The 144,179-nt window shown below is 44.6% G+C and overlaps 2 protein-coding genes across 3 annotated transcripts; one reads left to right on the top strand and one right to left on the bottom strand.

Annotated features, from left to right (window-relative positions):
* Positions 1-31,209: 31,209 nt before the first annotated feature.
* PSMC1 (proteasome 26S subunit, ATPase 1) lies at positions 31,210-45,271 on the top strand. Its single transcript, XM_027569383.1, has 11 exons — positions 31,210-31,283; positions 35,242-35,295; positions 36,064-36,160; positions 38,112-38,236; positions 38,459-38,644; positions 38,794-38,922; positions 39,731-39,827; positions 41,942-42,131; positions 42,640-42,791; positions 43,390-43,544; positions 44,910-45,271. Exons 1-11 carry the CDS (start codon positions 31,281-31,283, stop codon positions 45,042-45,044), a joined length of 1,323 nt encoding a protein of 440 aa, XP_027425184.1. The 5' UTR covers positions 31,210-31,280; the 3' UTR covers positions 45,045-45,271.
* A 138-nt stretch (positions 45,272-45,409) lies between these two features.
* NRDE2 (NRDE-2, necessary for RNA interference, domain containing) lies at positions 45,410-94,117 on the bottom strand. Of its 2 annotated transcripts, XR_003515620.2 has the most exons (15): positions 93,980-94,117; positions 77,656-77,764; positions 76,137-76,367; positions 72,561-72,710; positions 66,521-66,971; positions 65,309-65,714; positions 63,442-63,575; positions 60,474-60,594; positions 57,735-57,910; positions 55,135-55,521; positions 53,451-54,391; positions 52,511-52,649; positions 47,504-47,575; positions 46,800-47,013; positions 45,410-45,975 (listed from the first exon to the last, which is right to left on the bottom strand). XR_003515620.2 is itself a non-coding variant. In XM_027569382.2 (14 exons), the coding sequence occupies exons 1-14, from the start codon at positions 94,041-94,043 to the stop codon at positions 46,888-46,890; spliced, it is 3,507 nt and encodes a 1,168-aa protein (XP_027425183.1). In that variant the 5' UTR covers positions 94,044-94,117; the 3' UTR covers positions 45,410-46,887. The 2 variants fall into 2 exon arrangements, 1 of the variants encoding a protein (XP_027425183.1); XM_027569382.2 differs by having other exon boundaries at positions 45,410-47,013.
* Between the last annotated feature and the right edge of the window lie 50,062 nt (positions 94,118-144,179).

Here is a 144,179-nt window from a genome sequence, read left to right as displayed (position 1 = left end):
CTTTGGAATCCCAGGGTTTCTGTTTCCCAGCTGTGTGGCCTTGGGCAACTTACTTAACCTCTCTGTGTTAGTTTCCTAGAGCTTCCATAACAAATTACCACAAATTGGGTGGCTTAAAATAACCAAAATTTAGCCTCCAGAACTATGAGGCTAGAAAGCCTCTATAAGGACACCGGTCGTACTGGAGTAAAGGCCAACCCCACTCCAATATTAACTCCAGTGTTCACCCACCCAACTCAACTAATGACATCTGCAATGACCCTATTTCCAAATAACCAAATGAGGTCACATTCTGAAGTTCCAGGAAGGACATGAATGGGAGATGGTGGCGGGCAGAAGACACACTATCCAAGCCAGCACACTCTCTAAGCCTTGTTTTTTCTTGTCCATCTATAAAATGGTGCTGTTGGTGGGTTCTCTGTTAGGATACGGCAGGAAAGCTCTTGGCACATTGAAAGTGTGCCCTATCCTGTGTCCTATCCTGTGCCCTCATTTCCTCTTCCCAGGATACGGCAGGAAAGCTCTTGGCCTGGCACATTGAAAGTACTCACCAAACAGAAGCTTTCATGTCACTGTCACCATCACCCCCACTTTACAGTGAGGGAAACGAGGTCCAGATAGGCAAAATTGGTTGTCATCCCATAAATGGCAGAGCCAGGTTCTCTAATTCCTTAGCCAGTGTGCCATGCCTACAGTAGATGCTCCATAAATGCTCCATAACAACAGCCTGAAATCCAGTGGGCATATATCAAGCCATGGAGCTCTGTGATCTCTCCAGGCTGGAAGAAGGAACCTGGAGGGTCCGGAGCCCGAACCCCCCTGCCTTTCAGGGTTTTCTCCAGCTCCAGCCTGCAAGCTGGCTCCCTGCCTCTCTGCTCTCTTTGAAATCAGCTCCTCATTCTACTGCTCTCTGCCCCGTGCATAGAGCCAACACACCTGAGTAAGGAGGTTCACCATTAATATGGCAGATTGGATTCCATAAATCAGTCAATCCACTGCTGGCAGCCGTTCGGCTGGAATTTTTCCAGCAGCTGGTTTTTCAGCTGTTCAAATGCCACGGGGACTCCCGCCTTCCCAGGGACTCTGCTCTGTCAAGAAGGCTTTGCTGAGACAGAGGAAGCCAAGTTTTGACATTTAGCGAATGTTCGTGTTAACAAAGTGTACCTAGTCTTACCTCCTCGAGGGCTTCCCCGGGCTCACGGCTGATTTCTCCTGGGAGTTGGGGGAAGCCTATGGGAATGAAATGAGCATGCATTGGCAGGTGCCTCTGCCGCCAAGACGCGGGCAAGTTCAGGCAGAGCCAGGCCCAGGCAGACTGCGTTGGAGACAGAGGTCAGTTCAGACGTTGGACTGCTTGGCTTCTGTCCCAGGACCCTCTGTGTCCCCCAAGGTCTCAGTTCCATTCTCTGGGGAGTTTCTTGCATTTCCCCCATACACAAACCAATGAGTCAGGCACAGGTGGCAGGGCACAGACAAAAAACAGTTATGGTCCTTAGTCCCAGAGCTTCCAGGTTCCGAAAAGAGATGAGACATGCACAACCTCCCTAATTAAGTCAACAAATGAAAGAGTTCTAAGAAAGGAGGCCACTAGCAGAACTTTGGAGGGGGGGGGAACAGTGTCAGGAAAAGCTTTATTGACAGGTGGCATCTAGGTGGGTCTTGAAGGTTGAACAGGAGTTCAACAGCTAGTGACAGACTTAGAAGTATGAGTAAAGGCAGGAAGGTGGGAAGCCCAGGGCATGTACAAGAAACAAGAACTGGTCCCATTTGGCTGAAAAGCAGGAAATTAGGAGAGAAGCAACTAGAGAGGTGATAAATCATCATCATCATCATCCCTCTGAGGAGTCAATCCATAAACCTACAAGCCCTAGAAAATGTCTACGAGCTCATCAGAGTCCTGATTTTGCAGTGTGAGGGATAATTCAGAAGCCATAGTAATTGTTTAGCAAGGTCCCACCAAGGCCGTGGCTAGAACACACCTGCACCCACAGGGGTGAAGCACCCAGCAGCCTAGCCCCCAGAAAGGGCTTTCCATCCACCCAGCTCCATTCCATCTCCATGACACCTGAGAATGCAAGGATTATAAACCCACTTTACAGATGGGAAAGGTGAGGCCCAGAGTTTCATGGTGGAGAATGACATGCTTAGGGTCTCCCGGTGGTAACTAAAGAGAGGCAGATTTTTCACAATCACCTGACAGTCATTTCAGAGTTTTCTGTCATAATTTGGTGCGTGTTTTCCTCGAGGTGCTGGAGGTAACGAGGTTAGGGGAGGAACGAGCACATGAGCCAGTGATTGGAGCAGGCTGGTACTTGTAATTACTGAGGGAATGGGAAGAAGGGGCTCCTGATGCTGCTCCAGGAGTGAAGCCTGACCAGAGTCTGGAAGAATTTCATCGGGAGTGGGAAGATGAAGAGAGCCTGAACTCCAGGTAGCGGGAACAGCCTGTGCAAAGGCACAGAGGAATGAAATGCAAACTAAGTAGATTGTACGTTCCATCAGAACAGGAGCTTTGTCTACCCAGCAATATGCCCAGTGCCTGGCCCATGGTCATTGTTCAGTGGATATTGAATGAATGAGTGAGTGAATGAACAACTAGTTTATTACAATTCAGGTTGAGTTCAAACTGGAAATGGTTTTAATTTTCTCTAACCTGGGGATGTCTGGGTGGCTCAGCCAGTTAAGCATCTGACTCTTGATTTCAGCTCAGGTCCTGATCTGAGTGTTGTGGGATTGAGCCCCCCACCCCCATTGGCACTCAGCTTCTCTCTCTCTCTCTCCCCCTCTGCCCCTCCCCACCCAATAAATAAATAAATAAATAAATAAATAAATAAATAAATAAGTTAATCTTTAAAAAATTTTTTTCTCCAAACTGTGCTTTCACCCATGCCTTGAAAAATCCTCCTTCCCACCCCTGGATATCTTGAGCAGATCCCAGCACTTTTGGTCATTTCTAATATTAAGAACAGTCACATTTTCAGAAGACTCACTCCGATTAAAGTCTACTCCAGTCTAAAGCATCTCTCATCCCCCAACTCAGACCCAATTCATAGCTCAAGACACCGCCCCACACAAACACACAGCAGTGGTAAGGGGCGGGCCTCTCCTTTCCCGCCCTTCCAGAACCCTCCCCACCCTGTGGCTCTGACAGCACCTGGCAGGAGGAATTAGAGATGCTGCAAAAGTCTGTTATTGAATCTGAGCTCCTCAAGGGAGTGTGTTGCATTTTATTCTTTTTATTGAGATAAAAGTTGACATATAACATTGTATTAGTTTCAGGTGTAGAACATAATGATTCTCTACCTGTATATATTGTGAGGCGATCACCACTGTAAAGACAAAATTATTTTCCTGTGGTGAGAACTTTTAGGATCTACTCTCTTAGCAACTTTCAAATATGCAATACAGTATTATTAACTACAGTCGCCATGCTGTGCATTACCTCCTTAGGACTTTCTTATTTTATAACTGAAGTTTGTACCTTGTGACCACCTTCACTCATTCCACAGCCCCCGTTCCCCACCTCCTGCCTGTGGCAACCCCCAATCTGTTCTCTGGATATCTAGGTTCAGGTGGTTTAGCTTTTTTTAAGAATCCACATATAAGTGAGATCAAATTGTACTTATCTTTTTCTGTCTATTTCACTCAGCATAATACTCTCAAAGTCCATCCATGTTATCCCAAATGGCAAGATTTCCTTCTTTTTTATGGCTGAATAATATTCCTCTGTGTGTGTGTGTGTGTGTGTGTGTGTGTGTGTGTGTGTGTGTGTACACATTGTACTATAAACACATCTTCTTTATCCCCTCATCCATCAATGGACATTTAGGTTGCTTCCATGTCTTGGCTATTGTAAATAATGCTGCAGTGAAGATGGGGGTACAGATATCTTTTCAAGTTAGTGTTTTCATTTCCTTCAGACAAATACCCAGAAGTGGAATTGCCAGATCACGGGGTAGCTCTATTTTAACATTTTTGAGGAACCTCTGTACTATTCTCCACAGTGGCTGCATGAATTTGCATTCCCACCAGCAGTGCACAAAGCTTCCCTTTTCACATTCTCCCCAGCAGTTGTCATCTGTCATCTTTTTGATACTGGCCCTTCTGCCAGATGCATGATGATATCTCATTGTGGTTTTGATGTGCATTTCATCACCCCTGAAGACGAGTGATGTTGAACACCTGCTCATGCACCTATTGGTCATCTGTACATCTTTTCTGGAAAAATGTCTATTCAGATAATTTGCCCATTCTTCATCGCCTTGCTTGTTTTTGATATTGAGTTGTATAAGTTCTATATACATTTTAGATATTAACCTTTTATCAGAGGTTGTTTGTAAATATTTTCTCCCATTCAGTAGGCCGCCTTTTCATCTTGTTGATGGTTTTCTTCACTGTGCAGAAACTTTCGGTTTATGTCCTTTTGCCTGCTTAGTTTTGCTTTTGTGGCCTTTGTTTTTGGTGTCAAATCCAAATAATCATTACCAAGACTAATGCCAAAGAACATACCGTCTATCATTTCTTCTAGAAGTTTTAGGCTTCAGGTCTTGTATTCAAATCTTTTTTTTTTTTTTGCATTCAAATCTTTGAGTACATTGTTGTGTATGGCATGAGGTAAGTGTTCCAGTTTCCTTCTTTTGCATGTGTCTGTCCAGTTTTCCCAGCACCATTTATTTAAGAGACTGTCCTTTGCTCATTGTGTATTCCTGACTGCTTTGATGAAGCTAAATTAATTGACCATATATGCATGGGTTTATTTCTGGACTTTCTATTCTCTTCTGTTGACCTACATGTCTGCTTTTATGCTGATACCATACTGTTTTGAATACTATTGCTTTGTAATATATTTTGAAATCAGGAAGAGTGATACCTCCAGCTTTGTTCCTCTTTCTCGTGATTGCTTTGGCTATTTGGTATCTTTTGTGGTTCCAGAGTACATTGCATTTTGGAAGGGCCATTCTTCTTAAAGCTGGATGGTTTCGTGTATCACAAGAGGTCCAGCATCCCAACCCACTAAATGCCAGGACAGCCTCCCTCCCCCACCATCATTGTGACAAAAACACCCCCCACACTTACAAATGCTCCCCTAGGGAGTGATATTATCTCATTTTGAGAACTGAGTCTTAGCTAGGGCTATTTGTTATTCTCTTTTGGCTGATGTCCCCAGGTCAACATGCCAGCTCTTCTATGAAGCACAGCAGGGTTCTGCCAAGACTCCTCGCAGATACCTCCACGGTGCCCTGCCCCCTGACTTTGGCTTTGCATTCTCCAGCTGACCTCTCGTGACCCCCAGCTCCTGCCCCTGGGAGGCTGCCACAAAGACTCTCTCTCCCTGCCAGGGTTTCCTCATGCTTGCAGATAGCATCTTGGTCCGGATGCACTAAAGGTTCAAGCCAGCTACTTTCTGTGGCATCCTCTTGTTCCATGATAAGCAACAGACATACAGGCTGTCTGCGACTGTCCTCTCATTCCAACTGCCACCGCAAGCTGCCCCAGGCATGCTTCCAAGTGGGTCCCCCAACTCCAGGCACACATGTAAGTTCCCACCAAAATTACTCCCTCCCAGGCTGCAACCTGGTGCCCAGACACGTCTGCAACTTAGCACACCTGCAGCCAGGGAGCAAGACATCAGTCCCTGTTGTTATAGGAACCCTCCCCCATCTTTAACTACTTGGGTTTTGCTCACGTGGCTTGAGTGGGGGAAGGGAAAATCTGGAGTGCTTTCTGCTTCCATGTGTGCCCTCCTCTCTCCAATGTCTAGTCTTCTGCAAGGGGGCCATTATGGCTGCTGGTGGGAGTGGATAGGATTCAGCCCTGCAGGGTCTATCTCTCCCAGCAGGTGGAAGAATGTGTCTATTCTCCATTTTAGGGTTTCTCCTAACTTCTGAAACAACCACCACATGCCTTTTTCTGCTTCCCTTTACAAATGAATGAATAAACACAGTTCTTTGGGAAACTGTAAGTAGATCTCTGAGCCCAGAAGTCAGGGTGTATGTAGAGTAGATGAGAGTAAATGAGTCAGCTAGAATCCTGGATATATATAGTAAGTGATTTTTATGCACTAAACTCTACAGGATGGGCTTCCAATGCATCATCTCACTTACAACCTAATTTTATGGAGAAGGAAATTGAGACACAAAGAGATCAGGTGACTTGCCCAAGGTCACCCAGCTGAGAGGTCGAGAGGCTGGGCTATGAACCAAGGTGGTCTCAGGAATGCCATGTTCTGAACCCCTGCTCTGATTACATGAAGCTCCTGGCAGATCCATCCTGCCAGCAACCTGGACCACAAAGCCCTGAGTAGGGGCTCAGAGGGGTCCTCATTATGCCAGTGATTGATATCCCAGCATCCACCAGTCCCAGGCTATGGGAAGTCACGCTACCATTTTCCTAATGAGTTCGGCCCTTATAAAACCAGTCCCCACCCAGTCACCATCCTTCTGTAGCCTCTTCCCAGTATGTCAAGTCAATAAGTCTATCCTCAGTCTCTTGCTGATGTGTGATTGTCAGATGCTGCCATCCAGATGCACAAGGAGAACCGCAAATGGTGCCAACAATGCAGGACTTTGTTAAGTCTATGACAGGGGTGATAGAGGGTTACTCACGCCTGAAGCAAATGCCTGGCCCCAGAGGATGTGGTGAGGGCAGACCAGCTAACACCCCCGGGCGAGGGCTTTGACAAGAATGGCCTGATTGTGCCATGAAAACCAACCTGGAAGTGAAAGATTTAGGATCAAACTCTCATGTAGCCCCTCACAGTAATCACCCTACAATCAGCATCAGATTCATGCTTTGTTCACTTGTAAAATGGATGCAGAATGCTTTTATACCCTAAATTTCTTTATTTGTTGTTTTTATAGTTATTCATTCTATTTTTATAAAGATTATATATATATATATATATATTTCTTTAGAGAGAGAGAGAGAGAGTGAGGGAGTGGAGGGGCCGAGAGAGAGGGAGAGAATCCTGAAGCAGACTCCCCGCTGAGCACGGAGCCCAACGCAGGGGGCTCCATCTCACCACCCTGAGAGCACGACCTGAGCCGAAGTCAAGAGTCGGACGCTCAACTGACTGAGCCACCCAGGCACCCTTATTCCTTCTATTTTTAAAAAATTGATTTTCATCCATATCTCTTCTCTCTTTCTACTTTCTATTCCATTTCAGCCCCTGCTTTTGGAGACTGGTCAGACTGGGGAGGGAGAGAGAAGACAGGCCAGGGAGGGAGAAGTCGATGGAAAATGGAAAGAAGGAGGGGGGAACAAAGGATGTGTGGCATACATCCACAGTGCCACCGCCCGCAGTGACACCGGGAGTGGCAGCTGGTGAGGGCCTGCCCGAGCTTGGTGGGCGGGACACAGACATGAGGGGTCTGGGGAGGCCTCAGCCATGCCTCCTCCACAGACATTTACCGAGTGCCTCCTGCATGCTGGAAGCGGTGCTGGGCCACAGAGGCGGGAAAGCCCCGTAGCTCACGATCTGTGAGGAGAAAGAGGTGCATGAACAGAGAATTCTATATAAAGTGTGATGTGCTGTGTTTTGTCTTTGAGAAAAGCAAATAGTGAGTCTCTAGGGAATGACGTTGTTATAGGTTGAACTGTGTTCCCTTCCCAAAAAAGATGTTTAAGTCTTAACTCCCGATACCTCTGGATGTGGCCTTATTTGGAAATAGAGTCATTGCAGATATAATTAAGTTAAGGCGAGGCCATGCTGGACAAGGGTGGGCCTCTACCCCACTACAACTGGTGTCCTTCCAACAAGATGGCCATGGGAAGACGGAGACAGAAGCTGTGCAGCCTCAAGCCAGGGGACACTGGAGCCCAAGGGAGGGACATAGAACAGCTTCTCCCACAGCCTCCCAGAGAGCGAGGCCCCTCCAATGCCTTGATTTTGGACTTCTCACCTTCAGAATCGTGAGACAGGACATTTCTGGCATTTTAAGGCACCCAGTTGGTGGTACCTGGTTACCACAGTAGTCCTAGAAAACTAATGTATACACTGAGTGGAAAACAAAAAAATCCCCAAGGGTAACAATCTGTATGATTCTATTTGTTAAGCGTGCTTGAAACGACAAAATTATGGAAATCAGAACAGATTCGTGGTTGCTAGGGCTTGGGGGTGGGGAGGAAAATGAGTATGCCTGTGAATGGGACCCAGCCGTTGCCTTCACCACCTCCATTTTGACCTCAGTCTGTACTTTCTGACTGATTACGTTCTTCTCCCCAACTCATCTCTTAACTCGGGGCCAGGCGGGCAAAGCCTCCCGTGGTGGGAACCGAAACTGCTCCCTCCTACCTGGGCACCAGCAGGACCCCGTGTGATTGACCCCAAGACAATGACCGACCCGACCTCTGCTGTCCAGCTGCCTGCACCCACTGACCTTCGTCCCACCGTTTTCTTAGAGAACCCTACAAGTATTTTCAGCACGTTGGAGACAGCCTTTGGGACACTAGTCTGCCGTTCTTCCCTGTGCCAGCCTCACCGAAATAAATCCCTTTCTCATTTCACCACTGCTCTCTCTCTGCTTCTGGATTTACTAGGACAAGTGGCTGAACCTGGTCCCCTTGGTGCCCCCCAGAGCCAGGTGCTCTTGGTCTTTGGTAAATCACCCCCAGTTTGCTGGTGAGAAATTGGCGCTCAGAGACATAAAGACCGCACAGCTGATGGGCCGTCGGGTCTAACTTAGACATTCTGGCTCCCAACCTGTATTTTTTTTTTGCCTTTTTGTCTCTAGAAAATCCAGAGAGTTTTTGGATTGGGATGCACCCTAAGTTCATACTCTACAACTTCCCATCCAGTTGTTCTGTGCCTCTGCTTAGCTGCTGGGGACCCCACGACCTTTGCTTGGGAACATCTCTGCCTGGCTCCCTCCTCCTTTCAGATTTCATCTTCAACACTGTGGGGATCCACTCAGAACCCCAGAGTTGGTATGAAGATTACTTTAAGCTGAAAATATTTGAAACTCAACAGATGCAGAAAGAAACCTTCTCAGAGCCTCCCTTATCTAACAGGGGCAACTTCTGGGAAACGAGGCTTCTATGAATTCCCTCTTTGGGACAAGTCTACTTCCAGGAGAGAGACCAAAGGTAAACCTACAATAAATCTCCTCTCTGGGGGAGTTTCATGGCCCTGAAGAAGATAGAAAGGCTACGCATACCCATATAGACAAACATCATCACAAATTTCCTATTTCCCGTTTGTTTTCCTAAAAATCCATTTGTCTTTCCTAAAGAAACCTATTTGCTCTTCCCATAGAAGGCTCTCCCCCCACTTTCTCCTACTAAGCTTAAGTATATAAGCCTCTAACTTTATCCATGTATTGACTACATGGATACCTACTTCATCTGTTAGCTCCTTTTGTTATGCATACAAATAAGCCTTTTTTTCTCCTGTTAACGTCTCTTGTCAGTTTAATTTGCATGTCCCCATTGACTGAATCTAAGAGGGTAGAGGCAAAGTTCTTCCTCTCCCACAACAGCATCCACCCCAGGACCTCTTGTCCCTGACCCTCACATCTGCTCTCTACCCTGGCCATATCTCCTCACCCTACTCTCTGAGCACTTACCCACAAGAGTTAGATGATTATTACTGGGGACAAAGTTTTATAATGCCCAGACACTGTCTTTTGGATGCCACATCTCCTGCTCACTCCCCATATCCCTGTATCACTGTGTCCCTGCCCCAGGCACCTGGTGGGGTCTCCTTGTTTACTGATTGAAGGAATGGGGTGTCCTGCTCAGCTGTTCTTCACTGTGTCTGGCCATGTGCAGAGACATTTAAACTGAAATCACCTCCACTCCCCTCCAGGGTTTTCAGTAGGGAGTCTGGGATTCTCTTTCTCCCTCGCCCTCTGCTGCTTCCCCTGCTCACACTCTCTCTCTCTTTCTGAAATAAATAAACAAATCTTTTGAAAAGAATTGTTCTACCACTTAGATAGATAAAAACCCCAGCTAATGGTTTGGTGTGTTTCCTTAACCTTTTTTTTCCCTTACGTATAATAAGCCTGTTAGCAAAATTGGGACCGTACTATATATTTAGTGTTATATTTTCCCTTTTTACTTAAAATAGTATCACCATCATTTATCATGAATATGTTTCTCATATCATTAACTACTCCTTGAAAGAAATGAATTTTAACAATCCATAATATTCTATTACATGGGTTTATTTCCTTCATTCAATAAATATTTATTGAACATCTACAATGTGCCGAGCAATATTTTAGGCACTGGGGAACAAGTCAGAGGAGGTCCAGGTCCCCAGCCTCATGGAGCTGAACTCTGGGAGGGAAAGAGACAGGCAATAATGTGATATTTTGATTGTTGGATATGCTATAATGTATACAAGCCTGTATTTTTTGACATTTATGCTGCGTTCACATTTGAGAGCAGGGGCTTTGTGGCAGAAAGATCTGAGCTTTCCCACATATTATGTGCCTTTGGTAAGTTACTCAACCTCTTTTTGCCTCAGTTTCCTTATCTGTAAAATGAGTATAAAAGTAGCATTTCCCTCGCTGATGTAAGTGAGATAATGCAGGCCAAGCACCCAGCACATGGTAATCACTTAACACAAGTCAGCTGTCATTATTATCACAACAAATAAACAGAAATCCACCTGCCCGCGCTTAGTAATTTTTGCAAAATAAACTCCTAGCATTAGAATGAGGTGGGTCAAGGTTCACATTTGTAAAACACTGACATATATTCAAAATGCCTCGGAGGAAGACTCGACTCCCATCTAGAGTCCCAGGGCATTGGTGGAACGTGCCCAGGAAATCTCCTTAAGGACCATATCCACCGGCCTTTCGGTTCCCTGTCCCGATGCTTCTATGTTGCCCTATGCACCTGACACCACTGACGTCCTTGAGAATTCTCTCCCCATTGCTTCCTTGACCCCTACACGGCCAGGACTTCCATCGCATCGTCCCTCTGCCCCCCACCCCCACCCCATGCCCCTGACTCCTGATGAGTCTGCCCTGGGCCGACAGGACTGGCCCCTTCCTCCACGTCCCCCGCCTTGGAGAGCCCCGTGGCTGTGGCCAGCACCTCTGTGCAGACCGTGTCCATAGCCACTTATCTACCTTCTGTTCTATATTGTGTCTTACCTCGAGTTCGTTAAACTTCTTGATCTGTGAGTGAATGTTTTTTCACCTACCTTGAGGTGTTCTCAGCAGTTCATTTTTCACAATTTTTTTTTTTTTTTTTTTTTGCCTTTTGTATTCCCCTTTCTTCTGGGGCTGCATTTACGTGTATGTTATAACACTAGGTACGGTCCCAGACCTCTGAGGCTCTGTTCATTTTTTTTTTTTTTTCACTTTCTCCTGTCCTTTGAGTCGTTAATTTCTATTCATCTTTCTTTAAATAACACTGAACCCACCTAGTGAGGTGCTTGGGCTTTTGAGTAATTCAAATCTTGACCCACACCACCTCCTAGCCAAGTCCCCCCAACCTCTCTGAACCCCGGCTCCTCATAAAATAGGGGTGACAATACCTCTTTCTCAGATCTCAGTGATAATTAAAGAAGGTAAAAGTGTGCAGGTTGATTCACAGAGTAATTATTCAATCGATGGTAGTGATCCATATTTCTAAAACAAACTTTTAGTTTTGAGATAATTATGGATTCACATGCACTTGTTAGAAATCATACAGAGAGATCCTGCATAACCTTTACCAGCTTCCCCCAGTGGTAACATTTAGCACAACTGAGTGCACCGCTCTTAGTGGGGCCCAAACAGACAGGGTTTGGCCGCTCACCGCTGGCAAAATCCAGAGGCAGAGAGATGAGCTGAGTTGAAACAAGAAAGGGATTTATTTCGGTGAGGCTGGCACAGGGAAGAACGGCAGACTAGTGTCCCAAAGGCTGTCTCCAACGTGCTGAAAATACTTGTAGGGTTCTCTAAGAAAACGGTGGGACGAAGGTCAGTGGGTGCAGGCAGCTGGACAGCAGAGGTCGGGTCGGTCATTGTCTTGGGGTCAATCACACGGGGTCCTGCTGGTGTCAGTGTAGTTCTTACTGCTGGATGAGGCAGTTTCAGTTCCACCACGGGAGGCTTTGCCCGCCTAGGCCCGAGTTAAGAGATGAATTGGGGAGAAGAACTTCATCAGTCAGAACGTACAGACTGAGGTCAAAGTGGAGGTAGTGAAGGCAACGGCTGGGTCCTCTTTTAGCAACACACAGAAGTCAAAGCGTTGCTGTACATCATGTGGGTGCATGGCTGAGATGGTAGCCACTGGGCACTCAGTAAAAATGCAGGTGGAATCTGAAGTCTTCAGCTTTAGGGCACCTGGGTGGCTCAGTCAGTTAAGTGTCTGCCTTCCGCTCAGGTCATGATTCCAGGGTCCAGGGATCGAGTTCTGCAGCAGGCTCCCTGCTTAGTGGGGAGTCTTTTTCTCCCTCTGTCCCTCCCCCAGCTTGTGCTCTCTCTCTCTCTCAAAAAGAAAGAAAAAAGAAAAAAGAAATAAAAATAAAAAAACAAAATCTTCAGCTTTAGTTCATCTCTGGAGATCCAAAGCTCAATGCAGAAACAAAGAGGAAGGGGGTTGGGGGTAGGACTGGAAGTGACCTGGTTCCAGCACCAAGAGGGGCTCAGGCAGGTCTTCCTCCAGTATGGGTGGCCAGCCAGGTGGAGCCTGGACAGAGGGATGGAAGGCCGTCACAGTGACGCCAGAGAACAGATTCCAGAAGCAGTGCCTGAAGGGTGTAGGGGAGGGAAACTAATTTTCCCTCTACCCTTCTAGGTTCTTGGCTGAGACACCCCTGTAATAAAAAGACCAATTAACAGGAGAAAAATAAACAAAAGTTTAATAACATGTATACCTCCTATACACCTGGGAGAGACCCAGGAAAACTGAATATCTCTCAGAAATGGCCTGAGCCATTCCCCAAAATACCATCTTCAGCTAATGACAAAATGGGAGGTCACCAGGAAAGCACAGAAAACAAGGGTATGGTTGTTATGCAGACATAAGTCATTGCCTTCTCCTTTGATAAGAGTTTCCAGAGATTTGGCCATGCCCCTCTTCCTGATACAATGAGGGAGGCACCCTTACAGATGGAGATTTCCCTTATACTTGTCAATGTCTCTTACAAAAGGGTAACTTCTACTCCATTTTCAGAACTGCTCCTATGTCTGCAGGTTCTTAAAAATAACCAGCGTAAAATCATCCTCATGCCCGAGAAGCATGTTTTGGGATGACATACTTTGCTTCTCTTCGGGGGCCAGGTTTGAACTTCATAGAGGCCAAATACCAGGCTTCACGGACAGAAGGAGTTTCGTGAGAAAGAGGATGGGTCAGCCCTGGGGAGTGAGCCAGCAGAGGATGTCCAGGGAGAGGACCCAGGCAGGTTGGGAGCCTAGCACCATAGACCAGCTGCGAAGGGAACTTTTTTTTTTTTTAAGCTGAAAATCTCATGTGTTTTTCTTTGCTGAGTTCTTTTTTTTTTTAATTTTATTATGTTATGTTAGTCACCATACAATACATCATTAGTTTTTGATGTGGTGATCCACGATTCATTGTTTTCATATAACACGCAGTGCTCCATGCAGTACGTGCCCTCCTTAATACCCATCACCGGGCTAACCCATCCCCCCACCCCCCTCCCCTCTCAAACCCCCAGTTTGGTTTTCAGAGTCCATAGTCTCTCATGGTTCATCTCCCCCTCTGATTCCCCCCCTTCATTTTTCCCTTCCTTCTCCTACTGTCCTCCACGCTATTCCTTACATTCCACAAATAAGTGAAACCATATGATAATTGACTTTATCTGCTTGACTTATTTCACTTAACGTAATCTCCTCCAGTCCCATCCATGTTGATGTAAAAGTTGGGTATTCATCCTTTCTGATGGCTGAGTAATATTCCATTGTATATATGGACCACATCTTCTTTATCCATTCATCTATTGAAGGGCATCTCAGCTCTTTCCACAGTTTGGCTATTGCGGACATTGCTGCTATGAACATCGGGGTGCATATGGCCCTTCTTTTCACTACATCTGTGTCTTTGGGGTAAATACCCAGGAGTGCAATTGCTGGGTCATAGGGTAGCTCTATATTTAATTTTTTGAGGCACCTCCACACTGTTTTCCAAAGTGGCTGTACCACCTTGCATTCCCACCAACAGTGTAAGAGGGTTCCCCTTTCTCCACAACCTCTCCAACATTTGTTGTTTCTTACCCTGTCAATTTTCGCCATTCTAACTGGTATAAGGTGGTATCTCAATGTGGTTTTGATTTGAATTTCCCTGATGGCTAATGATGATGAACATTTTTTCATGTATCTGTTAGCCATTTGTATGTCATCTTCAAAGAAGTGTCTCTTCATGTCTTCTGCCCATTTTTTGACTTGATTATTTGTTTTTTGGGTGTTAAGTTTGGGAAGTTCTTTATAGATCTTGGATACCAGCCCTTTATCTGTACTGTCATTTGCAAATATCTTCTCCCATTCTGTGGGTCGCCTCTTTGTTTTGTTGACTGTTTCCTTTGCTGTGCAGAAGCTTTTTATCTTGATGAAGTCCCAAAAGTTCATTTTTGCTTTTGTTTCACTAGCTTTTGGAGATGTATCTTGAAAGACGTTGCTGTGGCCGATGTCAAAGTGGTTATTGCCTATGTTCTCCTCTAGGATTTTGATGGATTCCTGTCTCACATTGAGGTCTTTCATCCATCTTCAGTTTATTTTTGTGTATGGTGTTAGAGAATGGTCGAGTTTCATTCTTCTGCATGTGGCTGTCCAATTTTCCCAGCACCATTTATTGAAGAGACTGTCTTTTCTCCATTGCATATTTTTTCCTGCTTTGTCGAAGATTATTTGACCATAGAGTTGAGGGTCCATATCTGGGCTCTCTATTCTGTTCCATTGGTCTATATGTCTGTTTTTGTGCCAGTACCATGCTGTCTTGGTGATCACTGCTTTGTAATATAGCTTGAAATCAGGCAACGTGATGCCCCCAACATTGTTTTTCTTTTTCAACATTTCCTTGGCGATTCGGGGTCTTTTCTGATTCCATACAAATTTTAGGATTGTTTGTTCCAGCACTTTGAGAAATGTCATTGGAATTTTAATTGGGATGGCATTGAAGGTATAGATTGTTCTGGGTAGCATAGACATTTTAACAATGTTTATTCTTCTAATCCATGAGCATGGAATGTTCTTCCATCTTTTTGTGTCTTCTTCAATTTCTTTCATGAGTGTTCTGTAGTTCCTAGAGTATAGATCCTTTACCTCTTTGGTTAGCTTTATTCTGAGGTATCTTATGGTTTTTGGTGCTATTGTGAATGGAATCGTCTCTATAATTCCTCTTTCTACAGTTGCATTGTTAGTGTATAAGAAAGCAACTGATTTCTGTGCATTGATTTTGTATCCTGCCACATTACTGAATTGCCGTATGAGTTCTAGTAATTTGAGGGTGGAGTCTTTTGGATTTTCCACATAAGTATTATGTCATCTGCGAAAAGAGAGAGTTTGACTTCTTTGCCAATTTGAATACATTTTATTTCTTTTTGTTGTCTGATTGCTGTTGCTAGGACTTCTAGTACTATGTTGAACAATAGTGGCGAGAGTGGGCATCCTTGACATGTTCCTGATCTTAAGGGAAAGGCTCTCAGCTTTTCCCCACTGAGGATGATATTCACTGTGGGTTTTTCATAGATGGATTTTATGAACTTGAGAAATGTTCCCTCTATTCCTATGTTCTGAAGAGTTTTAATCAGGAAAGGATGCTGTATTTTGTCAAATGCTTTTTCTGCATCAGTTGAGAGGACCCTATGGTTCTTCTCTTTCCTTTTATTGATGTGTTCTAGCACACTGATTGATTTGCTAATGTTGAACCACTCTTGCATCCCAGGGATAAATCCCCCTTTGTCGTGGTGGATGATCCTTTTAATGTATTGTTGGATCCTCTTAGCTAGGATTTTGTTGAGGGTTTTGGAATCCATATTCATCAGGGATATCAGTCTGAAATTCTCCTTTCTGGTGGGGTCTTTGCCTGGTAAGGGAACTTCTTGTCTACAGCCATACCACCCTGGACGCCCGATCTCGACTCCTAAGGGAACTTCTCAACTGGTCAGGAGAAACCAGCCACTGCGCAGTATTTGGTTGCGTGGCTCCCTCTGCTGGCGAGTATCTGAACTGCACGCACCTGTTGGCCACCCAAGAAAACTGCCTCCTTTTCGTTCCTCCTTCAGTCACCAAGCACAGAAGACACACCCCCAATAACAAGCAGCCTGGGCGCTAAAGCTGGGGGTTATTTTTGGTGACAGATTATCAAACTTCAAGTCATTTTACACAAACACTTCACATAAAATGTATTTAACAAACCTATGTCGTGCTTACTACATGCCAGGCACTCTTAAATACTTTACAAATGTCACCTAATTTGTTATTCCAAGTAGTTCTGTGGGTAGGCTCTATTAGTACACCCATCTTACAAATGGGAAAACTCGTGCCTGGGGCCACCCACTGATTGATATGCTATGTGAGTGGCAAGCTGGGGTCAAATCCAGGCAACCTGACTTCAGTCTGCTCTTAACCATTACGTTACCGTAGAGAACAAGATGGAGTCACTCACGTCAAGCTGTAATGCAAGCAGCCAACGGTGTTCCTGCTAAGACTAGGTATCGCTGAAAGCAGCCCAGGCTGACAACATCCAGAACCCATACCCAGTAGAACCAGAGAAGACCGGCAAAGGCCCCAGACTGATTAAACCCCTTTTAAAGAGAGGACTTTGCAGCAAATGTCAGACTCTCCAGACGCTGACCTTTCACGTCTAACCACATCAAAAAGGCAACTGCCCCCAAAGGCTCTGCCCCATTAATATCTGAACATAACAGAGATCCTCCATGGCTGGATATGAGAAGCAGCAGGTGCCAAGAGCTTCCCGGAACCAGCACCCCAACCACGTGCCCTTCACAGACTGACTTCTCATTGGGCTCGTTAACTTCTTACTTCTGTTTGTATCATGTCTGCTGTGTGACTTTATCTTGTGCATGGCTTTGTGTGACATGTATGAAGCCAAGTTAAACGTGTCGTGAAATGTCCTTGAATTTAGAATCCTGAACCTGCTTTACAACTAGGTTAACCTTGCTTTAGGATCGAATCAAATTGACATTGTAGAAAGACACACTCATGTATGTGCCTTCATAGCGTCCACAGGATTCCATGCCACGAACTCACTGCACATTAGGCAATTTGGAAGAATCAGAAGAGACTCCTTGAGCCTTGCTTGAACTGACTATAACAGAACTAAAAATAATCAATTGGGGAATAGGTTTGTGTGAATATAGACTTTCCAGGCATCTCACCTGGTGTAAGATCCTAAGGTATCAGCAAAGGCAGGTGAAACCAAAACCGGTTCCATGCAGGGTGCAATTGGCAGTGGAAACTCATCCAGGGCTGACTCCTTTGCAAGCCGGGCCTGCCGTGGAACTAGCCAAAGCCTAACCCAAGGGAGACCATTTCAGGAAGGCACTTGGAGGGTTAAGAAAAATCAAACCAGGGGCACCTGGGTGGCTCAGTCAGTTAATCCTCTGACTCTTGATTTCAATTCTAGTCATGATCTCAGGGTTGTAAGATCGAGCTCCGAGTGGAGCCCAGCGCTGCTGAGCGTGGAGCCTGCTTAAGATTCTCTCTCCCTCTCCCTCTGCCCCTCCCTGTTCTCTCTCTCTCTCACTCAAAAAAAAAAAAAAAAGTGGGAAGGGCCAAGAGGCAGGATACCATATTTTGTGTAGAAGACCTGTGGTACCCACAGAGTTACAAGTCAGAAAGCAGCTCACTACCAGGACCCTAGGAGACGTAATCACGGATCTGAAGGATCCTAAAAACGTAAAGTCTTTATTGTCCTGAGCACCTACTGCTGAGTTTCCCATCTTACCAAAGAAAACCAATTTGAAGCCAGACCAGGACCAACAAAGCGGCAAAGATAGTATTCTATTACTAATAAAGTAATAAGGAAGAGCAAATCAATGACTACTTTAAAGGACAAAACATCCATCGGACCACCCATCCTGAGGAGCCAGGAAACTATGATGAGGAGGATTATCAAAGCAGACCTATTATCACAAGGAGGAGTGTTAAATTTTTTTTAAGATTTATTTATTTTAATTTAGAGATAGAGAGCAAGTTCGAGTGGGCCGGCGAGCAGGGGGAGGGGCAGAGGGGGCAGGGGGAGAATCTCAAGCAGACTCCCTGCCGAGTGTGGAGCCTGACACGGGGCTCGATCCCACCACCCTGAGATCATGGCCTGAGCCAAAACCAAGAGTCAGACGTGCAAGGGACTGAGCCACACAGGCGTGGCCCAGGAGGAGTGTTAAATTAAATCACAGGCAAGGACAACCGTGGAGGTAGCACAAGGTGGAGAATCTACTTGTGCAGAGATTCAAAAGATGAGGACAGATTTCTGTCAAAAACCATCTCCCTGCTGTAGACTGGTTGCTCCACGTGCGGGAAAACGGAGCAAACACAGGAGCCCTAGCGGGCACACAGATGCATCAGGCATGTGGTCTCAGGGGCAACAGCCTCCGCTGCTTACGTCACTGCTCGATGAGCGACTCCATCTTGCTCTCTCCATCACCAAATCAACTTTCTTGTGTCCTGAGATCTTTCCTGACCCCTTACAGCTTGCTTGTGAAACTCGAGAGCCAGTGGGAGCTCCTTTCTCTCTGCTTTGTACCAATCTCTCCATCCTTTCCTGGAGCAGTGAGTCCTGGAAAGCCAGCTGGATTCGGGAGAGGGCAAAAGATACAAGGGGGGTGCTGGACACGGACACCAAATTAGTGGTGGTGGTGGTTAGCATTTACAGACTGTGAGCCCACCACACCCCCTAGAGGGGGAGCCCCGGGAACAGAGAACACAGGCAGCCCGTATGGCTGACAGGTGTTCTCAGGTATCTCCAGGAAGCAGACTTCAGTCAGAGGGAAACCCTGAAGGAAAGGCACCTTGTGCATGCTGGCAGCCCTAGTGCCTAGCATGGTGCCCGAGGTGCTCAGCGAATGCAGGCATGGAAGAACTGAGAGGGCAGAGGGCAGGAGACGGGGGCCAAGGGGCCCGGAGGGAAGGGGAGGGGTGGAGGCCAGTGGTGTCACTGCCTTAGCTGCCGCCCCTATGTCCTCTCTTCTGCAGGCCACCTCTCCAGACTTTTTTTGATGGCTCAGCCATCAATAATGGTTATTTTAAAAAAGAGTTGAGCATCAAGTCCCATTTGTATATTTATTTATTTATGTCAACCAATCCCCACAAGTGTATTTCTCTATTATATGCCCATACTTCTAAAGAGGTCTTCAAATTGGGGTATGCAAACTGCTAGGGTTTGGGAATCTATTTCTTGTTCTTCAGTTGCCGTGTGTTCTCTGTCCTAAAATTTGCTCTGTCCAAGACTGAACATGCATTCACAAAAGTTCTTCTCCCACCTGACAGAAGAAAACCACCCCATTCATCCACCTATGTCTCGCTCTATCTTGGTCAGGGGGTCTCACCCAGAAATGACTGAGAATGTGGCTTTGGGAAAGCTCTTTTGATGACTAAAATCAAAGCACTAAGTGCTCGGAGCTCAGTGTTTTCCCATCCTATACGTATTTCTGCAGGGGTGAAGCATTGGGAAGGAGGAACCACAGCCCATGTAAGGGTGTTCTGAATTCAGATATCGAGGACAGTGGCAAAATGGGAGTGATGGCAATTCTCATTTGATAGCCTGTCCTCTTTCATAAAACATGTAGACATGAAATGCTTCACTCTTGACAGAGTGTCCTTGGAGAGGGAAGCATACAAGCTTTGGTAAGAGATCCTAAAGTTGAAAATAGCTCTTTAAAATGTGTCTAGGGGCGCCTGGGTGGCTCAGTCGTTAAGCGCCTGCCTTCGGCTCAGGTCATGATCCCAGGGTCCTGAGATCGAGCCCCACATCGGGCTCCCTGCTCAGCAGGAAGCCTGCTTCTCCCTCTCCCACTCCCCCTGCTTGTGTTCCCTCTCTCGCTGTCTCTCTCTCTGTCAAATAAATAAAGTCTTTAAAAAAATAATAAAAAAATAAAATAAAATGTGTCTAAATATTAGCAACTTTTTCAATACTTGCCCCCAGGATGAAACATAACTTAGAACAGCTAGAGTAAAAATAGTTTATGACACTCTTTTCAGTGTAATTACACTGTTTTCTGGGGCTACTCAATATTGCAAGATGCTTTAGGTAAAACAAAAACCCACAGATCAAATTTTAACATGGTTTCCTTCAGATTCAGTGTATGCTATTCTATGAGGTTGTTGAAACCTACTTATTTAGTCATATGAAATATTGATTCCAACTATAGTCAATCTTCATCTTATTTTTCTTTTAAAATGTTTTATATTTCTACTTCCCATTTCTGAAATTATACATGCCAGAAAATTTCAAAAATTCACACATACACACATTTGCCAAAGGAATGCCATACATTTTATCATAATCCTTGCTTCACAAAGAACTTCCATTTTTAGTTATGTTACACTGCATTATTAAAAATTAAAGAGAAAGATTAATTTATCTTGTTTTGTAACAAGATAAATTGTTATAAAATGGACACATTAATTGTTCCAATTTTATCTTAACTGCCTTTGATCATTCTTACCAGATCTATTCTGTAATTTATTTCTTAGGAGTTTTAAAAACAATACCCTTTGCATTACATATTAAGAAGTTTATGTAGTTGGGGGTGCCTGGGTGGCTCAGTCACCTTGCCTTTGGCTCAGGTCAGGAGCTCAGGGTCCTGGATCAAGCCCCACATCAAGTTCCCTGGTCTGCTTCTCCCTCTGCCCCTCTCCCTGCTCATGCTCTCTCTCTCTCTCTTTCAAATAAATAAATAAATAAAATCTTTTGAAAAAAATAAGTAAATCAGAAGCCTCTGCCTGAAAGGGTAGCAGAGATAATGGATCATGTTTTGATATGTTTTGATAAAGTCTTTTGGGCACTTTTCCCAGAAACTGAGAAGGTGAGTTAATTTCATGACTGGATAACAGATCCTTTCGTACATGCCATGTTTTCTCATTCTTTGCAACCTCCTGGAAGAAAGACTTAATGGGAGGGGCGAGGGGGAGGAGCAAATGGCGGAGGAGTGGAGACCTACATTTCGCCTGGTCCCAGGGATTCAGCTGGATAGGGTTCAAACCATTCTGAACACATGCGCACTCAACAGGAGATCGAAGAAAAGAATAGCTGTACCTCTATGACAGAGCAGCGACCACTTTCTGGAAGGTAGGATGTGCGGAGAAGTGAATCCAAGGTGATATTTGGGAAGATAGACCTTGGGGGGAGGGGGCCTCCCTCAGCCACTTCTGGCAAGTAATACAGCAGCAGAGCACAAAATCGGAAATTTTAGTAGTCGGCTCCCCTGAGGGACGTCGCTCCAGTTGCCAAGCGGGGGTGAGGGGGGAGTGGAACCCTCGTGGGGCAGTGTGGTCTCAGGACCCTCGGGGTCACAGAAAGACCGGGGGTGCCTGAGGGCGGCAGAGCTCCCAGGTATCGGAGCAGGGAAGCCGGCTGCAGAGAAGGAGCCGAGGCGCGGGCTCTCAGCTCGGGGTTGCCATAAACTGTGATCCGCAGCCCAGTCGGGCCACTGCTCCTGCAGCAGGGACCCAACAAGCAGCAGAGCCGGGGAGACTCCCCTCCCTCCCCCGGGAGGAGCGGCGCGGGAGCGCACCGCAGGGATCTGCTGGGTTTGGAGACTCCACACCGAGTCAGGTGCCAGAGATAGAAACGCTCGGTCACAGGCCGGGTGAGCACGGAGTGCGGCCGGAGACCGGGGACACGGGAGTGACTGCTTTTCTCTGGGGGCGCACTGAGGAGCGGGGCCCCGAGTTCTCAGCTCCTCCGGGTGGAGATTGGGAGGCCACCGTCTTCACTCTAGTCCTCCAAAGCTGTACCGAGAGCTTGCAGGGAACAAAAGCTCCTGAGAGCAAACCCATGCAGCTTGCTTAGCCCGGACCGACAAGGGCGGGGCACTTCTGCCTCCGGCAAAGACATTTGGGAACCATGGCAACAGGCCCCTCCCCCAGAAGATCAGCAGGAACAGCCAGCAAGCCAAGACCAAGTTTACCGATCAAGGAGAACGGGAGAACTCCAGCGCCAGGGGAATACTGCACACAGAATCCATGGCTTTTTCCCATGATTCTTTAGTCTTTCGAAGTTAATTTTTTAAATTTTCTTTATTTTTTTATTTTTCTATTTTTTTAGTTGAATTTTTCTTCTTTCCTTTTTCAACCAACATCTTATCAATTCCTTTTGAAAATCGTTTTTAATTTTCATTTCTACAGTCATATTCTATCCCTTCATTGTATTTAACCTTATTTTTTTTTGTATATATATGTTTTTCTTTCTTTAAAATTTTGGGATACAGTTTCTTCTAACAGACCAAAATATACCCTAAATCTAGTGTATGACTTTGTCCTAGTGTCCCGCCTGATCACATTCCTTTTTTTTTTTAACTTTTTTTCGTTTTTTTAACCAACTTCTTATCTTATCAATTCCTTTTTTAAAATCTTTTTTAATTTTCATCTTTACACTCTCTCATTCTTGCTCTCTCAAATAAATAAATAAATAAAATCTTAAAAAAACTATTTAACTTTCATCTTTACAGTCATATTCCATCCCTCCATCATATTTACCCTTATTTTTGTATATATATAAGTTTCTCTTTCTTTAAAATTTTGGGAGGCAATTTCTTCTAACACACCAAAATACACCCAAAATCTAGTGTGTGGCTCTGTTCTATTCACCAGCCTGATCTGATTCTTTTTTTTTTTTCTTTTCCCCCCAGTTTTGGGTCTCTTCTGATTTGTTTAGTGTATATTTTTCTGGGGTCATTGTTAGCCTTTTAGCATTTTGTTCTCTCATTTATCTAGTCTCCTCTGGACAAAATGACAAGATGGAGAAACTCACCTCAAAAAAAAGAACAAGAGGCAGAACCAACTGTCAGGGACCTAATCAATACAGACATTAGTAAGATGTCAGAACTGGAGTTCAGAATGATGATTATAAAGATACCAGCTGGGCTTGAAAAAAAGCATAGAAGATACTAGAGAATCCCTTTCTGGAGAAATAAAAGAACTAAAATCTAACCAAGTCAAAATCAAAAAGGCTATTAATGAGGTGCAATAAAAAATGGCGGCTCGGGGCGCCTGGGTGGCTCAGTCGGTTAAGTGTCTGCCTTTGACTCAGGTCATGATCCCAGGGTCCTGGGATCGAGCCCCACATCAGGCTCCCTGCTAAGCAGGAAGCCTTCTTCTCCTCTCACTCTGCCTCTGCCTCTCCCCCTGCTTGTACTCACTCTCTCTCTCTCTCTCCGTCAAATAAATAAATAAAATATTTTTTTAATAAAATGGAGGCTCTAACTGCTAGGATAAATGAGGCAGAAAAAAGAATTAGTGATATAGAAGACCAATGATGGAGAATAAAGAAGCTGAGAAAAAGAGAGATAAACAACTACCTGATCATGAGGGGAGAATTTGAGAGATAAGTGATAACATAAAGCGAAACAACCTTAGAATAATTGGGATCCCAGAAGAAGAAGAAAGAGAGAGAGGGGCAGAAGTTATATTGGACAAATTATAGCAGAGAATTCCCTAATTTGGGGAAGGAAACAGGCATCAAAATCCAGGAGGCACAGAGAACCCCCCTCAAAATCAATAAAAATAGATCAACACCCCGACATCTAATAGCAAAACTCACAAGTCTCACAGACAAAGAGAAAATCCTGAAAGGAGCTCGGGACAAAAGGTCTGTAACCTACAATGGTAGAAACATTAGATTGGCGGCAGACCAATCCACAGAGACCTGGCAGTCTGGAAGGGACTGGCATGATATATTCAGAGCACTAAATGAGAAAAATATGCAGCCAAGAATACTATATCCAGCCAGGCTGTCATTGAAAATAGAAGGAGAGATAAAAATCTTCCAGGACAAACAAAAATTAAGGAATTTATGAACACCAAACCAGCCCCACAAGAAATATTGAAAGCAGTCCTCTAAGCAAAGAAAGAGCCTAAAAGTAACACAGACCAGAAAGGAACTTACAGGCAATTCAATGGCACTAAATTCATATCTTTCAATAGTTACCCTGAATGTAAATGGGCTAAATGCTCCAATCAAAATACACAGGGTATCAGACGGGATTAAAAAACAAGACCCATTGATATGCTGTCTGCAAGAGACTCATTTTAGACCCAAAGACACCTCCAAATTTAAAGTGAAGGGGTGGAAAACCATTTACCATGCTAATGGACGTCAAAAGAAAGCTGGGGTGGCAATCTTTATATCAGACAAATTAGATTTTAAACCAAAGACTATAATAAGAGATGAGGAAGGACACTACATCATACTTATAGGGTCTCTCCAACAAGATCTAACAATTTTAAATGTCTATGCCCCTAACATGGGAGCAGCCAATTATATAAGCCAATTAATAACAAAACCAAAGAAACACATCGACAATAATACAATAATAGTAGAGGACTTTAACACCCCCCCTCACTGAAATGGACAGATCATCTAAGCAAAAGATTAACAAGGAAATAAAGGCTTTAAATGACATACTGGACCAGATGGACTTCACAGATATATTCAGAACATTCCATCCAAAGCAACAGAATAAAATTTTTCTCTAGTGCACATGGAACATTCTCCCGAATAGATCACATCCTGGGTCACAAATCAGGTCTCAACTGGTACCAAAAGATTGGGATCATTCCCTGCATATTTTCAGACCACAATGCTTTGAAACTAGAACTCAATCACAAAAGGAAAGTTGGCAAGAACTCAAAAACATGGAGGCTAAAGAGCATCCTACTAAAGAATGAATGGGTCAACCTGGGAATTAAAGAAGAATTTAAAAAATTCATGGAAATAAATGAAAATGAAAACACAACTATTCAAAATCTTTGGGATGCAGCAAAGGCGGTCCTAAGAGGAAAGTATATAGCAATACAAACCTTTCCCAAGAAACAAGAAAGTCTCAAATATGGAAGCTAACCCTACACCTAAAGGAGCTGGAGAAAGAACAGCACATAAAGCCTAAACCAGCAGGAGAAGAGAAATAATAAAGATCAGAGCAGAAATCAATGAAATAGAAACCAAAAGAACAGTAGAACAGATCAATGAAACCAGGAGCTGGTTCTTTGAAAGAATTAATAAGATTGATAAACCGCTGGCCAAACTTATCAAAAAGAAAAGAGAAAGGACCCAAATAAATAAAATCATGAATGAAAGAGGAGAGATCACAAGCAACATCCAAAAAATACAAACAATTATAAGTGCATATTATGAGCAACTACATGCCACCAAATTAGGTAATCTGGAAGAAATGGATGCATTCCTAGAGACATATAAACTACCAAAACTGAACCAGGAAGAAATAGAAAACCTGAACAGACCCATAACCACTGAGGAAATTGAAGCAGTAATCAAAAATCTCCCAACAAACAAGAGCCCAGGGCCAGATGGCTTCCCAGAGGACTTCTACCAAATTTTTAAAGAAGAATTAATACCTATTCTGAAACTGTTCCAAAAAATAGAAATGGAAGGAAAACTTCCAAACTCATTCTATGAGGCCAGCATTACTTTGATCCCAAAACCAGACAAAGACCCCATCAAAAAGGAGAATCACAGACTATTATCCCTGATGAACATGGATGCAAAAATTCTCACCAAAATACTAGCCAATAGAATCCAACAGTACATTAAAAGGATGATTCACCATGACCAAGAGGGATTTATTCCTGGGCTGCAAGTTTGGTTCAACAGCCGTAAATCAATCAATGTGATACAATACATTAATAAAAGAAAGAACAAGAACCATATGATCCTCTCAATAGATGCAGAAAAAGCATGTGACAAAGTACAGCATCCTTTCTTGATTAAAACTCTTCACAGTGTGGGGATAGAGGGTACATATCTCAATATCATAAAAGCCATCTACGAAAAACCCACAGTGAGTATCATTCTCAATGGGGAAAAATTGAGAGCTTTTCCCCTAAGGTCAGGAATGCGGCAGGGATGTCCACTATCACCACTGCTATTCAACATAGTATTAGAAGTCCTAGCCACAGCAATCAGACAACAAAAAGAAATCAAAGGCATCCGAATTGGCAAAGAAGACGTGTAACTCTGACTTTCTGCAGATGATATGATACTTCATGTGGAAAACCCAAAAGACTCCACCCCAAAACTGCTAGAACTCATACAGGAATTCAGTAAAGTGGCAAGATATAAAATCAATACACAAAAAACTGTTGCATTTCTATACACCAACAAGAAGACAGAAGAAAGAGAAATTAAGGAGTCGATCCCATTTACAATTGCACCCCAAACCATAAGATACCTGGGAATAAATCTAACCAACGAGGCAAAGAATCTGTACTTAGAAAACCATAGAATACTCATGAAAGAAATTGAGGAAGACACAAAGAAATGGAAAAACGTTCCATACTCATGGATTGGAAGAACAAATATTGTGAAAATGTCTATGCTACCTAGAGCAATCTACACATTTAATGCAATCCCTATCAAAATACTATCCACTTTTTTCAAAGAAATGGAACAAATAACCCTAAAATTTGTATGGAATCAGAAAAGACCCCGAACAGCCAGAGGAATGTTGAAAAAGAAAAGCAAAGCTGGTGGCATCACAATTCCAGACTTCAAGCTCTATTACAAAGCTGTAATTGTCAAGAGAGTATGGTACTGGCACAAAAACAGACACAGAGATCAATGGAACAGAATAGAGAGCCCAGAAATGGACCCTCAACTCTATGGTCAACTCATCTTTGACAAAGCAGGAAAGAATGTCCAATGGAAAAAAAGACAGTCTCTTCAACAAATGGTGTTGGGAAAATTGGACAGCCACATGCAGAAGAATGAAACTGGACCATTTCCTTACACCACACACAAAAATAGACTCAAAATGGTGAAAGACCTAAATGTGAGACAGGAATCCATCAAAATCCTTGAGGAGAACACAGGCAGCCACCTCTTCGATCCTCAGCCGCAGCAACTTCTTCCTAGAAACATCGCCAAAGGCAAGGGAAGCAAGGCCAAAAATGAACTATTGGGACTTCATCAAGATAAAAAGCTTTTGCACAGCAAAGGAAACAGTCAACAAAACCAAAAGACAACCGACAGAATGGGAGAAGATATTTGCAAATGTCGTATCAGATAAAGGGCTAGTATCCAAAATCTATAAGGAACTTATCCAACTCAACACCCAAAGAACAAATAATCCAATCAAGAAATGGGCAGAAGACATGAACAGACATTTCTGGAAAGAAGACATCTAAATGGCCAACAGACACATGAAAAGTGCTCACTCGGCATCAGGGAAATCCAAATCCAAACTTCAATAAGATACTACCTCACACCAGTCAGAGTGGCTAAAATTAACAAGTCAGGAAACAACAGATGTTGGCAAGGATGTGCAGAAAGGGGAACCCTCCTACACTGCTGGTGGGAATGCAAGCTGGTGCAGCCACTCTGGAAAACAGTATGGAGGTTCCTCAAAAAGTTGAAAATAGAGCTACCCTACGACCCAGCAATTGTACTACTGGGTATTTACCCCAAAGATACAAATGTAGTGATCTTAAGGGATACGTGCACCCCAATGTTTATAGCAGCAATGTCCACAATAGCCAAACTATGGGAAGAGCCTAGATGTCCATCAACAGATGAATGGATAAAGAAGAGGTGGTATATATATACAATGGAATATTATGCAGCCATCAGAAAAGGGAAATCTTGCCATTTGCAATGACGTGGATGGAACTAGAGGGTATTATGCTGAGCGAAATAAGTCAGTCAGAGAAAGACAAGTATCATATGATCTCACTGATATGAGGAATTTGAGAAACAAGACAGAGGATCATAGGGGAAGGGAGGGAAAACTGAAACAAGATGAAACCGGGGAGGGAGACAAACCAGAAGTGACTCTTAATCTCAGGAAACAAACTGAGGGTTGCTGGAGTGGAAGGGCGTAGGAGGGACGGGGTGGCTGGGTGATGGACATTGGGGAGGGTAGTTATTATGGTGAGTGCTGTGAATTGTGTAAGACTGATGAATCACAGACCTGTACCCCTGAAACAAATAATACATTATATGTTAATAAAAAAAATTTTTTTAAGACAATGCAAGCTACCACTAATAATCACTTTTGCTAATGGGTCATTATGTCATCTTTGGTATATGACACAGAAGGACTTAGAAGACTTGAGTGACATTTTCATTACTAATTTCTTTCCTGTCCCATTTGTGTGAACAAGAGTTCTCAGCCCAAGCATCTATAAAAATGACAGATAAGAATAGAATTGATGAGGGAACCCTCCCTTGTCCAATCAATGTCATCGTCATCCACAGACAGATGAAGTCGAGGGAGATGTGTCTGTCGGCTCTGTTCAAACAAAACTCCAGGAGCTCTTAACACGTGCCCAACTTGAAGAACTTTGGAGCCACTTTCAATGCTGAAGGCTGTGATTCTAGGGTCAGAGACCTGCCCACTCGAGGACGCTGCGTGCTATTCTTAATTTCGGCTCAGATCATGATCTCAGGGTCTTGGGACCAAGACCCACCTCGGGCTACAGGCTCAGTGTGGAGTCTGCTTGTCCTCTCCTTCTGTTCCTCCTCACCCCACCCCTGTTCTCTCTCTCTCTCAATAGATAAATTAATTTTTAAAAAGTGAAAGAGGGAGGCAAAAGTGGAGTCAGAGAGAGACATGAGGACAGAAGCAGGGCCAACGTTGCCGGCTTTAACACAGAAAAAGGGCTACAAGCCAGGGAATGTAGGTGGCCTCTTAAAGCTGGAAAAGGCAAGAGAATGGATTCTCCCTGGAGTTTTCAGAAAAGACTACACTAAATTTGTGGTCATTTCTTATAGCAGCACAGGAAACCAAGACAGCAGTAAGTGATGGAGTCCAGATTCAGACCCGAGTGTTCTGATACCCAAATCTGCTGCCCTCTTCCCTATAGGGTTACATTGCTTTGGCTCTAACCCCTCCCTGACCCTCCGTTGTGAGTTAGGTGTCTGTTTTTCCCTTTTTTTTTCCCCCCGTTTTTCACCACATGGTGTCTCTAGTGTCCATTCCTAGCAGCTCTCACCCCAGGGCCTTTGCACTGGCTGTTCCTTCTGTATAGAAAGCTTTTCCCTCAGATATCTGAATAGCTTACTCTCTAATTCCTTGAGTCTTTGTTCAGATACCATCCTATTTAAAGTCAGAAGCACCTACCACCACTGCTGCACAATCTCTATTCTTCCTCCCTACTTAATTTTCCCCAAAGCATTTATCATCACGTAGCATGCTATATGCTTATTAACTTGTTTATTGTAAAAGCCATCAGGAAAGGGAATTCTGTTTTTTTGTTCACCGCAGTATCCTCAGACACTGGAGGAGAGCCTGGCACATGGTGTGCTCAGAAAGTATTTGCTGAATGAATTGTGAGATGGGATGATGAGGTAGGAATTAGGTAGTGATGGAAAGAGAGGTGAGATGAAAAATGACAGAGTCAGAGCAACAAGACTTGACCACTGAGCTGGCTGGGGCTGGGAGAGGGAAAAGGGGAAGCTTCTGGCTTAGGTCTCTGAATGGTGTCATCAGCCAGGATAAAATATACGTGAGGGTGAACAGGTCCTAGGTGAAGATGCTAAGTTTGGTTTTGGATATTTGCAGGGCATCAATGCATGTGTGTGTTTGTGTGTGTACAGAGATACAGAGAATACACACATACTCAAACACAAGTAAAAGTACATATGCAACTATATACATTGTGAAATTCGACTGTTTAAATTCCTGGATATTCTAAACACAGCCTAGTCTAATTACAAAAAAAATATTATTTCTACATGTGAGCAAGACAAAAGTAACTAATGTGACTCTTCATGATCTTCTGAGGGATTTGGGCATTCCATACAATCTTCCCAGCCCCACCCTTTTTTTCTAGGGCAAAAGGATATTCCCTGATTGGGCCAGTTCCTCTGCCCCTTTTCTGAGGGAAATCCAAGAAATGGGTAAAACACAGCTAAAACTAAGGAGAGTAGAGAAGTTTATCTACATAATGAATAGCTAAGAGGAAGCAGGAAGGGGATGGAAAGACTGGAGCACTTGCTCCTTGGGGAGGTTGGAAGCTGCAAGAGTCGGGGCTGCAGAGCTGGCTGTCAATGGGGTGGAGAATATTGACAGGGTCAGCAATAGGGAGAAAAGAGATGAATGTGTTTGCTGTGCATTAAGGCCCTTCTCAATGCAGGTCCTCCAGATTTTTCTTTCGTATTATCAGCCTGTGTTTGTTTGAATGTGACACCACCTCAGGAATTACACTTCTTAGGGTTACCCACAGATTGCTTAGACATTCCATACAACTCTGGCATTTCTCTCAGCATTCAGGAAGGGAGAGTTCTCCTGCCCTCCACCTGTCATACCACTTCATGTATCATGTAGACGCCACATTTGCTAGTGGAGTTCAACTGTGTCAAGACTTTCTATTATAGTATTTTAATGATGATGAAAAAGAGTAATTTCCTATATTTTGTACCTATTGTGTGTGAATTAGTGAAATATTTTTAGCATTTCACAACTAAAATCCCTAAATTGATTAGGAGCAGGACAAACAACAAAAAACAAAAAAGAATTCGTCTCTCCAGTTCAGCAACATGCAGCATCTTGAGCACCTGTTATGGAAGTTTCCAGAGGCCAAGGGGATGCTTGCCTTCTTTCTAATGTCCTGGTGGATGTAATAAATGATCAACTTTACCAACTAGGTGCAAGATTAGTTATTTTGAGACAACATTTGGCATCATCACAAGTCACAAATCATCAAGGGGAAAAAAAAACATCTAGGTAACTCATTAGACAAGGAAATACTCTCAGATGATCATGTTTATTCCAGAGACCAAATAATGGCTTAAATGTTGATCCAAAAGTATATGTCAACTTCACAGTTCCAAATCCCATTCCAGTTCTTGGCGCAGTAAGTGAAGTTCACAGTTACGATTTTTGCATATTTTAAATATTTTATATTTTCACAGTCGTCTTAGTTCTTTTTACGTCTAGGTCATTGTCCCAAATTGTTGACAATAGCCTAATAACTCCGATTTAAATTTTTTTTAAGATACTCACAAGATTCACATTTTGCTTATAAGTTACATTGTTGCCCCACCGATATAAGCCCTTCGAACGCGACTCCCGCCGCGAGGGATTTGGTTCCTATCGGCTTCCGTAGCCTCCCTCGGCAACTTCCGTTTCTGACGGCCGCCTTGGCGGATGCACTTCCGGCAGCGGTTGTTCGAGCGGCCGAAGCAAGATGGTGAGTGACTAAGGGTTTCGGTCGGTGGTCGCGGCGCGACGGGGTCGGAGCCGGCCGAGACGAGAGCACGAGACGGCTGCCCGAGGCATTCGGTCCGTCCGCTCTCCTGCCTGGTCTTCTCGGGGGACGGAGACTCCCGGAGACAGTGCTTGGGTCGGCCGCGGCCCGGGGCCGACCAGAGGGCCTGGCCCGGGGCACCTGGGGCCGGGGCTCGGCGCGAAGGGTACCCCGGGCTGACTAGTGGGGCGGCAGAGCGGGTCAGGGCGCCCGGCTTTGCTGCTCCGCCGACCCGGGCCCCGCAGAGCGGCGCGGGGAGTTTCAGCGGGAGCCTCCCGAAGCGCCTGGGGACGAGTGCTCTCTGAGCCGCTCAGGTGAAGGGCTGCGCGTCTGAAGAGAGGGAGGGATTCGTTCCGGCTGAGCAGGGGAGAGCGCCGTCGTGCAAGATCGCTCGGAGTGGGGCACTTGGAGGAAGCGTTAGAGACTGACGCTTTTATGACGGGTGGAACTCGGAGGGAACGCTCCTGTGGTGCATTAGGAATAATAAAAACGGCTGGCATGTATTCGTGAGTCTACTAAGCAGGTATTTGCTGAGCATCTGCAAATGGCGGGGTTGGGGGGGCGGTGGGCAGGCTCTTGCTCTAGGCCCTGAGGGCACAAGGGGGTGAGTATGACTACTGAAGTCTCTTTCTTCTTGGAACTTGCATTCTGGACAAGGCAGACAAAAGCCGAAAAAGAGACGTGTAATATGATGACATGGAGCGGGATAGAGATGGGCGGGATGGCCAGTGTTACAGGACTGTTTCCTAGAAAGGAACGGGATGGGGGGGGTGGCTGTTTTACATAGGGTGTCAGCAGAGGTCCCTCTGAGGAGGTGACATTTGAGCAGCAGAGATCTAAGTGAAATGAGAGAGTATCCTGTGCAAATATCTGAGGGGAACGTGGTCCAGGCAGAAGGAATAGTAAGCACAAAGGGCCTGAGATGGGAATGTGTTGAGCCTGTATCCTGAACATCAAGAACGCCTGAGCGTGTAGTGGGATAGGTCTTAGGAGGACTTTGGGATAATGTTCTAAGCATGTGCCAGGTGCTTTTCCAGCACTATTGTTGAAGTATAACTGAGAGGCAGTGTTACGTTGGTTTCAGGTGGACAACAGTGACTGGACAAGTCTGTATACTATGCTGTGCTCACAAGTGTAGCCACCAGCTGTCACTATACGATGCTATCACAATATTATTGACTGTATTCCCTGTATGTGCTGTACCTTTGTACCATTTATCCCTGTGACTGACACATTTTATAACTGGAAGCCCGTACCTTCCACTCCGCTTCTCCCATTTTGCCCAGCCCCCACCCCCTTTCCTCTGGCAGTCACCAGTTCTCTGTGTTCATGGGTCTGTTTCTGCTTCGTTTGTTTTTGATTCCGCATATGAGTGAAATCATGTGGTATTTGTCTTTCTCTGTTTGACTTCACTTAGCTTAATACCCTCTGGGTCCATTAATGTTGCCAATGGCAAGATCTGTGGTTTTTTTTTTTAATGGCTGAGTAATATCCCTGTGTTTGTGTGTATTACACACCACATCTTCTTTATCCATTCATTTATCAGTGGGCACTTAGGTTGCTTCCGTATCTTGGCTACTGTAAATAATGCTGCAATAAATGTAAGGGTATTTTCCAGCATTTTCTTACTCTTCACAGCAGTCCTTGCAGTAATTCTTATCCTCACTTTACCAAAGAGGAAACTGAGACTATGTGGCTGTGCTGTAACAACAAACCCTGTTAGTGTTTTCTAAAGGACATGCAGTAGAGAAACACACAGATATGGGCGTCCAGTAGACCTGAGTGATGCCCAGCCACATCTCTGACAAGTTCTGTGATAATAGGCAAGTCAGTTAACATCTCTGGGCCTTGGTTTCCTTATCCGTAAACTAGAGGTAATGATAGTACCAACCTCATGGTGTCTGTAAGAATTAAACGAGATGATACCGTGAGAACGTACACTGCTTGCCATATAGTAAGGCCTTAATAATGGGTATATTTCTTACTGTTATTGGAGACTGAGAAACATCATGTAAAATGCCCCACACACGAAGAAGTTTGGGACCTGTTCAGGAAAATGTCCTCCTGTGGGGCCAGACCTGCAGGATCATGAGAAAGGTAGATGAACGTGGGAAGGGTCAGTCGCAGCCAGTTTGGCAAGAGCCAGGTATGCCACTGTAAAAAGTTTGGACATTACACCATAAATGCTACACCATCATGATACATTACACATAAATGTTGAAGGTTTTTGAGGAGAATGAAAGGATTAGCTCTTTGTTTTAAAAGGTAATAGCTGGATTGGTGAGGGGAGAAACTGTTGTGGGAATCTCAGTTGGGAGGCTAGAGTCCTGGATAATTGGATAATTCACCAATAACAGTGTATTGCTAGTAGTTACTTTGAGTCACACAAATGCTGAGTGGTTTATGTGCATTACCTCATTTTCAGTAACGGGAGCTAGTGTCATCCCCACTTTCCAGTTACGGGTGCCAGGGCTCAGGGAGGTGACCTGACTTACCTGAGGTGACATAGCCTATTAGTGATGGAGTCAGAATTGAAACCTGGATGCATCTAATTCCATAGCCCATGTTCTTAGGCTTGTTGCAGTTCCTCATCTAGAAAGTGGGAATAATGAACCCTACCTTGAAGGATGGTGTAGAATTAATGAGATAGTGAAGGAAAATGTCTAGTATAGACTTAGTCACATAGTAAGAAACCCACAAACATTAGCTGCCCCAGCCAACAGCAAATTTCTTTAGGAGGTAGAAGTAAGTACTTGTTAAAGGCCTATAATTTGAACAGCCTATTGCAGTATAACTAATTCTGTTAACCAAAATTTCTCAGAGCTCTTAAATACCTTCTTCAGAGTAAAGCACAAAATTTGAAGAATCCTGCATGTAGGGAAATATATTTGACCCTAACTCTTTTAGGTAACCATGATATGGTTGTTCTGTCTTGATAATTAAGCTGGCAGTGTATTAATTTAGAAGTGCTTATGTGTAAGTGATTTGAGGGGAATAAAGGGGCCCCTTTATTCAGGTAAGTTCACTATTACTTAAAATGCTATCATTTTTGAGATTCTGTTCGGTGTTAAGTATTGCCCTGTAACTGAGTGGTCTGTTTTAAAGTCCAGAATCCCATGAGCTTATTAACACACTGAATTCTTGATACTTTAAAGTGATTCTGCTTTTCAGGTTGGCAAGAAAGACCTGCCTGAGAGCCCCAGGCTTTAAAGATGGGAGGTATATAAGTTGATATTGAAAGGAAAGTCTCCTGAGTCTTGGTGTGATCTTAATAAGGAGTAAATGACTGATAAATGATTGTTGAATAGGTAAAATTATTTAGCTTTGATGGCCTAATTTCATGAAATATACTCAGTCAAGTAGTTTTTTTATTTTTTTTAAGATTTTATTTATTTGAGAGAGAGAATGAGAGAGAGAGAGCACATGAGAGGGGGGAGGGTCAAAGGGAGAAGCAGACTCCCTGCTGAGCAGGGACCCTGATGCGGGACTCCATCCTGGGACTGCAGGATCATGACCTGCGCTGAAGGCAGTCGCTTAACCAACTGAGCCACCCAGGCGCCCAATCAAGTAGTTTTATAATAAAGAATGTCAAGCTCTATATTTTCCCCTCACAAAGGGGTAGTCTTAGAATCCCAGCCTCCTCATGATACAGATGTTACATCAGATTTTTAATAGAATCGTCCTTGATTTAAGATGCAATCAGTTGCAAGGAAACTAACAGCTTTTCAGGAAAAAAAAAATTCTGCCATGCTAAATGTACGTGTTGACTACAGGGTACACCTTAAGTTCAGAGATGTTAAAATGAGGGGGAAGTCTTGGTGTCTTAGAATCAGGAAAATAAAAAGGATGTTCTTTTGAAGTGATCATATTCTGAATGTATACCTCTGATTTCTTTTTTCAGGGTCAGAGTCAGAGTGGTGGTCATGGCCCTGGAGGTGGCAAGAAGGATGACAAGGTAAATAAGCCAGATAGGTCTGTGATGCAAGTCAATCGTGGAACATATCCTAGATCTCAGTTAAGAAGTTCTTTGGGGATTCGTGACTTTGAAAATGCAAAATAAGTGATCCTGTAGTTATTTACCCAGCCTGGCCTACAGGTTCAGTGTCTTCTTCATGTTTTAGAAAAGATTATTGACCTGTCAGGTAAGTAGTTATGAATTAATGGTTTTTAAATGTATAAAATAACATTATGAAGTGTTAAGTTGCCTGTAATTTTAGTGTTTAATTTCTTCAGATGTGAAGAATTGTCTCAAATTATCTCAGCTCAAACTTTTGGTATATAATTCTGAATTCTGACCTCTAGTCCTTATTGAATAACCATCACTGTGTATTATAAAGAGAAAGATCAGTTACGTTCACCAATTAAAATTGCAGGAATGTAATACCTACTTTGTTTTTTAAAGATTTTAGTTATTTGAGAGAGAAAGAGAGACAGAGCAGGGGAAGGGGCAGAAAGAGAGAGAGAGAGAGAAACACTCCCTGATGAGCACGGAGCCCAATGTAGGGCTCTATCTCATGATCCTGAGCCAAAACCAAGAGTCAGACGCTTAACTGACTGAGCCACCCAACTAGTTTTAATTTTTAAAAAGACAGTTTTTAATAGCATTCTGAAAGATAAGGAAAATTACAGCCACTAGAAATAGATGATGGTCCTACAGAAAGAAGTTTGTGTTTTGATATGATTTGTGTGGTTTTTGTTTTTCCTGCTCTTCTAAAAATTCAAGGACAAGAAAAAGAAATATGAACCTCCTGTGCCAACTAGAGTGGGGAAAAAGAAGAAGAAAACAAAGGGACCAGATGCTGCCAGCAAACTGCCACTGGGTAATGACACAGTCCCTCCTTGCTGTCTCTTGATTCCATTGGGAACTGTCTGTGTGTATGTAGCTTAGAGATCTGAATATGGAGGCAAGAAATGGGGTGGCTGAAGCTCTGACTCTTCTGTGTGGCACTCCAGGACACTGGAATAAAAGCTATAGTTTAGTTTTAGCAGCGTACAAAAAGTATACAGCTGTGTCTTACTTTAAGAAACTCCACTAATAAAAAAAAAAAGAAATTCCACTAATTTCCTTTAACCGGCTCCTCTAATGTTTGAAAAGCGTAGTTTTAGGTTAGAAAACTCAGGTTGAGCTTGAATAACTTAGAAACACACTTTTTCCATGAAGAAATGGAATGCCATTGTGTTGGAATTCACGTATTGTGATATATGAACAAACTGTTTCAATGACTTCGTACTGGACATAGACTAAACCTCAGACCGGGTGACCTGACCCAGGCCAAGCCCCTGCCATTCCCCTTGCTCTTTGTTCACACAGCCCTGCCTTGTGTTCTTTGACTCTTATGCACATTAGGACTTTTTTTTTTTTTTTTTTGAGAGAGAGAGAGAATGAGCACACGTGCACAGGTGGGGATGTGGAGGCAGGGTGGGGAGGGGCGGGGGGGGAGAGAGAGAATCAAGCAGGCTCCATGCCCAGTGCAGAGCCGGACATGGGGGCTTGATCTCACGACCCTGAGATCATGACCTGAGCCAAAATCAAGAGTTGGATGCTTAAGCAACTGAGCCACCCGAGATAACTCACACATTAGGACTTTTGCCCTTTGCTTAAAAATGTTCTTCCCTTGGGGTGCCTGGGTGGCTCAGTGGGTTAAGCATCTGACTCTTGATTTCAGCTCAGGTCATGATCTCAGGGTCATGGGATCAAACCCCATGTTGGGCTCTGCACTCAGCTGGGAGTCTATTCTCTCTCTCTGCCCCTCTCCTCCCCCTTCCCCTGTGCTCTCTAAAAATAAATAAATCTTTAAAAAAATGTTCTCCCCCAGTCCTTCCCATGGCTGCCTGCTTCTCATCACTGAGGCTCACATAACCTCCCCCACCCCCATCTAAACAAGTCTCTTCCTGCTGAGATGAAATAATTTTTAAAATATTGCTTGGTTAAGGATGAAGGGAGCCAGACAACGAAAAACATGCCATTAATCTACCATAATGAATCAATATGGTATCGGTAAAGAATAGGTCATCAGATTGCCAGAAGAGCACAGGAGTCCGAAAACAGTCGAGTTACATGGATAATGAGTGTATGGTAAAGGTGATGTTTGAGTTCTCTGGGGAGAGGGTGAGTTGTTTAACATAAATGGCTGTCATCTTTATTTGCTATTGAGAGAAAATGAAATTAGACCCCTTGCTTTTTGCCAGATGGATTACAGATATGAAAATAAATAAATGAAAAATTAGGAATATATTTAACCTTAGGGAAGGAGAGACATTTTGAAGAAACCCAGAAACCACAAAGGAAAAGACTGACATTTTTTGAGACTTTAAGCCAAAAGAAACAATGCAAAAGAGTATGGAAAAAATGCTTGCCACGTATGTTAATATCACCAATATTTCACAGTTCTCCCAGGGGTGGATTCCTAAGCTCGCCTGTAGCAATGTATTCTGACCGGACAGCACTTGTACCTATTTTTATTAACACAGATGGGGAATCAAAAACCAAAGCAAACCATCTTTGGGATTGTTGAGTTCTTTTTTTCTTACAGTTCACTTAGCAGATGTCATTCAGACCTCGTCCCTGTTTTTACCTGCTTGCTTACAACTGCCAAAGTTCCTTTTCCCTTAGCATCTAGGCACCTGCTTACTTATGGTCACCAAACCTTGAATTTTTCCGTCTGTTCAACTAAAATCAGTTTAAGTGTTAACCTTTTTTCCTTAAGAACGAACTTAATTAATTGCAAACTTAAAGCTCCAAATAGAATAAAACTTTCTTTTTAATTACAGTGACACCTCACACTCAGTGCCGGTTAAAATTATTGAAGTTAGAGAGAATTAAAGACTATCTTCTCATGGAGGAAGAGTTCATTAGAAATCAGGAACAAATGAAGCCTTTAGAAGAAAAGCAAGAGGTAATTGAGAAATTACTGTAACTTTTGTTTTACAAATTAACAGTTTTCAGTACTAAATGGAATTCAGTGAATAAATGAAATTCAAGTAGTTGACCCATTCGGACTGGCTGCCTTTTAAAAGCATCATCTGCTTTGTAAATGTAGTAAAATCTAGTAAAACTATCAGCCTCATCTGCTTTTTAGGTCTAATCTGCTTTTCCTTCATGGCGTATTCTTACATAGGAGGAAAGATCTAAGGTGGATGATCTGAGGGGGACCCCAATGTCAGTAGGAACCTTGGAAGAGATCATTGATGACAATCATGCCATCGTGTCTACATCTGTGGGCTCAGAACACTACGTCAGCATTCTTTCCTTTGTAGACAAGGATCTGCTGGAACCAGGCTGCTCTGTCCTGCTCAACCACAAGGCAAGTTGATGGTCTCTAAGTCCCTAGGAGTGCTTTCTCCTTCCTCTCAGATCTGTCCATTTGTGCCGCTCTGCGATTGGCGTTGTTTTGCTGTGAATGGATTACGTGAACCTCACATTTCTGCATTAAAACTTAATGTTCTCTGTTAGGTGCATGCTGTCATAGGGGTGCTCATGGATGACACGGATCCCTTGGTCACAGTGATGAAGGTAGAAAAGGCGCCCCAGGAAACCTATGCTGATATTGGGGGGTTGGACAACCAAATCCAGGAAATTAAGGTAAGTCTAAGAACCAGCTTTGGGTTTCTAGATTTTTGGTTTCTTACTGCAGTCTCATTTAGGGTGCTTAGAGTTATTGTGCATATTTTGTTTTTTTCTTTAGTGATCAAACCAGTAACTGACTCAGAGCTTGCCAATCGTGGAGTATTGTATTTGTTAATCTGAGTTAGATAATAGAAACAACAAATTGTATGATTGTTCGTGCAGCAGCTGCAGCTTCGTCCTTTTTAGGTGCAACGTTTACTTATTATCTGTGTGGATATATAATGTTTCTGTTTGTGTTGACTTCAGCTGGGGCTATCTGGAAACCTCCAGTGATGTGTGGGGTGAAGGGAAGTGGTCTTTTAGGTTGGCTGTGAGCCAGCCATCTCATCTGTAGGGGGTCATGCAGAGCTGTCACTGGTCACCGCCAGTGACCTCGCAGACAGCTGGGAAGTAGCCATCATGTCTGTTGGTGTAACAGCAATCAGAAAGTCTTGCCAGCTCCGGTCTGTAGTTTAACTGAAAATGGTGTATTTTCACTTTAAGTTCCTTCTGCTCAGGACGAGCTTAAATGTTGCTCAAGGCTGACTTCTATGAGAAAGTGAGAGGGAAACTGAGTGCAATAGGAAGGGGAACTCAGGGAGGACAGATGTTCTCTTGTCTGTCCCTGCTGCTAGATGAAGTCAAGCATATTGTCTCTAACAAGAGTAAGTGACATTTTAGCTTATTGTTGTTGAAAGTGAGATATGTCCAGGATGCCAATTCATGGATCTGATAATTCTAGGGACAAAGCATTTCATTTTTACCAAGTATTTGTTTTCAATAGGAATCTGTGGAGCTTCCTCTCACTCATCCTGAATATTATGAAGAGATGGGTATAAAGCCCCCAAAAGGGGTCATTCTCTATGGTCCACCTGGCACAGGTACGTATGGTCTGTGTTTGACACTTTCTGGGCGTTCAGCTAATCTCTTGAGCTGTGCATTAGTTTGTTATAATTATTTAATTCTTGAGTAAGGATGCCACCATTCCTTAGTTTAAAACAAGGTTTTCTAAACATTTTGGACATTTTCTGAGTAAATATGGAAATGTACCTATTACATAAAAGTGTATTTATCTGTAGAGTAGATGCTAAAAAACTGAATTACCTTGGACTTGAAATTGTAGACTTAATAGATTTAATGTGTTAAAAACAATAGTAGGAATTGCAACAAAAAATAAGCACCAGTAGGTAAACCCCATCCCCCAAATGCCTGCTCAGTGGATTAGTATTTATAGTTTCTTAGGACTCCTCTCTGTACTTCAATATATTAGATTTATATGCTATAAAACATAAGACTTTCAAGTATTCATAAGAGTAATGTGAGTCTATTAAAAATAGTTTGTAAGACACCAACCGGGATGCTCAACCTTGGCTGTACATTGGAATCACTTTGGAGCTTTAAAAAATACCGATGCCTGCTCCCATCCCTAAAAATTCTGATCTGTTCATCTGGAGTGTGGCTGGGTATCAGAGCCATGGTGGAGAACCACAGATTTAAAAAGCTATTCTGTGCTGTTCAGATTGGGTTCATACTCTGGTCCACTGTACTGAATGAATAGAATACTGGATGAAGAGATGCAGGTAAAAATGTACATTTGGTTCATTATGCAATTAGCTGACCTGAATAAGTTGTACAGTCCAGGACTTAGCAGTTCACTGCCATGTAAATTCCAAAGGAAGCACAGTTGAGTGAAGGCATCACTGAAGATTGCCCACAGTGGAGGCACTGGGAGACGACTGAACTGAGAGGCGTGGAGCTTTTTTGCAGCTCATCATCTTACAGGCCAGGAAATTCAGAGAGGCCAGTGACTAGCCCAAGGCCGCAGGAGCTCTGGGAGTTGAGCCCGTAGTGGGGCTGGAGGTGCAGCTGGGGGCCGCCTTTGGTGCACGTGCACGGCCAGGGACTGATGCGGGGCGAGGCACAGGGTGGCAGGCCGTCTGGAGGAGGAAGAGCCTGGCTCGGTGGTCCCGCCAGCTACTTAAGTGTCCCAGCGGCTGGCCGTGGCTGCTCCTGGACTCAGAGGCCATCCGCTTAGGAGGTCCTTTTCGTCTTCCGTTCACCACACCTCACTGGTAGTATCAGGGAGAAGTCCATGCTTCTGAGCCCCCACACCTGCCCCTCCTCCTGCGACGTTTTGTCTCAAAGCTTAGTGTCTTGTCCTCCTTCCCACTTGAACTAAGTCTTCCGTGTCACTCACCAGCAGCCTCTGCCCCCTCCCGCCCTGCAGGCCTAAGCTTGGTCCTTTATGGGCTCTGCCTCTAGCTGCCCGTGTCCTGATGCCACTGCTTGGCCCTGTGCCCATGTCCTCACAACAAAGGGGTCAAGGTCTTCTAGCCCTAAAGTTCACAGGGTGGCTGCCACAGCTCTTGTATTTGACCTGAAATAGAAATATCAAGGAATGGAGCAGGATTGGAAATGTTTGAGCTCATCCCTGAGAGGAACAATCCTCACGAGGGCACACCAGAGACTGAGAAGTCTCTAAGAGTTTTCAATAGTTCTCAGTTGTGGGCTTCATCGGGAGCTGGTCCTGTCTAAGCTGAGCCCTAGGCAAGCCCACCCAGCACAGCCGTGACTCTCAGCCTCAGGGATCGCCGGCCTGGTGCTCCAGATCAGAGTGTGTTTCCTTAGGTCAGACCTAGGGTTCCCAGGCCATTTTCCCATCACGGATAGTTTCATAGGAATTGAGTTTGGATCTCTAACCCTGGTTGCATGGGTCAGGTTAATAATCTATGCAACTCTGAATAACCCAGTAAAATGTACTTTCTGACATTGTAATGGAGAATTAGGAAGATAGTTAAAAATAATCAAAACGTTATTTAGGTTTTTCCTCGATTTTCTCTTACCTGCCTCGGAGAATGTTAAGACCCCTGAATAGGGGTATGCCTTTTCAGTCACAGGGATCTGCCCATTTCTGATGCCCATTTAAGTAAGTTTTTAAGTTAAAACAGCACTTAAGGGTTTTTTTTTTCTCTTTTTCTTTTTAAATATAAAATAGGTAAAACCTTATTAGCCAAAGCAGTAGCAAACCAAACCTCAGCCACTTTCTTGAGAGTGGTTGGCTCTGAACTTATTCAGAAGTACCTAGGTGACGGACCCAAACTCGTTCGGGAATTGTTTCGAGTTGCGGAAGAACACGCACCATCCATCGTGTTTATTGATGAAATTGATGCCATTGGAACAAAGAGGTACACTTCTCTCTTACTTTGTGTTGAGCAGAGATAAAAACCCCGGAGCTCTTCTCTGAGAATGATCAAGTACTCCCTGTATGGCCTGCATGTGGGTTTGCCACAGTTCCTACCATACATGGTGCTCTGGGTGCTTTAGGCTCCTCTCTCCCAGGTGCCAGGTAACCACCACCCAGGAGTTGTGACTGCCTGGAGATTCGTCTGCAACTGTGTCCTGAGGCAGAGCCAGGCCTCATCTAGACTTTAGGGATACAGCCACTGTACACAAGCCTCTGCCCTTAAGGAGCTCCCGGTAGGGTTGGGGGCTCAGATAGCAAACATGGGAGACTGAACTAATTAATGATATAATCTCGGGCATGAAAATTTCTACAATTTAAACAACATAATCTGGCAATTGGGAGGGCATGATTTTGTTGCTAGAATTGAGGGCGTCAGAATTTGAGTCAGAGGCGTTTCTGTCATTTCCCCTTCAGCAGATCAGTTAGGTTTTCACTCTTCTTTTTCAAAGATATGACTCAAATTCTGGTGGTGAGAGAGAAATTCAGCGAACAATGTTGGAACTGCTGAACCAGTTGGATGGATTTGATTCAAGGGGTGACGTGAAAGTTATTATGGCCACAAACCGAATAGAGACTTTGGATCCGGCCCTTATCAGACCAGGTCAGATTGCTTGTTCCATCAGGGACAGCTACTGTGTTTATGTGTGACTGTGTTTAAGTGCACGGGCAGGGGATTTAAGAATGATACATATCAAGGCAAATACATGATTGAAGTGCAGAGTAACTTACTAAAAACAGTGTCCCCCGAGGTCGTGGTTAAGCGAGGACATGATGCAGTGGGTGTAGCGTGGCCCTTTTAATTCCAATCTTAAGTTGTGATTTTTTCTCTTTCCCGTAATGGATATTCTTTTTTCTGAAGGAATAATTCATATGCTAACTCAGGTTCATTTTTTTACATTCAGGTCACACCAGGAAGCAACAGTAGCTAATTTGTTTATGCTTTTGTAATGTTTTTAACATGCTCTTTTTCCACTATATAGGCCATTCAGGAGCCATTCCTTTATTTCTAGGGGTACCAGAGCAGAGAGGATTTCTTTTAAATGGGATGAATTCAAATGTAGACATTTACAAACTACAGGAAGGATGTTCACTTTTCAGGATTTGGACCCATGTGACTGAAACAGCGTGAGTGAGGACACAGGCTCAGGCCCGCCTGGGGGCTATGCAGGGCTGTGACTGGAAACCTTTTCTACCCACAGGTCGCATTGACAGGAAAATTGAGTTCCCCCTACCCGACGAAAAGACTAAAAAGCGCATCTTTCAGATCCACACAAGCAGGATGACACTGGCCGATGATGTGACCCTGGATGACTTGATCATGGCTAAAGATGACCTCTCCGGTGCCGACATCAAGGTGAGAACCTGGGTTGGGTTGTACCTCTCAGTTTTGCGCGTGTGTGTGTGTGTGTGTGTGTGTGTATATGTGTGAGAGTGTGAGAGCGCGCGCACACACAAGTGCAAGGCCTGGCAGCACCGAATCTGGGTCCGTCCTGCTCTTTCTGTGGGGACCTGGGTTTTTGTCAGGTGTAAGTGCCACAGTCAGGTCAGGACAGCACCCGTGGGGCCTTTTCACGCTGGTGCCTACACTGAGATGCGTATCCTTGGCCTCCATAGAACTTTTACTCACCAACACAGAACTAGGTTAGTGTCTGTGTTGGTGAGTAAAAGCTTTTTTTTTTTTAAGATTCCATTCGTCAGAGAGAGCGCGTGCGCACAAGCAGGGGAAGCAGAGGGAGAGGGAGAAGCAGACTCCCCACTAAGCAGGGAGCCCGACGTGGGGCTCGATCCCAGGACCCCAAGACCATGACCCACACCGAAGGCAGACAGACACCCAACTGACTGAGCCACCCAGGTGCCCTGTAAAAGCTCTTTTTAAAATTGAAATTATTTTGGGCTCCTGGGTGGCTCATTTGTTAAGCATGTGCCTTTGGCTCAGTTCATGATTCCAGGACCGCCTCCCATCAGGCTCCCTGCTCGGTGGGGAGCCTGCTTCTTCCTCTCCCACTCCCCCCTGTGTTCCCTCTCTCACTGTCAAAATCTTTAAAAAAAAAAAAATGCAATTTCATTTTAAAATTTTACACCAACTTTGTATTTTGAAAAATTTGAAGTCTTCAGAAAAGTTGCAACAGTAGTAAATACCAGTATACCCATCACCTTGATTTATCAAATGTTACCATTTTACTGCTTTGCTTTATCTTTTGTTCATAAATACACTTTCTTTTTTGCTGAACCATTTGAAATATCCTGAGGGCCATAACCAGATAGAAAATTCAATGCCAGGATTGTGTTTCTGTCACATGATGTTGAGTGGGTTCTTGTTTTACTTTTGGCAAGTGATGACTGAAAAATGTATCACAGTAAATACTGTCCTAAGACTTACAATTAGCCAGAATACATGTTCTCTTCTGACCATGGGTAAATGAACTGGATGGATGCTCTGTTGCCTCTTAGTGTCCTGGTATAATTGCATCTGGTGCCCAGGAAGGAATGTGGCTCTCTGTAACGAGTGGAGCATTGAGAACTCCCTCACCAGGCCACCCCACTGGTTACAATGTGAGCCAGTCCTCGTTCTCAAAGCCACCTCAGATCCTCTGAGAAAGTAATTAGAAAGTTTAAGCAATTTGTTTAGTCTGTCTTACACCTTATTTCAAAGTAGCTCTCGAATTGATAGAATACTAATAAGTATTTCCCTTTCTGAACATACTGTTCTTTCTTACAGGCAATCTGTACAGAAGCTGGTCTGATGGCCTTGAGAGAACGTAGAATGAAAGTAACAAATGAAGACTTCAAGAAATCTAAAGAAAATGTTCTTTATAAAAAACAAGAAGGCACCCCTGAGGGACTGTATCTCTAGCGGACCACAGCTGCCTTCAAGGAAATGATTGGGGTTGTCCCGACCCCTTGAAGGGATGGGAGGTTGGGGTAGTTGCCCAGAGGAACCCATGTTCCAGTTGATCTTTCTTATTAGCAAAATCTCCTGTGTACCTTTTTGAGTGTGACGTGTAGGATGCCCCCGAGGCTGCCTTCATCTGTTGGTCACGTGCAGTGCTCTGTCCCTAATAAAGCGTGCTCCTTCTCAAACTCCTGTTTCTGGAGCCTCCACGCCTGGCGCTCAGCAGCAACAAGCAGGTGGACCTGGGCATAGGGAGGCTTCTGGGAGGTGACAGGGAGTGCGGACTTCCAACACCTCTTGCCCTGCCTCACACGCCCAGAGCCGGTGGCAGAGCTGGACAGCAGCTAGTGGGAAAGCAGGACCCCTAAAGCCAGTGGGCTCTGCCGTTGAAGAGTATGGCTCTGGCTTCAGAAGGAAACAGCTTTTCATTTTGGAAGGTCTGGAGCCTGTGGGTTCTTAGCACTCTGGGGCAGGAAAGGAGTAGTGGGGTTCCTAGTAGGACTCTCCACAGGCCCTGGCTGACGTCCCTCCCCCTGCCCTGGCATCCCTCGTTCTCAGGTTCAGAAACCTCATCCATCTCCAGGGTGTTCAAAACCACGTCAGAGCTTCCCTTCCCCCCATCTGTTTCCAGCACTCCTCTCCTTTCTGAGCAGGTCCGTGTGCGAGCCAGGGAGTGAGCCGGGCAGACACGGCAAGCGTCCACTTGGCTGGCTGGCCGGCCACCTTCCTCGGGGGCTCTGACTCGCCAGCCTCCTTTTCCAGCTGTTTCGCACCAAAATTCTGTTCCACGACACTGGCTTTTCTGGATGAGGTGCCAAAGAACGACAACGTTGGCAGAGGCGTTGCGGTTTTGTTTGAGAGCCGGCCTCAGAGAAGAGAAAGCAATTTCGTCCTAGTTAAATATTAATGGTTAATAACTGCATGCATGTCCTCTTCAGAAGAAAGTGGTCTGAATGTGGATATTCACATTTCATTCCACTCATAACCCTCAGACATCAAGAAGGCGGCCAGTGCGGGCCTCTGTCCCGAGCAGCGCTGCTGCACCGTGAGGGCGTCGCGCGGCCGGGCTCACGGGCGGGCAGGGTCTGGTAGGAAGCCACCAATCCATTCTGCTCTGCTCGGATGGCTGCCCACGTGCCCCCTGCAGCAGGGGTCCTTCCCACACCTGGGTGCTCCTAAGTCTCCAGGGGTCCTAAGTACAAGGCTGCAGCACGCCCAGGCGATGCTGCTGGTCCACAGCTGGGAGGTGTCAAGAAGAGCTTAGGGACCACGAGACGCTTCCTACACTTGACACAGGCCGGAACACCCAAGTTTTCAGGGACTCCAGTGCTGCGGCCTGAAGAGAAGAGCAAAATCCGCTCTCCTGCTAACCAGCCTGGGGAAGAGGTCCTAGTGTTGAATCACCAGACCTTTCCTATCATGACTGCAAGATCCAGAAACCTTGGCAGGGCCAAGAAGGCCAACCAACAGGGCAGACTCGCCATGGCGGGGCTGGGGGCGCAGAGGAAGAGAACACACCGCACATGCCAACCACGAGAGGTTCCGTTGTCACGGGGCATAATTCTTACATATTCACATATATAATATGTAAGCAATAGCTTCTGTGTCATTTGCACATCCAAAAAATGCGCAAGAGCTAAGAAACTGATGACCCAGGTACAAATTACTAAGAACTAAAGCTAGACTTGGAAAACAGAGCCGCTGGAGCACACGCACTTACGCGTGCCCCGTCCTTTGCAGCCTGGCCCCGGCGGGGCAGGTGGCGAGGCCTGGAAGGCAGGGCCTGTTGAACACCTCCTGGTCTCTAGTCCTCGAGCAGAAGCTCCAACTCCTCCATGGGCAGGCGCACCCGGAGCTCCTTCTCCGTCATCAGGTCCAGGACCTCCTGCATCTCCTCAGGGAAGTGCCCCACGGCATCCAGGTACAGCGCCTAGGGCAAGGAGTTCTGCGCTCGCCAGCCTGCCCTCCCCAGCGCCGTCCGGACTCGGCAGCACCCTGGCACCTGCTTCCGGAAGGACACCCAACTCCAAAGTGGGGGTGGAAGTAAGTGGACCCGAGCGAGGCCTTCTCTTTCTAAAGTGGGGCAAGGCTTGGTGGACAGGACAGTCCCCATTTCTGAACACGGCCTGACTGGGCTCGCCAAGGCAGACGCCAAGGCAGACTTGGGGCCCCCGCCCCGGTGTGAGCACCTGGGCTGAACTCTGGCGGATGATGGAAACCCCCTGCCTGCTGCAAGGCCCCCATGAAACACCAGCCCCAGCGCAGGGAGCGGACACACACCCATCAGCCGAGGCTCCCTAAGGGACAGGTTCCCTATGAAACGGTCTGGGATGTGCCCAGTCGCCAGTGACACGGAGGGGTGGGCACCCAGGCAGGAAGGGCCTTGGGCTTGTGCAGATCTCATGGTCTCTGGGACTTACCTTTGCCCAAGGACAATTCTGAAGTGCTTTGTAGAACACGCCTTTGCTCCTTTCTTTGTTTCCCAAGGAGACCTGAGGCAGAGGCGGGGGAGAATTACAAAGAGGATTAATTGAAGCAGAGTCTGAGGCCACAGGATCCGGCCTGTCCACCCTGTCCTGATCCACGCGGGGGCTCAGCCGCTAGGCAGGGGTGCTCGGGGCCAAGGCTGCGTGGCTTTTCCCCTGCACCGATGGACCCGGAGGGGACCGGGCCCTCCGACTTCGGACTGGTCCACCTTCTTCACGGGGGCCATCGTGCCTTGCATCAGAACAGCGCCCAGAACGAGGCCGTGTGCGCGCGACCAGGCTGATGACTTTACACACACAAAATGTCTGCTTTAACGCTTGCCGTTTTCTAAGATCTTAGAGTAATGAGGTAACCGGCATCACTGAATCAGCTCCTTGTTAATAAAAATAGACCTCTGGTCAGGAATTTCAGCCTGAGAGCGCGCAGATATACAGCATATTCTCTCTCCAAGTATAATATCCTTAATCCCAACCCCTAGACACACTGCTCCAGTTTCCAGTGGGCATGGAAAGGGCACATGTGTCCTCCCCACCACCCCCGGATCCGGGTGTGTCCCGGTCCCAGGAAGGGATCTGTTACTCAGCGGCTCCTCGAAGGCACCACAGCTCAGCAGGGCCGCTCCCCAGGCCAGCAGAAACCTGCAGCTGTGAATGGGCACAAGCCAGGCTCATGGAGCTCAAGTCTTTCTGGGCTTTCTCCCCACCCACCTCCTCCACGCTCCCATTCCCACAGGGAGAGCTTTCTAGTGGCTGCTGGCTCTTCCCACCGGATGGCCAGCACGTGGCATCTGGCACGAGACTGACCCCCAGAACCTGGGGGATGCATCTAGAGACTCCAGCCTGTGGCTTAGGAGCTCTGTCCACTAAAGATGGCCTCCCTTCCTTTGCAGTTCCTTCAGGTTAACTCTCACAGAAACAGGGACTAACTTTGGGCTACAGCCAGCACCTGAGATGGCGGGCCTTCGCCACCCCCAGAGCCAGCTGCAGAGCCCGGGGGACTCCTGTCTTCCCTCCCCTCCAGCCCTTCCGAGGCTGGACCTCTCTGAATTCATACGCAAGGAACGGTGAGAGCTGTCCTTCCTTCACACACCAGAATACTCCAATATCCTCTCACAAACTTAGGACACAGTTTCCTTGTTCTTGAAAGAAGGAAAAATTGTACTGTCCATTCTCAAGCCCTGTATTTGTGAGGCTCACTGATAACCCTGGAATCCAGCAAATTCAGGTACATCGGTTGGCTAGACTCCAGTGAACACTGCTCTCTGCGATTCCCTTCATCAGCCACTGGAGAACGCCTAGGCTACCAGGTATGGGAGGGCTCCATGCCAGGCAACAGCGCTGTGCTGACCCTTGGTTGTCCCCGTGCAGGATCTCATATTCTGAGACCCAACCTAGTACCCACCCTCGGCCTCTCCCGAGAGCAGAGCCTCCCCTGGGAAGACGAGCTGCCCTGGCTCTCTGCGTCCGTCCTCACCCTCTAAGTTTCCTCGTCCTGACAACCCGTGCCTTCTGGTACCATTCCTAAGTCCAAGCTGAAGCAAGAGCGACAGGCGACTCCCACATGCTATGCGACCCCGCAGTGTCAGGATGGGGTGAGCACAGAACCAAAGGGGACGCAGCCGGGGAAGGAGCAGAGCGTGGGGGCCACCTTCCCCGTATGGCCGACTGGTCTGCAGAGTGAAGGGGTGCCAGGGTCTCACGCAGAGGCCACTCTAGTCAGGGAGGGAGCCTCACACACACACCCCAGGAGGGACCCAGCCAAGAGGACCCCGGCGACCGGAGGACACAAGTGAGTGGGCACAAGACAGGCTCATGGAGCTCAAGCCCTCTGGGCCCGCCCCCCAAGGCCCGAGCCCGGAGAGCAAGAGGGCCTTGTGCGGGGGCCACTGCCCCTCCACAACAGCAAGTGCGCAAGCAAGGGATCACCTCCTCGGCCCCCGTGTACCCTCCTAGCTGGCGCGGGTCGCCCCCAGCTGGCGGAGGCAGCATCAGCGGAAAGGGAAACGCCTGAGGGGCTTTGGTAAAATTTGACTCTCTTTTCTCATCTGGTTGTAGACAAATCTGAGCAGCTGTTAGTGAACACAACTTTTTTAAAGTAACTTGACCCAACTGATACCCAACCCAAACAAAAAGCTGTTTCCACAACACCCGGAGTGCTCCGGGGAGGAGGCTTACGTCCCCATGACCAGCAGAGTGAACGGAAGATGACTCTTCGCCCTCCCACCGGCTCTTCTAAGCGCTGGCCTTTCGATGAAGGCTGACCTCCGCCCGCTGCCAACACGGGGGAAGAAGAAATGATGCTGGAGGGTAAAACAAGCCAGGGACTACAGAGGGGCCATGGCTCCTTCCGCTTGTAAGATTATTTCACCAGCTAACGTTTCATACACCGTCCTTTCTTTCCTGATTGTGTAGCTGGATGACCAAACTAAAGAACTCTCACAATCTTGAAAAGCACTGCAATTCTGGGTGCCCGGCTGGCTCCGTCACTGGAGCATCTGCCTTCGGCTCAGGTCGTGATCCCGGGGTCCTGGGATCGAGCCCCGCACTGGGCTCCCTGCTCTGTGGGGACCCTGCTTCTCCCTCTCCCTCTGCCTGCCGCTGCCCCTACTTGTGCTCGCTCTCAAATAATCTTTAAAAAAAAAAGAGAGAAAAAGAAAAACAAGAACTGCAATATTAGCCAAAACAACAAAACAAGGTTTGGCAGAACGTGTTTACACATGCAAGGAGAACGGCGCATTTGAAAGCGCCCTCGCAGCAGAGGTTTCAAGCGGAGTTCCAGCGTTAGTGGGCAGCGTTCACTGGCCAATCCCGCCCCTGTCCCACGTGCTCCGTGGCCAAGAAGCAGCTGTAATCCCTCCATCACTTTTGCAGGAAAAAAAGCAAGCGCATAAACAGGCTTCCGTGCATATAGATCTACACATGTGTGCACACACGTGCACACACATACACACACACGGGAAGGCACACGCACACACAACCAAAGCACCAGCTCTCCTCCGCGGAGCTGGCTCCCTTCGGCCCTCTCCTCACCTTGCATTCTGGCCCTAACTGGACTTTTTCATGGGGTTATCAAAGCCTCGGGAGCCAACCCAGATGCCTCAGGAGCTGCAGGAGAAGTCATGCTCAAACTCGTCCTTGGTTCAATGCTACCTCTTTCCAGAAAGACAGAAATTCCTTAAGGGCCTGAATCTTCTCTTCCAAGTCAAGGAGAATTTTTCTACAATCCAACCAAATTTGGCTCAGGAAGATTCTTTGTAAAAATACCCTAAGTCCATCTTTGCCCTAACCACCTCTACCGACAACAGGGGAAGTTAAACTGGCAAGTCTGCAAGCCCTCCCTTTTCACATTTCAAGGTCCTTCATTTGCTTACAAAGACTCACACGGTATCAGCACTGGAAATTTGAGGGAGCACCTCCCCTGCTCCTTCGGCTGAGTGGTCCCACCACAGGAGCGGCGATGAAACGGGAAGCCGGTTCTCCGGACTGCGGTCTGCCTGAGCTGCACCCCCGCCCCGATTAACAGGCAGCAGCGACGAATGCGCTGGGAACGCACCATCTGGATTTCTGAAGGTTTCCATTTCACACACGGTCGAAATATAAAACCGGAGCTTTTGGGTCTGATGAGTAAATGTTAAAAAAAAAAAAAAAAACTTTTGGGGCGCCTGGGTGGCTCAGTAGGTTAAGCGTCTGCCTTCAGTTCGGGTCGTGATCCTGGGGTCCTGGGATCGAGTCCCACCCACATCAGGCTCCCTGCTCGGCGGGGAGCCTGCTTCTCCCTCTGCCTCTGCCTGCCACTTCCCCTGCTTGTGCTCTCTTTTTCTCTTGTCAAACATATAAAATCTTACACAAAAACAAACCACACAGACTTGGGTTGGTTCATCTTGATGCCAACTTCTGCCCGCAAGGATGTGCCTCCTTGTCCTGGGTGTGCCGGGAAGCTGCTGTCATGACACGCGGCGGCTCCCCTGCCATCGGGAGTCTAAGAGCTCAGGGGAGGCACACCAAGACGAATTCCAAAATCTCAGATGGGGAAGGCCCAAAGCTCTCCCAGCCCGTAACTTACTTTCTCCACATCTCTTTATACCCAAGTCTGTCATGTGCTGATTGGCAAAGTTCAAATACTTTGACTGCCTTGAGAATTTATCCAGTGCAAATAATCAGAGAGATAAGGAAGGTCACTCCTGGCCTCTAAAAAGTACAATATTTATTAGAGATCACTTGGGTGTGATTTAGTAGCCTTCAGCTGAAACACTCAAGTGGCCCAGGAGACTACATTTCTGAAAAACCACGCAACTTGGCAGATGTATTCCAGGAAATGAGGCATCTCAACCAGGTCCTTAACCAAAGGCAAAGTCACCTCACAGACTCCGCGAGGCCCAAGCAGCACCTTTCAGCCCCACACGCATGTGACCACGATCAAACGGCATCTGCCCGTATTCGGTCGCTAACTACGGGTACTTCTACGTGAAAACAAAGCTGCTCTGCAGAGGCCTCTTGTCAAAACTACATTCTAGGGTGAATCCTACCTTCAATGACGGAACAGAATCAGAACCTGGGAATTCTTATGAACAGAGAGGGCAGAGAATGAAGGTCTCTTTCCAATGAAAGCTCTTAGGCCATTTCTAAGTTGTTGGCTCAAGGAAGTCACCTTCGAGAGAGCCACATTAAGTTCTCCTGCGAACAGCCCAGGGATTATTCCTATCACCCGACCAAAGCGCTGAGGAGCAATGCAACCTGTGTCCCCCTCCCGAGTCCAGAGAGACCTGACATGACTCCACCAGGGTTCTCAGAAGGATTCGTCGAGGCTGAGAAGGTGTGAGGGGGAAAGTTAAGCCCCTGCCAGCTTTCCTGGGACGTGGCTACTGGACACCTGCACGTTCTCCCCTCTGAGGAAGCAGCGGAGGCTCGGCAGGAAAACAGACACTCGAAACATTTTCTTACCAGAAAGTTCAAATACATTCTCCACAGTAAGGGGCACTGGCTGCCGCTGTCACTCCGCAAAGCATTTTCAAACAGGGCTTTGATCCGATGCGTCAAGCCGGTCTCAGGAATTGTGGCGTGGACCTCTCTGCCACCCACCCTGCAAAACAAGGCTCACATGACCCCGAGACCTGTGCTCGCGCCCAGGGCGCCGGCGGGGGAGGTGCGCTAGCCACAGCCAACGTCAGCTCCGGCAGGACCAGCGCGTCAGGGACGGGGCCGTCCCCCGGGTCTGGCGGCGCTGGGGGCGAGACTGCAGACACGAGGGGCCCCCCCAAGGCCAGAGGAAGGCAGCGCCCAGGGTTCCGTGTTCTCTAGGCCAGAGTCCACCCAGGACTCACAATCTCCCTGTGTCTCCGCTTTCGAGAGCCAAGCCCCCGCTTTACTGAGCAGAACGCAAATGCTACCTGGCGGGAAGGAAAGTCCTTTCAATTTAGGGGATGTAGCGAGAGTAAAATCCCAGCGGAAGAAATAAAAAACAAAGTGAAACGCTCTTCAGAGGCGGCTCTGAGGCGTCCGCTGACACGAGGCCAGAGCGAAGCCACGGCCGAAGCACTCCCGGGAGGACACACGCGCCACATCAAGAGACGACACGGGGCGCGCGATGCCGTCATCACCAGGAGTAAGGACGGGGGCCAGGAATTCCTTCCCTCCGGGCTCTGTGCTCAGCACTTCCCTCCCCGGCCCCGCCGAGCAGCCCGCACAGGAGGCGGTCTCGAGAGGACGGGACTCGCCCGAGGCCACACGGCCAGGCCGGGGAGGCGCTGGGGTCTGAACCCACAGTCCCACGCCGGAGCCCCTGCTCTGGCCCGGGACGCAGTTACCACGGCTGCTCCGCCAGGCACCGCGGTCACGGCAGGCACAGCGCAGGGTCTGCGGACGCACGGACATCCGTGCTTACCTCTGAACGCTTTCCACCAGCCTCTTCCTCATCTTCTCGGCTTCAATCGCAAATAGCCACGGCTCCAAGGGTTTGGCAGACCTGGTGATGGCATCGAAGAATCTTCTGGTCTTACTGGCCGCGTGGGACCGACTCTGAATCTGTACGTAGGCCCTCCACAGAACCTGGTTGCCCGGGTACCACCGTAAGGCGTCCGAGAGCACCTGCCGCAGAGGAGCCACGGGGCAAACGCTGACTCTCGCGTGGAAGCGGAGCAGGCTCGTGTGCGTCAGCGTGACGGCCTCGAGACCGCGGCCCGGGCTCTGCGCGCAGCCGGGCTCGTCCGGGCCACAGCCGCCCGGGGAGACCGAGCCCCGCAGCTTCGCACACGCCTGCTCGTAGAGCCGCACCGCGGCATCGATCCCCACGGTCAAGTACTGGAAGAGCATGAAGCACTGCAGCGGGCCGGTGAGGCGGTGAGAGGCGTCGGCGGGAGCCGGACCGGAGCCACAGCTCTGCCCCCAACAGTCCTGCAGCGCGTGTTCGTAAGCCTTCCGGGCCTTCAGAACGTGAACGGCCAAGACCGGCCCGGAGTAGGGTGCGTAGGGACCATTCTCCGTCAGTCTGGTCAGTATGTGGACGGCTCGGGCCGTGGCGGCCCCTCTCGCGGCCGGCGAGAGCTCCAGCTCCAGCTCCAGCTCCAGCCCCGCGTAGAGGCGGCCGAGCTCCCAGAGCTCGCACCCCCGCGGTTCTCCGCTCCCCGCCAGGCTGAGCGCCGCGTCGAACACCTTCCTGGCGTCCTCGGTGTTGCCGAGCAACCACTCCACATGTGCGTACTGCTTCCAGAGGCAAAAATTGTTGCGGTTTTCTGGCTCCTTAAGGAGGTTTTTGGCGAGTTTTTTGCAGTTCTTTCCTTGCGACTTTAACCTCTTCTTGTTTTTAGTGTGCAGACACCAAATGACCTGGAAGTAAAAAAGAAAAGGACTCCCAAGTGCGCTGTGATTTTCAAGCAATCCCTTTGTCCTGTGCACTTCAGAAAGCGACACGGGCGTCTACACTTCCTTTCTTCATCACATGGCTGCTAAACACTTAGGCTCTCCGAACTGGACAACATCAGGATTGAACCAAGGCCACTGGCACCCCCAAACGACCGCATCCAGGTTTCCACGGGAAACCTCGGAAAACAAGGCTCGTCTGCTCCAAGTATCCTCCTCCAGCGAGAGGGGGGCCACCAAATTTCCTCGCACACTTTTCTCATAATACGTCCTGGTGTGCGCAATCTGCATAGTTCAGGCGCAGAGCTCTGGGCGTTAGAGTCAATACTAACTGGTGGCCAGGAGAAGGCAAAAGAGTCCATCCTAGAGGAATTTCTCGCAGATAGATGCGAAGAGCAGGGTAAGTAGCTTAGTTTATCTTTTAATAAACCCCGAAACCCCCTAATGCCTGCTTAAACTTGGTTCTTCACGCTAACTGCTCGTATAATCCCAGACACCTCGCAGAGGAGCAAACACAACAGCTCCAGTCACTGACGAGCTGCGCACCCCCGCTTTCCTCCTGCCCTCCCAGCCCCTCTGTGGGGCGGCCACATCCTGGGGCCTTGGGGGTCCCTGAACAAGGAGGTGCCAAAGCCCGGCGCTTGAGGAACACCAAGAGCCCCGCGATCGTTTCTGAAGCCCCCACGCGGGGCGGGGGAAGCCGGAGTTACCTTTGCCATCTCGTACTGTAGCCAGGAGAAGCACAGCTGAGACCTCTCCTGGCCTGAAAACAGAGGCATCACAAGGTGAAAGATGTTGCGGATGAACTCCTCGCCCTCTCGATTGTGCCCGCGGGTCCAGCGGCGGCAGCCCAGTGGGTCTGAGCGGCCAACACAGCTGACGCCGGAAAGGGACAGGTTGAGAAAAGTCAGTGGCTTTTCATCATGAAGCCCATTATCGAAGATGCTGTCCTCATCCATGGCCAGGTAGAGGCAGGAGGCTGGGGGGCTGAGGCCAGAAGGCACGCCCAGGAACTGCAGAAAGGCCGCAACCAGCTGAAACTGAAGATCCTGGCTGGAGAGCTGGATCAGAGACTGAGCAATGTCATCGAACAGCACCTGTAACCAAGACACGGTGAGGTGGCCCGCCAGGGAGCACGGTTTGTTCACCGCGACAGATAAGCGACAAGGCTTCGCGACCTTCCCCACGGCTCCTTTTATGTGGATGTGCTAATGATTCAACACTGTTCCAATTAAATTTTGAACAGACAACAGCTAGGTTTCCCACAAGCTGCAAAAAAGCTAGAGGCCTCGCCAGGTACTGGAGAGCTGGCGGGAGCTGGTGGCGTTCTCTCGCTGCCCAGGCACCCTCAGGAGGAGGGAGGGCCGTGAGCGGGCTTAAGCCGAAACCTTCCAAAGGAGCCTGGTGGATTCACAGAAAATCTCGGATCATATTCCCTTTTGAAAGCACACATAATTGCTTTTGTAGTTACTTTAATAAATTACGATCGTCAAAACTGTTTATTAAGACAGAAGATAAGAATTTTATTTGGGGGCACCTGGGTGGCACAGTCGGTGGAGCATCCGACTCTTGGTTTCGGCTCAGGTCCTAATCTCAGGTTGTGAGATCGAGCCCCACGTCAGGCTCTGCGCTCAGCAGTCTGCTTGAGATACTCTCTCTCCCCCTCCACCCTTCCCTCCTTCTCTAAAAATAAGTAAATCTTTAAAAAAAAAAAAAAAAGAATTCTATTATTTGGTGGTTTCTTCATATAAAATTGCTTCAGAAATGAAAAATATGCTCAAAGGTAGATAAACAGCAGCAAGGGAGGAAGGACACTTTATCATCCACGGGCCGTGGTAAGAGCAATTCTAAGACATAATGCTAACTGTACATGTCCGTAGCTGATTTCATGCAGTCACTTTAAAGTGTAAGGCCACGGAGACCGGCCTGTCTCAGGGCACCACTGACCTACTTGGTCTCCGAGGCTCCCAGCAAAGAGGAAACCAAAGCATGAGCACAGTAAAACTGGACTCCCTGGTCTCAGACTCCTCAGAATTGTCAATTCATCAGAAAGCTTTTCTCCTCCAGGCGCTGATTAGAGAAAAAGCTAAGTGACAAGGAACTGCTCACAGCAGAAGCTTGCTCCAGAAACAAGCTTCCAGAAAACTGCCAGAACTCTGAGCCTCGAGAACCAGCTTCTGGAGAGGTGACCCTGAATGGTGTAAAACCCTCAAATACCGAAGACCCTGCTCTTCCCAACGCACGCAGTGCCAGTCGGGAAAGGGACATCCTGTGCAGACTCGCCTCGCAGCAGGCCACACACCAAACACCCTAGAGCTGAGCAGCGGTTTCCCTGGCGTCGGCCCCTTCTTCCCGCCCAGAGCTCCCCAATTCCCTGCGTCCTAACCCCATTCGCCACTCCTCAAACATTCCGGGCACGTGTGCTGATCCCTGTGCCTGGAGCAAAAGAGCCGGCATCGAACAGTCATTCAACATCCAGGAACACTAACTGAGCACAAGAAAAGCACTGTCTGTGCCCTGGTGATCCAGCAAAATCCCCACCCTCGGGGCACGTAAATCACAGGAGGGTCGCAGACAACCAACCAGGCCTCAGCTGGGGAGCCTCGCGACCGCAAACACCTGCTGGTCTGTCCCTAGAGTGCGTCACATGCCAAGCAGTACGGCTGGGGTCTTAGGAAACTGGGTCCATTTCAGGCTCCAAATAGAATCTCTTCCTTTATTTTAACGTCGAACGTCCAGAGCTGCTGGCCACGAGACAGGGGTAGCATGGGCCACGTCACTCCAGGACAGTCAACGAGACAACCGAAGTGCCTGGCGCACAACAGTGGCTCCAGAAATGTGAGCGGCTTCCCCAGCAACACCAGCTGTGTACGGACTGTCCCAGCGCAGCCTCGCCGTCCAGTCCCCGTCCTCCAGGGTCAAACCGCCACGTCTCTGAGGACGCAAGCGTGCGGTGGGGAGAGCGGACGGACAGAGCTAAATAACCTAGAACAGGGATACCACGTTTTGAAAACCCTGAGTCCTCAGGCTTCCGTGTGAAAAATTAACTGAGTGACTGGAAGACCATCTCTTGGAGGGGCCTTCCCTCCGACCTGGGCACGGGAACTATGCGGTTAGGCTCCTCCACGCTCCCACAGCACCGGTGGCCGGTGAGGCCTCCAGAGACAGGAACGGGAGCAGGCTAACCTCTCCCAAGCCAGGCAAGTGCCCCGGGCACTCAGCAAGCTTCCTGCAGGTAAGCAAAGCCCGTGGCAGTGGGGAGAAGGGAAGGACCCCGCGGCTGGCCTCCCTCCCGGGGTGGGACACTCGCCTGTCTCTCTGGGTCCTCACAGTCTTCCTCGGTTTGCTTCTTGGTCTTATCAGGGCGCCACGGCCGCCAGTGCCTCTGGTCTCGGGACCGCTCGGCGGCGAGCCAGATCTGCCACCTGGGCAGACTTGTATCTCTTATTTCCTGGTCCTCGTCTTCTGGTTCGTCATCATCATCATCTAGACGAGAGCAAAACTTTTAGCTCACCTCACCAGCAAATAAAACCACCACGGATGCCCAACCAGTCTGCAACACCAGCTGCTGTGGTGGGCCTCTGGAGGGCCAAGACGAGTTAGAGCCAGGCCCGGCCTTCTGGAACGTTCAGGGACTCAGAGGCATTGAGGGACTCTCCTATCACCAGTCGGGTTCCCAAAAAACCCTGGCAGGTTAGCCAATGGAATCAGATGATTTTTAATGCTATCATAGCAATTAAAATGGAACACACATATTCTAGAACAGCACTGTCCGACAGAACCTTCTATGATGATGACATAACATATACCTTCTGCGTACTATGGTAGCAACCAGCCACGTGTGACTTAGTGGGCACCTGAAATGTAGCTGGCGGCAGAACTCAATTTTTTACTTCATTTCATCTTAATTAAAATGGCCACATGTGGCAAATGCCTACTGTATTGGACAACACAGTTCCAGAACGCTAAATGACACTTAGTAACAGCACTGGTTTAGGTTTCCTAAAGCCATCAGGATTTTCAGCCAGTGGCCTTATGATCACACCCTGTGTTCACTTCTCAAAAAAAGTCAATTCAAGATATCCTGTACTTTCACTTTGTTTCCTAACTCTGAACATGCAGAATGGAAGAGGAGAAAAGTCTTGAGTCTTCTGTAAAGTTCAATATTTAAAAATAAACAAACAGGGTATATAAAATGGTATGGCTACCCCAGAAAACAGGTGGGCAGTTTCTTATAGAATTAAATGTACATTTATTTATACATGACCTGGCAACTGCACTCTTGGATGCTGATCCCAGAAAAATGAAAACCTACGCGCACACAGACGCCTGTACATTAATACCCACAGCAGCGTTACTCATAACGGCCAAACTCTGAAAACACGCCCAGTGTCCCGCAGTAGGTCAACAGTGAAATAAACCTCGCGGTATGTCTACACCATGGACTACTACTCATGGTAAATGAGAAAAAACCACAGATGCGTGCAATAATTCGGATGGATCTCAGGGATGATGCGAAGGGGAAAAAAGCCAATCGTAAGAAGTTACACAGAAAATGAATGTTGGTGAGCATATGGAGAAACTGGAACCCTTGTGCACCAATGGTGGGAGTACAAAATGGCACAGTCCTGTGAACAGTATAGTGGTTCCTCAAAGAATTTTATTTTTTTTTTTAAGACTTATTTATTGGTGTGCCTGAGTGGCTCAGTCATTGAGCCGTCTACCTTCGGCTCAGGTCATGATCCCAGGGTCCTGGGACTGAGCCCCACATCGGGCTTTCTGCTCAGTGGGGAGCCTGCTTCTCCCTCTCCCGCTCCCCCTGCTGGTGTTCCCTCTCTCGCTGTGTCTCTCTCTGCCAACTAAAGAAATCTTATTTTATTTATTTATTTATTTTTAAGATTTTTTTTTTTAATTTTATTTATTTATTCATGAGAGACAGAGGGGGAGGGGGAGAGAGAGAGAGAGAGAGAGAGAAGCAGAGGGAGACGCAGGCTCCCAAGAAGCAGGGAGCCCGATGCGGGACTCGATCCCAGGACCCTGGGATCATGACCTGAGCCGAAGGCAGACGCTTAACTGTCTGAGCCACCCGGGTGCCCTATTTATTTTTAAGATTTTATTTGGCAAAAAAACTATGGAGCTAATCCATAGTTTTCATTCCCTGAAGAAACCAAGGCCCAGGAAGGTGACACATCTTTGAGAAGAGGCTAGCCAAGCCTGGGCCTCTCTCCCCCTCGCACTTTCAACAAAACCAGGGGGAGAAGCAATGAGGGCTGGGAGCTGTGCCGGCCAAGATGGCAGCCACGCCCATGTGGCTACGGGGCACTTGAAAACGACTAGTCTGAAGTGAAACGTGCTGTAAAGTGTAAAAATACACCCCAGATTTCAAAGAGTTTGTGTGAAAAATAAAATGCAAAATATCTCAATTTTTTTAATAGTTACACATTGAAATATTAAGGCTTTGACACACTGGGTCACACAAAATGTATCACCAATGTTACTTTCATCATCTTACTTTTTTAATGTGGTGACTAGAAAATATGAAGTTACTTTTGTGGCTTGAATTATGTTTCTATTGGACAGCGCTGTCTTAGGCTGTAAATCCAGAAAATACTTGTCATTTAGAATGACAGTTACATAAATGCTAGTTAATAATTATTTTATAGTATTCTTAATAGGGAGGGATGCTTCAAAGGATCTGATGGTCTGTACATTGCCAAGAAAACAGAAAGACTGTCCTTAGGACACACTAAATGGGGTGGGAGGGGAGGACTCGTAGGGAGTAGCAACCTTTTAAAAGGAAAAATGAAACTTCCTCTGGAAAGAAACTCAAACCCTCCACAGGGTTGGGGGGTTGACTCTAAGGGTAAGAGACAGTCTATAATCTCCCAACGCATCCACTTAACGTATTTCTGACATTTTCATGTTTCTACAGTGTTCTTAGAGACTGACAAAAGAGTTTATACATATAAACAAATAATCAGGAAGACATGAAAACACATTCCAGAAGAAGGCGGCAGAGGTGTACGCATCCTAAAGAGAGGTGCCTTACCTGGACTGATGACCACCCAGCCGCCTCGCTCCTGCTGGTGCATCCAGGCTCTCCAGCCTCGAGCACCCTTCTCCCCAGCCCGGGGCTCCCCGCTGTCCCAGAAGGGCTCAAAGAATTCCACCTGTTCAGGTTCAAAATACGGAGGTGAGCCTAACTTGTACAAAACTGCTGAGTCACTGAGCGAAGTGTGCTCTAATAGGCCTAAGAGGGGCTTCTGGTTGAAATCTTGGGTGCCATCAGTCTTTCCAGTAGATACAGGATACACCCCAAAACAGAAAAAATAATGAGCTAGTGTGGTAGGCGGCCTCCAAGATAGCCCCCCGTGACCCTACCCTTGCCTTGTGGCATTCACACCCCTGAGTGTGCGCTGGGTCTAGTGACCTGTAACAAACAGACACGGTAAAGCGTGACGGGCTACCACTTCTGAGAGTCTGTTACAGAAAGACCGGCCATGGTCGGCGAGAAGGGCCTCCAGCTGGGTAGGAGAGGATTGGTTTCCCAGCTCTGACCCTGGTAGGCCAGTCTAACTGGGGACAGGGACACAGCCCGTTCCCCTAAAGCCACGGGGCCCCTGAATACCTGAAATCATGTCGCTTTCAAGACCTTCCAAGGAGAAGGGGATTCAAAGTTTCAATAGGACAGACTGGGAGTTATTGAGGGCATGACATCTCAACTCTGTGTTCCTAAAATCTGGCACAGTGCCCAATACCTAGTAGGGACTCAATAAACGCTTGTTGGCACAGCCAGTGAATAAAAAGGTCTGTGTGTTAAAGCCAGGCCCTGTGATCACACCTCTGCTCTCATGCATTTGGGCATTAGGTCTGCTGTGTGTGGTGACCAGTTCAGTGCAGTAATTCCCTGTAGAGGAGAATGTGAACACAGCAATGAACAGAAAAGCAATCGTGTTATCACCTGACAATAAGGACTTTATTTTTTTAGCTGTTTTAATTCTTTTTTAAAAATATTTTATTTTAGAGAGAGAGAAAGAGAGCACAAGCAGGGGGAGTGGCAGGCAGAGGGAGAGGGAGAAGCAGACTCTCCGCAGAGCAGGGAGCCCGATGCGGGGCTCGATCCCAGGACCCTCGGATCGCGACCTGAGCCGAAGGCAGGCACTTAACGACTGAGCCACCCAGGCGCCTCGACAATAAGGACTTCAAAAGTGAGCCAACCACTTGCTCAAGGAAAGCTTTTGTAAGAAAACTTTAGAAGAAGAGGAGGCTTCCAGGGGCAAGCTGTGGACCAGGAGCCGCAGGACGGTCCAGCCTGAGCCTAGGGCGGTGCCCTGCACACATGCAAGAGAGCCCCGGGAGGGCAGGGCAGTGGTCTGGACACGGGCCCCGTACCAGGTGCCCAGCAGCCACCTCAGGTAGGGGAGCTGGAAAGACCACGCTCTCTCTTCGCAGTCTTGCTCTTACAGGAGGGATAGAAGAAAGCGCACTCAACAAAAAGAAGTGTGGCTTTTTTTAAAGTGTGAAAGTTACAACGGATTTATTTATATTCCATAGCAACACAGACCAAGGGGTGCCTGGGTGGCTCAGTAGGCTACACGTCTGCCTCTGGCTCAGGTCATGATCCCAGGATCCTGGGATTAAGCCCCATGTCAGGCTCCGCAGGGAGCCTGCTTCTCCCTCTGCTGCCCCCCCTCCTCATGAGCTCTGTCAAATAAATGAAATCTTAAAAAATAAAAAAAAAGGAAAAAGAAACACAGACCAGACTCTGCTTCTTTCACGCTATACTACTGTGTCTTATAACAATGTCTCTCAGTTTTAAAGATATGGAATGTCCTTAAAGATAAAGCTTTATTTCAAAGTTGTCTTGTAAATGCTTTGAAACTACATGTGTTGTTAGTATTGAAAACCTCCAGAGCACGCAGCGGGGTCTGCTGACACTTGAGGGGAGTGGCTCCTCATGCTTCACAGTCCTGGGCACTGCCCTCCCCGCAAGGAACTGTTCTCATCACAGTCCATGATCGTCAGCAAAGGGCAGGGATGAGGGCCATTCTGACCCTGACCCCACAACCACACACCCAGGGCCCCGCAGTCCGCCAAGATTCACTTCCGTAGCACAGCATATTCTTAAAACAGCACACCAGGTCTTAAAATAATTTTGTTATCTGGCTTATGATACTACTAATCAGGTATACTAATATTAGCCAATATTCTTTAACTCAATTTTGTCTAGGAAAGAAACAGATAAAAATAATGATGAAAAAAATAGTCTTTAAAGGCAGTTCAGGAACATTCCACAAGATGGAGATCTTAGCCTTCCGAGACCTCTGTCAGTTCACTATAAATTCAGATATCCTATCCATCTTCCACCAGACCCCCTTTGCAAAGTCGGAAATGGAGATTTCTTCCAAGGAAAAAGGGAGAAGGTGGCTTTCTTATATGGGTAGCTCTATGCTGAGATTTTTTTTATTGCTTCACATCACAAATATGGGCAATGTTCACTTGTCATCTAAACGACACCTCCCCAATTTAGGATCAGTGTCGAGAAAGTGCCAACATGCGCTATCGTTTGCAATTCCTGCAAAGATCTCACATAGTGGAAATGCGAACTGGGGAAACGACCTAAGACCTAGCTTCAAAGGCACAGAGGGAGGAGACAGTGAGACGTGCTCTAAGAGGCATGAGCCCTGTTTCTCTGCCTGGTGGGGACAATTAGCAATGAAACAAGGCCCATAAGTGAGAAAAGAAAGGGAGGGACATGGTTGAGTCTTTATACTGGGGGGAGTAGATCTTTCATCTCTCCAAGTTCCACTACCTTCATTATGGAATTTTCCTTGGATCACCAGCATATTCTGAGCAACAGTTCTCAGCAGGACTGATACAAAGAGGATAGGATTTTAAAAATACTACCACTGCTTCCCATTATCCACACTTGCCCCCAGAAGACAGAGAAGGAGAAAGGAAGGGGGAGCGAGGGAGGGGGAGAGAGGGAGGGGAGAGTCTCACAACTAAACCCGCACCTGTCCTTTGGTAGGCAGGTCTTTCACGCTGTCTGGCTTGAAGAAGGTGAAGTCCACCATGGCCTGGAAGAGCGAGATCGCCTTCTCAGAGTGACCGGCCTGCCGCAGGAAGTGACAGTGCTGAAGAAAGAGAGCTGAAAGCAGGGAGAGCAAGAGGGAGAAGCCTGGTTAACAGCAATTCAAGGGAAAGAACACAACTTCTAACAACATGCGTTTCAACACCGAGAACATGTTTTCTCCAAAATTAGTTCCTGTGATCTTTTCAAAAGCTGTACTAATACGTGTCCTCATTAAAAGGACTCACCACGGAACTGTAATCGAAGTACATTTATTCCAATTTTTATATGAAACCACTGTGGAATACAAATATTAACAACTATATATGCTGCATAAAAGTAAGGCAAGAGAACGGGCTGCCTGGGTGCCTCAGTCGTTTAGGCAGCTGCCTTTGGCTCAGGTCATGATCCTGGAGCCCCGGGATCGAGTTCCACATCAGGCTCCCTGCGGGGAGCCTGCTTCTCCCTCTGATCCTTCCCCCTTCTCATGCTCTCTCTCAAATAAATAAAATCTTAAAAAAAAAAAGTAAGGCAAGAGGTTGTTCTGAACAGTTACCAAATACTCAAAGCTCATTATTACAAGAAAATTCTAGGAGAAGGATGGTATAGATTTTCATCAGAAAGCAAAGATCTGTGCTCGATGGATCACTAGATGGTGATCCATCTTCATCATTTGTTCGGAGGCCACTGTAAACAAATCAAGGTTCCATCCATGAAAATTTCAGTTTGTCTGAATTGTGGTATAGTTTCATGTTCTGAGTAACAATAGGCTATTTGCGCATACCACAAATGATATCAAATATGAGGCTCTTTATGTCAGTGTTGTAAATGCTTATTATTTCTAGAACAATATATTTATATCTTTAGAATATAAATATAAATATGAATGAATGAGAATCTAATCTAAAAGTTAAATCTAATCTAAAAGCCTTTGGCTTGGGTCATGATCCCGGGGTCCTGGATCAAGCCGCGCATCGGGCTCCCTCTGCGCCTCCCCCTGCTCATGCTCTCTCATCCCTCTTCCTCTCTCCAAATAAATAAAATCTTTACCAAAAAAAAAAAAAAAGAAAAGAAATAGCAAAGTTCTGATCAAATAAACACCTGCTGTGTGCTGGACACGGAGCCAGACTCACCATGGGTCAATCTCCGTTAACGTGCTCGATGACCCTATAAAGCAAGTATTGTATCAATGCTGCTGAGCGAGAAACTGGAGCTCAAGCAGGTTAAGGAAATATGCAAGGTCACAAGAGAACCAGTGAAGGGCAAATCCAGGCTTCAAGTCAAGAGTGATATTCTCCAGCTCCTGTGTGACAGGCTGCCTTCTGTACCTCATTACTGGACAGAGTTCATATTCTAGCTCCTTCGGGACACAGAACCTTAACAGTATAATAATATCGTTAACTGCCTCTGCGTGCTGATCCCCAGCCATCGGGGCATCCCCGCGAACACCACCGCCTGAGATCCCAGAACGGGTGAGGGGAGCGGACAGACACCGCAACAGGGAAGGCCACGGACAGCCACAACTGCTGAGACTTGACTGTGTTTCCTTGGCTAATAAGCAGGAAAGCTGGGGCTCCTAGGCTGGGGATACTCTGCTAACTTCACCGGCTCCGAGGCCCACTGCGCATCTCCAAGAAGGTGGAGAAGCGAGAATCTGGTCTAGTCCAAAGGGGTCCTAATACTTTGTTTAAATCCGTTGTATCAATTTGGCCATTTCTAAAATAAACCAAAAACACACCTTCACTTCTGCCTAGCGCCAGAAGAAAGTGTAAGTCCCCCGACACGCAGGGACCTGGTGCTCGGCCTCTTACCGAACACGGCCTCCTCGGTGCCGGGCAGGGCGGGGTGCGACAGGATGCTGCCGTCCTGCACCGCGGACAGAGTGCTCAAGCATTTGCCGTAAAGACCGTGGATCTTGGACACGGTGAAGGTGCTGAACTGGCTTTGGCAAAATAAAAGGTACTTCTGCCAGAGGGCCGTACTGTTGGGGTGTACAAATATCAGTTTCTGCCACTCCTTGAGCAGCGCCGAGGGCTCCCAGAACTCCGCGCACAGCTTCAGCCGGGCCAGCTTCAGCTCCACGGAGCTCTGGTTGCTCTCAATGGCCCGCTCCAGGATGGCCAGCTGCTTCTCCAGCACCAGCTTCACAGACCTCTTCCGCTTCTCCTGCTCCCCCTCCTCCAGGGCATACAGGCCAGGGCTCCGCACGACCTCGTCCTCAAGACAAAAATGTCAATTCACAACTGGAAGTCGGGGAGCCTCAAAAGCCCGCCATCGCCCCAGAGCTACTTGCAAGGCCCGCCCTCCGGCGCCTCCCAGGATGAATCGCCCTTCGGACCTCCTTGGCTTGCTGGTCACCATTTTTTCTGGGTGGTGGAATTCCATTCCTCGGGTTCCCGTTGGCTCGTGTTTCCCTCACCCGACCGTCTGCACTCCGTCATGGGAGTTACATACCGGGAGCGAGCACGCAGCGCCCTGAGCGCTGCTTCTCAAGAGCCCACTTTACCCACGACACAGGCAGATGTGGGGCAAAATACACCCATATGAGCGGTTCAAAAACAAGTGAGCAGGATGAAGCTAGAGCCCCAGCTGGTTGATCGGGGGAGCAGCGCCTTCTCTTCCCCAATTCTGTGCATTCTGTACCCTGCACCACCCCCACCCCCACCCCCACCCCCACACCCGGGGTGAACAAGGGCGCTTCTTCCCAGATTGTTTAAACTTCACCTTCTTTTAGGAGCCCTTTCGCGCTCCCTAGAGCCAGGTCATGCCGCCTCCCACCCCCAAATTACACATGAAAGCACTGCCTCCCACCCCCAAATTATACATGAAAGCATTGACTCTCCACACATCGGGCTTCCTCATGGGCTTGGAGCAAGCTCAGGGCAAGGGCTCCAGGATAATACACTTCCAATGCCTGGGGCCCGGGTTCCTCCCAGGGGCTCAGAAACGGCTGCGGAGCGCACTGGTTTGCCCCAGACTAGCACAGTATTTCTAAATAAGAGCAGCAGGACGGCGCTACTTACCTGAAAAGCAACGAACGCCATCCACAGCTGAATATCGTGAGGGTTCTCCCGCACTCTCCTGTTGAACTCCTCCACCTTGGCCTTGAGCAGCGCACGCTCTCTGTCTGTCTGGGAGTCTGGCTGCTTTGATTCTTGCTCTGGAGGACCCTGCCCTTGTAACCACTGCGTGGTGGACTGATCGTAAATCCCCAGAGGGTTCAACCAGGTCATAACGGGAGGAATCACATCATCCAAGCCCTTCACAGGGATAAAGGAGATTGGCTCAGATGAGGGAGGTTCAGTTTTACTGCCAACAGCAACTCCATCAACGTTCATTAAGCCCACGCTCTTCTTCGTAAAATAGCGCTCAACATGCTTGTGTGAAGGCTTCTTTCCTGCGGCAGCCCCCTCCCAGGATATACACTGCTTCTTAGGGTTAATGCCAAGGCAGGAGTCTCCTTTCCTCTTGTATCTTGTATTTGAAAAAGAAAGACAGTTACTGAGGGAACAGGTGCATAGCCCTGCACCAGTGGAGGCTCAGCTCAGCAGATGAGCTCTTGTGAAGCAAGCTAACTTCACCTTACCTTCCAACGGTTTCTATTTAGAGAAATACGACAATTAGCAATCAACTTTTTCTGTGTGGAACTTATTCCTCTGAACACTTCAATTCTTTGTTAACATCGCGTGAATTTAAGATCAGTCCTGTCTTCCAGATCTAGTAATTTCTATTTTTCCTGGAGTTTTGTAAAGTTTGCCCCATACATTACGTCACTGATCATCACGATCCTATGTAACAGACAAGGGGTAAATCCTCAACCCCTCCTTTACACTATTCGTAAAGACACCAGAACCTTGGGTGACAGTGAGTCATCTGTCTCCTACACCAGTCCCTTTTCCTCAAGATAGTCCTGTATCCCCACGTAAGAAGAAAACAGGGAGGGCTAAGATTGTATTTTTAATCCTGAAACAAAATAATTTAAATTACACTTGGCTGTTTTCTACTCCAGAGGGAGAGAGGCTGGGTTCTAAAAGGCCTGTATGGCGCGTGCAGGTGCCCCCAGAATCACACTCACAACTACTGAGTATGTGCCTGAAGGCTGAGGGAACCGTGCACTCTTCTGCAGGTGTGTTACACAAATGACCATTAAAGAACAGACAAAGGATCCAGGCGGAATTCACAAAAGATGACATGAAGGGCCAACTGGCGCATGCAGAAGTGCTCACCATCATTAATCATGAGGGAAGTGCAAATTAAAACTGCAAGGTGCTATGCCACATACCCACCAGAATGGCTAAAATTAAACACCGAAGACACTGAACCCCAGGGAGCGATCTGCTGGGTAACCAGGACTCTCACATGCTGTTAGTGAGAATGGAAACTGGTACAGTCACTTTGGGGAAAGGTCTGGCAGTTAGACTTACCCTGTGAATCGGCGATTCTATTTTAGGCATTCCCCCAAGAAAAAGGAAACTGCCTTTCTACACAAAGACGTGTGCACAGATATTCTCAACTGAATGCCACGAAGAGCCCAGGTGCTCATCACTAGGAGAACAGATAAACAAGCCACGGTATGGCCACACAACAGAAGGTGACCAGCAGTGAGAACAAACTCCTGACAAACACCACAATGGCGCTGGATGTCAAACACATCACACTGAGTGAAAGAAGCTGGGCCCAAAGGCGTACGTACTATACGATTCCATTTATATGGAATTCCAGAAGAGACAACGCTAATTGAGGGTGGAAAAAAATTAGGACGGTAACTGCCCCTGGGGAGGTGGGGTGTGGACTGAATGGAAGAGAGCAGGAGGAAATTTTGTGTGTGGGGGGGGTCACAGTGATGTTCTATATGTTCACAGAGGGCTGGATTATACAGGTGTATGCGTGTGTCCAAACTCAGCAAATGAAGATTTGTTACACTATATGTGAATTTTAAGTCCAAAGAAAAAACTAAACAAATCTTGAACTGCAGTTAATGACATGCACGCTGAAGTATTTAGGGGGCACTACATGGAGGCTGGCACCAAAAAAATAAGACAGACATGTGATAAGGCAGGCGCAGTAAAATATTAATGGTAGAACGCAGAGGGTGGGAATAGGAGCATTCACTGTAAAATTCTTTCAATGGATGCTGTATTTTTAAAATTTCCATAATATCATGCTGTCGGGGAAAAAAAGGGAGCAGCCACCATCTTCTGTCATCTTCCAGAAAGTTCTGTGTCCATCTCCACCTGGTCCAGGCCCAGGCTTGGGCCTGGCTTCCCCACAGTCAACAGGTGCCTGAGCAGCCGCCCTTCCAGCTCTCACATGCACACAAACCCTTCCTCTCCATCCTCTCCCCCAGGCCCACCTAGGCTAACTCACGACAATCGGTCTCTGGTACCTTTAGGAGTCAAAACTGTAACGAGGGGTGAGGAGATAAAATAGTGCTTCAAGAGCTCTAAACACACCCATCATTCTGTCAGGAACAAACTGTAAGTAGAACTCGTTTTGTTCTCCCCTTAATTACTATTTTATTTTTGCTAAAAATCAACAGTATTTCAACATTCACATAATCTCAAAAAATGTTTACAGAGTTTTCTGACTTTACAAGTGCATTTTCTAAAGCTGATTTTAACAGCTGCATTTCATAACAGATGAAAACGATAAAGGAAGAAAAAAGACTCTTACTGATCTGTATTATTAAGTGCCTACTTTCAGATATGTGTGTACATGTGTTTATATGTGCACTCACACCTCTTTTTAAAAATAGTTGATATACAACTCTGGGCTTTTCTCCCTACTTCTGTGCATTTCCCCATACCATTCTTTTTAGAAAATACCATTTTTATTGGTTTTGAATCAATCCATTGGCAGGGTAAGCCCGCATCTAGTTAACATTTCTCTATTGTTGGACCTTTGAGTTTTACCTAATTTATCATCTATCATAGAACCTTAATTGGACATTTGGGTTTTATCTAATTTGTCATTTATCACATAACCTTAATCATAGAACCTAGGATGTAATTTAATACAATATTCCCCCACATGAAGGCATTTTTTTCTGTAAAATCTTTATCAAAAAGTCAGCTGGTCTTGGGTGCCTGGGTGGCTCAGTCATTGGGCATCTGCCTTCGGCTCAGGTCACGATCCCAGGGTCCTGGGATCGAGTCCCATATCGGGCTCCCTGCTCAGCGGGAAGCCTGCTTCTCCCTCTTCCACTACCCCTGCTTGTGTTCCTGCTCTCGTGCTCTCTCTCTCTCTGTCAAATAAATAAATAAAATCTTAAAAAAAAAAAAAAGTCAGCAGGTCTTACCTGAATAATTCCAGGAGGGAACCCCACTTTGGAGGTTCAGTGAATGACACCATATGGACACTTAATTTAAATGAATTTAGCTACAGGAAAAGGGAAGGGATGGGAAAGGGGAGAAAAAAAAGAAAGAGGGACAGGGTATGGGAAAAGAATATATTTAAATCGAACACACACTTCTGCCCTGAATCCACTCAGTGGCCCTAAGCCCCAGAGTGAGCTGAGCAATAATAAATTTGCCTTTCCTTCAGTGACTTCAATTCACACATGCTCTCATGGTGGCAGTCTACCTTGGTCCAAATTCCAACCCCATCATTTACTAACTAGGTGACCCTGAACAAGTTATTTAAAACAAAACCCCAAAACCTGTCTGTGCCTCCGTTTCCTCATCTGTGAAATGGGGATAATAATGGTACCCATGTCAGAGAATAGCAGGGATGATCAAAAAGTTTATATATTTCAAGTCTTTAGCCATACAGTAAGCACTAGATAAGTTAAAGTTACTACAATTTTATAAGACTTGGCTCCTAAACATAAGGCAACTATTTCATCTGGTATATAGTTAAAGAAACAATCCACTCCATAAATGGAGAAAAAATGGAGCTGAACTTCACTGAAAGCTAGTATATTAGCCCTAAGGAATTTTCCAAAGGTAGTTTTGACTCTTACCCACGAACTCTAAGCCCTGCTCACCACAATACACGAACGCATACCAGGTCACTGCTGGGAGGCTCACACTACTAGAAAATTTGCTTTGATACTGAGTCAAATCTCCTTTCTGCAACTTCCACCCGTTGATCCTGGTTCTGCCTTCCCGAGTTACACAGAACATTGCCAATCTACCTTCCAAAAGATGGTCCATTGAAGCTTCAATGACTCTGACCATATTGCTGTCCCAGGCCCATACCCACAAGGCCTCATCTGGTCCTCACAGGATGGTACCAGGCGAGTCCTCTCAACACTCCTGCTTTGTCAGTGCCTTGGTGAAGTGTGAAAATTCACGACCTGACAAAACACGCCCTGTCCTCTGACCAACTCACAGTGCCATGGGATCAATACTTCCCTAGATCTGGACACTGACAGCGGTACAGCTATTAATCCGGGTAAGACTTAGCTCACCTAAGCTTCAGGAATCTACTGGGAAATCACACCAATGCCCCAAGCCCTTCCAATAGCATCTTCACAATTTAGATTAGTAAACTTCTCTCATTACTCTCCTCCTAAGGTCTGGGCCTCTCATTAGCAGAGATTTAAGAGCCAGTCATTGTAAATATTTTTCCTTTTTCAACTATTAGTAAGTAATAACCCTTTATCTGTGCAAACTAATGTCTAATTTCTATCGATGATGTCTGATATCTGAGCATGCGGCATAGCAGGAGTTAACAAATGAAGAAACAGAGGCTCAGACAGGGTTAGTGACTCATGGGGGATTACATTATCAGTCAGTGGCCAAGTGAGAATGAGAACCAGGGTCCTCCGTTTCCCAATGCAGAAAACATCCTACCACACAACTGAGCTCATCTTTATTTGTGGACAGGAAAAGAATATTTGAGGTTAGAGGAACATAGGTTCCCCAAGAAAGCTGCTTCCTGGCAGCATGACCTTGAGAGGCTACTTACCCTCTCTGAGGTTCCTTTTCCTCGTTCATAAAATAAGAGTATGGTTCTCCTCACCAGCTGTGAGGATCACACAGGCTAACAAGCACGGGGCTCAGTCAGTGTCTGCTGGCCTCCCCATCTTTTCCTGGGTCCTACCACATCTGTGGCACCACACCGCGGGGCCATGGGGAACTGAACAAGACTTTAAGGAGTATTAAAATTATTAAAAAATGTATGAAAACGTTTTGATAGTCATTTACTCTCAGCCATAAGGTTTTAGGAGATAGCATGTAGATATAAACATGCACTGAAAAATCACAGATATAAACACATCATAAAGGAAATCTTAGTTGGAACTGCCTATGTGGTGAGGTGTAATGTCGTGATGAATGATAATTAAAATCTGGAGGCACAGCAATGTAATGGAAACCAAAATTTATTTTAAAAAGTAATTAGCCTATAAAGAATGATAATGGTCCCCTCTTGGCTTTACATTCCAATATTCTCTACCTTCCATTTTCATTACCTGTAAGCTGTCTGGGAAGAGAGATTGTGTATTACTGTTCTTTGTGTTCCCAGCAGTGTCTTACAAACTACTCAGTGCCTAAGGGATTTAATAAGTACTTAAATATTTTTGATTGACAGGGTAGAGGAGAAAAGTTTAATAAACTAATTACTGAAGTGAATACCATCATCTCTTTTTTACCTGGTGACGTATGCTGGAAGCATTTTGAAAAAGTCATTACCACTTAATGTCACTTTTTAAAATGGCTTACTTGGAGGATAGATGAATAAAAAGCTTTCGTGACTTTTTAAAATGGCATACAGATCAGACCAAATGGTTTCTGGATAGTTTGTCACAATTACTTGTTTCAAGGTATTTTTTAGATTCATTCATTCAACAAGTATTTACTAAAAACCTGCTACGCCCGGCACAATGCCAGGCACCACAGATAAATGAGACTTTTCAGACCTGAATCCTGACTTCAAGGTTTGAACTTTCACTTCAGAGTGTGAGATAAGACACATGCCTCCACAGCTCAGCGATGGAGGACACCCACCGGAATCCAGAAGAGGGGGGCGGGGGCAGACAGAGACCGCGCAGAGAGGGTTCGGGGGAGAAGGAAGTTACTTCCCACCAGTGAAAATCAGGAAAGACATCGTGACGGGTACCTTGCTATGTCTCCTCGGTAGAGAGACTTATACTCCCAGTTGGCCGGATCCGGTTTCTTATCTGTTCTGAAGGTTTCTCCAGTCAGAGCCTGAACGTCCTCAAGCCAAACAAAGCGATGCCCAATATCAGCGGCAGCATTACCTTCTTGACTGTGGGACACAGGAAGGTGAAGAACAAAGAGGGAGAGGCACTTTGAAATCTTCTGGCTACATCGTCCACCTTTTCAGAACAATGAAAGTTAAACATTTCAACACTGATGCTCCACACAGCATCAAACACACCCAAGTATGTCAAATGTGCACGGGCCACAGATGAAGAGGATTCCTGCTGTGGAAAAAGCTTTAAAATATGAAGCCAAAACTGTCCACCCTAAGTGACACTTTACCAAGAAATCACCTTATCTCAGAAATTAACCTGACACAAGTTTTTATTTTTTTAAAGATCTACTTATTTATGTTTATTAGAGACAGGCAGGGGGGACAGAGAGAGAGAGATAGCACACGGGGAGGGGCAGAGGGAGAGGGACAAGGAGAGAAGCCGACACCCCGCTGAGCACAGAGCCCAGAGCTCCATCCCATGACCCTGAGATCATGACCTGAGCTGAAATGAAGAGTCGGATTTGCTTAAGCGACTGAGCCACCCAGGCGTCCACAGGTGTTCTTTTTAAATATTCTATTAAATGACTGTAACTAGAATTTCAAATATATTTATAAACAAGTTTCCTCTAAAAATAAATAAAGTGGGTTGCCCTTGCTTAGCCTAACTCAGTAGAAAGTGCTCAGATTATTCCAACTCAAAACTTAACAACAGCAACATGACAGTTCCGAATGGGTCAGTCTCACATATTATTCAGACTTGGTCTAAGTCTCGTTTTTATAGCCCGGGCGCTGTGGACTGACCTTCTCTCTTACACCAAGGCCGGAGAGAGCCCCTGTGAGACCAGACCCTTACTTATCCCTCTGAACCAACCTGAGAGTTGGCAGACTTCCAGCTGAGACACAAATGGAACCACTTCCCTAGGAGTCAAACGAGAGGGGGAGGTAAAGTTTTTTTGGCATCTAACATCTTCCCTCCTCTAAAGAAAATCAGTTCATCATGCTGCTGACACAAGAAGCTGCCAAAGTAGTCAAAACAGCCCTTAACCTTGTTCCATCTTTGCTTTTGACTCTGCCCAGATAGAAATAAAGATTCTAACGGCTTCTAAATCATCTCTGACTGGGAATACAGAGGAATGGCATTCCGGGGACACAAAGTAGCTTTCAATCAAGTGTTTGCTGAATAGGTTAAAAGACACGGTGATTTTTAACACATTCCCCTTCAGAACATCTATGGAGGGTTTTCTGTTGACAAACACCATAAGGGGCAGCAAAAGGAAGGAATGAGATGGATGCATTCCAGAAAGAAATGGAAAGCCCACGGGGGAGGGAGGAGGAAGCAGACCACACCTGGGGAATAAACGAGCTCTGATCCTCTCCTACTGGGTACTGAGGTCAGGAAGCAGGATGTGGTCTGGGCTGTGCACAAGGGAGGATCTGCCTCCACCTGAAGGTGAAGAGCTCACCCTAGGAGACAGAGGTCCCTGAAAAGCTGTAGCCTTAGGGGAAGTCATCCCTCGATCACTCAAAAATAGAGTTCCTATATGGTGCATTATATCCCCGAGAACCCACTTTCCCGACATTACAGAAGTCTCACAACTCAGTACCTTAGTCCTTGTCTCTATGGAAACAATTCCTCCAGGTCATCTTCCCCGGAAGAGACTACAGAAGTTCACAGGAAGAAAGTAAAAGAGAAGAACAAAAAGAGTGGATTTTGATCTTAATGGGGATATTCTGAAAAATATCAATGAACTTAAAAATGCTATCTGGATCACAGAACCATCAAGAGGCTCTAAAGTTCACCTCTGATGTGATTACGCATAGGCTGAAAATAACTACCTTCCAAGTTCTAATGGTAGTTCCTGTGTAGGTTCAGAAAATCCTTTAAAACTCATTTTCCTCAACTTTAAAAAAAAATGGACAAGTAGCTAAGAGTGAGTTTCCAGAAGAAGCAATGATTAATGTATGATGCTTTGAAGACACACCGAAAAGCAAAAATACCAATAACGTATTCATTCATTCACACAACAGAAATGTACTGAGCGCTTACTGTGCACCGGGCCCTGTGGCAATCACTGAGGGGTTACAAGGGCAAGCGAGACAGGAGTGATTCCTGCCCACATAAACTCGGCCCAAGTCAGAACCTTTTTATTCTCCCCTCCTAGAGCAAGCCTGGGTTACAGATGGAGAACCTGAGGCACAGAGATGGCAGAGTCAACCTGGACGCCCCGAGCCACAGCGGCCTGCGAGGCTCTCCACAGATCTGGTGGCAGAAGGATGCAGGAGGACTCAGGGTCCACCTGTCTGATGGAGACCCCGTGGGTCAGATTCTAGACTCACTGCACCACAGAGCTCTCACGGATGTCAGTGGGATGTCTAAGCATACGACAAAAGCAAATAATGCCTGAAGAGTCAAAAAAAAAAAATCCTAATAGCCCTAAATTTTTTAAGTATGCCTTGCATGGGGACTTCAACCTTCTCTTCTGGCCCATACGAACAAAGAAAAGAAAAAAGTGAGGGGTGCCTGGGTGGCTCAGTTGGTTAAGCGACTGCCTTCGGCTCAGGTCATGATCCTGGAGTCCCGGGATCGAGTCCCACGTCGGGCTCCCTGCTCAGCCAGGGAGTCTGCTTCTCCCTCTGACCCTCCCCCCCCCCATGCTCTCTCTCTCTCTCAAATAAATAAATATTTTTTAAAAAAAGTTTTAAAAAAGAAAAAAAAGTGACATGAGAAACGACTCAGGTAGTTCCAGCACGTGCTGCCTGTCGTAGGCCTGGGAGAAGGGCCCCCCGCGGGGGAGCAGAGGAGACGAGGCAAAGGAGGGGCTACCAGCGAACGAACAATGGGAGCAACAGGCTCAAGGGAGACAGCGGGGCAAAATGTGGGGAGAAGCAAAGCCCCCAGGAAAGGAAATACTATGTTCATGGGCCAGTCTACAACTTCCACACCGTGCTGGAAAGAAATGTGAGGTAAGAAATGATGACTGTAAGTGCTATACCGCCCTTAACCAAAGAGTGTGTGCCCAGCGGAGGGGGGGTGTCAGGGGGGCGGCTGATGCGAGCGATGGAAAGGGAGAGAGACTATGGAAGAGAAGTAAGACATTCCTCTTGCTCTGACCCTCACAGACGGGACCCTTAACTATGTAGTAAACCGGCCCATATTCCCATGGCATGGCACATCGGCCATCTTTCAAAATCCCAAAGACTTTTTGTCTGAATCAGATTCTGACACAATCACTACCGTGTCTAAATAACACTTCTCAAATAAAATCACGGCCCTAATTTTTTTAATGAGTTTTCTTCTTTTTTTTTTTTTTTAATGGTGACCTAATGGTAGAGCTCTACTTGGGTTTGTTTTTTTTTTTTGGACTCCATTTGACTGAGTGGCTACAGAGTCATTCAGATACCTCATTTGTGGCAACAACTGAGGGAAAAAAATTCAAAATTTGAAAAGTCATAGGTATTTGAGAACAGAAAACCCACCTTGGTTTCTCTGATTCCTTTCTACCGTCTCCAGTGCTTCTGGAAGTTTTGTCCTCTTCAGGCTCACTATCTGGCTCGGAGCCACTGCTACTGGCCTGCCCACGTTTTCTCTTGGTTTTCTTGTGGTGATGTTTCCTCTTCTTCTTTTTCTCTTTCTTCTTTTTTCTGCTTGTTTGTTTGGGCTTTCTGTTAGCATCACTTTCATCCGAAGGCTCTGATTTCAGAGGACTCCTGTTTTGGGAAAATCAACATTAGAATTATTTTCAGATGAGAAGTAGGGAGAAGACTATGAAAATAAGCAAACAAATGTATAAAAGGGAACTCCAGAAATGCCCACAGGGCCTTACTATTTGCCCATATATTTATACAGTGCCTTCCCAGATCACAACTCCCCTTAAGGATTTAAGAACTGGACCCACCACCCAGAAAAGAAAAGAAAAGAAAAAAAAAAAAGCTGGACCTAAAACAACAGTAGGTGAAGAAATTCTATTGTAATAGCTTCTAAATCTAGACTTTCACATCTGCACATTTTTAAATGAAAATAATCTACCAGTTATTTTATCAAATATAGTATTTAAGATTTTATTTATTTATTCATGAGAGACAGAGAGAGAGAGAGAGAGAGAGAGAGAGAGAGAGAGAGAGAGAAGCAGGCTTCCAAGGAGCAGGGAGCCCAATGCGGGACTCGATCCCAGGACCCTGGGATCATGACCTGAGCCGAAGGCAGACGCTTAACCATCTGAGCCACCCAGGTGCCCTCAAATATAGTATTTTCTGAGGCAATGTTATAAAGGGTTTATTTTCAGTCCTACATATTAGGGCAGCATGTCCTTAATGACAAAAAAAAAAAATCAAAAAAAAAAAAAGGGTTTAATTCTGGTCCTTGTTTTTAAAGGTTATGATGAGCCCTACTACATTACTGAAATATCTACAGACAACTCTCTCTCAGGCACCAACCAGTGTCCATTTCCAAAGGTTTCCTGCACTTTCGGAGGACTGCCTTCTCAGGGCTCCTCATCTTAATGAGACCACCTAGTCCATAAACTCGAGAGGGCTCACTTCTCAGTTTGATGCTCTACCACAATTTCTTTCAAAGCTTGGTACAGATGTGCGCCATTCTGCTGTCCTCAAAGTTTTCATGAGATTTTATCTGATGTTGTATCACATCAGCTTCTGTTTTTCCAAAAATGGTGAAAATGCAACTGAGGGAACATGAGAGTTATAATATTCTAAAGGTTACTAATGAGGTTAGTCAAGTTACTCAGCAATCACATGGTGCCATTTCCCTCGTGGCCTCGTAACTGGCACGTTACACACTTGCCACTACAAAACACAAAGGGGGAAAGAGGGGTAATCTATGAGTGAGGTAAGGGAAAACAAAGAGCACCTCACTAGTTTGAGTAGAAAGAAGAGTTGTAATTCGCTCTTTTATCACAGGGTTTTCTAAGGAGCACTATTCGAACCCAACGATAGACAACACACAGACAAAAACTAAAAATCCATCTTTCAGAAAAGCTACCTCGTCAGCGGTGACCCTTCAGAAACCAGAGCAGCAGCCTCTTCAGGTTGTTGGCTCAGAGAGGTTATGGCTCCAACGCAAAAGCTCGGGTTGCTCAGCCAATCTAATTCTGCACAAGCAAAGGGGGAAAAAAATCAACAAAATCAGCTCAACGTGATTTCGAAAGCAGGAAATCCATCTTACCAACTGACATCCTAATTCACAGCCAGTGTCAGCCAGAGAGTCCAAAGAAGCCGAAGGGAATCCATGAAATTTTTATTTCATAGGGCATGGGGCTTTCACACACTCTAAAATACTTAAGACTGAAATCCTCTTGTGCAATCAGACTGCAGCTTAAGCAAAAGCCACGCAACAAGTGTGGCTTAAAAAGCAACACGGCTTCACGATTCCATCACACTCTAAGGAGCAGGAATTGTTTCCAAAGCACTAGGATTGAATGACCTCAAATTTGACGCAGACAATTCCGAAAAACTTAAAAATCAAATCATGCACAAAAGCCCGCCATGTTTAATATCGTTACAAAAGATTAAGACATTTTTCTTCAAAAAATATTCCGTTCTCAGTAACTTAACATAAGCCTTTCCTTACAGCAGTACTCTTCTTTGAAAATAAAAACACGGGGTGTCAACTTTGTTAACACTAAAATGACATAAAATGTTAATAATGATTATCTCTGGGTGGTGAGATTAAATGTTCAAAATTGTTCCTCCTTCTGCTTATCCACTAATTTCTAATTCCTCTGGAATGAACTTTTTCTAAATTACTTATTTCCTAACCTTCTAGGAGTCTTAACTGTGAAGGAAAGGAAAAAGCCATGGGATGATGGACGGTGGTTAGAGGTTGTCCTCTTTTGTTCTAGGATGAGGCTAGAGCACCTGTGACATGGATGAAGTTAGGAGACAGAAGTGTAACTGCATTTTTTTAAGATTTTATTTATTCATTTGAGACACAGAGATAGAAAGCATGAGCAGGGGGAGAGGGAGAGGGAGTAGCACGCTCCCCGCTAAGCCAGGAGCCCGACGTGGGGCTTGATCCCAGGACGCTGGGATCATGACCTGAGCCGAAGGCAGACGTTTAACCATCTGAGCCACCCAGGCACTCCGTGCACTTCTTAACAGTCATACAGGGATATAATCCAAAAACCATAGGGTTCAGCCATTTAAAATGTACAACCCATGGTTTTTAGTATATTTAGAATTGTACAGAGCGCCTGGCTGGCTGTGGAGTATGGAGTCAGTGGAGTATGCGACTCTTGATCACGGAGTCATGAGTTCAAGCCCCATGTTGGGCACACAATTTACTTAAAAAAAAAAAAAGCACAGAATTGTGCAACTATCACTGTAAAATAATTTGAGCATTTTCATAATCCCAAAAAGAAACCCCATAGAGAGGTGCCTGGGTGGCTCAGTCATTTAGCATCTGCCTTCAGCTCAGGTCATGATCCCAGGATCCTGGGATCGAGCCCCATATTCAGCTCCTTGCTCAGCGGGAAGCCTGCTTCTCCCTCTCCCACTCCCCCTGCTTGTGTTCCCTCTCTCACTGTCTCTGTCAAATAAATAAATAAAATCTTATTAAAAAGAAAAAAAGATAGAAACCCCAAAGCTATTAGCAGTTACCTTCACTCATCTCTGGCTCTTCCACCCCAGGCAACCACTAATCTGTCTCTATAGATTTGCCTGTTTGGGACACTGAATATAAATGAGATCATACAATATAGTCTTTTGTAACTGGCTTCTTTTATTCGGCATAACGTGTCCAAGGTTCATCCATGCTGTAGCACGTATTCATGCTCCATTCCTTTTTATTGCCAAATAATTTTGCATTTTATGGATATCCCACATTTTGTCCATCCATTGGCTGATGGACACCTGGACGTCATTTTGGTTATTACGAACAATGCTCTGTGAATATTCATGTATAAGTTTTTATATGGACATATGTTTTCACTGCTCTTGGCTAGATATCCAGGAGAAACGTTGGGTCATGTGGTAACTCACATTTAGCATTTTAAGGAAATGCCAGACTGTTTTTTCCAAATTGGCTGCACCACTTTACATTCCCAGTAACTGTATATGGATTCTCTGATTTCTCCAAATCTGATTTCTACTGTCTGTGTTTTAGATTATAGTTATCCTACTGGGTGTGATGTCTCTCCTCATTGTGCTTTTCCATTTCCCTGGTGACTAATGACGCGAAGCATCTTTTCATGTGTTTATTGGCCATTCATATTTGAACAGTAATAGTCAAATCCCTTGCCCATTTTTTAATTGGGTTGCCTTTTTAGTCTTGTGCTGGAAGAGGGCCTTATATGTTCTGTCTTCTAGTCCCTGATGATTACTGCATCTTAGTGAGGAGTAGATGCTGAAATGTGTGCTTCTTGGTGACAGGTACTTTGTTCGACTCACTGTTGTATCCGTTAGCAATGCCTGGCAATGCGTCAGGAGGAGCTTAATAAATATTTGTGGGAAAGAGGGGAGGGAGGGAGGAAAGGTACATTAAAAGAAAAAAGAGGGGTGCCTGGGTGGCTCAGTCAGTTGAGTGTCCAACTCCTCGATTTTGGCTCAGGTCTTGATCTCGGAGTCATGGGATGGAGCCCAACACTCAGCAGGGAATCTGCTTGAGATTCTCTCTCCCTGTCCCCCGCCCCTCCCCCCAGCCCCCACCTCACTCGAGAGCACATGCAGCACACACACATACACACGTGCTTTCTCTAATAAATAAATAAAATCTTTAAAAAAGGGGGGGGAAGGAAGAGAGGGATCCTAACTCATTAAGTACCTACTGCAGGCCAAACACCAGGTAAAGCACTTTATATCCTTACCCCTTTTAAGCACCAAAACAACCCACTATGGGAGGTATTATCATCTCCACTGTATAGAAGAGGAGACTGAGGCTCAAAGGAATTAAATAATTTGTAAGGTCATACCCAGTGAGTGCTAAACAATCGTCCAGGCAATCTTTCTTCTATTGTCTTTTTCTTTCTGAGATTGGTTCCCTTTCCTTGGGTCTAATTCCTGGCAAGAGGTATGTGAAAATAGTTCCTGTTGCTCAGAGATCATGATTATTTCCACAAAAATTGGATTTTCTCATGAACAAAGGAAAAGTGAGAAAAGATGGAACAATATGCAAGGAAAGATGCTCTCAAACGATTCCGGTATATCTTTCCAGACAGTGAGGACAGCTTGGAGAAAATGTAAAGAAACGCAGATGTCAAAACAACAGAAAGTGTTGTTTTGTGAAGGACTCCGTCCTTCACAAAGTACAAGAAAAAGGGCTTTTAAGGGAGCAATTAAGACTTTGCCATATGAGACCACTGTGGAAAAAGAGTAGTGTATACAGAACTAAAACTCTTGGGGTTCTAACCCAAATCATCACTGACCTTCTCTATGACCTTCATCTCAATCAAATGACCTTTTGTCAGAGCAAAGGGTATTTGCACCTGACAAGAAGTTACCACTGCTTTTTTTTTCCTGGAAGCGCATGAGCAGTGAACATGAAACGTTAGAAGTAATCACCACTGGATGTCAGGCATGCAGGAATTTTGGAAATCATCTAGTCTAGAGATTTCTAAACTCTTTTTAGCCAAAGAAAACACTGCTCAAACAAAATGTTTCAGAGAAGCCCAACATGCAGAACAGCAGAAGTAGGGATCCTCCTAGGGGTCTGGAGGGAGGGAGCAGTTCTGAGAAGGCTCTCCAGGGCAGAGCCGGGATACCACCTCCTCATCTAGGGATCAAAAGCAGGAGGCCCAAAGAAGTTCAGTCACGGCTGTGGGCACACACCTGAAACTGGATCTGCGCTCCTCCATCTGGTCTCTCCACCACACCATGGTGCTACCCTTCATTCCCTCAACTAAGGCTCTGGTTTTCCTGAAATCTCCCTGCGACTGGTACATGGGGCTAGTGTGGCAATTTTCACATTATAATCTCATTATTTGCATGGCAGTCTTCCTACTTTATTCTAAGGCAAAGGTCAACAACTCAAATCCTTACAAGGGCCAGATTAGTAATTCCTCTGACACTGTAGGGAGAATGGGGGGGGAAAAAAAAGACAAAATATTTTGCCAGCCAAACAAATACAGCAAATTGGTTTACAATTCTTGCATCCAAGTTTCCAGCTCACCTACCCTGCTCCTATTCCTTTCTTTCTAAACTAAATGCAACAGGAGGGGAGAGGTTATGACTACTCGCTCCTGTATTCCCAATCCCTAGCACATAAAATGACTGAAGATCTGAGCCGTATCTTCATATTTTTGTATCCCCAGCACCTAATTTACTGAACTGAAAGACCCTGAGATCATCAAAAGCATGCCAATATCTAGGTATAAAGTACAACTATTTTAATTCTTCACTGTAAATGGAGATTTGGCCATTAAAGAATAAAGTACTGATTAGCTACTATGTGCCCAGGCACATCCCAGGCTTTGGGGGTACAGTGTGAATAAGGCAGGCCAGGTCTCTGCTCATGTGGTATTTATACTTCCTCATAACCTTAACTGTTCATGTAATACATGTAAGATTATTAAATTTGGGTTACGTGGAATCCTGGAGGAAGTTATTTGAGATTAAAAGATAGTTTATTGATCAGATTGCAAAGGTTTTTTTCCCTCTATTTACCTACATCCTCACACGATTTACAAGCTCCTTTGATAGAAATCAAGTATGTATTTCGATCACTGTGTCAATGGCAAAGCAGGAGAACATAACATAGCAGAGGAAGGACAGACAGGATACACCCTGCCCAGGGTTTGGTTTGGATAGAAAAGCTGGCTGGCTGACAAACCTTCTGTCCCTGCAGGTTAGTAAGTAAGCATAGTGCTTGAACCTGCCTGGAAATCAGCACACACACACACACACACACACACACACACACACACACCCCTACACACACACACACACACACACACACACACCCCTACACACACACACACACACACACACCCCTACACACACACACACACACACACACCCCTAAGGAAAAAAGGGTAGAAGTACCAGGCAGAAAACCACTTTAGAACTACCACCTAATAAACGTGGATGGAACTGGAGGGTGTTACACACACACACACACACACACACACACACACACACACACACACCCCTAAGGAAAAAAGGGTAGAAGTACCAGGCAGAAAACCACTTTAGAACTACCACCTAATAAACGTGGATGGAACTGGAGGGTGTTATGCTGAGTGAAATAAGTCAATCAGAGAAAGACATGTATCATATGACCTCGCTGATATGAGGAATTCTTAATCTCAGGAAACAAACTGAGGGTTGCTGGAGTGGTGGGGGGTGGGAGGGATGGGGTGGCTGGGTGATGGACACTGGGGAGAGTATGTGCTATGGTGAGCGCTGTGAATTGTGCAAGACTGTTGAATCACAGATCTGTACTTCTGAAACAAATAATGCAATGTATGTCAAGAAAAAAAAAGAAGAAGATAGCAGAAGGGGAGGAATGAAGGGGGGTAAATCGGAGGGGGAGACAAACCATGAGAGACGATAGACTCTGAAAAACAAACTGAGGGTTCTAGAGGGGAGGGGGGTGGGGGGATGGGTTAGCCCGGTGATGGGTATTAAAGAGGGCACGTTCTGCATGGAGCACTGGGTGTTATATGCAAACAATGAATCATGGAACACTACATCCAAAACTAATGATATAATGTATGGTGATTAAAATAACAATAAAAAAAGAACTACCACTTAATAAAAATCAGGTAGGTATCTGGAAGAACCACAGCATGTGTAATTTTACCGAAAATTATATAATGAATCACCCCAAAGTTGACATGCTTTTTATGATAAGGTTATTATATCATGCTATTTCCCCAACGCTAGTGAAAATGCTCTAATTCAATTTCACTGGATAGAGGGCTGAAGAAATCACCACGAATCGTTTTAAATACAAAAAAAAAAATTTTTTTAATCACAGCTGGATAAAATATCCCAGTTCACCCCTTCCCCATTACTATTATAACAAAATAGCTCTGATTACTGGTTTCTGTGGACTCTGGTGAGCACCACCCCTCCAGGTATAATTCAAAAGACATTTCCAAAGTTGAGTGTAATCGATTAGCACATGTATTAGGGAAGGGGATTGTTCCTTTAATAAGAGCGAGCCAAGCTCTTTATTTGATCAAAATCCTTTTTTTCTGACCAGGAAACTGGGCGCGCAAACGTTTGCACAGAAAGCACCAGCCAACGTGGCTAAGAACTGCTTTTAAAATGGTGATTACAGAGTACCCAGCCAAAGTCAGACTTTCTACGGAGTTAACCTACAATTTGAAGAGACCCAGGAATCCCAAGAGTAATGTTTAAATGGTCCGAACCCCAACATTCTAATATCACAGTGTGATTTATAACACAAGTTTTGGAGCCAGAAGGACCTGTGTTCAAATACTGGCTTTACTGTTTACTGGTTGTGCAACTCTTAACAAAACACTTAATCTGAGTCTCTTTTCTTTCACTCAGCTTTTTTTTTTTTTCCCTCTTACTGAAAACCAGGCACTGTTCTAGGAACTAGGAACACACAGCAAACAAGACAAACCCAACCTGACCCTAGGGCATTGACACCCTTGCAGTCACTTACACACAACGTGACAAACGTCAGGATAAAGAAGGTATAATGAGAGTACATCATCCAAACTGGGTACGGGTCAGAGGAAGCTGCCTGGGAGGACAGCTCGGTTAAGACCTGAAGGACGAGAAGTGAGGCTAATCTGCTCCTACCAGCAGAAGAAACGGCTGGTACAAAGGCTTGAAAGTGGGAAAGCAGGGCTCTGGAAAACAGCAGGAAGCTGTTATGTCTGGACCACTGGGAGGAAGAACAAGTAGGGGCACAATGAAGCTGGAGAGGTTGGGGGCCTTACAAAGATGTCAGAGTTTGGGCTTACCCTAAAAGCAATGGACAAGACACTCAACAGCGCTGAACAAGAGGGACAAAGTCAGATCTAGGATTCTAAAGAACAGCAGCAAGGAGTAGTATTAAAGAGCACGCGTTCTGAAGCTGGATTGCCTGAGCTCAGATCCTGGTTCTGAGGCCTACCAGCCACGTGACCACAGACAGGTTACTTATTGGCTCTGTGACTCCATTTCCTCCTCCTTAAAAATGCAGATAAAGGGGCGCCCGGGTGGCTCAGTCAGTTGGGCATCTGCCTTCGGCTCAGGTCATGGTCCCAGGGTCCTGGGATCAAGCCCTGCATTGGGCTCCTGGCTCGGCAGGGAGCCTGCTTCTCCTTCTTCCCCTGCTCCTGCTCTCTCTCTCTCTCTCACTCTCTCTCTCTTTCAAATAAATATACAAAAATCTTTAAAAAAAATAAAAAATAAAATATATAAATTTTTAAAAATGCGGATAAACAGTACCAACTTCATAGGGTTATAATTCAATGAGTTAATATTTGTAAAGCATTTTCACCAGTGAATGGCACGTGGTGTTTTTAAATAAATGCACTTTAACATTCCGCCTACAGTGTGGAGAGTGGTTCAGGGAGTGAAGGTAGGACTGAAGACGGGGAGACTCTTTAGGAGGCTGTTGTCAATCCAGGGGGTAATGACAGCTAAAACTGGGAAGTGGCAGTGAGAACAGGGGTAAACTAATGAATTGAAGAGTTAACTGGCTCAACAAAACATGAGCAAACTGAATTCAACAGTACATTAAAAGGATCCTGCACCATGATCAGGTGAGATTTATTCCAGGTTTGGTTCACAATCCACAAATCAATCAACATGATACACATTAACAAAATAAAGGATAAAAATCATACCACCTCAATAGCTGCAGAAAAAGCATCTGACAATGTTCCATATCCATTCATGATAAAAACTCCCAGCAAAGTGGGTATAAAGAGAATATACCTCAACATAATAAAGGCCATATAGGACAAACACACAGCCAGTATTATACTCAATGGTGAAAAACTGAAAGCCCTTTCTCTAAGATCAGGAGTAAGCCAAGGATGCCCACTCTTGCCACTTTTATTCAACACAGTACTAGAATTCCTAGCCACAGAAATAAAAGGCATCCAAAATTAGTAAGGAAGAAGTAAAATTATCACTGTTTGGAGACAACAGGATACTATATACAGAAAACGCTAATGACTCCTCAAAAAACTTTTAGAATAAATGAATTCAATAAAGTTTCAGGACACAAAACTAATATACAGAAACCTGATGTGTTTCTATACACTAATTACAAACTATCAGAAAGAGAAATTAAGAAAACAATCCCATCTACAACTGCATCAGAAAGACTAAGATACCTAGGAAGAAATTTAACCAAGAAAGTGAAAGACCAGCACTCCAAAAACTATAATACATTGATGAAAGAAACCGAAAATGACACAAATCAATGGTATAAAAGATATACTATGCTCATGTACAAGAATTTATATCGTTAAAATGTCCATACTACCCAAAGCAATCTACAAGATCCAGTGCAATCCCTATCAAAATACCAATGGCATTTTTCACATAACTAGAACAAAATAGTCCTAAAATTTGTATGAAACCACAAAAGCCCCTGAACAGCCAAAGCAATCTTGAGAAAGAAAAACAAAGATGGAAGTATCACACTCCCAGATTTCAAATTATACTTCAAAGCTATAATAATCAAAATATATGGTACTGGCACAAAAACAGACACACAGATCAATGAGACAGAATAGAGAGCCTAGAAATAAAGCCACATTTACATGGTCATTTAATCTACAACAAAGGAGCCAAGAATATTCAATGAGAAACAGTCTCTTCAATAAATGGTGTTGTGAAAACTGGATAGTTACACGCAAAAGCATGAAACTGGGCCACTGTCTCACACCATACACAAAAATAAATTCAAAATGGGTTAAACACTTAAATGTAAGAAGTGAAACCATAAAGTACCTAAAAGAAAACATAGGTACTAAACTCTTGGACATCAGTCTTAGCAATACTTTTTTGGACCTGTCTTGTCAGGCACGGGCAACAAAAGCAAAAACAAACAATTGGCACTACAGTAAACTAAAAACCTTTTGCACAGCAAAGGAAACCATCAAAAAACCAAAAAGGTAACCTACTGTAATGGGAGAAGATATTTGTAAATGATATATTTAATAAGCTGTTAATACCCAAAATATATAAAGAACTCATACAACTCAATACCCATAAAACAATCCAATTAAAAACTGGGCAGAAGACCTACGCAGACATTTTTCCAAAGACATCCAGAGGGCCAACAGACACTTTGGAAAAGATGCTCACCACCACTCGCCATCGGGGAAATGCAAATCGAAACCACAATGAGCTATCACCTCATGCCTGTAGGAATGGCTAAAATCAAAAAGATGAGAAATAAGTGTTGGCTAGGATGTGGAGGAAATAAAAAACAACCCTCATGCACTGTTGATAGTAATGCAAACTGGTGCAGCTACTGTGGAAAACAGTATGGAGGTTCCTCAAAAAATTAAAAATATAAATACCGTATGATCCAGCAATCCCACTTCTGGTCACTTAACCTAAGAAAATGAAAACACTAATGCGAAAAGATTTATGCACCTCTATATTCACTGCGGTGTTATTTACAATAGTCAAGATATGAAAGCACTGAAACATCCATCAATGGATGAGTAAAGATGTAGTGTGTGGGGCACCTGGGTGGCTCAGTCAGTTAAGCGTCTGCCTTTGGCTCAGGTCATGATCCCAGAGTCCTGGGATCAAGCCCCACGTCGGGCTCCCTGCTCAGCAAGGAGTCTGCTTTTCCCTATCCTCCCTGCTCGTGCTCTCTCTCTCTGTCAAATAATAAAAGCTTAAAAAAAAAGATGTAGTGTGTGTATACATGCACATATGCGTGTGCAGGTGCACGCACGCGCGCGCACACACACACACACACACACACACACACACACACAGATTCTCTAGGGAATATTACTAAGCCATAAAAAAGTGAGACCTTGCCATATGCAACAACATAGATGAACCTAGAAGGTATTATATTAGTCAGAAAAAGACAAATACCACAATTTCACTTATATGTGGAATCTAAAAACCAATGAACACACAAAACGGAATCAGATCTATAAATACAGAGCACAAACTGATGGTTGCGGGGGGGGGGGGCAAAATACATGGAAGGGATTAGGAGGTACAAACTTCCCGAGATGGGAAAAGAATTATTTGGAAGGATGGGATGAAGAACTGAATGGGGGGTGAGGGGGGGAGGAGGAGAAGTCAGAGTATGTGTCTAAGTTTTGGCTTGGGGGAATGGTGGTGCCATTTTCTAATACGTGGACCCAGGAAGAAGAGCAGGTTTTAGAGAAAAAAAATACAGTTTAGTTTCTTTCCCAAATATGGATAATACACCTGCCTTATATGTTGTTATAAGGATTAAATGCACTGATATGCCATCTTCCTTCCCAACTCTGTCCAAATATTCGGCACCTGAGCAATAACGTTTTGGAGTATAAAATCCTAATAGTCTGATGGTACGTACAGAAGAAAAACTTGAGAATAGGAGGGATCAGACACTGGAGGCTCTCTGCTGCTTCTAATATAACGGAGTCACTACATACCTGTTTGTTGAAAGAATGACTGTTGCTAAATTTCCCCCCTCAAACCTCTTAATGAATGGGATGGCTACTTAAATCCTGTCCTAAAGCTTAACAGTACCTCCAGAGCAAGGAGCCGAGTTGGGGTCACTCACTTGGGTATTGCCTGTCTGTCCTGTCCAGCAGTTTAGTTTTTTTAATTGAAATTCTGCACTACTATTAACAATCTTACATTTTTACGTTTTACAGTATAAGGCAAGAAGTACAAAAATGGGCAAGGACGTGAACAGACATCTTTCCAAAGAAGACATCCAAGTGGCCACCAGACACATGAAAAGATGCTCAACATCACTCCTCATCAGGGAAAGGCAAATCAAAACCACAGTGATATCACCTCACACCGGTCAGAATGGCTAAAATCAAAAAAGGCAAGAAATAACAAGTGTTGATGAGGATGTGGAGAAAAAAGGAACATTTGTGCACTATTAGTGGGAATATAAATTGGTGCAGCAACTGTGGAAAACAGTATGGAGATTCCTCAAAAGATTAAAAACAGAAATACCATATGATCCAATAATTCCACTCCTGGGTATTTACCCAACAAAATCGAAAAGATATATGCACCCCTATTTTCCTGCAGCATTATTTACAATAGCCAAGATATGGAAGCAACCCCAGTGTCCATCAATAGACGAATCAGTAAAAAAGATGTGATATGTATATAAAAATATAAATAATGTGGAATATTACTTAGTCATTAAAGAGGACGAGATCTTGCCATTTATGATAACATAAATGGATCTAAAAGGGTATTATGCTAAGTGAAGTTGAGAAACAAAAATACCACATGATTTCACTTATATGTAGAATCTACAAAACAACTGAAATAAAAAGCAGAATCATTTATAAATACAAAGAACTGATGGGTTGCCGGGAGATGGGCAAAATGGTTGAAGGGGAGTGGGAGACACAGGCTTCCAGTTATGGAATGACTAAAGCACAGGAATAAAAGGCACAGCATAGGGAACAGAGTCAATGATCTTGTAATACTGGTGTGTGCCTACACTTGCAGTGAGCAGAGCATAAGGTATAAAGTGGTTGAATCACTATGGTGTCCACCTGAAACTAATGTAACATCGTGTGTCAACTAAAAAAAAAAAATGTACAGTGCTTCTATTTATAACAGCAGAAGAATGGAAACAGTAAATGTTCTTAATAGGGAACTGTCTGAATAAACCATATGACATCACATGATGGAGTTCTGTGTATCAGTCAAAAGAAATGAGGAAGATCTCATACTGTAGAGTGCAGAGGCTGTAGAGTGATCTCTGGGATTTCAACCCTAAAACGAAAAACAGGTGGGGAGCCTGGGTGGCTCAGTCGGTTGAGTGTCCAACTTTTGATTTTAGCTCAGGTCGTGATCTCAGGGTCATGAGATCAAGCCCTGTCAGGCTCTGCACTCAGTGGGGAGTCTGCTTAAGATTATCTCTCTCTGGGACACCTGGGTGGCTTAGTCGGTTAAGCCTCTGACTTCACTCAGGTCATATCTCAGGGTCCTAGGATTGAGCCCTCCATTCAGCTCCTCACTCAGTGGGGAATCTGCTTGTTCCTCTACCCCTTCCTTGATCACGCTTGCGCTCATTCTCTCTTTCTAATAAATAAAATCTTAAAAAAAAAAAAAGATTCTGGGCGCCTGTGTGGCTCAGAGGGTTAAGCATCTGCCTTCGGCTCAGGTCATGATCCCAGGGTCCTGGGATCGAGTCCCGCATCAGGCTCCCTGCTAGGCGGGGAGCCTGCTTCTCCCTCTGCCTCTGCCTCTCTCTCTCTCTCTCTGACTCTCATGAATAAATAAATAAAACATTAAAAAAAAAAGATTCTCCCTCTCCCTCTGCCCTCCCCCACCTTGCACTCTCTCTCTAAAATAAATAAATCTTTTAGTGTCCGACTTGACTTCGGCTCAGGTCATGGTCTCAGGGTCCTGAGATCAACACTTGCATCAGGCTCTGTGCTCAGAGGGGAGTCTGCTTCAGGATTCTCTCTCCCTCTGCCCATCCCCCTGCTTGCTCAAGCTCTCTCTCACTCCTCTAAAATAAAGAAGTAAATTTAAAAAATAAAATAAAATGCAGAACAGTATGCATTTAAGAAAGAGAAAGAAATGTAGTTACTCGTATTAAGGGAGAAAAAAATGGAAGGATCTCAATGACTAATTAAAAAAAAATTTTTTTAAAGATTTTATTTATTTGACAGAGACAGAAACAGCGAGAGAGGGAACACAAGCAGGGGGAGGGGGAGAGGGAGAAGCAGGCTTCCTGCCAAGCAAGGAGCCCAATGTGGGACTCGATCCCAGGACCCTGAGACCATGACCTGAGCCTAAGGCAGACGCTCAATGAATGAGCCACCCAGGAGCCCGACTAATTAAAATTCTAACCCACAGAGTAAGGAAGTAATGAAGTAAGTAAAGTAGGAAAGAGTAAGGAAAGTAACAGGCTGAGGAAGAGAAATGAAAGGCTTTTTTTCCTCTGAATATACCAGGTTTACAATTTCAACCTTAGGACCACGCAAATGCTTCACAACACTATAAAACAGGATCAATTCAAAAAGAAGAAAAAAGCAATCCCTAAAAATGAAAAACAAATATACGTCAAACTGGTGACAAAACCACTCAGAGAACTATTTCAAGTGACTTTAAAACAGTCAATCAACCACACATCTGCTGCACGAAACGTCCTAAGGACCAAAAGAACCACAAAGAAATATTAAACTATTTAGTATTAATCATGTTACTACTGTTATTTTGAACATATACACAATTGTTCTGGTGGCATTAGGAACTTTTTTTTTTTAAGATTTTATTTTTAAGTAATCTCCACACCCAACATGGGACTCAAACTCACAACCCCAAGATCAAGAGTCACATGATCCACCCACCGAGCCAGCCAGGTGCCCCAGGAACTAAGATTTTCAGCGTAAGAGGAAAGAAATATAAACATTAAATTATAAATGTACATATAAATTACAAATTACAAATTAAATTACAAAAAGAAATTAAAAATCTCACAATCTTAAATCTGGCCTGGAAATATCAAGGTGAATTCATGATGTATTTTTCTCTTCCTGGTTTTGACCACTCAAAATGTCTAGAAGTAATGATGACCACTGCAATTAGCACTCCTGAACCAACGTGTGGTTTTAACCTTCCCATACCATTTTCCACTAAAAGAAACCATGGTTTTTAGAGAAACAGCCAATTCCAGGTCCTAATGAAACGTGTAAGTGATGAGCTCTGGGCATCTTTTAGGCCAGAAGGCAAGGAAGCAATGAAAACATCTGGGTCATGTCAAAAAAGATACACACCAAACTTAATTAGACTCCCAATAGCCACAGATGGGATGGTTTGAGCATTAGAAAAAGGGTATCTGCAATGGATTGAAATACAAGTGTTAAAAATTCGAGAGTTTATAACGAAGAGGGAGACCTCTAAAAGTTGCAGGAACCCCAACTCATTTTCTGAACACTGACAAAGGGAAAGAATCAACCATTCATCCTTTTTTGCCTGAATTCTATTTTAGGGTATCCCAATAGTGTTGACAGAAAGTTTATAGAATAACTGATGCTAATATAGGAGGAAAGTTAAAATTAGAAAACAACCATTTTGTGACCCCAATGAAATAATGCATCTAAGCAATAATCATAAATGGCTGCAAAGATCATTAGGTGAAAGACTGATGGATGAGTCAGGACTGTCCATGAAATCACTGATCAATCTTAACATTTCTAAATGAAGAGAAAACTAGACAGCACATCTTCCTGACCTGAGTCAACAGCAAATACCCTAATGAGGTACCTCCAATTTAAAAAATTATACCTGAATCTAATTAACTCTCTAGATCTAATTGCCAGCTCACAGGAAATACTGGGATAGAGAAGCACACTAAATGTCACCAGGAGATCTGGTGGGAAATGTCTATAGGACAAATGACCCATTTTCTTCAACAAATACATCACAAGGGAAAATGGAGGGGAAGGAGAAACTATTTCATATTAAAAAGAGACCTAAGAGATATACCCCACAAAATACAATGTTGTATCCTTTTGGGATCTTGACTTGAAGCAGCATTAAGAGGCCATTTTTTAGACAATTTGGAAAATTTGAACACTGACTGGATATTAGATGATATTAAAGAATTACAGTTAATTTCATTGAATGAGAATGTTTAAATTTTTAAAAATACAGTGCTTCATAAAAAGCTCTTCTACAAACATTACCCTGCCATTGAATACCCAGAAAATGTCCGATAAATACTGGTTAAGATAAATGACAAGGGTGACACTCCCCTGTAAACTTTCCATTTCACCCTCCCCAAATAAAGGATAAACCCCTGGCCTGTTACTCAAGTCACTACCCTCCCTCACCACCAGTCCCAACCATATTTCCCAAGGCTTCCCCTTTTTGCCTCTATATTTTCAGACAAACAGGACTATTTGCAACTTTCCGCACAGGTCTCACGATCTCCTTCCTGCATGTCTTTGAAGGCCCTGGAATGCCCTTCCACTATCTCCATCTGTCCAAATCCTCCCCTCTTGAAGACCCATCACCAAAGTTATCTCCTAAATAAACCTTCTTTGAACCTCCCATCAGAAGTCAGTATTCCTGTAGTTCACCTGTGACACCTGTAACATCTTATCTCTTCTGCTACTTTTTAAAAAAATACCTGTTGATGTAGAGAAGACATTAGGGTCCGAAGCTGAGGGCCAAGAAAGAATTCTTGAGACGCCCTTGGTGCAAAAAGGTGCTTTTATTAAAGCACAGGGGCAGGACCCTTGGGCAGAAAGAGCAGCACTGGGGTCACGAGGAGTGGCCCCTTATATACTTTCAAGTTGGGAGGGGGTTAGGGAGAGCCTAAGTCTAAGGAATTTTGGAAGCAAGCTTTCCAGGACCTTTTACCCTTAACAAAGTATAAACACTAAGGCAGCTGAGTTCCTAGAGGATTTTCACTTTGCCTGTTTTAAGGACTTGTCAATGGGCTGTAGGTAGTAAGGAAATAGCCAAAACTTACACTGATTATATAACAGATTACTAAAAATTATGAAGAGCCTTACAAAAATAGAAGTGTAGGAACTATCAGAGAATATAAAAGAGGTGTCAGACACAATTGGACTCTGCCACATAAGTGCATGATCTAGGATTAATTACTCTAAATGACAATTCCGTCTCAATTTTTAATAATGCAGATCTCCTGGGTATGTTTAAGGCTAAACAGAGTATGTGATGTCACCACCTGGAGAGCCTCAATAAACAGTTCTGATTCCCAGCATCTGTGTCCCTCTGGAGAGAAACTGCGTTCAATTATGCTTTGGATCCTAATCCCTGGCTCTAGGTCTGCCAAAAGCTATGAACCCACTGAGCGGTTCAGAAATAAGTAAAACGGGAAAGGACGAAAGATGTAATAACAACACCCAGCATTTGCATCAAGAATCTCCTTGAGATGTGGAGTACTAGCATCTCCGTTTCACAGGTGAAGTAACTGAGGCTCAGAGCAAGAATGGGATCCAACAGCATGACAACATAGGAGCCCCAGCCCCACGGCCTCTCCTCGGTCTCTCTCTCCGCCCATTGCTCTACAACTCTTAAACTGAAGCCAGGACGAGACCAGGGGGCTTCCCTTCCCAGAAGTCTTTGCAGCGCCGCGGAGAACTCTGGGATACAAATGGATAAACAAATCCAAGGCAAGGGCCGAGACCTAGGACTGAGAAACTCCATCGTATGCCCGCCGAATGTCTCCTTCATCCCTTTTGCGTGCTTACCTTTCCTGGCGCTGCCGCTATTGGGAGCGTCACCAATGCCCGCAAAGGCCGGGAACAGCGCCATGATCACAGGCCGCACTGCCGTTCCCTTCGACAGAAATGGCGCCGGTGAGCGGACGCCGGTAGTGAGGCCTTCGCTCTCGCGGTGCACCCTGGGAAGTGTGGTTTTTTTTTTACCTCCGCTTTCCCTCGGGCTTGACCGGGGGCTGGGCGGGGCGACGAGGGGGGCGGAGCCACTTCCGTGTAATTGCTCTCCGAAGGCTTCTTTGAGAACCAGGAAAATGGAGAGACCCCGAAGTGGAATTTTTCAAAGGTGAAAGTAGCGGGAGCTGGGATCCTAGTTCGACCCCTGAACTCACACTATCACTAACTGGGTCAAAGTAATCAAGCTCTGTAAGCTTCAGTTTCCTCTTATGCAAAATGTTCCTAAGATTAAATGAGCGCTGTTAAGTAAGGTGCTTACTTAGTTGTCGTTGTGCCTGGCCCATGGGAAGCACTTGAGAAAAGTTAGCTATTACGTGAGTTGTGACTGCAGATCGAACTCAAAGCCATGAGATGACGGAACTTCATTGAGGCGCCTGGGTGGCTCAGTTGGTTAAGCATCTACCTTGGGCTGGGGTCATGGGGATCGAGCCCCGCACCGCATCGGGCTCCTTGCTCAGCGAGGAGCCTCTTCTCCCTCAACTGCTCCCCCTGCTTATGCACCTGTGCTCTCAAATAAAGTAAACTCTTTAAAAAAAAAAAAAAAAAAAACTAAGCAATACAAAAGAATAGAACCTATCAGGTTAAAGGTCTGCTAGTTAGAGAACTTATTTACCCACCCATGAGGTATTCTTGACTAAAAAAAAAAAAAAGAATTTGCATCTAATTAAGCCTGCTACTAGAAATATAGGGGATAAAGAAAATTTAAAGAGTTCATACCACCTGGAAGCAGCATCCAAATCCAGAATGTGGGAAATTATAGAAAACAATCCAGTTTCTTCAAAAAAATCAATAGCTTTGAGGGTACAGAAGATTGCAATAGATTAAAAGACCTTTAGAGATGTATCAACCAAATACAATATATGGCCTTGTTATGATTCTGATTAGACATTGTAAAAACATCTTTGTGAGACAGATGGAGAAATAAGAGGTGGACAGAGTGTTAGTAGATTACATCAATTAATTCTTGTTAATTTGGTTAGATAAACTAATGTCAGTAAGGTTACTTTTTGAAGTTCTTACAGGGGCGCCTGGCTGGCTCAGTCGGTAGGGCATGCAACTCTTGATCTTGGGGTTGTAAGTTCAAGCCTCACCCTGGGCTTGGAGCATACTGTAAAAAATAATAAAGTTTTTATGTATTGGAGATACATATTCTAGTATTTGCAGGTGAAAATAGATAAGTGAAAAAATATTTCTGTGGATCCCAGGGAGTTCAAAGATCTCTAGAGTTAAATAGAAAATATATTAGAAACCAAATAGTTACAAATCTAATCAAGGGACGGGTGGACTCAAGAAAGCTGACCTTGTGTGAGTCCAAAATGAACACCCTTCATGCTTTGAAGACCTCTACATAGTGTTTATTAAAAGGAGGGGTATGGTGGTAGGGGTAGTAAACCTTTGCATGCATGCAGCTTAAAAACTCAGGTTCTACCCAAATCTCTGGCTCTAAGTTACCTCAATCAGTTGGGGCAGCATCTGCCTCCTTAGCAGACCACTTTGCTTAGCTGGGATGGTGACAGTCTTGTCCAGTGCTTCATATTTTTTCTACTCCAGAAAAATAAGTAATATGGAACGCTTGGGAGAGTCAAAACCATAATAGTAATGGTTCTGGAAGCAGAAGGAAATCTGGGCATGTTAGATATTTTCTGTGCTACAAATGTGTCAGAGAATTTGGCTTAAGAGACCCCTCCTTATAAGAACAATTTAAAGTGTATAATCAAGGGGTGCCTGGCTGGCTCAATAGGAAGCGCATGCTACTCTTGATCTCAGAGTCGTGAGTTCGAGCCCCACAGTGGGTGTGGAGATTACTAAAAAAATAAATAACTTTTAAAAAATAAAAAAAGGACACCTGGGTGGCTCAGTCGGTTGAGCGTCTGCCTTCAGCTCAGGTCATGATCTTGGGGTCCTGGGATCAGAGCCCCACATCAGGCTCCCAGCTCTGTGGGGAGTCTGCTTCTCCCTCTCTCTTTGGCCCTCCCCCATCTTGTGCTCTCTCTCTCTCTCACTCTTTCTCAAATAAATAAATATTTTTTTAAATAAAATAAAAAATAAAAATTGTGGATAATTGAGTAACTGATATAAACCTCCGATTTTAAGTTGAAATCTTATGAAGTTTAGGCCACCTAAGAGAATTTAAAGTTTACGATGTGTAAGCATAATTGCTTAACTTTATAAAAATTAATACTTGACAGGTAATTGAAGTACCTGTAAAAGAAATAATGTGTACATGCACTATTTTGGCCTTTTTTGGTGAAATGTTGAAATGTTCTATAATACAGAATTTTTAAACTAAAAATTAAAAAGCTTACTTTTTTAAAAAGCATAACAATAAGAGGGAACAAACTACACACACAACAATATGAATGAATCTCAGAATCTGTACGCTGGATAAAAACAGGCAGGTAAGCACAAGAGTACTTACCCTTCGGTTCTATTTATACAAAGTTCTAGGAAATGCAAATTAATATATAGTAACAAAGCAGATCAGTGGTTGCCTATAGGGCTGTGGGAGCAGAGGGAGGGATACTCTACGGGAGGCATGCAGAATCTCTTGGGGGTGAAAAAAATGTTCTGGACCTTGATTATGTTCGTGGTGGTTTCACAGAAGTGTAATCACCACCTGGTTTTTTTAAAGGCTTAAGAACACACCAAGGTTTTGAATTTGTTGTTTTAATAAATTAAAGACTAACCGGCAGTCAGCAAACTTTTTCTGAAAAGGGTCACATAGTAAATATTTTAGACTTAGCAGGACATATGGTCTCTGTGGCAACTACATTGAAATTTGAAGTTCATACAACTTTCACATGTCACAAAATATTCTTTTTTCTATTTTTTCCAACATTTATAAGTATAAAACCTATTCTTTTCTTTTTTTAAAGATTTTATTTATTTATTTGACAGAGAGAGAGACAGCGAGAGAGGGAAAACAAGCAGGGGCAGTGGGAGAGGGAGAAGCAGACTTCCCGAGGAGCAGGGAGCCCGATGTGGGACTCAATCCCAGGACCCTGGGATCATGACCTGAGCCGAAGGCAGACGCTTAACGACTGAGCCACCCAGGCGCCCCAAAGGCCATTTTATTTTTTTTTAAGATTATTTATTTATTTATTTGATAGAGAGAGAGGGAACACAAGCAGGGGTAGCGGGAGAGGGAGAAGCAGACTCCCCGCCAAGCAGGGAGCCCAATGCGGGGCTCGAACCCAGGACCCTGGGATCATGACCTGAGCCGAAGGCAGACTTTTAACGACTGAGCCACCCAGGCGCCCCATAAAACTTATTCTTAACCCATGGGCCATACAAATCAGCAGTGGGTCAATTTGACCCATGGCCGTAGTTTGCTGGATCCTTGCAAACTCTCTATCATTAAACAAAACTGAAAGTAAACTTTTGCCTGGTCTTTTCTGCATAGGGAAACCCACTCCAGAGTGCATGGAAACACCTCACTTTAACTGTTGTTGTTATTATTGTTATTGTTATTGTTACTATTTCACTCTACAGACTTTGGGTATTTCCAGTGCCTATGGCAGGGATTTCTTACAAGAAACCAAAAACGGTTTTGAGAGAGAGAGAGAACGCTTGAGCACGGGGGCAAGGGGCAGAGGGAGAGAGGGGACGCAGGGCTCGATCTTAAGACCAGGAGTCAGATGCTTAACCGATTGAGTCACCCAGGCACCCCAGATAGCTTACTCTTAAATTAGCACATCTTCCCAAAATGGCCTGAAAGGATTTTCAGCTTTTGTTGTCATAAGAATTCTTCCAGAAAATGGCATGTTTTATAGTTATATTGATAATGAAAGAAATCAACAATAAACCTTCTGTTTTTAAGTAATTTTTAAATAAGTAAATAGTTAAATCCCCACTATTTAGGGTGACTTTCTTTGACTAGAAAAGTGACATTTTAAGAACATGTTTGGCCTCAGTCTCCATTTAAAAACTCCTTTATCTTGTTGACTTTTGTCTCTCTGGCTTGTGTTCACCTATCTTTTAAGTGTGAGGCGGGAGTGGCCGGTGCATCACCGCTCCCTTTTCCTCCCAGCTACACCTCTTTTTTCACTGTCTCCTGTCACTGCCCAAAGGAACAAAAGTGTGGATTTTTTTCCCCCTGTAAATTTCTAGTTCCCGGTGAAAGTATCTAAATTAAATTGGTTTCACCTTTTGCCCATCTCTGTAGGAATGCAGAAAGAACGCTCCTTTCCATTTTAAGCATGAAATACATGGTTGATACAGAAAAAGCTTTAAATGCAGGGAAGTATGAAGAAAATGCAGAATAATCACCCATATTTCCATTGCCCAAACACAAATACTATTTCAGAGTATTTCTACACAGGCCTTTTCTTTCTTTCTCTTCTGCTTTTCTGGTATCTTAGTTTATGGGTATATTTTTTCATCATAGTTGTGATTACTTTTCTTCCTAATATAAGCATCTCTCTGTTTTACACAAATGCCATAAACATATATTAGATGTAGAATATTTCATCCAGTGAATGGAATCACAATACACTTAATTATTCCTATTTCTAGATATTTAGCAAACCTCACTTGGGTAATCTCATTGACTTTATCCATGAGTTCTCCAAACATGAATAGCCAGATGGGATTGTGAGCCACAAGATTGCAAATGGTAGATCATCCACCAGTGGCCAAGAGGGTTGGATTTGTTTGGTGTGTTGTTTGTGTGTGTGTGTGTGTGTGTGTGTGTGTGTGTTTTAATTTTAGAGAGAGAAAGAGAGAGCCCACAAGTGGGAGGAGGGGCAGAGAGAGAGGGAGAATGTCAAGCAGATGCTGTGAAGCAGGGCTCAACACGGGACTCCATCTCACAACCCTGAGACCATGACCTGAGCTGAAATCAAGAGCCAGATGCTGAACCGACTGAGCCACCCAGGCACCCCTCAAGAGGGATGTTTATAATGATGCCCCGTGCTGGAGCATGAGGAGTGGGGTGGTAAAATGGCGGTGAACAAGAGGACACTTTCTAGAAAGACAAATATAACTTCAAATAATAAATACAAAGCTCCACAAAATAATCAGCAAAGTCACTATACTACATCCCAACTGTACACAGACGTAGCAACAAAAATTCCGGCCCGAAGAGGTAAGTGCAAAGATAATCTATAAATGAACAAGAGGTACTAGCAACATTGGGGAGGTGGGGGTTAACTCTGCCTGGCTCCACAGAAGTAAAGCTGCTCCCCTGGGTCTTGACAAATGATGGAGTTCACTGGCTAGACCAAGGAGAAAACCAAGGTAGGCAGGAAAAATAACAAGTGCGGGAGTCCCAGTGAGAAAACAGCCAGGTGTGTCTGAGGACCCTCAACCACGGCTCTGAGGTTGCTGTGGAGAGAAGCTTTGGCCAGTGCCTCACAAAGGATGCCATGTGACGTACAATAAAAAATTTGGTCCTTGTCCCTGGTTCTTCCTCAGAGGCAAACACTAAATCCTTGGAATTTCCCAAGTGATTCTTTGTTATTCACAGTGGGCCCACACCTGAGTCTGTGCTAACACGGTGACTCAGGATGTGGATAGGCTAGAAAGACCAACCATGTGATTAGAAGGTTGGAGCCTTGAGCCAGCTGACCTCCAGGGAGTGGAGGGGGGTGGAGGTTGAGTTCAATCACATGGCCAATAATGCAATCAATCATGGCTACATAATGAAACCCCAATAAAACTCCAGATACCAATTCTCCAATGGATTTCCCGGTTGATGAACACATCGATGTGCTGGGATGGTGGTGCATCCTGACACCATGAAGGAAGGGCACAGGAGGCCTACAGGCAGGATGCTCCCAGACCTCACCTATGCATCTCTTCATTTGGCTGGTCCTGACTTCTATCCTTTATAATAAAACTATAATCATAACTAGAGCACTTTCCTGAGAGTTCTGTTGCAGCAAATTATCATACCTTAGGTGGTTGAGGGATCCCCTGAATTTGGAGCCAGTTGGTCTGGAGTGCGGGTTAGCCTGGGCACCCCTAAACTCATGGCTGGCTTCGAAAGTGAGAGCAGTCTAGCCCTTAGAGTCCTTACCCTGTCTGTGCTAATTGCAGGTGGTTTGCGTAGGAATGACATCGCGGGATTGCACCAGGCTAAGGAATTTGAACCTTATTTTGAAAGATTTTAAGCAAGGGAATGTCAAATATTTGTGTCTTAGAAAAAAAACAAAACAAAACCACTCGGTGGCAGTGTGAAGAATGGATTAGATGGCGGAAGAGTATGAAAGAGGGTGTTATGAATTGCTGGAAATCAGAAAGGAGAAATGAACTAAGCCAGTACACAGCAATCAATACTGAGGATGAATTATCAAAGATCTCTGTAAGATAAGTGTGTGAAGCAGCAGATCAAAGAGCAGCATCCCCAGGGGCTTGGTTTTGCAAGGGCGTGTCCAGCCTGTGGTGGGACAGAGACAGCAGTTGATTGGAAACATCACTTTCAATTATCAGCAAACTAAAACACTTGGATCTTAAAAAAAGGGGGGGGGATAAAAAGACGTTTTTCTTTTGAGTCTACCGGAAGAGTTTAAAGATACAGAATAATACAGTAAATAATCATGTGCTAACACCCCCACCTCTAATTTAGCACATGGTCACATTTTCTTCCTTTTTCTTAAGTTGTTCTATTTTTGCGTATTTGTTTTTTATTATAAATCAATGACTCTCAAGGTGGGGAGGAGGGGCAACTCTTCTCCCCAGGGGACATCTGGCAATGTCTAGAGATATTTTCGGTTGTCACAACTGGGGAAAGCTCCTGGCATCTAATGGATAAAAGCCAAGGATCCTGTTAATCCTCCTACAAAGCACAGGGCAGCCCCCACAACAAAGAATTATCTGGCCCCAAATGTCAACAGTGCCTAAGCTGAAAAACCCTTAATCAAATAAAAGAAATCAAATACTTTAGATAAAATTGAGGTCCCCATGGATCTCTCCCCAAATCCAAACCCACTGCCCATCCATCCTCTCCCTAAAGGCAACCACTCTCCTGAATTAGGTAGAAGGATCAAGGTTGGTGGGTTTTTTGTATTTATTTTTCCAGTTTCTTTTTTTTAAGTTTTTTTAATAAAACATTTATTTATTTGAGAAAGAGAAAGCTAGAGAGCACAAGCAGGTGGAGTGGCAGAGGGAGAGAGAGAAGCAGACTCCCCGCTGAGCAAGGAGCCCAATGCGGGACTCGATCCCAGGACCCTGGGATCGTGACCTGAGCAGAAGGCAGATGCTTAACTGACTGAGCCACCCAAGTGGCCCTACTTTTCCAATTTCTTTTATTGCTGAGTTCTTAGGGTTCCAGCTGTTGAAATTTTTAGTTAATTCTCAGTGTTGGGTACAGGAGTGAAACTACCCAACAAAGGGGCGCCTGGATGGTGCTCTCTCTCTATCTCTCAAATAAATAAATAAAATATTGAAAGAAAGAAAGAAAGAAAGAACCCAACATACACACCACTGCTACCATCAAAAAAGTACAGTCATAGGGGCGCCCGGCTGACTAAGTCAGTGGAGCGTGCGACTCTTGATTTTGGGATTGTGAGTTGAAGCCCCACATTGGGCATAGAGATTAATTAGAATCTTTTTTTAAAAAAAGTACAATTGTATACATTCTGCCTTTTAACTCCTTGCAGTGTCCTGTAAATAAGAATTAAATTCTACTCTTTTCTTTAAAAAACAAAAATTGGAAAGGGAGGCCGCTGGGCACAGAAACTGGAGTGCCTGGATCCGATGGTTTCCTAAAACCCCAGCCAAGTCCGTGGTGGCCCTGAAAACGCCCATCAAGGTGGAGTTGGTAGCCGGGAAAACCTACAGATGCTGTGTGTGTGGCCGCAGCAAAAAGCAGCCCTTCCGTGACGGCTCCCACTTCTTCCAACGCACTCGCCTGTCCCCACCCAAGTTCAAGGCCCAGCAGACCTGCACAGTGGCACACTCACGCCTGGATGCATACCCTTGCCACCTTCGTCGGCACTGCCCCCTTTCTCAAGGTAAGCTGGGTTGCCCACCTAGGAACGTGAGAGGAGATTCGATTTTCCTTTATTTATTCTCCTTTATTTACTGTGGTAGAAAACAAGACCATGAAGAGCCATTGCCAGAAATAAGATAAGACACAGGGCTAGCCATGTTTCAGCCCCGACCAAAATGTAATATAATAAACATCCCCTTCTCAGTCAGCCTCCTTGGGCACTGGCAGCAGGAGCCCATCTACAAGATCATGTGATTGAAATATTCTATGGAATATAGTATGAGTTTAATAACGTCTATTGGAATGGACTCATCAAAGATAGATAGGCTTATTAAGCAAAGGTGATTTTTTTTTAAGATTTTATTTATTTAGTTGTCAGAGAGAGTTTGAGAGAGAGAGAGCACAAGCAGGGGGAGTGGCAGGCAGAGGGAGAAGCAGGCTCCCCGCCGAGCAAGGAGCCTGATGCGGGACTTGATCCCTAGACCCTGGGAACACGACCTGAGCCAAAGGCAGACGCTTAACCGACTTAGCCACCTAGGCGTTCCTTTTTATTTTAATTATTATTTTTTTAAGTAGGCTCCACGCCCAATGTGGGGCTTGAACTCACGATCCTGAGATCAAGAGTCAACACGCTGCACTGACTGAGCCAGTCAGGTGCCCCAAGATGGCCTAATTTAAATGAGAATTTTACAAACAACTTACCAACAGATGTTTGTGTTACAAACAGCTCATAAGAATTTTGGATTAATTAATCCAAGAATTTGGGGTTGATGCCGAAATGATGCATCAATGCAAAAATAAAATTAATCAACTAAAATAAGTGAAAAAGATACCAAAAAGATGGAGAACAGGGGCACCTGGGTGGCTCAGGTCATGATCTCGGGGTCCTGGGAATGAGTCCTGTGTTGGGCTCTGCACTCAGCCAGAAGTCTGCTTTTCCCTCTACCTCTATCCCTGCCCCATCTTATGAGCATGTGCTCTCTCTCTCTAATAAATAAATAAGATCTATTTTTAAAAAGATGGAGGGGACCCCTGGGTGGCTCAGTCGGTTAAGTGGTTAAGCGTCTGCCTTCGGCTCGGGTCATGGTCCCAGGGTCCTGGGATTGAGCCCAGCATGGGGCTCCCTGCTCCGCGAGAAGCCTGCTTCTCCCTCTCCCACTCCCCCTGCTTGTGTTCCCTCTCTCGCTGTGTCTCTCTCTGTCAAATGAATAAATAAAATCTTAAAAAAAATCTTTAAAGAAATAAATAAATAAAAATAAATAAAATAAAAAACTAGATCATCCAGGGGCATCTGGCTGCTCAGTCAGTAGAGCGTGGGACTCTTGACCTCAGGGTTGTAAATTTGAGCCCCTGAATTGGATATCGAGATTACCTAAAAAAATAAAATCTTAAAAAAAAAAAACAAAAAACACTAGATCATCTGGACTAATATCCTTAAGACAGATTAAAAAGCTGTTATATATAAATAAGACAAACATGACTCTCTCCCATGAAATGAGGAAATGAAATAAAAATTCATTTCACAAAAAAATATGCAAATAATCATGTGGAAAGATGTCGTTCTTATTTATAGTCAAAGAAATACAAATTTCACCACAATAAACGATAGTGAAGATTTAACTACCCATGCGTGCAGAAAGCAGAGATTATACAGTGATGGTGGGAAGATATGTAGGTAGAAATCTTCTGGGTGAGAATTTGGTAATATGTGTAAAAAAGTCAAAGGAGAAAAAAAAATTACAGGCAGTTCGAGGGGAAGGTGGGGAAGGTGGGGAAGGTGAAGGGAGTACTCTTGAACGAGCAAGTCCTTTTCTGGGAATTTATCTTAAGTGTGCATCTATTGCCTTCGTAATAGCGTCTTAGCGCAGTGGACTGGTGGCCGAAGTTTATTTTCTCACAGTTCTGGAGGCTAGAAGTCCAAGATCAAGGTGCTGGCATGGTCAGTTTCTCCCCAGACCTCCCTCCTGGGCTTGTAGATGGCTGCCTTCTCCTATGTCCTCACGTGACCTTTGCCCTGGTGTTTCTTCCTCTCATATAAGGACACTGGTCTTTTGAATTAAGGCCCCACCCTTATTACCTCATTTACCCTTCATTACCTTTTTTTTTCTTTTTAAGATTTTACTTATTTATCTGACAGAGAGACACAGTGAGAGAGGGAACACAAGCAGGGGGAGTGGGAGAGGGAGAAGCAGGCTTCCCGCGGAGCGGGGAGCCCGATGCGGGGCTCAATCCCAGGACCCCGGGATCATGACCTGAGCCAAAGGCTGACGCTTAACGACTGAGCCACCCAGGCGCGCCCCCTTCATTACCTCTTGGAAGGCCCCATCTCCAAATACAGTCACGTTGAGGATGAGAGCTTCAATGTATGAATTTTGGGGAAACAAAATTTGGTTCATAACAAATAATGAAAAATTAGAAACAACCTGAAGGTCCGTATGGTACAATATCCCGCAGCCTTAAAAGTGATAAAATTGATTTATAGGTGTTAACGTGGAAAGTTGTCATGATACATGACATGTTTTGGGTTTTTTTTCTAAGATTTATATATTTATTTGAGAGAGAGAGCAAGCGTGCACACATGCCTATGCGAGCAGGGGGAGGAGCAGAGAGAGAGGGAGAGAGAGAATCCCAAGCAGACTTCCTGCTGAGCACAGAGCCCAACTTGGGGGCTCGATCTCACAACCCTGGGATCATGACCTAAGCCAAAACCAAGAGTCAGACGCCCGACTGAGCCACCCAGGTGCCCCATACATGACATGTTTCTTAAAAGGCTTTAAAACAATAGGCTAGTGTGACCAAATATGTATGCATATTTGAAAAACAAACTTTGTGCATCCCAAAGTAACCAAGGTAACATCTGAGTAGTGGAGTTGGGGAAAATATACACATTCAGCTTTATATTTTTATGAATAATACATAATGAATATTTTTACCTTAGTAGAAAGAAGAAAAAAGTTATTGTCTTTTTTTAAAAAAAAATGTTATTGTTGCAGTATAGTGGATGTACAATGTTATGTTAGTTTCGGGTGTATGACATAGTGATTCGACAATTCTGTACCTTATTCAGGGCTCATCCTGATAAGTGTGAAAAAAGTTATTTCCCAAAGGACAGTTCAGCCTCAGATTTATGTCTTTGAGGATCATTTAAATAAATTTCAATTTCTGATTACCAATTTCTTGTAAAAATCATTGCGGCCTATGAGCCGAAGTGGCTCTACAGGGTGCCCCAGCAAAGAGGCCACTGATGTGAGGCGGGTTACAATCTTGAGTGGAAATTATTCATTTGCAAGGAAATTATGAACCTAAGTGAATAGTAATTACCCAATAGAATTTATGGATGTGCTTAGTGGATACTTGGCAATCCTCTGTTAATTTGATCAGCGTAGCCAGATACAATAGATCATTTAAGCCAAAAGGCCGTTAAACAAATACACTGACCAATTTCAAAGATAATAAATTGTTTTTCTAGCAACTTGGAATCATATGCGCAATTTCAATACCTACTGAACGGAATTCCTCAGCTAAATCCACTTTTACGACTAGGAAAAAAACCAACACAACAGTATACAGTATGTTGCTCTGGTTCTTGACTGGTTTATCAACGAATTCGGCCCCCAGAGTGACAACTCATTCCTTTTACTGAAAAATCACCCCAACTTGCTGCTTATTTTGAATTAGGGTTTGCATCTAAAGAATCAAAATTCAAGTCAGGTCCCTCAAATTCAAAGACCTCAGCGGTGAAAGGTCACATGTTGGTGATGGGCGTTCAGACTGAGCAACACGCCCAGTATAGTTCCCGATTCTGCATCATCAGTGATGCTCGCGTCATAGACAGAACCTCCAGGATGCAGCTGGATTTGCCTCCACCTGAGAAACAGATCTTTTCCCGTGAGACTGGACAGTGGCATCGAGGGTGCAAATTCGTCACCTGATTTTTCACCGTTCCCACAGGTTTGGCGAACTGATCGATCAGAACAAATGAAAGCATAATGTCTTTGAACCTCTTTTCAGATGATCAAGCAGCTGATCACAATTTTCCACAACCTTCAGCACATGGGCTGAATGATCTGTGGGGGATCCTGCAGAATATGCTGAGAATTGTTTCCTCGGTGACATTCAAGTTAATTATCACTATTGAATCTTTAATACTTAAAAAACACAGGGTGCTTAATTTGTTCATGAATCAGTGGTTTAATAAATGTCAGTGTATATATTAAATTATGTTAATGTTTAACGTCTTTTTCCAGCAGTCAAAAGTGCATTAAAAATTAAAATAACATTAATTCCCACTTTCCCGTTCTTACACTGTAGGTAATGTTGTTTTACACTGTGCTGTAGTGTTCTACAAATTGATGTTCGGTGCTTTGAATTAATGAACTTTGTGATTTATTTACTGCCCGGGGGGTGCTATTCATTAGTTTTTCAATTACTGTAAAACTTTATATAACATGGAATGAGACGCTAAGCAATCACATGAACAGTACTGGGGAGTTTTGCTTTTAAATAAGATCATGGAATACAGAGAGAAGGCTAAATCAGCATCTCTAATATGCCAACCAGAGACACTGGGTGCCAGGCTGGTAGGCTTGTGAAAAACCTTCCAGAAGTGGATCTTTCAGAGTCAGAATGCCCAGGAAAATCCCATCTCCTGCCCCTGAGTAACCGTAAAAGTCATGGTGAACCATCTTTGTCCACATAGCTCAACACAAGAATCTCTAGGATCCAGTGTACTGGCAAGAAGCAGCTGAGATTTGGAATTCTGCCATGTCACATCATCCTACAGACTTTTAGAGCCACCAGAAGTGATGGTTATGCTTTGCACCAAGGCTTAAAGGCGTCCATGTGTCTGATTTCTTCCCATGTTTCTTTTGGTAATCTCCGACAAGATGCCTGGCACAGTCCCTCAGGGTTTTCTTAGTCTCCTGGAAACCCTGTGTTGTTTCCAGGAGGGGCATTCCAATGTAGAACATGGTCCCTGCTGGAAGACTCACAGGGAGATGAGGCCGATGGAAAGAAAGGGTATAGGGGGCCTCGCTGAAGGGCTCCCACCATCACAGAAGGGCTAGAAGAGCAGTGGGGAGTAAGGGGAAGGCGACAGAAGCAGCTAGTGGGCTCGGTGGGAGTCCAGACTCAGCCCCAGCAAGGCGGCTGGCCCGGTAACCATACAACCCCGGGGGCCCAACTTCTTGCCACTAGCTCAACCCCCTCTGTCCTGTGACCCGAAATCAACAGGTATTTCAGATGTGCCAACAGAGAGGGAAGGTTTTCATCCAGCACAAGGGATTTACCATTCAAAGGTAAGGATGAAGGCAAGAAGCAAATGCTTGTTATCATCACAGAAAAAAGTCGGCCTGAGGGCAGGACACTGCGCTGCTAACACTCCAGGTGCGGGGCAGCCCCTCGGCTACTCAGGCCACTTGAGCTCAAACCACACAAAGCACCAGAAGGAAACCTGTGCTGGGGACGAGGGGGCAGCCCTGTAACTCAGAAGCACTTACCAGTCTTCTGCAAAGTTACTCAAAATACTCATAGCACGAGTAGACTTCAAACTCTAATTTTAGGGATTTTATTTCTGTATGGAAAATATCACAGAACCTCAGTTTTCCAGAATGTTCCTGGTTAGTCTGTTCTGGCATATCTCAGCTGGCCAATCTGTCCTCACCCCTATGGCCACCCCCAGTTAAAACAGGTGCCCCCCAACACCATTGCCTCCTGGGTCACAGGGCTGGTCCCAGTTCACTCATCTGTCATACAAAGCATCTGTCTGGCCTGACCTCTCACTTCTTGTCCCCCGGACTGTTCCCTGCTCACAGCCTTCCTGACCCTCTGACCTGATGCTCAGGATGGCTTCCCTGGCTCTTAACCCTGCCTTCATGATTCTTCCTTGATTTAAACCCATCCCTTCGCTGAGGCCTGAATAAGCCCCTCTAGGAGCCCCTCACCCAGGACAGGTCCCCACCCAGCCAGCCCTGGTTCCCCTAGCTGAACAGACCAAGGCAGTTCTGGAGAATTTGCTTTTCGGGGGCCAAGGGAAAAAAAATCTTTTGCTAAAACTGTTACTGGAAATAACACTTCTAAAGACCTTGTGGATTTATTGTCTGCCCCTTCCTCAACGATGAGGGATGGTGTGTATCTCAGCATCCTCATTACCCACATCAGGGAAGGCTACACAGGGTCACGGTTCACCCAGTAATATGGTTCATCAGCTAATAGGACCAGACACTGGGATCCTTGGCTCGAGTCACCTCTCCCATCATTTGATGTTTTCTTATAAGAGATGAGCACCACAAAAATAAATAAGCAACTGGAGTTCTGGGGAGTGGAGGTCTTTCAGGCTTGTTACCTTCCAAGTGGATCCCATGTAGCCTCTGGGAAGTCAAGGTTAGCTGGGGCCTCCAAAACTACCACAGACAATTACCTTGACAAATCAATCCCTGTCTCCAGAAATACCCAGGTCATTCATTGTATAGCACCGGCTTTCGGGGTATCTGAAGAAGCTGGATGCGGAGACCTAGCACAGCTTGGAGTAAGTAGAGGGTGTGGGTTCTGAGAAAGTCATGACCAGTGCTCACTTCTGTGGTGCCTTATGGGTACTGGGTGGCCAGTCCCCGCCTGGACCGCTCGAGGCTCTGCGTGACCTGTCCAATGGCCACCAGACCTTCTGGGAAGGGTGACTGAGGGGAGGATTCAGGGCTATGCCCCACTTCAGTCTCTGGAATAGGTGTGTTATTTTGGCCCCAGTCAGGAGAACTGGTGAATTCCCCAAACCCAAACATCAGAGTGATGATTTCCTGTATAGCAGGACCACAGCCCTGGATATTTTGGAAACTAACCATGTTGTTTCCCCTTAGCTCTTCGGAGAGAGCAGTCTATTTCTACATCTCTGCTCCCAGGACATCAGATCCCAAAGAGCTCCCATTTGAGTGCAGCTTATGGGGTCAAAAGGCGCCACTCTGTCAGCCGCTAGCTCGGGGGGATGTAGGCAGAGAACCTGGAACAGGAGGGATGTGGTGTTTTGACTTACACTCCTTCCACTGCAGCATACAGACACCAGGAAAACGATTTTGAGAAGTCTAGACATCTTGATGTATCTGTTCCTCGGAAGCTTACCTTAATGACTATAACTTTAAATGGCCAGCTTCTCTCCTGATCTTGATTCTTACAACTTATGCTTAATTTTAAGCCTTATAATGAATATTAATGAAACAATTTACTTGGGAATTTATCTAGTGTCTGTTTATGTATGGTTTTTTCATGACAGCAATCCCAAACTCCTCCAGAAATATTACTGGCATATTTATGGCTCCAATTATTTATATTGGGAAATACTTGAATGCCTTCTGCTGTTTTGTTAACTCAGGGAGCTCATTTACTCTCAAAAGGAAAACTCTTTCTTTTTAAGATTTTTTTTAAGTAACCTCCACTCCCATCGTGGGGCTCAAACTTACAACCCCGAGCTTAGTCACGTGCTCCACCGAATGAGTCAGCCAGGTGCCCCTCAAAAGGAAAACTCATGCAATCAGATCAAACGACTCAGGTCTCCCCCTCCAGCCACGCTGCTGGGCCTCTCCTCACACAACTGCAGACACATGTGCGCAGCCCAAAGCACATCTCCACATTTCCGCATGTCTTGGTCCCTTCTTCCCTGAACTACTTCCTTTTCCAAGTCTCCCTACTGACTTCCACCGGCTACACTGTGCTATTCCTGTTTCCTTTGCGGATCCCAAATCCACCTGTTTCATCACCTACTGCGACCCATGAACCCCCACCCAAAATTACACATAATACTTGGTACACCTATGCTTATTTTTCTGGGGAGAAGACCCATAGCTTTCGTTTTATTCTGAAAGGGTCCACGACCCTCTCCTCCTGTCTGGTCTGTCATTTTAATCAATACTATAGGTACACTCTACTTGCAACATTAAAGCATCCTCCAGGCTGGTCCCCCTACCTCCCGTCTCCTTCCAGTCCATTCTGTACACTGACGTCATCCCTCTGTTTCATCCACCCAACACAAGGTTTAACTGCTTTGGTTCTTTCTCTCCCTGCCTGCAGTGCCCACAAGAGCCTGACGGTGGCGCCACCACACCGCTTTTATTCCCAATTCTCCGCCGGCGGCCCTCCAACCTAGAACACCTCCCCCGCCCTCTCCCCCGACACAGTCTCCCCTCACACACTTCCAGGCCCAGCAAAAGCCGCCTCCCAGACTAAGACCAGCCCAGAGAAAGAGTTTGGTTTTAGAAGGCAGAGTACCTGAGTGGGGATGTGGGCCTGGAGGTCTACGGGGCTGGAAATGTCAACTGGGAGAGTTGCCTGCCTAGAGTTTAAAATCTTGAAAAAGGACGAACTCCCCAAGGGAAATAACCGAAAACATTCAAGTGCTTACCCTCAATTTCTACAGCACTTAGGTGCTGGGCCCAGGGCTCAGCAAAGAGCAGCACTCAAATGCTTACAGAATGAATGTGGAATGTGCCTTCAAAACAAAACGTATCTAAGGGGGTGGGGAATAATGACGTCAGAATTTGCTGGCAAAATATTTCGAACAAAATGCTCTGTAAAAAACAGGTGAATTCTTTCCCTAATCTTTGCATCAAAAATTATTTATAAAAGCATGATAGTGGATAAGCAGGTTTTTTTTTTTTTAAGATTTTATTTATTTATTTGACAGAGAGAGACACAGCGAGAGAGGGAACACAAGCAGGGGGAGCGGGAGAGGGAGAAGCAGGCTTCCCGCCCAGCAGGGAGCCCGATGCGGGGCTCGGTCCCAGGACCCCGGGATCACGACCTGAGCCGAAGGCAGACGCCCAACGACTGAGCCACCCAGGCACCCCATGGATAAGCAGTTTTAAGCAATGCATTAAAAGTCAAATGACATCTTTAATGTGCGTTAAATATACATCTTTCATTAACATTTTTCAAAAATATGATAGTAAAGTAAATCTAAGGTGGAGAGAGAAAATACACTGAATTAATAATCAACAAATAATTATCTCTGGTATTTGCTTAGTTACTGTTACTTATGCAACTAACCCCAGGCATAATTATTTAGGGAAGAATTCATGTCCTCTTAGCAACACATTCTAAACTGATGGCGTTGGTCTCTAATGTGTAAATACGTCCGCAGGTAAGTTAGGGTGTTTAATATTGTGAGTCAATATTAATATTAAACTTGGAGCTGAAGAGAGAACAAAAGACAGGTCGGTGCACAGCGAGGTAAGCACATGACCGTCTGTGATTTGTGCGGGCAACTGTGAGCTGCCATGTTAGGTGTTACTGAGATGGAAGACCAGGCAGGTAGCCAGTGGCTCAGCAGGCAGGACTCCCTCCCCATAACGGTGCTCACCAATCTACTGTTCCCGCTTCATCTTCTTTTGCAGAGAATAAAGGATAATGTCAAGGTCAGGCAAGTTTGGTCACTAGCACAAGGTCCCAGCCTATAGGCACAGAGTCACCATGGAGCCAGTCCCCCAACCTGACAATCTATTCCCTCCTGAATTGGCAGCAATTTATCTGTAAGTTCCTGCAGGGCTTAACCATGCCTTTTGGTCCTTCGCACACAGGAGCCTTTTAAAAACCTTTCCGTTAAGCTCCTGAGAGTTCCTCAAAACCCTCGTCCCTACAGCTGGCTGCCTGCAGCATTCTGCCCGTGTTCAGACCACACGGCCCAACTGTGCCCCAAATCTATAGGAGGATTTCCAAGCAACAGAGCCCTCCACAGTCACCACTCCTTTCATTTCAGCTTCTCAAAAATCCAGGAGCTGACCCAAGACGGTGCAGCTGGCTCAGGGCATGGCTGGGCCAGGACCCCCATGTTCTCCCAGTCCAGGGGAGGCTCTGCTGTCTCCCACTTCTTCCAGCTATTAGCGACAGGCGGCGGTGGGGGGGGGGGGCAGATTCCAACCAAAGCAGGGCTGGCTTTTCAGGAGGTGAAAGTGGGGTCCTTTTGGAGTCCTGAGCACTGGGGGCCTTTGAGCCTTACTGGAAAGGCCTTGTTCTTTTTTCCTCTTTACAAACTGACCCCCTGCCCTTGCCAAACCCTTCCCATTCATTTCTTTGCAAAAGGTCTATTGTGACAACTCTTGACCTTATTACCCAGCTGTGGGCACAGGGACTCCTCTCTACCGGACACCCTTGTACACTTAGTGAGCTCACTTAGTGAGCACTGGCAAAGAATGGGAGGAAAAGGTCGGAGCTTCGGAGGTTTTATGATGCAGCCGATGGTCAAATCCTCGGACCTGAAACTCGCCTAGGGTGTCTGTGTCTTTAGGAAAGGCTTCCCATGGCGCAGAAGAACCCTTCAGGTGATAAGCTTTGCGTAGTCCCTCAGCTGCCTGTTTCCAGCAATTAAAGCTCCCTCGCCCCTTTCACTTTCCTCCCTTGTGTAGGCAGATGGCCCAATTGGTCGGCAACCAAAGCAGAGACGAAGGCTGAGCTGACTCATTTAGGAACAGTAATTCCTTCCAGAGAAGATTCCCCATTCATTTAGACACTGGAGCAATTATTTGCTGGCTGACAGTTGTAATTACTTTTTGCTGCAGGTAGGTAACTGTTCCAGAAGCCAAGCTAATAGGATTACTGGTTTCTGAAGGGCTTTTGGAACAAGTAATTTTCAAATAGTCAGCGCAGCATGTTCAGTGAACTTTCCACCCAGGGTAAATTCCTTCCTCTGTGGCTCCCCATGGAAGGTAAGGCGTTGGGTTCTTGGATGGGAGGACTTCGAAACTACAGGGACATTTTTCTTCCAGGCTCCTTTGTTTGAAAATGGGACCTGAGCAAATCATGCTTGGAGATATTTCATGAGCTTGCCTGTAATCATTCTAATTTTCCACTGCTCTGAGACTTGGCATTAAGTTATATCAACCAACCAACCAACCTTTTTGGCCAAAGCAGGGTAAATCACTTTCCCAGTCATGGTATCCCGGGGTAACATCTCCCTCCACGCCACCCGTTTCTGAAGGGAATTGAGAGGGAAAAATAAACCCAGACAACATTTTTGTTAAGGTTTCTAACAAGGTAACTACTGTAGACAGTAGATAAGATTTTGCAACAAGGTTTTCTATTTGGTAAGAAAAGGTCAACATTGAATGCTCGTCAACATTTGACTCTATCAAACGGTTTGACATTTAACAGAAGCACATCCATGGGGCGCCTGGGTGGCTCAGTTGGTTGGGCATCTGCCTTCTGCTCAAGTCATGATCCCAGGGTCCTGGGATCAAGCCCCTGCTCGCCAGGCTCCCTGTTCAGCAGGGAGTCTACTTCTCCCTCTGCCCCTTCCTTTCCCCTCATGCTCACACACTCTCTCTCACTCTCAAAAATAAGTAAATCAAATCTTAAAAAAAAAAAAAAGCACATCCATGGTCTTTTGGGACACAGTTTCTTTTCCTGAGAAGTTTGAAGTATTTTTGTTACTGCTGTTGTCATTTGCTACTGTTGTTAAACGTTCTCGGGTCCTGTCATTGCCATCCACTGATTAGCTGAACTCTGGTCTTGCAATCCAAGTCCAGCATCTCAAGAAGAGACAGCTCTGTTTTCAAGTAGACAAGAACACTGAGATGTTGAGAATCAAGAGAGGCTATGCTACACAGACTGTTGATCTGGAGACTTTTTCTTTTCTAGCTTTATTGAAAGAACTGACATAACATGGTATTGCATTTAAGGCGTAGAGCATGATGACTTGACACATGTATATATACTGTGAAATGTTTACCACAATACAGTTCATCACCCCACATAATTACCATTTTTAGAGGTGTGTGGTGAGAACATTTAAGATCCACTCTCTTAGCAACTTTCAAGTATACAATACAGTCTTGTAAACTACAAACTACAGGCACCATGCTGTACATTAGATCCCCAGGATCTATTCATCTTACAACCAAAAGTTTGTACCCTTTGACAGACATCTCATTTCCCCCACCCCCCACCCTCCCAACCCCTGGCAACCTGTACTATCTACTTTCCAATTCTTTTTTTTTTTTTTTAAGATTTTACTTATTTGAGAGAGAGAATGAGATAGAGAGAGAGCATGAGAGGGGGGAGGGTCAGAGGGAGAAGCAGACTCCCTGCTGAGCAGGGAGCCCGACGCAGGACTCGATCCCAGGACTCCAGGATCATGACCTGAGCCGAAGGCAGTCACTTAACCAACTGAGCCACCTAGGCGCCCTCTACTTCCCAATTCTATGAGTTTGGCATTTTTAGATTCCACACAGACATGAGATCATACAATATTTGTTTTTCTTTGTCGAGATTATTTTGTAGAGTTTCTGACATAATGGTCAATGCGTAGAAGCTTGCAAAGGATTTTATTACAAGTAATTTGTGCTGTTTGGTTTATTGATATGCAAATGCATTAAAGTCTGGGATCCCCAGAGATGGAATTGTAACCCTATAGCAAACTTCCTTCACAGCCCTTAGAAATCAAAAATCTTCATTTATTGCTAGGAAAATTGAAAGTATGCTAGCTAGCTGTCCTCAAAGCCTAAAAAATGCTTAGCTGAAAATTGTAAAGTAAGTTCAAGAAAATTTTTACTGTTCAATATTACACAACCTTTAGTATTACCACAACCTTTGCAAGGCGTTCTGGTGGAGACACTAGGGTCCTCCTCAGCTGTAAGACCCCGGCTCTAAAACATTAGGGGAGTAATATTTGCAGATGAGAGTATAGGAATCAAAGCACAAGTTTGAAACTAGGGGTGCCTGGTAGGCTTAGTCTGAAGAGCATGTGACTCCTGATCTTGGGGTCGTGAGTTCGAGCCCCACGTTGGGTATAGAGATTACTAAAAAAAAAAAAAAAAAAAAAAAAAACTTAAAAAAAAAGCACCCAAGTTTGGAATTAGATAAAACTGGGTTCAAATCTCACCCTACCACTTCCTACCTGTGTACAATCATATTTACGCCGCAAGGGTGAAACACTGAATACTGTGCCTGGGACATAGGAAATGCTTAGCAAACTGTGATCAACATGTTAATTATACCAATGAATCATGCTTCCTTCAATGACATATACTGTTAACATTTCCGAATGGAGGGCACACCATTTGCTAGCCAAGCCTACTTCATGGAAGGTCTAACATTAAAGAGAATTCTAAGGCACCCACGCGACCTAGGCTATCCCAAAAGGTCATTCTGGTCATTGATCACAAAGTGTGGTCAGTGGCCCATGGCAGCTGGATCACCGACTGTATGTTTATAAAACTGGCTTCTGGGTCCCACAGATGGGCTGGCTGCATTGGTCAGGATCAGCTAGGCTATGCTGCAGTAACAGGCACACCCGAAAAGCTCAGTGATTTAACCTTGAAGGGTTTACTTCTCACTCATGCAAAGTCCACTGGGATTCTGAGTGTCCTCCAGGGAAACGCATGCGAAGCAGGGGTTCAGGAAGGCAGGCTGTTTCTCTCCTGTGGCTCCACCAGGGAGGCGAGGTCTCTTGCCGGTGATGTGGCAGGTGAAGAAGACATTCAAGATGACTCCTGGCACATCTACTCACAATGCATTGGCCAGAACATGTCACATCACTACCCCCCCGCCCCCACCCCGGCCACCGCCAGGGGGTGAGAGGTGGATATCTGGTGAACATTACATATCTCTGCCTTACCTTCCTACTGAATCAGCCCCCGGGGGTAGGATCCAGGACTCCACATTTTCAAACTTCCCTGGTGATATAATTCAAAGTTGCAGCACTGTGATTATCGGCTGTGGGCGATGTTCCTTTATGGGATAAATAATTTGAAATAATAGAAAAGAGAGTGGCTCTGTCAATACACTAATTTATTAAAATGAGCATCTAAGGGTCTAAAACAGGCTCTTTCTAGCTGTCATTTAAGTGTGCCTCTTAGGTACAGATGCCTCTTAAATTGATTTCTGGTCCAGACTCCCCCCCCTCCACAGCCCTCAGACCTATATACACTCAGCCAGGGGCTCGCAGGTGCCTCCGTTTGTTCATTCCTACCAAGCCTGTCCTGTGGCCAGGGACAGTGCCAATATCCACCCTCCCAGGTGACTTCCAAGCTTCCTGACTCAGGAGTCTCCCTTGCCCCTTTTATTTCTTTTGGATCTCAAAGCCGGGCATAAAGACTGTTTCTTTCTCTTACATATTATGTCTGTTCTTGTCTCTCTTCCTTCACTGCTCTTCCCTTTGTCTAGGGTCCTATCATCCGTCACTCATATGGTCCCCCCACCTCAGTCCAGTGCTTCTGTCCTGTCTCCTATTGTGCTGGTAGACTGATGAATTCCCTTGCACATGAGCATTTCCTCATCTTTTATGACTCAGCAAGACTCCTTCCCTCTATAAGCCGTTTCTGATTATATTCTTTTCCCCTCCACTGTTTTTTTTTTAAAGATTTTATTTATTTGAGAGAGAGAGAATGAGAGATAGAGAGCACGAGAGGGAAGAGGGTCAGAGGGAGAAGCAGACTCCCTGCCGAGCAGGGAGCCCGATGTGGGACTCGATCCCGGGACTCCAGGATCATGACCTGAGCCGAAGGCAGTCGCTTAACCGACTGAGCCACCCAGGCGCCCTCCCCTCCACTGTTCTCCAGCGTACCTTCTCCCATGCAGCTCAACACACATCTCTGTCTCTGCCTGACTGCAAGATTACCCCTCTCCAGGTTGTCTTGTCATAGTCTACCCTGTGCTTGGCACACGGTAGGCATGAAGGAAGAAAGGAATGGGGGTGGGCAGCTGCCTGGTGCCTGGCACACAGTAGGTGCCATATAGAAGCTTGTTGGGGGTGCCTGGGTGGCCCAGACAGTTAAGACTCTCGCTCTTGGTTTAGGCCCAGATCGTGATATCAGGGTCATGGGACTGAGCCCCACGTCGGGCTCCATGCTCCGCTCGGAGTCTGCTTAAGGCTCTCTCTCCCTCTCCCTCTGTCCCTCCCCCACCCACCCTCCCCCACCCACCCCCCCAGCACGCTCATGCATGCTCTAAAATAAAAATAAAAATCTAAAAAAAAATTATAAATAAAAGCTTGTCAAATGAAGGACTAAGTGAATATCCAACCATCCTCCTGTGCTTAGTTATCTGAAATATCCATTAGTTTCACCAAGCTCAAGGTGATAAACTAATCAAAACTGACTATTCGTCTATATGGGTATGGCATTTTTTCTTTGGAAGACGTGATGAGGCAAATCCCTCTTCACTGGAAACCATGTTCTCAAAGAGGAGAATCAGGTGTGAAGCAAATCATCACGTTCAGGGTATCTGAGTAATATCATTTCAAAAGGAGCATTCTATTTTAACCTGCAGAAAAAAAGTTTTCAGTAAAATAAGGTGGATTAAAAATAAAATCAAGTGAATTAAAAACAAACTGCATGAGGGGTGCCTGGGTGGCTCAGTCAGTTAAGCATCTGCCTTTGGCTTGGGTCATGATCCCAGGGTCCTGTGTTCAAGCCTGTGTTGGGCTCCCTGCTCAGCAGGAAGCCTGCTTCTTCCTCTCCCTCTGCCTGCCGCTCCCCACTGCTTGTGCTCTCTCTCTGTCAAATAAATAAATAAAATCTTTAAATATAAATAAATAAACTGCATGAGTGAACTAATTCCCAGTTCAAAAAGTGTTAACAACTGAAAGTGGTAACATTTTTCTTAATTCACTATATAATCCATAAATATTTGGGGGAGTTAAAACAGTAGCATTAGTATTTGTTTTATTCCTGAGTATCTACCCTAGTACTTATCCACACATAACTAAAAATAAGCCAGAAATATGTTCAAAATGTATTTCTAGGGGTGTGTTTGTGAGCCATTCATTAGATAGTATGTCTCATGTCTTAAACCATAATAAAATTTTATTACAAAAGTTTGAGGTATTTTATTTTATTACCTCTAAGTCTGTTCTTTCATTTTTGTTTTTGAGAGAGAGAGAGCATGAGTGCAGAAGAGGGAGAGAGAGAATCCACACCCAGTACAGAGCCCAAAATGGGGATGGATCTTATGACCCTGAGATCATGAGCTGAGCCAGACACTTAACTGACTTGAGCCATCCAGGTGTCCCTGTTCTTCCATATTTTTAAGGCATGACTTAGCACCTCTACTCACTAAAGATTCCCAGAAAGTGACCCTAAAATGGGAGACTCTACAAAAGTGGGTAATGTTTTAATATGTAGGTATAAGGAGATGAAGAAAGATCAATGAATTAGAAATAGTACTTGAGGAGCACCTGGGGGGCTCAGTTAAGTGTCTGTCTTCAGCTCAGGTCATGATCCCTGGGTCCTGGGATGAGCCCAGCGTTGGCCTTCCTGCTCAGCAGGAGCCTGCTTCTCCCTCTCCCTCTGCCCCTCCCCACTCCTTGTGCTCTCTCTCAAATAAACAAATAAAATCTTAAAAATAAAAGAAATCGTACATGAAAAAATAGGAAATTCCTCAAAAATAAATTTTCATAATACATGAAATATTTAAGAACTATAGACAAGCAAAAATAATAAAATGAAAATCAGTCATAATCCCCCCCAAACCAGATAACTGCTATTAAGGTTTTGGCCTTTCCTGCCACAGATAAGTATATTTTAGGGAACACAAAGTAGGGGCATCATAATGTGCATGATGCTTCAGAATTTGATTTTTTTTTTCATTTAACAGTATACCATGAAGATCTTTGCCTGCTAATCATTTCACAGCATCAGTGACATTCCACAAATCCATTACAATTATCTTGTTGTACCATGATTCATGGATCACTTCTCTCTGGTAGATTACATCCCACTTTTAAAATGTTACAAATAAGCCTGAAATTAATATCTATAAATTAAACCGTTGTGCACATCCATCATTATTTCCTTAGGATAAATTCTAAGTGGAATTTCTAGGTCAAAGGTGATGTGGGAAACAAAGGTAGAAGAAAAATTATTAAATTTCCTTACTACCTACAGCCCATTGACAAGTCCTTGAAACAGGCAGAGGGACATTCCTCTCGGGACTCAACGGCCTCGATGTTGACACTTTGCTAAGGGCAAAAGGCAATCCTAGCCCGATTCCAGCACCACCACCCCCACCCCCGCCAAGGATCCTGTAAGTCTACTTTAACATATAAAAATTCTTTTGGAAACTTCCTTTATCTCTACGCCCAAGATACGTGTTGGCAATCATCCCCCAAGCATATGGCCCACCGATATGCATCTGAAGGGTCTCATGACTCGGGTTTTATTAGGCAGTAATAAATGACATTTTCCCAACAATAGCTAGCCCCCTCAAGGTCCTGAAAACCTTGCTTCCAAAATTCCTTAGCGACTTACTCTCTTCCTAACCTATTCCCAACTTGGGCCACTCGTCATGACCCCTGACCCAATCGCATCTCTTTCTGCCCACAGGTCCTGTCTCCGGGCTTTTATAAAATCACCTGTTTGCACCAAAGATGTCTCAAGAATTCTTTCTTAGCCATTGGCTTCGAACCCTAACGTCTTTCCTGCACTATAAGGGAATAAAAACACTTTTAATACACATGGTTTAATATCTAAAGCTGATGAGCTCCAGAAATATTATGCCAATTTATATTTAAATATTTATGGTTCTTTGTATTTCCTCTTTGGTAAATTGCTTAATCATGACCTCTTGCCCATGTTCCTATTGGAGAGTTGGTCTTTTTCTGAGTCTAAGAATTCTTTTTTTTTTTTTTTTTAAGATTTTATTTGACAGAGAGAGACACAGCAAGAGAGGGAACACAAGCAGGGGGAGTGGGAGAGGGAGAAGCAGGCTTCCCGCTGAGCAGGGAGCCCAATGCGGGGCTCGATCCCAGGACCCTGGGACCATGACCTGAGGCGAAGGCAGACGCTTAACGGCCGAGCCACCCAGGCGCCCCTGATTCTAAGAATTCTTGATACGTATGTATATGGGATCTTACGCAGGCCTAGTATATATTACATAGATGTATTAAATATATTGTCTCAGGTTTTTTGTGTGTTTTTTTACCTTAAATTTTTGCTTATATTGGTTTCTCTTGCCTTCGGAAAGTTTTTGTAAATTTCCTTTTAGTCAAATCAATTCATTTTGTTTTGCCGTTTCTAGTTTTGGTGTCAGGTTTAGAAAAATCGAGGCCAACTCTAGAATATATAAAATTTATATCACTTGGGTAAAGCCTTAGAAGAAGTTAATTTCCATTTAAAAAAACTGAGAGGGGTATAGCAGGTGCTGTGTCCTCCTTCAAAGCCCAGAATTTTAGATTTCTGCTTTCTAGAGCAAGGTGCCCATCCGTGCTCCTGGTCATCCAGAAACATGGGTGGTGGCGCTTCTCCTGAGATCCTTTGCTTTTGCCACATTTGCCAACTTTCTTGGTTCTCTGAGGGAACAGGAATATGCCAGCAAGTGCTTGCCACGTTGCCCACCCAACCCCCAGCACCATAGGCTCCTAATTCCTGAAGCTAGGAAGACTAGTTAAACCAGAAGAGGGAGTTCCCAAGAAGCATGGTTAGAAGTGGGTGGGGGTGGGGAGAAAGGGCGCCAGAAGACATTTTCCAAAAATTTAAATGCATATGCCCAGGATACTACTTCTCTGAATCTAACCTAAAGAAATACATTCAGATATGGAGAAAAATGTACAGATAGATAACACCGTCCACTGCAGCATTATCAATTAGAGCAAAAAAAAAAAACACCAATACAAAATTGGTTACATAATGATACAACTATATTATGGAATCCTTTGCAGGGATTAAAAAGAAGAGGGAGGGAGGAGGGGCAAGAGAAAGATGGCAAAAACCGTATTAAAGATGCAAATCCCACTTGGGAAATAGCAAACAGAATTGATAGGGAGAGTGCTGGGAAAAGGGACAGCAGATAATTTTTTTTTACATCTTGCTTTAAATACTTCTGTATTTTTAAAAACGCTTTACAATAAGAATATCTTCAGGGAATATTTATACAATTTTTTTAAAAGACAAAATAAAAATACAAAAAAGGAAGACTTTCATGGAAATCCTAAGCCCACTGACGCTGGCATGAACTAGTGTTCCCGAGTTGCCAACCAGCTGGGGCTCCCTCTTTCTTATCAGCAATTTCAACACGCCCAGGCAGGTGCAGCTGAAGGCCAGCCCACAAATGCTTACCTGGGACACAACATTTAATAGAGGAAATGCAGAATGGGGTACATAAGAACAAGAAAACAGAGGCATTCCAAAAGTTTTATGTTAAGGACCAATGGAATCCAGAATTTAAAAAACAAAAGGAGCCAGAAAGGATGAATAGAAAAAATGAATTACGACCCCGACGGAGAGGACTAGATGGACTTTGTTCTGGCTTGGACTTGCCTACACCATGGCATTAAAAAAAAATTACATAACCTTTTTTCCTGCCTCAGAAGAAAAATGGAAAAGGTCTGCCTTGAAGTGACTGAAAATCCAAAGTTTTATTTTTTAAATGGAGATGATCATCTATTTTGATACCATGACGTATCTTGCGATTTACTGATAGATTACCAAAATTGAATTACTCAAGATGTGGCCTTCCGTTCCTCCTGTATTTATAGCAGCTGTCAGATTAGACTCTATCAAACACAGGAGGAGAAAACACCCACCCCAGCCTGTAGCATCAGCTCGGGGCTGAGGACTATCTGTGACAGGAGGGGGAAGTCCACTTTGCCTCGTCACACAGGAAAGCCAGGAAGGGAAAATCCTAAAGAGTCCTGCTAACTGAGAAAATGTCTCCTCTTCTACCTAGGGCCACCTTTTCTATCATCTCCTGCTGTAAGCATTCGATGACCCTTCTCCCACTCAAATACTCTTTCTCCCTCAGCTGCCACTCTCAGTGGCTGAAGGCTCGCCCCATTAAAAAAGAAAGAAAGAAAAAAACAACCACCTTCAATATCACCTACATGCCAATGACTTGGACTTTCATTCAGCTTCAGCTGGGACCTTTCCTCTAAGCTCCAGACCTACAGAGGCCCATTTGACAGTTGTACACGTCTAAGCCCAGCATGTCCATAAACACCTTGCAATTTTGCCCCCTAACCCGGCTCTTCCTCAGTGTCCCCCTGCATGCATTCAGCAAAGGAGTTGGAAATCGAGGAACAAATCATCCCTGACCATTTCATCCTCTGTGCCACGTCTGATCCATCATCGAGGCTCACTGATTGGACTTTCTATGACGAATGCCCTGCCTGCCTCTCCCTCTCTCACATGCTCCGTTGCATAGCTTCTTCACTGGTACATCTGCATCCATTCTTGCTTCACTAACCCATTGTGCACATTGCAGCCAGGGTGATTTTTTTACAAGTGCAAATCTGATCATGCCTTATTCCTGCTGAAATCACCAGGAACATTACTGACCAAGGCTTTTACATTATGACCAAAATGCCTGACGTAGGCCTAACAACTAATCTCACTTCCTTTCTAGCTTCTTCTCACACCACACTTCCCATTCGCTCTCTAGACCACACAGGCCACGCGTCCTCCCGCCAAAGGACCTTGGCGTGTTCTGTCTCCCTTGCCTAGAATACTCTACTCTTCTACTCTTTATCCTGTTATGGCTTGAATTGTGGCCCCCAGAAAGATAGGCTAAAGTTTCAACCCCCAGGACCCCAGAATGTGACCTCATTGAAGACAGGGTCTCTGCGGAAGTAATCAAGTTGAAACGAGGTCATTAGGGTGGGTCCTAATCCAACATGACTGATGTTCTTATTCAAAAGGAGCAGTTTGGGCACAGAGACAGACACATACAGAAGACAACCTCAAGTGGCACGTCTACAAGCCAAGGGACACTGAGGATGGTCAGCAAATACCAGAAGTGAGAAGAGGCAAGGAAGGATTCTCCCGTGGAACCATCAGAGAGCATGGCCTTCCTGACATCTTGATTTTGGACGCCCAGGTTCCCGAACTGTGAGACAATAAATTAGTGATGTTTTCAGCAACCCAAGGTCTGGTATGTTATTATGGCTATCCTGGGCAACCAATATATCCTGTCATTCCTTTTGTCTCATTAACTCTCACTCAGCCAAACTCTCTCAGGGAGGGTGTCCGGGACCTCCTGGCTCCATCAAATCCCCTATCATATTCACACAGCACTCTGTTCCCCTGCCCCGTTCATAGCATTTACCACAATTGTAACTTGACATTTATGCAATTTTTTTATTGTCCCACTCTCTCACTAGACTCTAAAGTCCCTTACAGTAGGGACTGTGCCTTCTTTAGCTCACTGTGGTATGCCCTGGGCTTGGCCTAGTGCAGGACACACATTGGTGCTCCACAGGTATTTGCTATGTAGCAAATATACTGAATAAATGAATGAGAGAAAGAGGTATGAGGGGCATGCTGAAGATGAGACTAGTGGTTGTTAAGACCTTAAGAGAAGAGAAGGCAGGCTGGGAGACAGTTTAATGTGACATACTTTCCACAAGGGCCCCCAAATACCTCTGCTGTCTGCTGACGCCCGGTCATTGCACAAGAAGAAAGGTTTGAAATGCATATATCCCTGGGAGAGATCAGAGACATTAACCTAAATTTGCATTAGCATATTAATAACACATCCTTTCCAGAAAGCAAGCTGGAGGAGAGGGTGTGTTGTGAAGAATACTAAATCAAGACTCTGAAAGTCTAAAGATGAAAGCTGTCACTGGGTGACCAGGGAGGAAAAAATGTGGGAACCAGGGTGAATGGTATAAAAAATAACCTTTCTTATGTCATAGTTTTGCTGAGGGTCACCTTGCACCGGTCAGGGGAACAATCCACCAGATCACAACTTATCCAGGGCCAACGAGACCCCTTCCTGGGGGTCTAACGTGCTTCCCAGACACTTGGCAGGCACTGGCAGCCAGGGAAACAATGATTTCCTCTTCAACGAGATGGATGCTGGGGGACAGTGTGCGGCTGGCACCCACCCAAAAGGGTTCTGATCACAAGGGAATTAAAATGGAAAAATCTTCACCATTGATCATGATCCAGATCCTACAGGGTACTGGCCACCACACATGGCCAGTTATCAGAGGACAGTCATTTTTTGGGGGGGAGGTCAAACTCCCAAACCCAATAATGACAGGAAATGATCCTCACATTCTATTCAAAAAGGACTTGAATATCAGCAGAAACAGAAGAGAAACTTGAAATGGATTAACTGCTTCTATAAAGCACTTTCAGAGCTACAGAAGCTCTTTTTTTTTTCCTCTACTGTCAACATGCCTTTAATCACAATGAAAAGGGACTTTTCCTCCATTGCCCCAACTCAGGATATATTTCCAGAATAATGATTAAACACCCCCAAAATGCCTCCCATTCTGATATTAAGGTAAATTCCATAAAGTATTAATCTGAAGTTTACTAAAATCTTAGACTTTCAGAGTTAGAAAGAATCTCTGAGAAAATCCGGCCCAATTCCCCTCCAGTGAAAAAATACATTCTACAAAATCTCCAACAATGACCCTAACTTACACTTGAGTTTTCATAGACACAATGATCTAGTTTACTTCCTTTCTAGCCAACTTACTCCATTATAAAGCAATACTACTTAAGCTTTTCAAATATATCTTATGACATGGAACTCTATAAAACCAGTTGGCTCAATTTAAATTTTACACTGGTGTCTTATTCTTCCAAAAATAATTGCCCAAAGAAAAACATCTTAATTGCACTTAAATATGTGAAAGGCTTGGCAATAGTTTTATTTTTAGGTTTATGGACACCGGAATATTCCTGTGGCAGGAGTGAAAGTAAACTAAACTTTGAAATTTAACAGATAACCATACACCTATGGTTCAACATGTAAATTACACATTTGCATTCCTTCCCAAAACTAGGTTTCAGCATTAGAACTATTTCAAGTTTTACCTTCTTTATTGAAACTTGAAGCTCACAAAATACGTATTTGTGAGGTATCTTTCCTAGTGATTTATTTTTGTGAATACTTTTATTTCTATAAGACATATTGTCGGCACTTGGTATACTCATCTGATTTTATAATATGACAGCATATTTTAAGAGTAAAAGCAAATGTAGATTTAGAAATTTTGAAACATCAATTGAGCAACTGGAAGAAAACCAAACGCTTTCTCAAATATGTTTTAAGTAAACTATTAGAGTCAGACTACAAAAGAATACTTTTAACTTTGAGCAGGGTTTTAAAATATTCTAAATATCTGTAAAAATCTTAAAATACATAACCAAAATAAACAAGAAAACTTGGATGTCACAGACTTTGATTGGGCCGAATGTGGACATAACACTTTGCATTGTTTCCTGAAAGTCAGTAGGGCTTAGTCAAACTAGGAGAGAAAATCTAAAGAAAGGGGATCTGATAATTAAATCACGAGATGATTAGAAAAAGCATTCACCTTTCAGGAGGCAGTAGGAAGAATGCAATCCCAGCCAACGTCTCTAGTCAGCAAAAAGGGACCCCTGAGAAGCTAAAATGGTTGGATAGAACTCTGCTATAGTTCTCCATGACTGATACCAGCTGTTGATGTTGGATTCAGATATAAGGATCCATACTGATGAAAATTAGTTGCAGCAAGTACTTGTACTGTCAGCCACGTCCAAGCACTGGCTTCTACTGTACTATAATAATCGTGTTTCAACTAGAAAGGGATTAAAACCTCCACAAATACTGAAGCATACTGAAAATAAATTGAAAACCACTGGGAAGTAGAACACAGTTTAAAAAGCTTCACGAAATCAGCAACCTTAAACAGGAGAATTAGTTTTTGCCCCAGAGAAAATTTCAAAATGCCCGTTAAAAGCAACCTTTAGGATATTTCAGTGTCTCAAACGGTATTATTGGGAAGGGAGTCTGAACAATTTTATTTGGATCTGTTTGGGACAAAGCAAAGAGTTACTAGAGAAAAATTCCATCATTTACTTGGGATGTAGTCTTTTATTTGCAGTATTTTAAAGTCACAGTTTCGAAAGAGCTGGAAAATGTTTGCTACTAACTACCCCATGTTCACTGTGAACAAAAGTTCAGTTGTGGATTTTTTACATGACAAGATAAATGTTCCGGTGCATCAGCCGGGGATGGAAGGAGTAAATTCCACAAATGCCCATCCTAGTTGCAAAGGAAAACCTCCTAGTCTCATCATTTCTCAGCTGTATGAAAGATAAAAGGACGAATGTTACATTTCACAATCGTGGATGGTCACAGCTTTCACAAAATATGCACACCAGCACCTCTGCACAATCATTTCAAAGAACATTCTTTTGTTCCAAACAATTTCAAAAGCAAAGGAACTATCGATAGCCATTTAGAAAATGAAAGGTTGCCTGGAAAATAATTATTGGGATCAATAAACAATTAAAATTGGAGGTAGGGGCTTCCTTAGATTTACTTCAATTCTTTACTAGAGGGTTAAAACTAAGAATTATCAAAGAAAATAAATTTTAAAATACTGTACAAACTCCTTTGGAAATGAGTTACATACACATAAGCAGGTATTCTTTTGATGTGTGCAAAAATCATCTCCTGACATACTACCCTGTGTTTCGGTAGTACCATTTAGGATCCATAAGATGGCAGGCCTAGATTTCACAGATTTTTTTTTTAATTTTATTTATTTATTTGACAGTGAGAAACACAGCGAGAGAGGGAACACAAGCAGAGGGAGTTGGAGAGGGAGAAGCAGGCTCCCCGCTGAGCAGGGAGCCCAATGCGGGGCTCGATCCCGGGACCCTGGGATCATGACCTGAGCTGAAGGCAGATGCTTAAGGACTGAGCCACCCAGGCGCCCCCCCCATGATATTCTTAAAAGCATAAATATACTCATTGCCTTGAAATAGATATTGTATATTATCAGCAGCAGGTGGCTAGTAATAATATTAAGAGCACCTATCAGATTAAATTTGTAAATTATGAAACATGGAGACTATTAACAAGCTAATGCATATTTATTAGTTCATAATGAATCACAAAATATCACAGCCAAAAGGAAACTTACGGTCTCTTATTCTGGTATTGCCTTTCTCCGGATAAGGAAACCAGAGTCCAGATTTCAGTGCTTTGCCCAAGGCCCCATGGCAAAGGGATAGCAGAGAGAGAACCAGAATCCTGGTTTCCTTCCTTCTAAATCTGCACCAGTGCTCTTGTTCACTGTATTTCTCCAACTCCTCATGGTGGCATCTAAGTCCACATGACTACTCTGCACGGAGTCCCACTTTGCACTTCTTCACAGACTGCCTTTCACCTGACAGAGCATCGCTCATGAGCTACCCCGAGCCTGGAATTCCGCAAATCTCACAAATCTGTCCATGTGTTTCTCAAACTGGGGTGTGGTGATGTACAGTGGTATTTGAAGCTACAGCGAGAATAAGTCCTCCTAGATGATTGGGGGGCAGACATCTTTTCAATTAAAAGAAACATAAAATGTGTATGAACGAACATGAACATGAAATACATAAAGTTTCAAAGAGGGATGTCACTTTGGATAGACTTGCTCAGGCTACACCCTCAAGCCCGCAGCACCCTTGGTCCTCTATCCTGTTGGGATACTTTGGTGCAAAGCTCAGAACAGTACCTGGTTAAAAGGTTCTTCTCCATCAGAGCCCACCTTGTCTACAGTGAAGCACATAAATAAGGTCACGTTACACTTGTGTCCTAGTCTAATTGTCAGACTGCTATCTAAACCCTGTGTACATGGTCCTAAGATAAATTTAGATTCTATGACAAGCATTACATTTAAACATAATATAAATCAAATATCAACTATTATACAGCTATTGTAGATAGCTGATCACCACCAGACAGAGATCACCAGTAGGCAGAATTCTATGGGCAAACCAAACACAGTAGATGAATTAATAAAAATAAACCAATATACTACTTTCAGTGTTTTATAATGACTTTTTTTTCCATTAAGCATATATGCTACAGACAAAAGTACAGGGATCCAGGAAGCAGGAGAGCTGGAGGGCTTCTGATCAATTAATTATCTAACGTGTCTTAGTCTGTTTTCTATTTTCTCATAACAGTGGATTGTGTCACTACGGGGACAGAAATGTCTAGAATTCTAAATTGCTTTTTCTCATCCTTTGCTCTACCATTTCTTCGGGTATTATTTTTTAATGAATGTAAGATAAGATAATCAGCACCTAAACCTTTTCTTGTAGGTCTTGAGAGTGATTAATTCAATTACTTGAAATATACTTACTTCCTTAAAAATTCTCAGCATATTGATTGGTTAGAAATCAGTAAATTAGTCAATGGTGTGAAAAACAAAGCCAAAATGAAGGATTCCACATTAAATAAGACTGGAGACATAATACCTGGATGCAATGCATGATCTGGGATTTTCTTTTGCCGTAAAGAACAGTATTAGGACAACGAATTTTGACTATAGATTAGACAATAAAAAACAATGATATTATGTCCTTTTCCTGATTTTGATAACTGTACTAGAGTTACATGAGAGAATGATCTTATTTCTGAGTTATACACTGAACTACTTAGGGACAAAGGGGTGTGATGTCTGCCACAAAGAGAGAGTGAGCACAAGAGAACATGTGCAAATGTGCCAATGTGGTAAATGTTAACAGTTGGGAAATATAGGGGAAAGGTACACGAGAATCCTCTATATTACTCTTGTATCTTTTTTTTTTTTTTTTTTTGAGAGGGAGAGTGAGCATGAGCAGGGGAAGGAAAGAGGGAGAGGGAAAAGGAGACTCCCCACTGAGCAGGGAGCCTGACACGGGGCTCAATCCCAGGACCCTGGGATCATGCATGACCTGAGCTAAAGGCAGACACTTAACCGACTGAGCCACCCAGGCGCCCCATTCTTGTAACTTTTCTGTAACTCTGAAATTATGTCAAAAAATAAAAAATAAAAGAAACAAGGAAGACAGTTTGTTTAAATGGCTGCATATAGAACTGCTATGGAAGCCAGATGTACAAAGATTAACAGGAAGGGTAAAACTGTCCTGGAAAGGAACCCACTTCATTTATAGTATTTCTTTGGAATTCACGTTTACACTACCAGATATGATATGCTATACCATGTATTGTATAAAAGTATGCTCCTAGTCAACACTGGTGTAAGAATTCTTATTTGAGAAGATGTTGCTATAGTGCCATTCTGTTAATCATTTCTTTATTTTTATGTTCTGCTTTGGTAAATCTTTACCTAGAACCAGTGTTACATCTTAAAATCTCTTCACCGACAACTCCCAGGAAGAGTTGCACTCAGCATCTATGTAAAAACATACCCCAGATGATGAAAGACAGTGTTGAGACTGTGAAACAGAAAACACGTAAGACAAATTAAAAAGCTATTTAAAGCAAATTTTAAAAAAATGACGTTTCAAAAATCATTTTATAAGAGGGAAAACAAGGCAAAACAAGACACTAGAAAATGAACTCTAGTATCTGCTTACCCTGTGTGTGGTATAGACTGTGCTGATGTCCCCAGGATTTCACACATAGAAGCAACCTTGCTTACTATTTTCTGATGATATTCAAAGGACCTGTAGTAATAAATGATCTCCCACATGAAAAACAAAATTGTTTTTCAACTGCTTCCTAAATGTGAAATTCTTTAAGGAAACTTTAACACATTACAATTAAAAAAAAAAAAGATTTATTCTTTTAGAGAGAGAGCACACGTGAGAGGAAGGGGCAGAGGGAGAGGGAGAGAAGCAGACTCCCCACTTAGCGTGGAGCCCGATTCGGGGCTCAATCTCACGACCCTGAGATCATGACTTGAGCCGAAATCAAGAGTCTGACACTTAACTGACTGAGCCACCCAAGTGTCCCATAAATGTGTAATTCTTAATAAAGAATTACAGATTTGCCATCTGTAAATCCTTGTTTCTGATTTATACATCTCAAAGTTAAAATACTCCTGAATTGAGAGTGCAGTTTGGGCTGGTAGGGAGGCGGGAGGACATTTGGAAGTACACAAGTATTTCCCACAGTATTGGTAACTTTCTAGTTATTTGAATAGGTGGTGGGTTCACTGGGGCTTATTATGCTTATTAATTTACATGTACTATATATATTGTTTTGTATGTGTTCAATATTTCTAAAGATGTTTTAAAAGAAAAACATAAAGCTACATTACAGAAGTTTCCTTTTATTTAACTCTCTTTTTCTCTCCAACTATTTTAATAGCGGTTGATTCAGATGTTCAACGTGTATTTATTTAGCAGCTATCACATGCCAGACATGGTTGTGTATTGAGGGTATAAGCCAATATAAACATTACAAAAACCAACATAAATAAAAACATGGCCCTTGCCTGCAGGCAGGTGATAGTCTAGTTGTGAGCACCTAAAGGACAGAGCTATGTGTAATTCTTTGCAAACTTGGTACCTCCCATAGTGCCTTGCCCATGTAAGAACCTCCATAATGTTCACTGATGATATTGATGCTCTTTGTACCATTTACAGATCTTTTCATTGATAGATTTTTAAGATTTTATTTTATTATTTTTTAAAGATTTATTTATTCATTAGAGAGAGAGAGAAGCAGACTCTCCACTGAGTGAGTACAGAGCCCAAGGCAGGGCTTGATCCCAGGACCTGAGCTGAAATCAAGAACCGGATGCTCAACCAACTGAGCCACTCAGGTACCCCTTAAAAATTTTATTTTTAAGTAATCTCTACACCAGTGTGGGACTTGAACTCACAACCCTGAGATCAAAAGTCCCATGCTCTTCCGACTGAGCCAGCAAGGCGCCCTGCTAGAAGATTATGCTGTATTCAGATCATCTTGCCACTTAAAATAGACTTCACTGGGGCACCTGGCTGGCTCAGTCCGAAGAGCATGGGACTATTGATCTCAGGGTTGTGAGTTGAGCCCCATGTTGAGTGTAGAGATTAAATAAACTTTAATAAATAAATAAATGAATGAAATAGATTTCATTCAGTGACAAGAAAATCCGTCATACTGGATTACTAAAAGCCACTTAGAATCTCATCCTTTTGGGGAATCTCGGCAGTCTCATCTTACTGAAATAACTATCACTGCAACAAGCTTCCAGGTGGAGGTAAAGAGTTGTAGATGTTTGTAAATTTTGTTCAGTGTCCAATTATCCCATCATTAATTATTCACAAAGAAATTCTCAAATGGCAGCTTTTGTTCCCTCTGTGCACCTTTTAAACATACAGGTTTTACACAAATTTACAGATTATGACAGGTTTCCTCTTTATCAGTCTTTCTGTAATAAAATTTAGCAAATACTGATATTTATTAGGAAGAGCAGCACGAGGGAATACAAAAAACCCACTGGGAAACTGTTCTGAAAATAACTCATGCAGTCACTACTCATTCTCTTCAGTGAAAATAAAATATTTTTTCAAATGAACACTGAACACATCAATTGTACTAAATCTTATGGGAAAATGTTCTATGAAAAATCTCATTTATGTACCTTCTTAGTTGAATCATATACATTTCAGGTGGCACAAAATTTAAAATAAAAGAGAGACTAGAACTTCTAAGTTTCAAAGACTAGGTCTACCAATATGCCATACTATAATTTGAAAAATGTTCTTATCAGTGATGAATTAGAACTTCTACCTTAATGAATAATGGTGCTATGATGTTTCATCTTCCAAATTCTAGTAGTAGAAAGATGGCCATTTTTTGCTTTAGACAGTCTTAAGATTAAAAAAACAAACAAACAGGGATGCCTGGGTGGCTCAGCTGGTTGTCTGCCTTCGCTCAGGTTATGATCGGAGGGTCCTGGATCGAGTCCTGCATCAGGCTCCTTGCTCAGCAGGGAGCCTCCTTCTCCCTCTCCCTCTGCCTGCCCCTCTCCTTGCTTGTGTTTTCTCTCTCTCTCTTGCTATTTCTCTCTCTGTCAAATAAATAAATAAATCCTTTAAAAAAGCCAAACAGTTCAAGTATTGGAATAGCTTCTTGGTGCTATATCATTGAGCAATTGCATATGAATGCTTACAAATAGTCACCTATACAGACTGATCATATGTGATCATACAGTGGTAAACCCTAAACACATCTAAAGAGGATTTTTGGATTTTTTAAAAAATGTTTTTTGTTTTGGCTTTGATTGAGTCAGAAAGTCTACACCCTATGACGGAGGTTTCAGAATTATTTTATGTATGTACACTTTTCTGAGAGAAGGTTTCTATGGCTTTTATTAGACTCTCAAAGGTGTTGGTGACCCAAATAAGACTATGAACCATGACCCCAGAAGAGAGTAATCAGCACCCACATTCCAAGATACCTGACATACAGAATGAAATCAATAAACATGGTTGAATGAATCTTAAATGAAGAAACTTTTTCCAGAATATCCTTGAACTTTTTGATGTGACCATCAAGTGTTGGGTAGAAAAGATAAATCAGAAAAAAAAATTACAAATGACAAATGAAGACTGAGTGACTACTAAATTCAGGACAATGGTACCAGTGGTGGGAGGTCTTTTTAAAAAAAAGGTAATTTGTTTTTAAGGAACCTATGATCTAATCAGAATGATAAAACAAACAAAATGCTGAGACTATTGGCAAAGGGGGAAAGGTAGTCAAGGTTATTATAAAATTTACACTAGCACTTTTGAAGGTGAGCCTTTCCTAGATTTCAAGATTTTTGACACATTCAGTGTTTAATTTTTCCATCTACAATCAGAAAAAGATGGGAAGTGTAATGGATAGGGAGGGGGAAATAAAGGATCAGAACAAATGAAACTTCCCCTCCCTGCTCCTCTTTTTATAATCTTCGTGACTGGGAAGATAGTACCAAGGGGAATCAAGCAATCCAGTGGTTCCTCAAGGGCACAGTCAATAGCTCTTTCTCCTTACCGCTTTTTTTCTTAGGGAGGCAAAGTGGGTGGGGGTCACAGACTTGACCAAGAGCATAGGAAAACCATTCCTCCAGTGCCCTGAACCCATTAAACATCTTTAAACAGATGCTAGCCCAAGAAAACTTTCACCCAAGGCAAATACTTTGAAAAGTTCTAGTTCACATTCAGGAGAAATCCCCAGTAGGTCTATCTGGTAGCATAACTTGGTATACCTCCAAACCAGCGCTGTTGCTCCATACTTCGGTGAGGTTTCTGAGGAGTCCAAGTAGAAGGCCAAGGCCAAGTAGCATCTAAACCCTTTCCCCATTTTGGTATTGTAAGTTTTTATAAACTGAGGCAAAACTGTAGCAACTGTATTTTGCTTACTGGTGTCTTATTTCTTCACTACAGGAAAGTATGTAGGAGATACACAGTGAGATCCATATTTAAGAAGATAGTCCAGGGGGCGCCTGGGTGGCTCAGTCATTAAGCATCTGCCTCCAACCCAGGTCATGATTCCAGGGTCCTGGGATCAGATAGGCCTGCATCAGGCTCCCTGCTGCGTGGGAGGCCCGCTTCTCCCTCTCCCACGGCCCCCTGCTTGTGTTCCCTCTCTCGCTGTGTCTCTGTCAAATAAATTAAAAATCTTAAAAAAAATAAAATAAATAAATTTAAAAAAAGAAGATAGTCCAGGAATTTAGCCCAACCATGGTGATATTTGTTGCTTTTTCATTTTTCACCTCAAACATAAAGTACAAAAATACTACTACTTAGAAAGAGCATCATTTCGTGGATCTTCTCTAATTCCACTACTAACATTTTCAGATTATAGCTAACTCATGGACCAACTACTGCAGACAGTAATGGCTCAACTTCAGGCTCTGTCACCATGGGTGAACCCGGCCAAGTTATTTATTCTCTCTCAGCTTAGATTTCCTTATTTGTGAAAAGGAGTGAATAATAGGGTTTTTGTGAGCAATAAACAAGATACTGCAGACAAAGGTATTGCACAGCATTTTTTTAAGTGCTCAATGAATATTTGCCATTATTCTCATTGTTATTGCCTTCATCAGTCTCCCCTGTACAGTCTCTCTCTATAAAATTCACCTCCCACTATGGTGCCACATAATTATTCTTGAATCACCTTTGATTTTGTCAGTCTCTTGTCAAAACTCAATGGATTCCATGCAAACAGGATAGTCGTATCTTCTTGCCTGGAGCGTGTTGCTATTCTTTGTCTACCCTTAACCAACCTGACACCAGCCCGATTTCTCATGAGGCCCCTTCATAACAGATTAAACCTCCCCTTCCCCAACACATGCTGCTCTTCTCAGCCTCCTCGCTTTGTTCCTGGTATTCCCTCTGCATGGAATGCCTTCCCTATGTACATCCATATAGATCATGATCCTCCAAACTAGCCTGGAAGCCACTTCCTCGACAAAGTTTTCTTCAGATCCGTCTAGTAAAAAGAGCTTTCCCTTTACACTTCTGAAATACTTCGTTGTTTCCTTCTACCTTGAAAACACATTTCTTAAGTTTACATTATCTCCCAACCTGAAATGTAAGTCCTTTAAAAACCAATGGACAAATAAACTGTTGGGACCACATCAAAATAAAAAGCTTCTGCACAGCAAAAGAAACAACCAACAAAACTAAAAGACAGCCTACTGAATGGGAGAAGACACATGCAAATGACGTATCTGATAAAGGGTGAGTATCCAAAATATATAAAGAACTTATACAACTCAACACCAAACAAACAAACAAACAAACAATAATCCAATTTAAAAAACGGGCAGGAGACATGAACATACATTCCTCCAAAGAAGACATATAGATGGCCAACAGACACTCAACATCACTCATCATCAGGGAAATGCAAATCAAAACCACAATGAGATATCACCCCACACCTGTCAGAATGGCTAAAATCAAAAACAAGAAACAAGTGTCAGCACGGACGTGGGGAAAAAGGAACGCTGGTGCACTGTTAGTGGGAATGCAAGCTGGCGCAGCCACTGCAGAAGACAGTATGGAGGTTCCTCAAAGAATTAAAAATAGAACTACCTTATGATCCGGTAATCGCACTACTGGATATTTAACCAAAGAATATGAAAACACTAACTCAAAAGGATATATGCACCCCTGTATTTATTGCAGCATTGTTTACAATAGCCAAACTATGTAAGCAGCCCAAGTGTCCACTGACTGATGAATGGATGAAAAAGATGTGGCATATATACATACAACAGAATATTACTCAGTCATAAAAAAGAGTAAAATCTTGTCTTTTGCAATGACATGGATGGATCTAGAGTATAATGCTATGTGAAATAAGCCAGAGAAAGACAAACAGCCTATGATCTCACTCACATGTGGAATTTAAGAAACAAAACAAATGAACAAAGGGAAAAGAAAGAGACAAACCAAAAAACTGACTCTCAACTACAGAGAACAAACAGATGGTTACCAAAGGGGAGGTGGGCAGGGGGATTGGTGAAATAGATGAAGGGGGGGTGCCTGGGTGGCTCAGTCGGTTAGGCGTCTGCCTTCGGCTCAGGTCATGATCCCGGGATCCTGGGATCGAGTCCCGCATCGGGCTCCTTGCTCAGCAGGGAGCCTGCTTCTCCCTCTGCTTGTGCTCTCTCTCTCTGACAAATGAATAAATAAAAAAATCTTAAAAAAAAAAAAAGAAATAGATGAAGGGGATTAAGAGTACACTTATCTTGAGGAGCACTGAGTAATATATGGAATTGTTGAATCACTATATCGTACACCTGAAGCTAATGTAACACTGTACATTAACTACATTGGAATTTTAAAAAGAAGAAGAAATACAATTGTCTAAGGAAGACCAGCTTACAGAGGCAAGTTTCGGAAAGAAATATTTAATGCCACACAGAGTGGACTACTGGAGGACCGTCTAGGAGGATGCTAAGGTAGTCCATGAAGATCAGTTTTAGAAGGTGGGAGGGAGAAATAAAAGGAAAAAGCAGCAGTGAAACTGGTGATTTGGGGGTGGTTGTAGGAAGCCCCCCATAATCTCCACCAGGTCCTGTAAATCCAACCAAAACTAACATTTAAATAAATCTGTTGTGCACATGAAAAGAAAAAAAAAGAACAAAACAAAACCAACGTACAATTGGTTTCACTTTATATCCCCATTGCCTCTAGTACAGGGCCACATTCACGACAGGTACTTGATAAATATTTATGGCATGAATAATCAAATACTCAATAAAAGTAGAATGTGGTAACAAAAGACGGTGAAATAAAGTGCTAAGGGCGCTCAGGGGAGCAAGAGGTTATTTTCACTCACCCTGCATTTGAAGTAAGCTTTCTTTGTGAGGTAGAGATGATGGAAATCAGAATTCTAGGCCAAGAGAAACATGTGAATAAAGGATGGAGGGGGAAAGCACAAATATTGAATAACAGTTCATACGGCTCAAATCTAGGAGATGCGAAGTGTAGTAGGTTATCAGGGCTGAAAAGGCCAGATTATGAAGGGCCCTGAAGGAGCTCCTAAGGAATCTGGACTTAATCCTCGAGGCCAGAGGAAGCCAAAGCAAGTTTGAGGAGGAAATTACATAATCAGACGTGTGCTTTAGGAAAACCACTCCATCGACTGGGCAGAAGATGGAACTAAGGGTAGGAGACCAATGAAGACGTTTGTGAGAGTTAGGGAAACAGCAGCAGTGCCTTGAAATATGGTGGTGGCAGTGGGAATGTCAAGGTGAAAGAATGTAAAAGGGGACAGAGTAGAGAGAGAATTGCAATGGGGCAATGCAGGAGCAGGGGCTCTCCAATGGAGCCAATTCACAGGGTACGTGAACTTGGATGGAAACGTAGAACATCTTTATTTTCACTAACCTCAAAGTGAAATGTAGCATGTCTTCAATTATGAATATGGGCAACAAACCACAGCAGCCAGTAGGCTTCACTGGGCTGGCAAAGGGGTCCATGGCATAAAAAAGAACTTAATCATGCTGAAGTGACTAAAAGCTCAGTAAAGGCTTTACCAGAGATAAAGATTTGAATTAAATAAAACAACAACAACAAAAACGTGTGTGGGGACTGAGAGGCGGAAGAATAAAGATGGACGAGAGTATCAATTTGGCTTGGATGAGTTTCAGGTGTCAGCACACGCTTATCTCCTTTCTTGTGACCAGTGGCCTTCAGTGGCAGGGAAACCCGATCAGCTCTATACGGCAGGAGTCTTCATTTCCCATTCTGTTCACCCTCCCACCTTGTAGCACTGAAAACAGTCCAGCGGTGACCAAATGTCCTGGGGTTTGCCTGGGACAAAAGGGGCTCTCTAGGACATGGGCCTTTGACGCTAAAGCCAGGAAAGTCCTAGGCAAACCGATGAGCCAGTCACCCCAAGAGTCCTCAAATCTGGCACTATATGCTAATAAGGCTATATTAATACTCTGCCTTCCATTAAAGAGAAAATTATGCCATTTAAGATTTTGGATCTGAGTTTCTCCATCTGTTCTTCCCACAAAGTAGAGAATCTTGAAGGAACATCTTTCTCTCATAAGGTCAGACAGTTATGGGCATTCAATAAATGCTTTAGTAACTGAATATCATTATCAGTAGTTCTATAATTTACACAGTGATGGCACCTTCGTATCTCATGCGAAACTCACAGGGACTCTGTGAGATAGACTAGATTCTCTTCATACTACAGAAGAAACCACAGTTCTGGAAGATTTAGTCCTTTGCCATACTTCACACAGCAAGCAAAGTGGCTGCTTCTAGCACTGCAGCTGCCAAAGAACACTGAATTACTGAGTGTTCCACAGAGGCACAAGTGGTTGTTGCTATATGGAGATTATGCAAAGCTGCAATTTTCTTTCTTTTGCAACGTCCATGAACTCAGTGCTCTGGCATTATACTGATACACAGTCAAGTGGAGTGCTCGTTTTGGGGAGAAGGCACCCTAAGGTAAAAGTGATGGTTGACCTATGGAAAAAGGCATAAAAGCCAATAATTAAATGTTCCAAAAAATTGGTTAAGATTAGGTAAGAGTGGCAACAGCTCGCAAATCAAAATGTATGGCAAATGATACCAAAACCACTCTGCTATAGGCAGCATCTAATCAGAAAATCCACACAAGGCAGTGAACGCACCTGTATTAGCCGATATAAAAAAAACTGACACGCCCATGTGTGCCTGTATAGATCAATCCGGGAATCCCGGGCAGACACGGGAATGGAAGATTTCATACATGGGAGAGGCCTGCCCTTGCTGGGTTTATTGGCCCCGCAATTCACCAGCCACCTCTCCCCGTAGCCATGGCAACACCCACACCAAGGCAGCTCCAGGGTTCACCTTTGGATAGCCACACTCCACCGATTGTGCACCTGCGCAGCTCAAATAAAACCATCAAAGACATCACCTCCCGCTAAACAAGGCAACCATGGCCTTTTCCGTTTCCCCATCCCTAACTCATCCAGAGAACATACTCCTTTTCACCCACATCCACGGACCAGGGGATGAGTCCCGAACAACGACCACTTTTGATGCAAACATTAAGAGGGCTTTTTTTCTTTTCCCTTTTTTGCGGGGGTGGACATCAGAGACGGATGAAAACCGGATGCACACAGAAACACAGCAGTTGCCTAAAAAGGCAAATAAACTGATACGATCAAAATAATTTTCAGCCAACGTCTCATAGCATGTCTGTCAGGCAAGCTCAGTTTTGCCCCTGCAGGCCACTGTCTCTGGAGCCGATAAACGGTTTCCAAGACGGCTGTTTGATTTACAGTTCTAAAAAACAAAAACGCGTTCCGCGCGGGCGGGACCGCGCACAGCATGAGCAAGAACCATGACGTATTCGGGAGAGCTTTCCAGAACTGCTTTCCAGCTCGAGCAAGATGCCCAGAAAGCAAATCTCATTTTTGCTTCTACAAAATGAGAAGAACCGCGCACGCCGAGAGAACGCAAAGCAAGCGGTTTTAGTGAGGCGGCGGAGGCGGCGGCTAAAACTCTCGCCAGATCCCCCCGCCTTCCTAGGTGGCCACTCGGCTCTGAGCTCCCAGCCGGGAGCCCTCGAACTCTACCCCCACCACATCCCCGGGACCGGAGCCAACACAAAACCACCCTCCGCAAAGTAAAAAGGGGAAAAGAAACCCCAAAGGCAACTTCTGTCACAGAGCCTTTCTCTACCGGCCAAAGAGCGCCGCGAAAGGCCCTCTGCATCCAGGGCCGTCCGCGCTGCCACTAGTAAAGATGGCGGCCATAGGCGGAGCCGCTCCCTCCCGAAGACCGCCGGCTGCCCCGCCAGCCACGACCATTCACGCGGAGCCCTCCACGCCCGCCGCGGCTTGACGCATTGCAGGTACGGCGCGGCCAATCAGGCGGCTCGACTCTTTCCGGCCAACCACTGCAGGGTCGCGCTGGCCTATCAGAGCGTCCTTGTCAAACTGAACGAGGAAAGAAGGCTCAGCAGCGCCAACTAAGCAACCGGCAACTGAGAGCATTTTGGGGCGTGTGCTGTCGGCCGGCTGTGTGCTCCTCCGCCGGGAGATATAGTGCCCGCACCCGCGCCTTGCCCCACCCGCGCCTTGCCCCGCCCGCGCGCGCGCGCTCTTGAAAGGCTTAGGCGCGAGGCTCGCTCTTTCGCTCGCACTCGGAGAGACTGGACGCAAATAGTTGCCTTAGAAACAGTGCTAAATGCCTTGGCCGTGGCCCGTGGTCCTGCGAGGGGCGATCCCCAACCACTGCCGCCCTGCCCCCTTACTCAATGAGGCTGCGCGCGTTGCCGTTTATCCGGCACGTTTTGTGAACACAGTTGCCCCCGGAGAAATAAGAAAAGCTCCCCTTATCTCGAAACCCCGACTCAAACTGCCACGGAGCCGACCCTTCCTGTTTACAGCGGAGGCCCGGGCGCCCGAGAAGCGCCCTCGTGGGCACTTTTGTTTCGGAAGGGCCCGTTTCCAGTTTCCATTTCCCTCCTGTGGTTTCCTTATCTCCTGCGGCGGCCCGGGTTTTGAGCCGGGTCTGAGCCGAAGGGGGCCGCCGGGGACGCGGCCAGGAGCCGGCCGGGGGCCGCGGGCCGACGACCGGGGCAGAGTAACAGGCGGTGGCCGTGGAGCCGCGGGCTGGCTGCTGCTGAGCTCTTCGGGAGACCGAGGGGAAGCTTCTAGGGTCCTCCCCCACGGAAAGCCCCTTGTGACTTCTTTGCGGAAAGGCCCTCCTAGACAGAGGACGGGGTTCGGTGGAACTGGGCCAGTCTGGTACCACAGGCTGTCTAGTGCTGGACGATACCTCTAAGTCCTTGTGCTAGTGAAAAATCTGAGACCCAGGAAGGTCAATCGACACGCCTACAGTCACATAGCAATTTAGTAGCACAGCACAGAACAAACAGTCTAGGTCTCTGTCTCCCAAGCCTGGGTTTTTCTGCTCCAGTAAATACTCCACTTTCTAGAGCTGACGCTATAGGTGTGAGATGGTTCAGGCATTTGGGGAACTTGGCCTTGCACCTGGAAGAAGGTGTGGGAATTAAGGGAAAGCGTTTCTCTGAACGCAGTTTTCAGTGTCCTACAGAGGAAGTAGCGGAGAAGAAATGTTACTTGGTTATTTTCAGTACTCTTAAGAATCTAGCTGAGAAAATAGTCTTGTTGAAATAAAGATTTCTTAGAGCTGCCATTTCATTTAACATCCTCTATCTGTGATTTTTGACGCAGTATGGCTTTGATGATCTAATGAATTTTGTGATTGAACTGTTCTCTATGCACATCCTGTTTCTAAGGTTATGCTGTTAGTGGTCTTTCCTGAGGTTTTACAACCAGTAGTGGTGTTTCTACTGTCCCCAAGTAAAGGTTGTTCTTTGATCTAAGGCTATAGTTGCCGGGAGCTGTTTATTGCCGCTTCTCAAACCTTTATTCAAAGACTTGTTCAAAAAGGAGAAAAGCTGTGGTTTTCTTTCTGTAGGCGGCTAGTAGTCATCCCCAAAGATGCTTGCCAAGTGAGCAAATCTCTGAACTTCCAAATGAGCAACTCATCATAAAGCTACCTGCCCAAAGAAGCAATACAGCATATTTCTTTTGCAATATATACGTTATAGGAAATACATACCATGACTTCTTTGTGTTAAGTCAGATCATGATGCCAGTAAAGAGATTTCACTGTGCCACTAACAAATTGGGAATTCCTGCGTAAGTCCCTTTGTTCTTGGGACCTCAGTTTTCTATTCTGTAGAATGAGAGGATTGGATCAGATGATTTCCAGATTTCCTTACAGCTCTATTATTTTATTCTGCTGTGAAGAAGTTAGACCACAACTTATTATGTCATATTTAGGCTTATCTGCTTCTATGTACAGTGCTTTAGGCTTTTGAAGTTACTTTTACATTTATTTTCACATTTAATCTTTGCAATACTTCTGGAGGAAGGGTCCCCATTACATAAGAAGTTGGATTTACTATAAAGTCTGTCCCAAGGTTATGTAAATGTGAATCGGTGTGCTACAAAATATTCCTCTGGGCCTATTATTTCAATCCTAGTACATACCAAACCTGCTGCTTTTTGGTGGTCAGCAATTAGCTTGCTAAATTGTGAGCTCCCTAAAGTTAGGGCCTATCCAATTCATCTTTATATTCTCCGTGCTTAGTGAATTTCACTTTATGCTACAGGAGCTCAGTAAAGATTCATTAAAGGAATGAACGAACAATAATTGGGACAGTAGTAGAAGAATCCAGATGTAAAAGTGTATTTGTTCCAAGAAAATCAACCAACCAATACTTACTTACAGTCTACAATGTAGATGGTAGGCTTTTTTTTTTTCAACACCACAATTTTTTTTCTCCATTTGTCCCCACTTTTTATTTTTAAATTAAGGAAATATCATCATTATGGGAAATTATTAATGTCTTCTTAAATATCAAGGTTTACTTCTAAGCTTTCCTTTGTGTGTATTCTATTCCATTCTTCGAACAATACACAGATTTATAAGAAAATAATAAATCAGATTCACTCAAAAAAATCATTCACTTTCCCTTTCTATTGTTGCTCTTCTGGTCTTTATAAAGAGATAATGTCCTTTACCCAGCTTTTGATCTTCTTTTGTAATTTTGGGGGGGGTAAGTATCATGATTGATCAGTCGGTTGTTTTGTTTAAGATTTTATTTATTTATTTATTAGAGAGAGAACGAGCAGGGGAGAAGAGGCAGAGGGAGAGGCAAAGGGAGAGGGAGAAGCAGACTCCCTGCCGAGCGGGAAGCCTGACATGGAGTTCAGTCCCAGGACTCCAAGATCATGACCTAAGCCCAAGACAAATGGCTTTACTTTTGTCTTCTTCAGATGCTTAACCAACTGAGCCACTCAGGCACCCCAATCAGTCAGTTTGAGTAGGCATGGCCTAGTCTGTTCTGAATATTCTAATCAACTATCATTCAACAAAGTAGGAATTCTATAATGATCTTAATGTTTACTGTTTATAAAAAGATGTAACTCTTGAGTCAAGTCCCCTGTGACCCTAGTTCTATTTATATCCACATCTCCAGTGGTCTCCCAGTTACTAATGGAATTCACAAATCTCTCGCAAAAATCACAAGCGAAATATTTAGAATCATAAAATTCTAAATCTGGGAGGAATCACAGAAAGGTCATCTGGTCCCCCTTTTCCTTTTACAGATAAGAAAACTAAGTTCTGAGAAGGGAATAGTTAGGGACGGAGTGGGCTTTAGGGTCCTTACTAGGCTGATCTTTCCTTTGACCTTTGAAAACATTTTAATCAAAGATTAATTGTAATAAGGGGAGCAGAGGAATGTTATCATCCACAAGGCCTCCCAGTGATTGTAGAAAGTCTTGAGATGACTTTGCTTTGGACTTTGTTATTCCATCTAGGGATTGGCTGTCCTGAATTGTTCTGTGTGCTAGGTCTTATCTATACAGCTGGTTTAAAATCTTTGACCTTCCTTTAAATTGCTGACACTTTCCTATTGTTAAGCTGTACCAGTTTCTTTACTTTTGTCTTCTTTAGGCTAGCAGTGCTTCCCTTTTGTCTTCCCAAGAGTTCAGAGAAGTTCATTTTCTGAAAGGTGTAACCAACAAATGAAAAGGAATGTAGCTATACAACTGTAGTTCTTTCAGGACATTCTGAAGTATTTTGGGGGGTATTGCAAAGTGCTAATAAAGAATCATCATGGTTTTTTCTTCATTTCTCCTTATGCAACCATTAGGCAGGCTGGTTCCTAAAAATTTGGTTCTCCTCTTCAGCTGATGAAAACGGGTATGAACTAGACTTGTTTAGAGCATGGTGCTCTTTCACAGAAAGAAAAACTCGTTCCTTGGCTCCTGCAGCACCTAACCCCCTCACCTAGCTGGCTGTCTAGCAAATGTTCACAAGCAAAAAAGAGTTTAAAAAGAATAGCCCGGTGTGAGCTTCTGTATACAAAATACAGGCTGAAATGGTGCTCAAACCTCAAAGTATCCCAAAATACAAAGCTCCCACAGGTACAAAGCACTGAACAGCTTTAATCGGTTCTCACCTTTCTTCGGGATTTGAAAATCAGAACTGCCTCTATTTGAATCACTTGTCGGTAGGCCGTTTAAAATATGGCTTATCTATTTTGCTGCTACCCAATTTGGGGGGTCATTTCCTCGGTTTCAAACTTGATGTGAAACAGGTGCAACTATGAGAATTTGTGTGGCAGGGAAGCGCCAGAGCTGTGAAACACGACAGGATAAATCAGTTCTCTGAGTCACAAATCTCTTAGGCTGCTCTACAAGACCGTGATGACTCAGCAGCATTCCATTGGCCTGGTGGAGGGAGCGAGGCCAGAGGGCTTGTTGCCCCGGGCAGCAGCCTGTTGGGGGCGATGGGAGACCTTTTGGATCTTCCCACTGCCGAGCCTTAGAATGACTGCGTCAGATTCCCTGACTGGTCCTGGATTGACTTCTGACTTGACCTTTGCTGTATTTAGCTGACACGTATTTTAGATATTATAGACAACCACACCTTATATTTGTCTAGGGTTTTATTGTTTACAATCTAATTTGACATTTTTTCTCTCGTTTTCTCATTTTTGTTTTCTCACAAGAGCCCTTGAGGTATGTTATAATTATATAGCCATTTTACAGGTGAGATAGCTGAGTCTGTGTGGCTGAGTGGCCAAGGAAGCAGCCATTTAACCTAGCAAATAATATTTCACAATGCTGTCCTCTTCTGGGAAATAGCTGTTTGCTTAATAGAAATAAAACCTTGAATAAACTTTCACTTAAGTAAGACAAAATTTATTACTATCCTCTTGCTTTGCGGAGGAGAGTGTGAGAAGGCGGGGGGGGGGGGGGGGGGGGAGGGGCATACCAAATACTCATTTGTACAATTTGCAAACTCTCTTGAAGGCAAATCTTTTCAGTGACCGAATGGTCCATTCATCCTGTTGTGATGCCGAGAGTTGGTTTATTAGCCAATGACT

This window comes from Zalophus californianus, chromosome 6, assembly GCF_009762305.2.
Source record: "Zalophus californianus isolate mZalCal1 chromosome 6, mZalCal1.pri.v2, whole genome shotgun sequence".
Classification (NCBI taxonomy): domain Eukaryota; kingdom Metazoa; phylum Chordata; class Mammalia; order Carnivora; family Otariidae; genus Zalophus; species Zalophus californianus.
Note: the sequence above shows the minus strand (reverse complement) of the source record. Positions and strands in the feature narration are given on the sequence as shown.

Excerpts from the sequence above, each read along its gene's own strand:
- PSMC1 (XM_027569383.1), top strand. Across the intron at positions 38,923-39,730 it reads ACCAAATCCAGGAAATTAAG|GAATCTGTGGAGCTTCCTCT; the intron begins GTAAGTCTAAGA and ends TGTTTTCAATAG. Across the intron at positions 42,132-42,639 it reads GATGCCATTGGAACAAAGAG|ATATGACTCAAATTCTGGTG; the intron begins GTACACTTCTCT and ends TCTTTTTCAAAG.
- NRDE2 (XM_027569382.2), bottom strand. The coding sequence starts at position 94,043 with ATGGCGCTGTTCCCGGCCTTTGCGGGCATTGGTGACGCTCCCAATAGC. Across the intron at positions 54,392-55,134 it reads TACAGTACGAGATGGCAAAG|GTCATTTGGTGTCTGCACAC; the intron begins GTAACTCCGGCT and ends TTTTACTTCCAG. Across the intron at positions 52,650-53,450 it reads CTGGTGGAAAGCGTTCAGAG|GGTGGGTGGCAGAGAGGTCC; the intron begins GTAAGCACGGAT and ends CTTGTTTTGCAG.